At 40.7% G+C, this 144,179-nt stretch overlaps 2 protein-coding genes, 2 long non-coding RNA genes and 1 pseudogene across 4 annotated transcripts; 4 read left to right on the top strand and 1 right to left on the bottom strand.

Annotated features, from left to right (window-relative positions):
- Window positions 1-13,124: 13,124 nt before the first annotated feature.
- LOC146389480 (uncharacterized) lies at window positions 13,125-15,417 on the top strand. The gene is made up of 3 exons (XR_014797604.1): window positions 13,125-13,181; window positions 14,089-14,209; window positions 14,960-15,417. It is a non-coding gene; the product is annotated as an uncharacterized LOC146389480 (long non-coding RNA).
- On the top strand, window positions 15,418-19,187 carry LOC146389479 (uncharacterized). Its single transcript, XR_014797601.1, has 5 exons — window positions 15,418-15,735; window positions 15,833-15,980; window positions 16,097-16,591; window positions 16,689-16,799; window positions 18,291-19,187. It is a non-coding gene; the product is annotated as an uncharacterized LOC146389479 (long non-coding RNA).
- A 26,127-nt stretch (window positions 19,188-45,314) lies between these two features.
- Window positions 45,315-101,756, top strand: LOC146389478 (protein NLRC3-like). The gene is made up of 10 exons (XM_084910243.1): window positions 45,315-45,413; window positions 53,042-53,161; window positions 53,246-53,347; window positions 56,407-56,473; window positions 74,114-74,342; window positions 74,467-76,273; window positions 78,370-78,543; window positions 85,649-85,822; window positions 98,395-98,441; window positions 98,617-101,756. The coding sequence occupies exons 2-10, from the start codon at window positions 53,085-53,087 to the stop codon at window positions 99,141-99,143; spliced, it is 3,204 nt and encodes a 1,067-aa protein (XP_084766369.1). The 5' UTR covers window positions 45,315-45,413; window positions 53,042-53,084; the 3' UTR covers window positions 99,144-101,756.
- An 8,088-nt stretch (window positions 101,757-109,844) lies between these two features.
- On the bottom strand, window positions 109,845-112,342 carry LOC146389477 (uncharacterized; annotated as a pseudogene).
- Window positions 112,343-118,673: 6,331 nt separating this feature from the next.
- Window positions 118,674-143,976, top strand: LOC146389476 (uncharacterized). The gene is made up of 12 exons (XM_084911007.1): window positions 118,674-118,772; window positions 122,924-123,055; window positions 125,913-126,053; window positions 128,996-129,038; window positions 129,223-129,399; window positions 129,497-129,716; window positions 130,066-130,206; window positions 130,299-130,408; window positions 130,758-130,851; window positions 139,964-140,021; window positions 142,106-142,152; window positions 142,313-143,976. The coding sequence occupies exons 2-12, from the start codon at window positions 122,967-122,969 to the stop codon at window positions 142,843-142,845; spliced, it is 1,653 nt and encodes a 550-aa protein (XP_084767133.1). The 5' UTR covers window positions 118,674-118,772; window positions 122,924-122,966; the 3' UTR covers window positions 142,846-143,976.
- Window positions 143,977-144,179: the final 203 nt, after the last annotated feature.

Below are 144,179 nucleotides of genomic sequence, written 5' to 3'. Positions count from 1 at the left end.
AGTCAACATTGCAATTATATGTATTTTCACATGACTCTAAAAACATGATTGTTGGGCTTCATTTATGTACTGAACAGTCATTTTCAGAGTAGTTAGTAAATAACAATTAGCTTATGTTGTTCATGAGACCAAAATCATCTCACTTTGGTAATGTAAATATAATATGGCCAATATTAAAGTTATTATTACATTAATCGTTATTAGTTATTACAGCAGTGAACTTGAACTCTGTCGAATACTGAGCTTCAGTAAAGATTCAAGTTTTAGTTATTTATATTTCCTATCACCTTAAATCTTCACAGTCTCTGTTACGCCTTTTCCATTAGTACTTACTCGGCTCGGCTCATCACAGCTCCACTTGGTTCTTATGGTTTTCCATTAGGTGCTAGTTCCTGGTACCAGCTACTGTTTTGGTACCTACTCCACCTGGCTGCAGATGCAGGAGTGGAGGACAGGAAGACAAGAGCGAGTGAGGGAACATGAGGTAGAGCACAGACATGACAGGCTGGGGAAACATGATGGAATAAAACACAAGGAGAGGAAACAAGGCACAAGGACTCACACAACTAAATAAATACAGAGGGCAAAGACACAAGGGAAAATATAATAAACCATACTGGACAGAATAACCTAGGAACCATAGAATACAAGTGAACTCAAAAATAATAGAGAATTATTAAAATTGCATGAAAGTTCAAAACACTGCGTCAAAATGGGGGACCATGATAGATATAGTATGATGGGATTCATATTAGATTCTTTATTCTTTATGAGTGTGGGTTGATGTTATTCAGCCTGGTTCTATGCGCCTGTTTTTAACTTTAACATGTCTGCACAGCACTGTGTAGGAGTGTTTATTACAATCACATGAACAAGCTCTTGTTTCACTGTTTACAGAGAGGAAATCTGTTTCCATGAATCAGCCTGCAGTACAGAAAGGAGTTCCAGCAGAACAGCTCATTCCTGTGGTCACAGTCAAAGGAATGTGTTGCCAAGCAGCAGTTATTATTCCATGTATGGAGTTGTTGACTTTTCTTTCTGTGACTCCGCCCAGATTAAAGAGTGGACTTTGGATTTTCCTCTTTTTCTGTGACTGTTACACAAATGTGATCCTTCACCATCACTGACTGTTTTCAGATGTTCAGGAGTTTGTCTCATAGCAAAAAATATTACCTTTATCAGGTTCTGGGAAGATATTTTAAATATTCACTAAACTAACTTTTTTATTTTTGTCACAGTTTGAAGTTTAGGATTTATTCTGTTTATAGTAATATTGACTCCTAATATTCACAGCTCTGCTCCACAAACACAGCATATCATTCTTTGATTTCTGTGGTCAAATATTTTCTTCCAGGAGTGTCACTGCATGGAATTAAACCTGGTCCTGCAGTTTGTTCCTCCTGACATGTATCTGAGTATAAATGCAGTCTGTGCTCATTAACTGAGGCTGTCCTGCTTCTAAATTCACCTGCTTTAATTTAAAGGTGACATGAATCCATGTGAAGCTTTCAGTGAGAGTAAACACAGAGAATCAAAGCATCAACATGAAGAGTCTGAGAAACTGAATCAAGCACATGAATAAAGACTTCCTGACTCTGACTGAACACCTGAAGTCCAGTCTATGAGATGAGCTGTGAAGGTGACTGTGAGCCAGTAAAGATCCACTAAGGCAGCACTGATCACTCTGCTGTGTTTGAAACAGCTGCAGTATTTTCAGCCTGAGCTGAATCGAATGAATGAAGCTGTGTGTGAGCTTTAAAAGAAGAAGCCCTGTTAGAGATGCTGCTCACTGACAGGAGAATTCATGTCAAATCAAAGGTTACTGAAGACACAACTCATTATAATGAAGCTTTCATCAAGCTGGGTATTATAGTATCTGGGGTCTTGCCAGTTTGATACAAAGATCCATTAATTCTTAAATCAACAGATTTAATGCAGACTAAATGTATTCTCTGTGTTTTTCTACTTTTAATAGAAAATCTTATGTGCTGCGTTCAATTAGTCCCTCCTCTCTGACTGTTACTGACACCATAGCTGGACTGGCCATCGGGCATACCGGGCATTTGCCCGGTGGGCCGATGGCAATTTTTTGTTGTTATGGGCCGATGTTTTTTTGTAGTTGTCTGTTTTTCCCGTAACGGTGTAAACAGTGAAAGGTGGCGGATTGGACAGATGCTGGCAGATGTGTAAAAATAACTCAATTGATTGGTGGTGGCTATGGCGTAGCTTTCACAGACTTAGTACAATTAGCAAGTGGTGGAGGCCAGCAGGTGGACGAGGGAAAGGGGAGGAGGAGGAGGAGAAACCTGAGGCGGCCGCCGGTGTTCTGGGAATCTATCCTACCTGACAAACCATCCTACCCATTGTTTCTACGCATGCACACAACACGAAAGTCTGTGGCGAACCGTCCTACCTTTGTGAATATAAGCTAGAAACATACTCTGACGGGTAAAATTACGTGCCAAACCATGCTACCTTTCTGAATGTTACCTACAAGCATACTTTAACGGGTAAAATGAAGTGGCAAACCGTCCTGGCTTCATGAATGTGAGCTACAAGCATACTCTACTCTACATACTCAAACCGTCATACCTACTTACATTTGTGCTGGAATTACTCTGTAACAGCAGAAATGTGCATAAACTACTTACGGTAGGACGTTTTGTCAGAACACTGGTCCGAGTTTGAGGTGAACTGAACTTCAGGTAAGAAGTTATGACCTGCAGTCTATCTGGGTCCGATATAAACCAAGTTTAGGTGGAGTTTATTTTCGTTGTGCTGACTTTTTACAGTTAGTTACAATAACTCGTACTACGTACTAGCTAGCATGACGGAGTTTCTATACAGCTGGGTGGGTGCTATGATGTGACTGATGGTGAACTTTATTTTATTAATTATTAGAGTTGCCAACTGACAAAAAGTCAATTAAGTTTTATTCTTTCTCACCTGTCTTTGTGTCTCCTTTCACAGGTTGCCATGTTAGAAAAAATATTTTGCCCTGCCATGCTGTTTATTGATGTGGTAAATGAATAGTTTATGAAAATATCACTAAATCTGTCATTTATTATTTTTAATATCCATTAATGATCATGTCTCACCTCTAGTCTTCTCTGTCTTAATTTCAGGTTTCCATCATGTGTTGTAGATAGCTCAGGAGGTTAACTCAACCAAGTCTTTGGGTTTCAGCTAATTACTGTTTAGAATACCAGAATAGGGAGGATGGTGTAGGTTTAATTTTATTAGATTTAAACATCTATCCCGATAACAATATAAATCACAAAAATTTAACATTTTCTGTAAATTCTGTGAATCTCGGGCAGCTCGACTTGCGGGAAGTGTTTCCTGCTGCGCGTCATGTAGCTGGAGTTGAGTGTTTTAACAGATGCATGAAACTATACATTTTTAGACATAAGTTGTAACGGCCGCCGTTTTCTTTGTGAGTATTTATTACACGGCGTGCTGCGGGGAAAAGCCTGTTCTAACGTTTGAGTCTAAGGTTTATTTTTTAGCACCGGGCGTCTCTTTTTTACTTCTCATCCGTAAATAATCTGCTCTTTCACGTGATTCAGTTTATTTTGAAAAGTCTCAACAGGATCTTGAGCTTTATTGTGAAAGGTTTATGTGGAACATAAACAAGCGGACACGCGAAAGTGGTACCGTCATTGTTGCTAACCACAACGCATAAAAACAGGTGCTTGTCCGTCCGCAGTGTGGTCATATTAAATATAAGAGAAAGAGAGAACTTTAAGAAATTAATATAACCACTGCAGTGACCATCAAAACGATGAAAAAAAATATTGCCGTAAACAGTTTATTTTGCGACACCACGAAACAAACGATAGCGTAAAATGAAACGATAGACGTTTTTATATCGTCATCCGATATATATCGTTATATCGAACAGCCCTATTTTCCAATATGTCATCATCCTATGACAGTGGAAGGACATAAGGTCATTGACCTCAGCAGAATGCTACTATACTTCAGGCTCATAATGACACAAGGTAAGTTGAACTTCTTCTCCCTTTTGTCCATACTTTTGCCACAGTTGTGTTATATTAAGTTGTGGTTAGGTTGTGAAAGTTACATAATGCATATCAGAAAAGCAAAAAATCAGTAAATCACTAAATCAGCATATTTTTTGTCTGGCTAATTTGTTCTAGCTAGCGACAGTGGTAGTGATATGTGATTTTAATTTAAACTGGTTAGTAATTGGTTTGTATATATTTCAGCAAATGGACAAGCTGAAAGCTTACAAGGAGCCTTCATCCTTTCTGTCGCTCTTTTTCCATATTTTTCTTTTTCCTGTTGTTACTGTCGAGATATTTTGTGATCCCGATATGTTGTTGTTTTCAGTGTTGGGCAAGTTACTTTGACAAAGTAATTAATTATAGTTACTAGTTACTTAAATTAAAGTTACTAACTCAGTTAATTAAAGTAACTGAGGTAGTAACTTAGTTACAATATTCTAAAAGTAATTAATTACTTGAAAAGTAACTATTGCATTACTTTTAATACGTTTACGTTTAACCCTCTGGGGTTCAAGGTATAATTGGCCATTTTTAACTACTTTCGATTTTCCCTCGACATTTTACCTTTAAAAACGATTTGGCCTTGTTTGGTATCATTCTTTTCAGCACAACCTCACGTGTCTGAATTTATAGTTATGTTTTCATTTTGACATACTGCATTAACACAATTGATCTAAAATCAGACAAAAAACATAAAATCAGAGTAGAAAAAGTTATATATTTTTTACTGTAACAACCACAAACATGTTTAATGAATCATATTTCATAACTTTAAATGTAAATATGAATGGTCAATTTTAAAATCCCATGCACTAGTTTTGCAAACAACAAAGTTATTTGCATCCATTTACCTTTTACCTTGATTTTTTAAATAACCATTTCAAACTATTTACAGAACAATCAGCTGCACGCAGCTGCTTAAAGCTGTAGCGTCCAGATTACTTATGTAGTCAGCTACTTCCGTGCAACTAATATAAGATGCACTAAGTTGAACACAGCTTCAACTTACTGTTTGTTGAAAAATAGTAACGGACCGCATTTTCTTGTTAGTAACTGTAACGGCGTTGTAACGATAGAAATAGTAGTTAGTCAGATTACTCATTACTGAAAAAAGTAACGCCATTACTTGTAACGCTGTTATTCCCATCACTGGTTGTTTTTAGACTTTGGTGCAATATGTCATCTGACGATGATGAAAGGAGTATCCAATTTTGGCTGGTTTCTATGGCTCTTCCAAAAATACCTATATTTAAAGGAGCATTAAAAATAAATGAAAAAGGTGCAACTTATTTAGTAACTACTATTCGCCTCTTCCATATCAATTAAGTGTATTTTTTTACTACTACTTCCTGCTAGTCTTAAAGTTCAGGTTCAGACTAGCAGTTAACTTCAGGGAGAGCATCTACCAATTCAGAACCATAATAACAGAGTTCTGGCTGATTGGAGCTGGCTCGGACCTGGCTTATCGAAGTACAAGGAGCGGCTACAGCTGTTCAAAATCCCATCAGGGTTGCCGACATGATAGACGATTGGCAGGGCTGTGAGTACTCAGACTGTGTTTTGAATGCAATATGGATAAGATCTTGGAGAAGCTCATGGCTCTGCAATATGGATAACATCTTGGAGAAGAACAATGGGAATTGAGAGAATTGGTGACCAGTGATGGACATTAGACCAACTGTAAAATTAGATGTAGTTGTTCGCACTAAACCCAAACATTCACCATCTTCACTCATGCGGCTATCCCACTAGCACCAGCTGAAGGCCTGCCAAGGTCGAAGCTGACTTGAACAACAAAATTCTCAATAATAACAGGATTGTTGTCAGAACTCTTTGTCCCTCCTTCAAGGCCATCTGCGTTGATTGAAGATTGTTGACTTTTGCTTAACCGGTTGAACATGGAACACGCACACATACACATGTACCCTGACACAGACCTGCACTCACACACCCCCCTCCAAACGCATTCGAAGCTTACATCTTCTATGTTGTGAGATGTGATGATTCATGTGCTATGTGCTGAGGTATTTTTTTCTGTTCTCAAACTGATCTCCCTGTTGAAACTCAGTCTGGGGGAAGGTCTTTCTTTTCCTCATCTTTCCTCATGTTGTGCATTTTCCATTGTATACCTCTCTGACCTGTCTTCACCATGTGATGTTTGTCTAATATATGCATGGTTGGAAGGGTAAGATGGCGCTGGCAAAGGTCGGCAGCCTTAACCCAATTTCCTCCGGGGTCAACCTTCAGGATCAATAAAGTTTTATTGAATTGAATTGAAAACATGATTCAATCATATGTGTGAGCGGCCACTTTTCTGTTTCTGTCTTTTCAGATTTTCCAGGAAGGTTCTTTGGCTAAAGGTGGGCACTTCTAAATGCAAGAAAAGCTTTGTGGCAAGATACATCTATGAGGCTGTTCAAGAACAGGGTGATATGTGCTAGGACTGTGCGATATATCGAGTTTTTAAATATATGGATATATTTTATATGAGATATGAGATGTGACAATATTGTTTATATCGATATAGTCTATGTTACGTTATAACTATACTTGTGGAGCCGCAAGTTTGCCTCTCTTTCGTCCACTCTGCCTCGCCTCTCTCCTTCACTGAACACAACTCCGCCTCCGCCATCGCTTCACCTGCAGGCAACGACAAGATGGACACGGCAGCTATCAAAGAGGAGCTGGTCGGTAAAAAGAAAACATTTGGAGATTACTATTTTAGTGCTGTCAGCGTGGCATTAATGCCATAACTGCCTTAACGGGGCAAATCTCTGTTAATGAGTTACCACGGATCACCCCGTGTGTGGGGCTGGATGGCGTCAACACGTTAACGAGCTAACCGGGCTAATGTGTTGATGCCTAAAATCCTTTCATTTTCTCAAAAATCGACAGTGTGCCTTATGAATTCTGGTTGTGCTTACTGACCGCAAACCAATTTTATGTGGCACACAGCACTCAGAAACCTTTCAAAAAATGTTTTGGTACGACTTTGGTAAGCTATGAAGCTGCACGGCTTGATGGATTGTTGGAGCATTATGGCTACCGAGGAGCCTCGCGGAGTGATACGTACTCTGCTTCAACATAATATTACCGTACTGTGTGTGTATAAGGACTACAAATGGCAACTGTTAAGAGACATGGTTACAAAGAGGATTTCAAACTCCAGGCTGTCAGTCACGCAGTAGAACTTGGGAACAGAGCAGCTGCGAAATCTGTCTTTGTTATTATGCTCAGCGTTTTTTTTAGTTTACATTTTGACTGCACAATTGTGAGCTTTTTGTTTTGCACAAAAACAACATTGTTTTATTTTATTTTTGGAGCATTATTTATATTGTATATTTAATAAATGCTGATAATTTATTTCTGAGTAATTTTTTCTTGTACATCTACGCTGTATGTTAATAAAAGTGCCTATGTGAGATTTGGGACACAGCTTGGACTAAGAACTCTCTTTTTGTTCTTACTTTATGGCTTTAAAAAATTTCAAGATATATATCGTATATCACCATCCAGCTAAAGAACATCGAGATATGAATTTTGTGTCATATTGCCCAGTCCTAATATGCGCTGTACTGAAAAAAGAGAGGTTAAAACAAGATTACATTTTTGTAATAAAATTATTTTGTCATCATTCACTAATTATCATCAGTTTGTGTCTTTAGGCTGTCCTTAGATGATTCGGGGGGACAGAGGAAAGGAGAACCTTGTTGTGGTTCAAATGCAGATGCCATTTCACATGCGAGATCTTGGGAATCAGGCATGGAGGTACTTCAGAACGGGGACATCAGTGCACAACCAGGTATGTCTTTAAGCTGATAAATGACTTATTTCTAAACTAACACTTCATCTCACTTCATCTATAAAACATATTAACAAAGACTAGCAATCATAATGTAGAACTGAATTTCTCAGCTGCGGGATCAATAGTCTAATCTATTATCTTAAATTGATTACATACCTCGATGTATATAAAAAAAGGGTCAGTTTTGCTTAACACATAGGAAATAGTTTGTTTTATTAACATATCTTGCAACACTTGCACTTGCCAAGTATGTGACCAAGTGGTCGGCGGGGTTCTAAAAGAAATAATAAAATGACAACGCCACCTAGGGGAATTCCACCCCCAGGAAATATATGTTTAAGAAAAATAGATAAAAAGAGGCCGCACAGATTCAAGGATGCACACTGAGGCAGATTGGCTCCAATATTAAAACAATTTTATGTATAGTAAAAGAAATAAAGAATAAAATATTAGGAGAACAAAATGTAGCGTCTTTGGTGACAGTGTCCTAAAAGTACAATAAAACAATGATGGAACTTGGACTTACCAGCAGCCGTGGACCCAAAAGAAAATCACACAAAAAGAAAATCACTGCAGCCCACCTGGTGCTGTACAAAAGAAAGTGTGAAAACGACCCACCACCTGAGGTCCCAGGGCCACTGGCACGTCCTCCGTTCACTGAAATAAAACACAGAAAAATACGTTAAAGGAATAAAAGGACACTGAGCGTCTGGCTCGCTACAGATCATAAAAAAACTAAAACACACTTTAATAAAAGAAATCGCACATGCACACACACACACACACACCACACTGGAAGGCTTATGCCCCACGGGTCAAACTACCACTCGTGCTGGTAGTAGTTGTCCAAGCCTCAATCGCAAGCTGGTCTGGCTCCCCACAGGCTGAGACCAGCAACAGAGGCGATTTAAAATTCCCGGCACGACACTCGGGCAGAGGATCGCTTTAGCCCGATCACAGAAGCGTGGGTACAAGCAACAGTCCAGAATAAAATAGAATAAAACCAGGCGAACCAGGAAAAGGTAGGCCTACTTAATAAAAACAGTCTCACGACAAGAAAAAACAGGATAAGTCAAGATAGACAAGACAGCAGGCTCCACCGAGGAGGAGCCCTCACAACAGCGGCTAGGCAGGGGTCTTGATTCTCCAATTAAGGCTGGGCGAGTTGCCACGGAGAGGTGAGGGCAGCGATCAAACCCTAAAACAACAGATAAATGTAACCTTAGCCTCTTGTAGCTGTGAATGCTAATAAAAATAGTTTTCACGGCTTACCCCAGGACCGGAGGCGCTATACTCTCACTGGTGGGGATAACACGAGCACCTCTCTCCGCAACGCCGAAATAAAACAGAAACTGCCGCGCTACAACAGGCCGCAAAAACTATATTAATACAAATTCCGGTACTTGGAGGGAATCAGAGGTTAAGCGAGAGCATACCTGTAGCACAACACCTGCAACACAATAAATGTACTACTACAAAAGCAAGAGTACTGAGTGAATCATAAATTCTAAGGAAATATATTTTTCCAAAGCCAAACAATCAATCTGTCATGATCCTGGGTCATGTTGACCCAGCATTCTTAGTTTTCATCTGTTTTTGTATCTTTTTTCTGTGTGCATGCCATGGTTCCTAAGTTGTTATGTTAAGATGTTGCTTATAGACCCTGTGCACGAGAAAATGCTAACTTCCTGGTTTGAGACCGGATGTGGGGTTGTACATTTCCGGTAGCTTTACTTTGCGGTCAATCGCTACTGCGAAGATATACTCCAAAATCATGTCCACAACTCGAAAACGGAAAGATCGCGTTAAGTTACAAAGAGCAGAAAGTGGGAACACTCACCACTGTTGTGTCACAAAAAATCTAATGATCAATTTTGATGTTAAAAAAGATTTTAGATCGATCAGTTGTTTACATCACTCAACACAAGCAGAACTGCATCACTGCAGCAGAAGACACATCGTCCATATTCAGAAGCACATCTCTGTATAGTGACAGTTATTATGATTTAAACAGGCAGATGTTCAGCATTCAAACTACAGGTGAAGAATAGTCAAACCAGATGTTTCCCTGTTATGTCGAGATCAGCTAGTCAAGTACACACCTACACAGCATGTTAACAAATCGTGAAAAAAAGGCACACAAAAAATGAATGATTGCTGGTAAGGGTTTCTATACATTAGTATGTACGAAGGGTATGTTGTGACTTACCTTCAAAATTACAGTGGTCCCTCGCTATAACGTGGTTCACCTTTCACCTCGCTGTTTCACAGATTTTTTTAGTGCAAGTTTGCATGCTTATTTTTACGTCACATTGTGTCCTGCGTCCTGATCGCTGCAGACGATCTCCTCCGTGACGTCTCTCCTGTACAGTACAGAATCACTGTATCGATCGCTGGCAGTGTGACTCTGAAGTGCAGTACTGTATGTCCACGAAACGTTTTGCACCGTCAAAAAATAAAATTGGCTACTTGATTTCACCTATCGCTGGTTATTTTTAGAACATAACACCCGCGATAAACGAGGGACCGCTGCTTACAGATACTGAGAAATATAACATTTGAATCCCTTTTCCCTTTTCTCAAGAGTACTGAGTGAATCATAAATTCTAAGGAAATATATTTTTCCAAAGCCAAACAATCAATCTGTCATGATCCTGGGTCATGTTGACCCAGCATTCTTAGTTTTCGTCTGTTTTTGTATCTTTTTTCTGTGTGTATGCCATGGTTCCTAAGTTGTTATGTTAAGATGTTGCTTATAGATTATGTGCACGCTAGCATATGCTACTTCCGGTGCGGAAACTCCTGTGGGGAGCTTTGTTTCCGGTGTCCTATTCGCGCCTTGTTTACGGTCCAAAACAAGTTAAGCAAATGAATTAATCAAGCGCCAATTTACATTTCTCTAGATGTCTTAGGCATTTGACCAGAGAGTGCAAAAATGTATATTTTCACTCAAACTTCATTTGTTTCTCTTTTCATGTAAATCCTACTGCTAAGATGAATGGTTGTAAAAGAAAACAACTATTTTATAGAGCAAAAAAAGAGCAAAAATTCTAAAGGGAACATTTAGTTATTTTTATTTTATTTTATTAGTATTTTCCTTAAATGTGTCATGCGCCTTAACATTGGTTGCCAACCAAGAAGAAGAAGAAGCTGTGAGCCAGGAGGGAGGGGGTGAGTGAGTGAGTGATTCGTACATGCTATGATTCAGCACAGCAAGGGAGGGGGTGAGTAACTCAAATGTGCTGTTAGCATGTTAGCTGAGCGATGCTACTGTGAACGGAGGAGCTATTGTCTTGATGTGAACTTCTACTCAGGGTTTTTTCTTCCAGTTCAGAGCAGAAATGTTTTTGTTAGGAAACTGGCTGTTGTTTTTTCCCCCACAATTTTGCGTTTGTGAATCATGATTCACGAGTCAGTAAAGTGAGTCTCGAGTATTGAACGATTCGTTCATGAATCGAACATCGCTACCCTCAATTCAATGTCGCTTTTTCAATGTCGCGTTGTCAATGTTTCTTCCCTGAACCTGTGTGCCTTTTTCTGTGTTCCCTCAGTCCTCAGTTTAGTTCTGTTTCTTTGTCAAGCCTGCAATAAAGCCTACAACCCAACCTCAAAGAAGCAGAGGAAAATATTAAGGTTTTTAATTTTCCTTTTTCATAGCAACTGCTTGCAGTACTCACACTTGCTACTGCTTCAAATAGATTTAGAAACAGAACAAACAGTTTGGAACACGCATGACATCCGCAAACAACGCAATGCACCAGGTCCATTTGGGAATCCTGACCTCTCTTTACCTCACCACATCCGGGTATGTCATTTGTTTGTTTGTTTTTACTTTCCTTAGTTTACTTTTACTTTATTTATATAGCACTCTTCACTGGGCAAAAACCACAAAGTGCTTCACAATAATATGAAACAGATATACATAAAAAAAAAGTACAATCGAACATGGAGCACAAATCAAGTTAAAAGCCAATCTAAATAAATGAGTCTTAAGCTGCTGTTTAAAAGAATAAATACAAACAAGGCAACGTAATGATAGAGGGCAGAACATTCCATTACCTGGGGGCCACCGTTTTAAAAGATCTATCACCTCTGGTCTTAAAACGTGTTCGTGGGACTACCAACAGGCTTTGATTACATGATCTCGGGCTGCAAGAGGGAGTGTGGGGTTCTAAAAGATCAGAAATTTAGGCAGGAGCGCCATGATTCAGATTTTTAAAAGCCAGTACTAAGATTTTAAAATTAATTTACACATTAGGGCTGCCACAAACGATTATTTTGATAGTCAACTAGTCACCGATTATTTTTGCGATTAGTCGACTAATCAAATCATGCATCCGTACAGCTTATTGCACCAGCAGCATCTGCTCTTATATAACTATCATTAGCTTACAGCTTTAAGTGTTTAAGGTATGTGCTAACTAAAAATAAAGACAAGATGATAGTTTATTAAATCTTAATGAAATCTGCAGATTGTTTCGGTGAAGTTTAATAAATCCATCTGCTCCTTGCTATCTAAAATATAACAGGACACCGGAGTAAATTCTCGAGCATCTCACACCTCTGATAATCAGTTGTCTGCTTGACATTTATTCAGCTATGTAAAAACTATAACTTTAATCTCAGCCAAACCGATTTACTCAGGAACAAATAAAATACTAAAAAAGGCCAAACACTAACATTTTTAAGTTATCTAAGCGACTTATATATCATGTTTAACCTGAGTAGTGAAAGACGGCGGTGGGTTTGAAAACGATTTGCCGGGAGTCCGGTGTTCTCATGGGCTCTAGTGAGCCTTGAACCCCCAGTTAGCTATCGAACTGGTGGGTAACAGACGCCTCCGAAAATGTTGGAGTGCTTTTGAAAATATGTGGTGTCTTGATAAACTGAGCAGATATTTGAGGTTTACACAGCTACATTATCGCCTGAAAACATGTTAAACATTTATTTTGTGACCCAGAAAGAATAATACGAGTAATATTAAAACTAACTAGCTGCCGCCATTGTTGGAAACTGAGCTGGGCTGCGCTATGAATTCTGGGACACAGTTTCTTCTTCTTCGGGGTTTAACGGCAGCTGGCATCCTTGTACATGCAGTGCTGCCATCTTCTGTTTCAGTCCATTATTACACTCTTAAAGCTTCAAACGACGCGTCGACTATTAAAGTAGTCGTCGACGATTTTGATAATCGACGTAATCGTGACTAGTGGACTAATCATGGCAGCCCTACTGCACATAGACCTTTTGGACTACACCAAGCAATTCATCTGTGAGAAGAAGGCTCTTCAAGCAGAGTGAAGCTGACCCCCCACCCACTTGAAACGTAAAGGCAAATAGGCGGAGCGGTTAGTGCTACGTTTGTGCAGATTTGTGCAGGTGAAATTAGCGTTTGTGCTGCTACGGTTTTTGAGATATTAAACATTATTTTATAGGTCATTCAAAGGTCACCATCCCCCCAGACTGCTCCAAAACGGGCCAAAATGGTCTACTTTTTTAGTGCTACGTTTGTGCAGATTTGTGCAGGTAAAATTAGCGTTTGTGCTGCTACGGTTTTTGAGATATTAAACTTTATTTTATTGGTCATTCAAAGGTCACCCTCCCCCCAGACTGCTCCAAAACGGGCCAAAATGGTCTACTTTTTTAGTGCTACGTTTGTGCTGATTTGTGCAGGTAAAATTAGCGTTTGTGCTGCTACGGTTTTTGAGATATTAAACTTTATTTTATAGGTCATTCAAAGGTCACCCTCCCCCCAGACTGCTCCAAAACGGGCCAAAATGGTCTACTTTTTTAGTGCTACGTTTGTGCAGATTTGTGCAGGTAAAATTAGCGTTTGTGCTGCTACAGTATCTGAGATATAATGATTTTAATTATTACGGCCTACGCTGTATAACACCAGTGTCTGTGGCAGTGAGTTTCAGCAGCTGTGGAGTTTTGCACTTTTATAGAAGACTGTCCACTTTTTCTAGGCTTGCTGCATATTAACTTTTATTAGTTTACACTTTAGTAACACAATTTATTCAGCGGAAAGGTCGATATTTCTTTTGTTACCAGTGCAGAAACGTACACAAGGTAGGCTGAAGTTTTTATTTTTTCTGTGGCAAAACTGAGTTTCATGTGAAGTGATTCACATATACCTAAATTATTATTATTTTTCACATACCCAGTTGGCCTCTATGATTTTGTTTTGAATTATATATGTTCATTATTATTAATGTAGCTGTCTCAGAAAAAATGAAGTGTTTGCTTTGATAGGTTGTTACCTACGTGTAGAAAACTGAATATTCCACAGCACCTAGGCGAGGGATCTTCAACCTGCGGCTCTAAAGCAACATGTGGCTCTCCGGCCCCTCCACTGTGGCTCTTATAAGACCAAGTAAGTCATTTTTTTATTATAAAGACAACAAGAAAGGGTTCTGTTAACAGTTTGGTTTTTTTTATGAAATATCTGCATTGACTATTCACTGAATGTACAAGGCTTTTAAAAGTGATTTAATGTTTCTTAGCTTCAAATCTGTTTACTGTAATTTTCAAATTGGTTGCCCATGTTTCCTAATTTTCAATTATTATGGAAAGGACTCACGTAGCTGGCTTCATTTTAACAAATACTTTTTTCCGTTATAAAGCTTTGATGATTCATTTTCTTATCAAATCTAAAAATAAACATTTTTATTTACATTTCCATAGTTTACACGATACAACAACTCATTTTCTAGATATTTATAGGCTCTTTCTTTTTTTAGGCTCTAGACAGGTTTTGTAGCAGCAGGGGAAAAGGGGCCCTTTGAACTGAAAAGGATGCTGACCCCTGACTTAAGCCACCAGGTCAACACAAAACAAATACAGAAAAATTATTGACAGAAAAATGGAACGGTTACTTTCAAGGCTACGGGTAAAGGTGACTGGGTGTATAAAAGCAAATATGCATCAGACTGACAAAGAAAAGAGTGTTAAAAGATTTTTAATTTAGAACTTTAACTTTATGTGCAAAACTGAACTTACTGATAACACACACTAGCCATTTGAACACATGTAACTGTAAAGAACCAAATAAAACAGAAAAATGCAAGCAGCACTCATTATACTGTGTATAACACAGCATGGGGTTGTATTTTTTTCTTTTCAGATGCTCCTGTCACTCCATTTCCCAGGTCATCATAGCACTCCCACACACATGGAGCTCTCCTGCAGTATGCAGTGTAATGCCCCAAACCATCAGTGGTCATCTTTCCATGGAAAGCAATTAATGCCCTCAAAGTGAACGACTTTCCTTGGAGAACCAGGTTGGAGGGAAATTCAATCAGTGGAAATTCTGTTTGGTTTGCAAGGTCAGTATCAATCCACACGATATCTCCAACGTTGTAGCTGTGAGTAACTGTCCCTGCACAGAGCTCATTTCCCGTGGTGCTGTCTTCTGTTTTGAATTCTGATGGACACAGAGATGGATTGGAGAGTGGCCTGAGGCAGGTAGACTCAGGCAGGCCAAGTCCTGCTTCCACAGCCGTGCCAAGATGAGCCATACCAGACTCTTTGAGGACGGAGATGGCAGGAGAAACAAATGGCACTTCCCTTGTCATCCCTTTGCTGAGGTAGCAGTGCTGTGAAGAGCAGTGTTTGGTAAAATAAACACTTGAGATGTTCCTCGTTGTCTTAGCAATTACAGCGGAGATATTGCACTGAGCATCGATTTGGATCGCACCAGACCTCAAGGAGACAGCTTCAAACATTACACTAAGCAGCTCTGCTCTCCTTCTGTAGGTTTGTTGGGTCACGCCATCTGTGGCAATGGCTTTCACTAGCTGCAGGACTGGGTTTTCACTGTCTTTCAGAACAGCATTTTGAAATGTGGAACTGTCACAGAAGGCACAACATAAGCACTGAAAAAATGCATCAAATGCACAGGTATTGAGCACAGAGATTGTTGATTCCCCTAATCTAATAGGCTGATGGAGGTTTCCATTTTTTAATAATCCCACTTTCACTCTTTTGGCCCCAAAAGTTTCATCTGCATGGAGCCATTCGGTACATGAAGAGAGGTAGGAAGTCCTCTTCCTTTTTTTGGGTGGAACAGCCAGGCCCCTCCAGTTCTCAACTGCATCCCCATCAGCCGGAAGAATGTTTGTGGCAGCATCAGATCCCACAAACGGGTGAGCATCCATTTTTATTTTGTCTTCTGCACTGTGAGTCGTCATGGATCCAGAATTGGCATCTGTGACTTTCAGTGATCCCACTGTTGCCTCATCTTTGACCTTTTCTTTTGCAGAACAAATCCGCATATTTCCCTCGATGAAGGAAAGATGACGAGCAATGAAGCGATCGACTCGAACAGGGAAGTTTTCATGTTTGAAAAGGCCATGTTTTATGTTTTTGAACTCAGCTTCAACAGTGGCTGAACTTGCTGTGATGCTGGTGCTTTGGAAGAGAGGGACCATTATTCCTGTCCAGAGTGGCAAGTAACTTGCCAGTCTTATTATATGAGGAATAATCTCAGGGAGAAAGTGAATATTATCTCTATCCCCGTTTGCTGCAGCAAGTGACCTGCTCTCCTCACATATTTCTGTTACCCACTGTCGTAGGTCAGTCTGGATCTCATCCACTGAATCCACTCTCTCACTTTCCTCCGTCTGTTCATCTGGAATGATGATGGGGTCTTGAGCAATTTGGGCTTTCAAGTATTTCTTGCACCTTTCTGAAGGAAGAGGGGCTCCAGAACTGTCATCACCTTCTGCCTCACTGAGGGCCACAACAGTGATAGCACGTAGGAGCTGTTTTGCATGGTCCAAACATTGAGACTGAAGAAGTTTTGCTAATGACCTGACAAAGAAATCTTTAACACGATGTGTTTTCTTCTTCAGGCAGTCCCACTGGCATATCATCTTGATGCAGTGCGCAACATCAACCCTGATAAAACAAGGGGGGAGTTTGGCAGACTGGGTTCCAAGAAGGACATGAAAGCATTCATTAAGGTAGGACTTCAGATCAGGATGAGGAGTGAAAGCCTTGACCAGAGCTCCCAGAATTGCCAGGGAAAAGTCACTCACAGCTTCCTTTGGCACAGGTGCACCTGCACGAATCCATTCTGTCAACCAGTTTGCGATGGCATTAACATCATGTTTCTCTGACAGCATTTGCACCACTGGGACACTGGGGCAATTGTTTTCTTTCAGAATTTATTTATTTAGTTATTTATTTATTTAAGTATTTATTGTCATTGTCAGAGAACAATGAAATTGCGTTTGGGGCTTCCGTACAACCCGTAAATACAATAATGAAGAAAATAATAAATACCCCTTAAAACCCAAGTGTAAATATTTAACCCAGTGTGACTCCAGTGCAATAAGACAATCCTTAGCAACAACATGAGAACATGACAAGTAATGTTCATAAGAAATTCAGACAAAGACCTGAGAAACATGACAAAGTACAACAATGCAACCCATACAATATTATTGTACTGTGAGATATGATGTCAGATATGATAGTTATCTATTTAAGAAAGAGGGGGGGGGGACAGGAGGGGGAAAGAGAATAAAGATATGATGCACCAATGCAGACCAGTTCAGTGCTATTAAAGAGTTGGATATGGTTATTGTCCGTGAGAGGGGGGCAGAGAGTTCAGAAGCCTCACAGCCTGTGGATACAGGCTGTTGGCCAATCTGGATGTTCTGGCCTGTATAGACCTGTACCTTCTCCCTGAGGGCAGCAGGTGGAAAAGGTGGCGCGCAGGGTGATGTTGGTCCCGCAGGATACTATGCACCCTCCTCAGACAGCGAGTGGGGAAGATATTACTAATCTCTGGCAGACTTGTTCCAATAATTCTGCCAGCTTCTTTCACCACCCGCTGGAGTTCTTGCTGATCGGCCTTGGTGCAGCTGGGGAACCACACTAGAAATCCATACGTCAGAACACCGCTGATGGCACAGTTGTAGAAGTTCAACATCAGAGATCTGGGAATGTGTGCGCTCCGCAGTCTCCTCAGGTAGTAGAGGCGCTGTTGGGCCTTCCGTGCAACTGAGGTGATATGGTTGCCCCAGGACAGGTCCTCGGTCACAGTTACCCCCAAGAATTTAAAACTACTCACCCTCTCCACCGCCTCACTGCCATTGAAGAGAGGCAGATGGTTGTTATGACCCTTCCTCCGGAAATCTACAATGATCTCCTTGGTCTTTTTGAATACCTTGATAAAGGAAGATATGGCCAGATTTGCCATTTGGTCTCAGCAGTTTTTTCACAACTGAACCGGTTGCATCAAAACACACAGTTGGGGGAGATTTTTTTGACAATGTCTTATAAACATGCATCTGTGTTTGACTCCAGTAGTGACAGAAAAACCTGTCCAGTCCAATATCTCGGATGCTACCACTGTGAGGAATACTATATTTTAACAATTGCAGAGATGCAATGGGGTCCTTATCTCCTAATTCCAAGTCTTTTCTCTCTTGTTTGGCTTTTCGCAGAGTGGCCAAATTTGGAAGGTGGCTTGGCTCAGGATCTCCAACATCCATCAGATCTGCTGCCCTCGCTGACCTCCATACAGCTGGTTCCATTCTGCCCTCACACAGCTCTTTAGCGATCTGTTCACGCAGGTTTCCAGACATGAACCGCTTGGAGTGGCCAGTGTGCAGGGAGACATCTGTATTTCTCATGAAACACTGGAGCACCATTGGACTATTAATTGCTGGCTGTCTGTCACATGACATTTCTAACTGGCCATGACACTCCTTACAGTCGCCTCTGATGTCCAGATAATTATTGTTGACAGTTGGATGAACCTTTGCTCTACGGAACACAAGTGTACATGTATTTTTGATCTTCTTCCATATAAGATCGTTGATGATATGAGTCCAAGTGCCAGGTTTCAAAATTGTGTATTCCCTTTTTTGGGTAGGAGAAAACTTGTCATTGTATTCAACCTTTTCAGGAATAAATTTAACCCAGTCCTCAAAAGGGACTTCTAGTTCAAAAGCTTGACAGTTTTCTTGTCCAGGAAAAATGCAACGTGAATCTAACTCTCCTTCACTATTACTTTCCTGATCACTGATTTCCAAAGCTGACCAGATGTTGTGTCTATTTAGCTTCACAAAAGTGTACAGGGCCTTTGCTGACATCTTGTCTTCTAGCTGCTGACTCAGCTCATTCCAGACTGGTGCAGCTGGAGTGGCTATTTTGCCATCGTGGACTATGGCCTCTTTTGAATTGCAAAGAACTGCAAAAATGGAAACCTTGTCTACAGATGGCTTTCGAGGCATCTAAATAAAAAAAATAAAAACACACTATGATTATGATGGAGCAAAACGTGATTTCTGACCTATATATACAGCCAGGAGCAACCCCTCCCCCAAGTTCTCCACCAATCTACACTTTCATATTTTGTGGAATTATTGTTTTTAAGATGGAGCTATTGAATTTGTGAGTTTATTAAATTGAGTCTGAGTATTTAACCCATGTACTGTACAGCACTTTAGTCCAGTGTGCTACATGTTTTAAAGTGCTTTAGAAACTTTTTTCTTGGACATTTTTGAAAATGTTTAACATTGAAAAAAAAATCCTTTTGATCCAAGCAGTTAGCTATATCATGTATTAACTCAGTAACTAAAACCTCAGTATTTTAAATGTAAGCTTACCTTGCTCATTACAAATTTAGCTGATTAAATACAACAAGAGGGTTTTTTTTAACAGAACTTTATTGAACAAGTGAACACACATGGTGAAAGGTCATTTGAAAAAGACATTTTTCAGCAGTAACACCATAACAGAATATCTCAAATCATAGCAGCACAAACGCTAATTTTACCTGCACAAATCTGCACAAACGTAGCACTAAAAAAGTAGACCATTTTGGCCCGTTTTGGAGCAGTCTGGGGGGATGGTGACCTTTGAATGACCTATAAAATAATGTTTAATATCTCAAAAACCGTAGCAGCACAAACGCTAATTTCACCTGCACAAACGTAGCACTAACCGCTCCGCCTATTTGCCTTTACGTTTCAAGTGGGTGGGGGGTCAGCTTCACTCTGCTGAGTCAGCATTCACTGGTACCAAACCAGGAATTCAGAGACATGTGCCAGAACATTTTAGAAAACTGTCAGTTTCCCTGCACACCTGATGGTTGTCTTGCTGCATACCTCATGTTAGTCCGAAAATTCATAACTGCAAATGCAGTTCCTACACCTTCTACATTTGCAGAGGCAAATGACATATACATATTTCTAAAGCGAGAGACAATAGAAGGTGCATCATTAAACATTTCCAATGACCAATAAAATCATACAACATTGTTAACATTTATTTGTCCTTGTTTACAATCAACAGATAATTTGACAATTGTGTGACCAACAAAATACAATAAAAATGTTGTGGTGTGTGGAAGGAGCGGACTCGAATGCAGATCTCCTTTTGCAATGAGACAGTGAATTTATTTACAGTGTGAAATAATAACAGTCCAGTGGGAAATCCTTCGGCCGTGGCTCCCCGTGGTCAATTCACCCAGCTCCCGAAAGTGCAGTACGGCGATGGCAAAACAGGCGATACTCGTGCATTTAATTCCCCACTCATGATTTAGCTCCCGTGTTCTCCTCTCCACCTCCTGGTGCAAAAGACAAAAAAGAGTGAGAAGCAATCCGAAAGGAACTATGAAAAAGTACACGATCTAAACACTACAAACGAGCTCAGTCTAATGAACCAGCGCTGACTGAAGCCTGGTCACAGCGTTAAATACATCGGGGTCTGACGGCGGATAATTCACAGCAGCTGGTGAGTGCTGATTAATCGGCGGTGTGCAGAAACTCCGAACGGAGCTACTTCTGGGTTGGTGGACCCGCCTCCGAGGAAGCATCAAAGTAAGCACAAACATAAACGATCAGGTCGCCTAGCAGGGCTTGGTCAGACCATGACAAAAAACATGGAAATACAATTGACAAGGTGCCATTTTTCACAATGATTAATGTAGAACATAATTAACACTGAGAGACTCTTGAACTGCAGACTGTAGCAACATTACCACTTGTAGCCATATCTGTTTGCAAGATCAAGGGAACTTGAGGAACTTAACAACATCAGATGTGGAAGGGTCATAGCTCACCAAACCACCAAGAAAACTGTGTGTCACTGAGATGTGATAGGGCATGTGGTGGGGTTTTGGTGGCCATTAATGCAGCCAGTTCTCTTTGTGTTTTGACAATCCATGGAGCAGACCCCGTTAGGATCTCCAGATATGTGGCTCCAAGGGACCGCATGTCTGTGTGGAACGAGGCCTCTCCAAACATCACTATGCATTCAGGAACCATGTAAAGATATATGCCACCAGTTGAACCAACAGCCTAGGCAGTGAACTTACTCCCTTGACGAAGCATCACAGTGTCTCTTATGTTTGCCATGCCCCAGTCTGTCAGGACTGCCTTCTTAGATGGGTGGCAAACCTTTAAGGTATACATATGAGAACTTTCCAGGTTGTCTAAACCCATATGGAAAAGATATATATAAATCTTATAAAGTTTGTATCTGTCTTGTGTGAAACTTGTATGAAAAGCATACAAGAGTGAAAACAGATATAAGATCCCTTGAAAATTTATATAATGAAACTAGTATGTTTTGGATACTTACTAAAACAATATATGAAAGTAATGAGAAAGTGGCCACTTTCATGCGTAAATCATATAAGTTTTTACTATTTCTTTTCCATATGGGAAATCTCACAAATGTTATCAAAAACTGTCATTCCCCATTATATCCCCATTCCACTGAAGAAAGTGGTACATACTAATAAAAGTAGGTAGGGCAGGGCAATATGGCCAAAATATTTATCACGATATGTATTTGAAAATTTGCGATAACAACATAACTGACGATATAATTGATGGGAGACAAAATACTTTACAACTTCACAACTTAATTAGTGGAAAAAAAAACCCCATCAATTTATTTTCACTTAAACAAGCAGCTGTTTTTTTATGTGCATTAAAGCTATATAAAAATTTAACAGTGCAACGCAAATTCTTTGCTGACAGTTTAACCAAAAGGCATTTCCAGAGGAAATGGGCTGACATATCCTGAGCATAACCATGTATAATATCCACAAAAGTTAAAATGAGGTGCTTTGAAACATCAAACTGCATTGTGCCAAATAAATAGGTCAAGGAACATAAAGTGCACGGGGGTTATAAGAAAACAAATTAGTCAGATAAGTCTAACTTTACTCAACTCATTCTTCTTGTTTCCCCACTTCTGCACCATTGATTCATTAATGCCAAATTCTCTCGCAGCTGCTCTACTAGTATGGTCTACTGCGCGACTGATTGACTTGAGTTTAAAATCCGCTTCATACGCATGTCTCCTAACAAGTGCCATTTTGGGGTCCTTATACACACACACAGTACGGTAATATTATGTTGAAGCACAGTACGTATTACTCCGCGAGGCCCCTGTCTACCGTAGCCATAATGCTCTAACTATCCATCAAGTGGTGCAGCTTCCTAGCTTACCAAAGTTGTAATAAAAGATTTTTTTTGACAGATTTGAGTGCCATGTACCACATTAAATTGGTTTAAGGTCAGTAAGCACAACCAGAATACATAAGGCGCACCAGATTATAAAGTGCACTGTCGATTTTTGAGAAAATTTGAGAATTTTAAGAGCGCCTTAAAGTCAGAAAAATATGCTAATAACGACAGCCCACTTGCATGTTCTACAAAACAAATGTGCTTTGGTGGGTATCTGAAGGGCAAAAAACAAACCAGTACCACATCACTGAAGTTGCACCATTTTTTACAAACTAATTGTGGTTCATCGGTTTCATTCAACGATCTGCTTTTGCCCTGAACGGTATAATATAGCACAGCCTTAAAGAAAAATATAGAAAACAAGCAGTTTGTATAGTCTAAACTTACTACAACATGTTTAGGAATTTTGTAGATGTGCAACAACTAACATGTCAATACATACAGTGCATTTACATGTGCAGTCCCTTTGTGCAGATTATAGAGCAAATTTACAAGCATCGTGTCTCAAGGACCACACAAGCACCCCAAAGCACCAAACAAATTTTCCAGAACAACCATACATAAAAACCCAAATTCCATGCATGCCCCTGTAATGTGTCGTGTGTCGTAGAAAGAGATTAAAGTCCCGTCATCCTGCCGCCTCAACATCAAAAGTAAGGTCAAAGGTCTTAAAATATAAAACATATGTAATAAAAAAATTCTAATAACTGAGTTCTGTGTGTGTGTCCACGCGATCCAGCTTCATGATCCATGATCAAGCTTCAAGCTAGGCAGTTTTGTGTGTGTCTGAAGGAAAGCAGGAAAGTAAGAACTGTGTCACCAACTCATCATACACATAATCTTGAATCAATAATAACATTAAATGTTGTAATTGTTAAACACAGAAACATGATCTCAATGTGGTTTTACTAATGGTTAACAACGTTGTACAAATATCTAAAACTGATCAAAATATTAAATGTAAATATGTTCCAGGTAACATAACTTGTATGTGGTTTTACTGAGGATTAGTTATGCTCAATTTCTTAATACTGTGGCAAGTTAACTTTACCAGTGTAATGAATCAGAGAACAGAATAACAGTGATTCTAATAACTGGCTTCATCAAGTGTCTCATCTTGGTGGATGTGTGTGTTTCTGTGTGTGGTGCATAATGGGGGTGAATGTGTCACATGGGAGCTCCTAATCTCAAAGAATATCTAACAAACAAAATGTATGTTTTCATAAAAGGTGTTGTATAAATTAACTAAAGAAATAAATGGCAATTTACTGAGTTTTAAAAACCATTTGAATTGAAAATCGGATTATGAATGAATGTTCATGTTAAAATGTCCTAAACACAAATCTAACTCAAGTAGAATCACATAAACTGAATTACAGCCACATGTGATTGAATATGAATTTTCTATGTTAATATTACTCTCCTCGGTCTCTGACCCACCGTTTTCCGTTAACGTTTTGAGTTCCTAAGTTATCCCTTTAAATTTTGAGTAATAGGATTATCATTTGGTTGCCTTAAATTTAGTTTGCTTATGTTTCACTTAGGTCTTCTACGTTAGTCGTGTTTCTTGTTGAGGGAAAGACTAAACAGGGTTTTGTGCCCTCACAATTTAGAGACAAAATACTGATGTTAATCTGACTATCTGCAGTTTTTACACACATGCAGTTACTGTCCCTCCATTTAGAAAGAAGCGTCAGAGTGAACTTTGGATGTGGCTTCTACATTCAAAACAGACGCTGTCACAGCCTAAATCCCGATGTCGGTTTTGAATAAATTTACTTAAAAAAAAAAATTACATTTATGTATGCTGTATGCATTTTGTTTATTCCTAAGCTGTGAGTCTACCCCAGCCAAAATACTGTCTTTAGTTATTAACATTTGAAATGATGAAGGCACTTAAGTAACACAATTATCTGCCTTTCAGAAAAACAAAAACTTATCAAAAGACACAAGTGCACAGCGTCATGTCAAAAAAGGCGCACACGGTGCATACGCATAGAAAAATCTGCGTTTTTAAAAATACCCGTGTACATGTGAACGTACCTTTTTTATCCACATTAGGTTTCATGTTTTGTTTTTTTATGTTTATCTTTAGGTTTCCCAGTTTCGGTTATGGTTTAGCTTGACCTCTGCATTTTTTTCCCGTAATGTTTAATCAGCCTTATTAAAAGGCTCTCTTTGTTCACATTAAAGTTTTGCTCCACGTTCCTTGGTGTCTGCATTTTGGGTCCGCTCCTCAAATTCTTACAGTCAGCTTCACAGCCTGACTGTGACAATTTAGAATAACAATTAAAATGTATAATGAAGCGTTTTTCAAGTTTAAGAGGGAACCAAACAAGCTAGGACCACCCCGACTCTAACCATAATAATGAAAATAATGTTTCCAATGATCTCAGTTTCAATGTGTGGGTCACTCTGATGTAAAGATCTGTAGAGGCTTTGTCTTAACCCAATCCTGGATTCTGCATAATCCATCTCAAAATAAAAATAAACATTCTGTTTACAGATTTAATTATTGCAGTGATCCATACAGCAGCAATCTTCTGGGGACCCTCTTCAGTGACCAAAGCAAATTTTTCTGCTTTGAAGTCTGTTCGAAAACAAAGTTAAGCACAATCCCTGAGACACTTTACCTACTTTAATGACATGATGTCAATAATAGAGGTAGAGTAGGTAGGTAGAGATGTGTATTATATATGTAGATCTAGACTTAGATCGACGCACATTAAGCCGGTGCCTGACTACTTCACGGCCAGTATCTCTGTTACGTGGCCTTAGTTCAACCAAAATGGTGTTGATTCTTTTAATTCCAAGTCTGACTTGTGGTGGTGACATGTTTAAGATGTATTTCATGAAAGCACAGCATCCATCAGATAACAGAAACAGGAGGTCAATGTTTGGAATTGCTGAGTCTGCCATGAATTTAAGAAACTGGATGACATGAGTGGCTCACTGCCTTGCATTTTCATGTAGTTTTCTGCTAGGGTTCACACCTTCTGCATGGGCCTTAAATTCTTTCACCATTCTTACTCATGAGGCAACAACAGACATCGTGTCAAAGTACATTTGTATAGCCCTCATATTTAAGCCTTGGGTCTTTTACCTCAGATGGATTTCACTGATAACACACACATTTTTCTTCAAGCTAAAATATAAGATAATATTTAGCATAGTGATGGGGTTTACTGGGTGAAAAAAGTTTACATCTGCTATAGATTTGTTTGTCAAAAGTAACTTAAAGATTTTTTCACAATGAGGTGTACAATCACAGAAGGTAAATAATACTTACAATTTCACACTCTAGCAGCTGCTTCATGTCACTGGGTGGAAAGGGACAAATTACCTAGGGTTTTTATTGCGCATGTTTTGCTGTGTTTTATTTCTTTAATATTTTAATATTGTACAGTGTTTTATTTTTCTGGGTTTTATTGCATGGTATTCATTGGTGACTTGTTCTGGAAAGACTCCGCCCCTACCTGATTATGAACCTGATCCCACCTGGGAGGTCCCAGAGGCCAATAAGAGGGCCTGGCAGACCACAGAGCAGGAGGCTTGAGGGGAGGCTTGAGAGACAGGCAACAGTGGCGGAGTGAATGGTGTCAGGCGGCGGCGCCTGCAAGCCCGGAGGGCTGGTGAAGGTTGGCGTGGGCGGTAGGGTTGCCAACCGTCCCTTAAAAAATGGAATCGTCCCGTATTTAGAAACAAAAGTACACGTCCCGTATTGAGCTAATAAGGGACGCACTTTGTCCCGTAATACAGTGAGAATCAAAAGTAGTCTATAAATGTTTATGGAATTAACGCTTTGTTTGAAAACATAATTCCCAGCCCCTCTCCTGCTTTGTGACCAATGAGCTGACAGCACACTTATGACAATTCGAGTATGACAATTCAGATTACCGCTCATCTCATTGGTCGAGGAAAGGTCGCTTACGGAGAAAATACCGGAAGACAACAGATGACCACAACAACAAGCATGGCCAACAGGGAAACAAATGCCGACACTGCGGTGCAAGTCTCGGACGACAGCACACCTAAAGCTGGGAAAACACTGTGCGATTTTTTTCAGTCACGTTATTCAGCTCCTGCTCAAACTGCACGATTGACTCGCAGGGGTTAGAAGTTGGTAGGTCACGATGCAGAGTCTCACACTATACCGCCCGATGCTCTGATGCGACCTGAGTGCTCACACTGTGCCTCCATAAAATGAAGGTTATAACAGAAAATCTGTCGCTCTCTCTCTCTGTCTTTCACTCACACAGACACCATCAACTTGCTAAATTGCTAATGAAAAACATTGATCAGGCAGCTGTGATTGAGCAGCAATGTAAATCCAACTATTTTCACGGTTGTTGTGGTCGTGATAATTTTGTGATGCCACATCGAAAAGGCTCGGATGAGCTTTCCAAAGTTCTACAAGTTGTGCCTCCATCGCTTGTGTCCAGATCACACGCTGCACAGCCGTGCTGCGCCGTCTTTTTCACCGACGTTTACGTGTTTGCGCGTGAGCAGTGTGAGCGGCTCACGAGCGATTGATGATCGCGAGCTGGTCATGAGGTGTTAATCGCTTCTCGTTACCCCACGTATACTACACGATGCACGATGAAGGCCAAAATCGGGCCGATCACCAAATCGGTCGCGCGACTCAAAAATCGGCTCAAAATGGGCCAAAAATCGCACAGTGTAAGCCCAGCATTAGACCAGCAATGTTTGTTCCCCTCAGAGAAAGAAGAAAAAGGCTGCAAAAGTACAGGGAGGAATGGGAAAAGGAAAACACCTGGCTGGGAAAATGCACGATAACACCTTTAAAGCGCACTGCGCTGTGTGCCGGCGCACTTTTTCCATAGGCATGCTTCTAGTGGTGGGCACATGAAGAACATGAGGGGCGTGAAAGCTCGGGGAACCCTTAACCAATTTTTTGTCCACCAGGCCACGGCAGAAGCAGATATGGTATGTAAACACTGGTTTGTTTTGTTTAAACACTCTGGTTAAGGTTAATATGGGCATGTGCAGTGAATATCAGCGCTATGTGGCCAGAAGTGTGATAATATAATTTATTTTGTGTAATAAACAACTGCAAGGATAGATGATTACAACAAATAGATGACTAATACATAAAAGTAATACATAGATTAATAATGATGATGAGTTATGATGCGTAATCATGGGAACAAGTGGGTTTACAAACAGGAGCAGCTGATTAGCATTAGAAAAGCTGAAATAATACCTCAACTGAAGCCAATTGTACTAAAAGCACTATATGTGCACTGTTACAAGAATGTTTTTCGTTCTATTGTTTTCTATTAATTTATATAATTTTAAGTTAAGCAGGACAGAGTTCTTTTAAAGAAAGATTTACTTATATTCTCAAAAGTTAAGCATGACAGGCTTCTGTTTAAGAAAGAGACCTGTTTTACTGTGTTAATGTTGTCATTTTGAGCTAAAAATAAATGGCTAAATGATCATTTGTTTCCCATGTGTTCATATCACAAAGAATATGCATCTGCTTAAATCAAATTCAAGTCAAATGGTTAAAAAATAATTTCACACACAAAAAAAAGAGCTACAAAATTCACCACACTGGGAAGGGTGAACTGGGTTGCCCGGCCCTGGCCACGAGGTGTCCCTTATTTATTTTTCAGGGAGTTGGCAACCCTAGTGGGCGGTGAACGAGGAGACGACGCCAGCGAGCAGGGATCGGAGAGAGCGGTCCGGCTGCTGGAGTAACTGGAGGCCAGATCACTCTTCTGCGGGGAACTAGAGGCAGCGAGACAGTGCTCCACCTCCCACGGCGAGACGGGCCGGTGCCGATTGGCGTGTTACAAGGAAGCAGCGGGCAGAGTTAAGAGCTTAAGTCTCCTGACTTATCCCACTCTAATGAACGGTAGCCGCTAAAAGAGCAGTGACTGTCGCTGCCCCTTTTTTTCCAGCGCGCCGGAGCGGAGAACACGGACAGGAAGGCGAGGACGCCGCCGGGATTCCCCCTTCTACACCGCTTGCCTGGATTTCTAATTTTTTAGTGACTTTTATTGCGTGGCGGACGCCACTGGATGTTTAATGTTGTGTTTTATTAATGTTTTTTGTGTTGTTCCCTGGCCAGGGTTGTTTTAATTCATTTTATATTTTTAACTGTTTAAGTATAATAAATTATATTTTAGTCATACAGTTTTTTAAGTCGGTGCATTCCCTTGGCTGCTCCACTGCTCCGTCCGTTTTTTGAGGAGGGTTTCCCTCCTGTAGTACACCTGTGTTAATTCACAATCTCCTTCACCTCGGTTACATTCACGACCTGTAGCTCAGTGAATAGCATCTGACTCTTTTAGCAATCAGGAGCAGGTGTCCTTGGGAGAGGAGGTCCCTTTTTTTTGCTTTGCTGCATTGTAAGGTGTACTGCTTGGGATTAACACATTAGGGGATATCACTGTTGAATCACAAGCAACCTTGCTGGAAGAGATAGAAAAAAGCTGCATAATTTGGATTGTGTGGTCACGGGGAGTGTCATTGGTAGAGAGAGAAGGCTGTAGGTTTGGTTTTTTTACAGAGTCACCGGGAGCCTCACTATCAGAGGGAGGAGCAGGCTGGTGTTTCAGTGTGGCATGGTCACTGGGAGCCTTGCTGTACGAGGCTATAGGAGAAGTAACCTTTGACCTTGCCTCCAGTGCCCTAAAGATGCCCTCTTCAATTACTGCATCATCCACTTCATCCTCATGTGAGACCATTCGTGGTGTGGGATTTGAAGCCCTCAGAAGTGCCAGTTCCTTAACAATGCGTCTGTCCCATTACTATAGACATCTGCTGGGCCCAGTATCACTCCAGAGCTGTATATATGGTTGTGTGCTTTAGATCTAGGGCTGGCTCACCCCCACACAAAAACCACACAGAGACAGCAACTCAAAAAGATACCTGTAATTCATGGACCTTTTCCAGACATTTTGACTGACATAAGCAGACTGGAAAATCCAGATTTGCAGAAAAGCCGTAAAAATAGTTAAAAATGCTGTGATAGAAATTGGGTGTATAAAAAAGGTAGTAATTAAATGAATGCAGTGATTAGAAAAAAAGGTGTAGGAACAGTAAAGATGAATTTAGTCTCCTTTAGAATTTATTACGACTTACAGCTTTCTCAAAAGAGTCAGCTCAATCTCATTTACCACCTGCTCTGTTGTTCTTAGGTGTTTGCCAATATCAAATGGGACGCTTATGTCCATTTCTGACATTGTGATGCCTTGGATTCTTGAAGACGACAGCAACCTGTTGCTGTTCGTCTGTACTCTGTGGCTCTCCGATGTTCACAAACACCAACTGTACACAAAAACAGGACTCATACAAGTACTGAAGGAGAAACATTATTGAATTATTAAATCAAAATTAGGTAAGTTTTGTTTTGTCTTACTGTGCCTTTTAACATTTACAAATGTCCTTAAAAACAAATTATCTGCACTACTGTTAGTAATTATGCAAAATTAATTGTATTACCTTTGATATTAACTGCAAATGCAAGGTGACTAAGGGGATAGTAAATGCATTAACGGATAAGAGGTGTTATTGTGTTAATTATAATTAATTAACAACACAATGACATTCAGATCACAATTCTGATTGCAACAGCTGCCAGACAGGACAGGTCAACAAAACATAAAACAATGACAATATATGCGCACGCATTATAACAGCAGTGTGGCGAGGAAGGACCAGCTAGTAGGTCCAGCGGGCATGTGGTGTGGAGGTTAGCTTGACAATTCAGAGGCCTGTCAGTTAAATAGAACAACAGATCTTTATTTGCCATTAACCGAACAAAACCATACAAGCCACAGCTCTAACCTATTTGTACATACATGTGCGGGGGTTGGGTACATAGCTGGACTGGCCATCGGGCATACCGGGCATTTGCCCGGTGGGCCGCTGGCGATTTTTTGTTTTTATGGGCCGATGGATTTTTTTTTTTTTTTTTAGGAAGGGTATATATAATGAAAGGTGTTGGATTGGCCAATTGGTCATGATCGACTCTGGGCTGGACCAATTACAGCCGAGGAGGCCGGATGCACCCTCCCCCTTGTTTAGCAATCACGTGATTTTCGCGCATTGCATGCCGGGAACTAGTGGCAAAACAATCCAAGTACCGCATCAAATGCAAGCATTTGCAGCACCGCAAAACGTTCATTCTCCAGTTCCAATACCTTCTTGTTTTTTCTTTGCCGCACAAAAAAGGAATGTACAAAACAAAAGGAGAACAATGCCGGTCCGTACAAAGTCAGACTCGACGAAAAGACAAAGAAAAGATACGAGGAAAAATCAAAGGAGTGAAAGGGTCAGACCCGTACGAGCACACAGTGGACAAAAGACGTTAGCGTGCTGCCCAACTTTCACCACGCTCAGATTTATAATTATACGGTTCTTGGAGTGAGTGCATACACTCATGAAGTTTAGTAACTTCAGGTCACTGCAACAAGCCCAGGTACAGTTTACCGACGGATGGGTGCAGGACCTTGAAATGCACCGTGTAGAACGAAAGACCATCGTAGGACCAAAGGTAAGTTTACCAGTCTCACAAATCGTCGTCATAAATACACATTCGTTAACCGTTTATTAACATAACCTTTGAGCTCAACGGTAATTAATTAGTATTGGAAATAATTTCTGGTAGCATTACAGAAATGTAGCAGTGACAATAATACTGTATGTTGTAATCGCACTGGACAATTAGTGATACAAAACAACTGTTTTATCCTGTGAATAAAAGTATATGTTTTTGTCAATGCCCCATGGTAATAACAGAAGCGAAACACAATATTGTGTCAGGACAATTTACTATTTATGCACAATAAACAAAGGAGCATAGGGCGACAATTTCTGTTCAGCGCCAGACTTGCTTGTAACCTATATCACCAATTATGTTAAGAAAAATGACGTATTAACTACTACAAAACACTGACCTTTGTGGGACTGCTTGGAGCAGACTAACATGTGAGCTGGAGTGTTCTGGGACGTTATATTTGGTATATCCAGACCATCCGTCGGCTCTTACTTCGGAAACATGGCTTAAAAAATTTCTCTTCAACGACGTAATCCGATAAAAAAAAGGATCTCTTTACCCGTCGGCTTCCCGTGGCTGTCATGCGACCGGCTGTTGCAGTTAATAATACAACAGCTTCTTGCCATTTTTTGGGTTTCTTTTTATCGCTGTGTAACTGAGTTCAATTGAAAGCCTGCGTGCGCTAGTACCTCTTGCCACAAGTTCCCAGAATCCTTTGCGGTTTTACCCCTGAATGACGTCACATTTTCAATCTTTATCCTGGTGGGCCGGTCTCTAGTCAAAATGCCCGGGCCGATTTTTTGTCCCAGTCCAGCCTTGGTTGGGTAGTCCACGACGCCAGCCCGCAAATGCAATGAGAGCAGCATGCGCGACTGTAATGACTGCTGCTGCACTCACACTAGGGGACTCTTGGATTCTGGGATATTGCATTTAGTCATTTCGAGCTGATTGGAGACCAAAACAGCCAATCACATTTTTTTGCATCCGAGTCTGTGATTGGCTGGTTTTGTGGCACAAATATAACAGTGTAGAAAAAGAGTTGAGCGCGCATGGGCAGAAATGTTGAGAGCACAAGCAACACATTGCGAGCAAGCGCAAGTGCAAAAACTGTGCGAGAGGGGCTGCTGGTGTGTGTGTGTGTGTGATAGCAAACACTTAAATACATTTTTTGCATGCAGCTATGAATTTTGTTCACTCAAATTTAGTTTTTCTTCGCTCAAAATAAATTTCTCCTCAAAATGCAACACTTGCTCCTGCAAATTTTTTTTATGTGCGCTCAAAATAGTGGCATAAAAATAAGGCCATATATCTTCTCCTAAAGTCCCTGTTTTGTGCTCTCATCTTCCGTGTCTCCACACTCCACATGCTCTCTGCTGTTCCACACTTCTCCCAGGGGAAAATAGCAGATAGCTGTAAGGAGACACACTCTCTAGCAGGCATACACTCAATGACTTTAAACTAGCCCAGACACTGACGCGGAGCCTCACACAACAATCCCTCATCGAGGAGTGCTCAGCCACACTGTTAAGTACCGTAATTGTCGGGCTATAAGCCGCTACTTTTTGCACAAGCTTTGAACCCTGCGGCTTTTAGTCAGGTGCGGCTTTTCTATGGATTGTCCATGATTTTTGTCATATCGTAAGACGATTTGTTTTGTTTGTTCCGCTGTTGTACGGCACTACGTTGCCTGGCGGAAAGGGCATGTGATCAGACACACAGTATCCGGGTTCAAGAGTGGTATGTTGGTCACATGTCCCTCCGCCAGGCAACGTAGTGCCGTACGAAGTAGCGCGAAAAACAAACTTCAAAGTAGCGCTACGCGTTCAGCGGGAGGCGTGGATGACGTGCAGCGATAAACTTGTGAAAAGGAAGTTATGCCCAACTCCACCAGTGGATTCTGACAGCGTGGAAAAGTGTGAAAACATCCACGATCACCAGCGGATTTCAAAGGGCTGGACTGCTGCATGATGGAGAGGAGGACACCGCCACGGCCCTTCTGAGGGTGTTTGACTCTGACACTGACAACGAGGATTTCTTTGGTTTTGAAAGTGACAATGAAAGAGAGAAGCTGAGAGTGGATGACGAAGCCATCCTGAGCCTGTTCGTTTCCGACACTGGAGAAGAGGACTTTGGTGGTTTTAGTGTGCAGGAAGAAGAGAAAGATGGTGGTGAATGATGGTGGTGTCACTGCACCTGAGCCTAAAAGGTAGGCGGAATCTATTTTTCTGGTGTGCTGTAGGTTATTGTTATGTACTACATTTGTTACTCATTTATGAAGCACAGTACATGTTTCATACTTGTAATTACCGATACTTGTACATATACCTAAAAAGTTATGCAAATATGTACCCGTAACTTGTTTTTCAAAATATTAATAAAGGGGTGTGTCTCCAAACAGCCATCTCCTTCCTGACAATTCCCTTTGTGCATATTCTCTTACATATGATAAGTCAACATTGAAACACCTGCGGCTTTTAGTCAGGTGCGGCTAATGTATGTACAAAACAGGATTTTCCCCTGATTTTAGCTTGTGCGGCTAATATTCAGGTGCGCTTTGTAGTCCGGAAAATACGGTAGTTCCTTGACGAAGCTTGATTAGCTCCAGGTGTGTGATGATCTTCAGGTGTGGCCAAAAACCTGGCAGGACCACACCCACCAGGCCCAGCCACACACACACACACACACCAATAAACACAAACATAGACACAGGAACAGCAGCACAGTGCAGAAACAAACACATATCATATAAAAAGAGTCACAACTTCTTACTAACCAGGTACCTGACAATGTATGTCTTACCTTCCCTTCAAATTTACAGATTTTGTTTTTCATATCAGCCAATATTAATATTATCACATTTTTCTCAATAATTACATGTCAGAGTATTTTAGTTTTAAGTGGATTCTTTTAATCTTCATGTAGAAAACAGATTTGATTTCATATTTATGGACAGAAATTTGTCTCCAAAGTGTTGCAAATGCGTTCGATATAAAGGGTAAACTAAGCTTAACAAATGTGTGCAGTGATTTGTGTGTAACTTTTGAGGACTCACACAAGCGTTCTTCAATCCACAAAAAGGATGTAATCTGAACGCACATAACACTATTTTACAAACGTGTACATCCAAACCGAAATAAATACTGATCATTTGCACACCATTTCTTATGTTCAGCTTTATGAATCTGATCATTCTGACTTAAATAGGAAAGGTTGTTTTTTTTGTGCAAATGTCAAAAAATACACGTAACATCTCTGTCTCCATAAAAAACCTTAAATGGGCGTGCACCAATCGCCTGATATGCACAGACCAAATCACATGCCCACATGGAGGTTTTAAGGTAAATTTAAAGCTGCCAGCTTCTCACATATCCACAAACTTAAGCTTACACTGGGACATCTGGGCTTCCGTTCTTTGGTTTTTTTATAACATAACGTGGACGTTACCTTTTGGAAATAAACAGAAAATCTCTAATACCTTAACTAGAAACTTATCAATTACAGACTCCACACAGTAGCCCGCCACATCCTGAAGTAGTGGTGGGCGGATCGATCCAAATATCGATAGTATCGATACCAAGTCAGCATCGGTATTGGATCGATGCTAGCCCGGTGAGATCTATTCTTTACTTTGAGTTCTGCTCGTTCACAACGCAGACCACGACCCGCCACAATAATAAAGCATTTTTTTATTTAATTATAAATAAATTATTTCTCCTAATTATGTCCTGGGTTTTAATAATAAAAATGGAAACATCACAAAAAACCACTTAAGGTCATGAAAATTAATTGCGATTTAGCAATTCAATGATGCATCCACCTTATTTATTGAAAAGTATCGGTGTTTATCAATTTGGCATCATTTCTTCAGTATTATACAGTAGAAATTCTTGTCGCAGGTAATTATTTTCTTTTTTTTAATATCTTTTAAAAACAGCGTCCGACAGTGCCGTACACAAGGGTAGATGGTGCGCAATGAGCGAGCAATTAAGACAGAATACAGAAGTTTGAGATGAGAAGTACACTGAGAGAGAGAAAGAGCTGTGCAGAAAGTGTGATTTCATAATTGTGGAAGCAAAACAACAGAAGTAAGAGGGAAATAATGACGATATTTATCAAATCTGAAGTGTAGTTTTGATCTTCTTTTGCTGCTGGTTCATTTTTGGTGATTTTTGGTTAGAGTGATGAAACCTGCAGCATCAGAACCTGTGAGATGTCGGGTTTCAGCACGGCGTGTCCATGTATATGCTGTTGGGTGAACAATCCAAGCTTTGTGTGGAATCCATTTATCTGCTGTCATTTACTGTTTTTGCTGTTTGGTGGTTGTTGAAATAGTTTTGTGATTTTTAACCTGCAATTCTAGTGTTTTTGGTGCAAAATACATCTATATTTAAAACTCGATCTAGGATTTAATGAATCAATATCACATTATTCAAACTGGAATCGATCTGAATTGGGAAAATCGACTTTAAAGAGCCACCCTAATCCACAGTGACATACAGCTAAGTTGTTCCCTCTATCTGCAGCTGAGCTCTGTCTGACTTTCCCCAGCAGACGAATGTCCAGCACGTACCAGCAGATTAAGGCTATGTCCACACGTACACGGGTATTTTTGAAAATGGAGATTTTCCGTTTTCGTTTTAAAAAATAATCCCGTCCACACGTAAACGCAGAAATGAAGGAAAACGCTGCTAGGAACATGCCAAAGCAGCAGGTGGCGCTATATTCCTAACCGTGTAGAAATGTTGGCCAATCAGAAGTCTAGAAGCCTCGGTGGGAAATAGTAAACAAAGCTGGGGCATAGAAGCAGAACCAGTCGTATGTGTGGAGGGACAGTAACGGTGTGTTATGTAAGCATTTAAACACTGCAGAGAGTACAATTAACAGTAACAGTATTGTAGAAATTCATTTCACCGAAACAATAACGTGGCGCACAGTGTGACGTCTAAAAAGGCGCACACCTTTGACGCTGCGTTTTCTCCGTTTTTTTCGTCCACACGTAAATGCAAAAACTGAGTTTTAGAAAATATCCACCCTGGCCGGAGTTTTTAGAAATCTCCGTTTTCAGTGACCGAAAACGCCGTTTACGTGTGGACGAAAGGTGCAAACGCATAGAAAAATCTGCGTTTTCAAAAATACCCGGGTACGTGTGGACATAGCCTAAAACTTACATATTAACCTTTAAATGCTACTGCATACTGTCTGTAACTGGTAAATCAGGGGTGTCCAACTCCAGCCCTCGAGAGCTAACTTCCTGCAGCTTTTTCCTTTTTCCAACACACCTGAATCAAAGGAATGGCTTGTTACCAGGCCTTTGCCAAACTTGATGGTATGCTGAAGAGCTAATCAAACCATTTGATTCAGCTGTGTTGGAGTAGGGACACATCTAAAAGCTGTAGGAAGGTAGTTCTCAAGGACTTGGAGTTGGACACCCCTGTGGTAAATCATCTTTTCTCATTTATTTTACAAGAAGAAACGTCCACGTTATTTGGAGAAAAAAAAATCTCAGGTATACAGCAGAAGCCTGGATTTCACAATTTTGCATTCACTGTAAAACGGGAATACATTAAAAAAAGAAAATTTTGTGGTAATTGTTAAAGTGAATTGTTAAATGTTGTCATTTTTATGCTTACCATCTCTACATTGTTTCAGCACTATGATGAAAGGAATTCCTTTGTCCTCCTCCCCAGCCTCTCGAGGTTCTGGGGGGGCTGTAGTGTTTTATCACAAGCACATTCTTGTGAAGGTCTGATGTTTGGTAAGCTTCCTGCCCTTTGTATGGCTTCACTGTGTTATCCATGGTAAACCATACATTGGGTGTGGGGGAGACTACCCTCTTTATGACCAGGATGTTGTAGAAACAGTTGTGATCAGGAACACACATTCTCACATAACACACACACACACATACATTCTCACATAACACACACACACGCACACATAGTGCCTTGTCTTAGAACCATGTGGGCATTGCTTTGCTGTGATGTGTATTGTGTGAACGGTTTTCCCAATAAAAGGCACCAAGCGGAGGCTGTCGTTGGGGACATTTTGTGGTAGACACCGACAAGGCCTCCCTTGCAAGTAAATCGATTGATCACTGACTGTCTAGTTTTCTTCATGATGAATAAGTCTCTAAACTAGCGGGGCTTGTGGAAACACAGACCCAACAGTAATTTGCTGCTAGAATATATATATATTTTTTTGTTTATTACAGAAGTTGACTTTCCCTTAAATGGTAAAACGGAAAATTCTGTAATTCTACAGTGTACTTTATATACTATTTATAGGCATTTCGTTCATGTATAAAATGGAAAATTCTGTTTATTTTCACACAGTATATTTTCTTGTCATTAACAGATTTTCGATTAATAGATAAACTGAAAGTTCTGTTTATTTTACCATTTACAGGCACTTCCTTTCACTGCAACTCATAAATGTTCTTGACACATTTAAACATACATTTCAATACATTACAACCTAATATGCCATTTGCTCAAAAATATGTGTGTGTGTGTGTGGGGGGGGGGGGGGGGGGGGGGGCTTTTTCAGCTTTATTTGATAGGGACGTTGGATTCTAACCCGGGCCGGGCCATGTGGCACCCTCAAATATTTGAAATAAATCTGTGCCTAAAACACAACATCATTGGTACAATTAATGTTAAATATCCTTTTCACATATCATTTCATACTTGTTGGCTTCACAGAGGAACTTCAGCGGTCGCAGTTAACGTGTGGCTGTTTTGCTCCTCCGTCACAGCCAATGAGCTGCTGACAATTTATTCTGAGGAACAAAAGTGATCACAGCTGAAACAAGTGATATTTTTCCAGTGCAGGTTTAAAGTGCTTCAATTAGTGATAGCTGTTGATCCACACATCAAATCATCTCTAAGGATCGGAATGTTGAAGACAAACACAGAAATATCTCTGCTTATTATGAGGTTAAAAGCTTGATATAGACATAACACTTTATAATATGCCATCAGCATATAACAGCCCTGCACACCAGCACTGTGCTTATATTAGACTTTAATCAACATATAGTTATGATTTCATCACATTAGCTCAACGGGCTCACAAAAATATTCCACTAATGTAACCTTATGGCTTTATTGAAATATTGGATTTATATATGGTGTGTTTGGATAAATGATGTATCATACTGTCAGATGTCCTGCAAAACAAACTAACACACTAAGTTTGTGTTCTTCAAATACTGAGGAATTTTTGTTGGGTTACCAGGTTAGCTTGGGTTACCCCGTGCTAGCAGTGTCCAAGTGTTTTGTCCCCCCCCCTTTCATATCGCGCCCCCCCTGCAATGGCTCTGCGCCCCCCGCTAGGGGGCGGGCCCCACACTTTGGGAAGGTCTGTCCTAACAGCAGCATTTATAGGCCTGTTTTTCTCTTGGAGAGTCAGTCTCAAAGGTTTGGACCTTCTGGTGTCATCACGAATCCAGGCAGACCATCTTCAGAGAAGACAGCTTCTCTTTGTTTCTGTCTGTTAGTATCTGAGTGTAGCAGTCCAAATCCAAAACTATACTACGATGCACATCTCTGGGCAAAAAACACAAATATGTGACACAAACCACAAGGCAGCTGTGCAATATAAAATAATGGGGCTACATGAGCCTTAAAGTGTTTAGTAAAGCGCTGTGTTGGACTGGTGCTCATGGCCAGAGTTCAGTTACATCAAGTGTGGCAGAGATTTGTTGCATTTCAGCTGATAATGCTTAGATTGATTCAAAAAGTTCAATCTATATACCAACGTTCTCCTGTCTAGTATAAAGATTTGATAGTGTGCTGTCAGCATAGGGGATGGAAATCAGCTAAGGTAGCTGTGAAACATCTGTTTCCATCTTGTTGAGTTCAGCTGTTTAAATGAACAAAGAGCAGCAGGTCAGCTGATCACAGACTGTACTGAACCTCACATTAGAAATCCTTGTGAGCTGTGATTCTGTTCTCCAGAATCTGCTGAGCCACTACAAAAGCTCTGAGGGTTTCCCCAAACCCTTTACCATGTAAACAACAGGAAAGAGTTATTTTTAAGATTCTCTTTCACTGCTTGTGTCATATAGAACGGATTCAAGGGAACAAGTAGGATTTACATTAGAACAACATTTGGATTCTCATCTAATTATATTATATTATATTATTAATTACAATAGGTTACAATTGTCCTGCAATGAGTTGTTTTTTACTTTTTTAATTTCAAGACATTTAGGAGCCTTTACTTTTTATTAGAGTGTTCTTCAACACTAGTATCTGTACTTCTACTTAAATAAATATTGTGTGTACTTTTACACCTGTGCTGATAGCTTTGCATTGTTAAGAGGGCTAAGGAGCTTGGAAAGAAAAGTGTCTGGATTTCTTTGAGTTGCTTGAAGACGTTCCACCTCTCATCCGAGAAGCTTCTTCAGTTCTAAGGTCAAAATGTGGAGAGTCCCAAAAGTGGGAGTATCCCCCCAAAGAGGGACAAAGGACCCCCTGATGATCCTCTAATCACATGAGCCAAGGTGTGAAAACGGGTGTGGGTCACAATCAGCCAGGGTTTTGGGTGAGCTCATTGTGAAACCTGGCCCCACCCTATCATGTGATTTCCTGAGGTCAGATGGCCCAGGATGTGAGTGGGCGTTAAGGCGTCTGGGGAGGGAACTCAAAACTGGATTATAGATGGCAGACAGTTGGTGTCGTAAACCACCGCCTCTGTTCAAAGATGGTCACTCACACCGGACAAAGATGGCTTCTTTCACTCCTCTTTCAAACCATCTGTCCTCTCTGTCCAAAATGTGAACATTGGCATCCTTGAAAGAGTGTCCTTTAGAGTCCTTAAGATGCAGATGGACTGCTGAGTCTTGTCCTGTGGAGGTGGCTCTTCTATGTTGTGCCATGCGCTTGTGAAGTGGCTGTTTGGTCACTCCAATGTAGAGGTCTGGGCATTCCTCGCTGCACTGTACAGCATACACGACGTTGTTAAGTCTGTGTTTTGAAGTTTTGTCTTTCGGGTGAACCAGTTTTTGTCTGAGCGTGTTGCTGGGTCTGAAATGCACCGGGATGTCATGCTTGGAGAAACACGACATCCCAGTGCATTGCTAAGAGGTATATTTTTTGGTACAACAACAAACAACAAACTTTATTTATATAGCACATTTAAAAACCAGTGGTGTACCAAAGTGCTTAACATGCAAGAGGGTAAGATGAAGTAACAGGGAAGGATGAGGGTTATGGCAAGGTACCAAAACGTGCTAGCAGGTTGAATGGCATTAAAACACACGAAGGCAAAAGAATTGCATATAAAAGCATAAAAGAAGGCTAAGTGTAGAGGATAAAACAGTCAAAAAAAAAAAATTTGGTGGTCACCTCTAGTCTTCAGCCGGGATCTCGGCAGTACCAAGAGTGACTGGGAAGATGATCTTAATGCTCTATTAGGGGTGTATGATCTAAGTAGCTCAATGAGGTAGCTTGGCGCTATATTGTTAATAATTCGGAAGGTAAGCAGCAGGATTTTGAATTGAATGTGGTACTTAACGGGAAGCCAATGCAGATCAGCAAGGACAGGGGTGATAGAGACACGCCGCCCACTACCAGTAAGGAGACAAGCAGCTGCGTTCTGAACAATTTGGAGTCTATGGAGGAGAGTAGAGTTAAGACCGAAGTAAAGCGAGTTGCAATAATCCAACCTAGATGTCACAAAAGCGTGGATAAGCTTTCCAAGGTCCCTATGTGGAACATAATGTCTGGCTAATAAGACGCAATTGAAGTAAACAAGATTTAACAACAGAGGACACTTGTTTATCGAACTTAAAAGAGCTATCCAAAAATACACCCAGGTCACTAACAGTGTCAGTGAGGAAACTGTTAAAGGAACCGAGGGCGTCACGGAGTTGGCTACGGGGGACTCTACTGTCAAACACGATAATTTCCGTTTTCCTGTCGTTTAGAATAAGAGAGTTACCTGCGAGCCAACTTTTGACCTCACGCATGCACTCGCGAAAACCGTACAAAGACATAGAGGGATCATCAGTTAGCTTGAAATACATCTGTATGTCAGCATAACAATGATGTGCGATGTCATACTTCTCAAAGATTGCGCCTAAGGGGAGCATATACAGTGAGAAGAGCAGGGGGCCAAGGACAGATCCTTGAGGCACGCTGCAGGAGACAGGTGCAGCAGAGGAGAAATAAGGGCCAAAATTGATCGAGAAGGACCTATTAGAGAGGTATGACTTAAACCAATCTAGGGCGGCACCTCCAATGCCAACTGTGTGTTCAAGCCTCGCTAATAGGATGTTATGATCTACCATATCAAAGGCCGAGGATAGATCTAGTAGGACCAAGACTGAAGAGCGTCCGGAGTCAGCAATCAGAAGGAGATCATTGAGGACTCTGAGCAAGGCCGTTTCAGTACTATAACAGGGTTTGTAAGCAGACTGAAATTTATCATAAATGGCATTCGCATCCAAATATGGCTGGAGTTGTGAAAGAATGATCCTCTCCAGTATTCTGGACAGGAATGGAAACTTAGACATCGGCCTATAGTTCCCAAGATCGTTATGATCAAGGTTCCTTTTTTTAAGAACGGGCTGGACAACAGCGCGTTTGAAGGGTAAAGGACAGAGCCTGCAAGTAGAGATATATTCATTTGAGATAGGATGCTGGGTCCAATTACGCTGAAGCAATCCTTAATTAAACGAGATGGAAGGATATCATAAGCAGGAGAGGTGTTCTTTGATTGGTCAATAAGTTGCTTGAGAGTATGGAGTGACACCGGCTCAAACTGTTGAAATGATGATGAACAACCAGGGGTGGGAATAAAACTTGACACTGAGGGGAGCGAGGACTTAAGATGTAAAACTTTACGAATAAAATGAGTTAAAAATTTTTCACAGAGAGCAGGAGAGCACACCAGTGGCATTTCAGGACAGAGGTTAACCAATGAATACAAAGGGCATTCAGCCCCGGTATTTACTTATTTATATACTTACGTATTTACTTATTTACTTTATTTCTCCAACATGGATATATGAAGAACGTGGAGGAGGAACGGAGAGCTAAACGTCCGAGTGTCTCTGTGGACAGCCCGACCACCCGACTGCAAATGATTGCTGTAATAGGTGTAGGCTGTTTGGCATTCCCATGATGCACTATGTATTTCTTCTTCACTCACTATGTGTTAACAGTCCTCTCTGCACTGAATCATATTTGTTATTAATCTCTCTCTCTTCCACAGCATGTCTTTATCCTGTTTTCCTTCTCTCACCCCAACTGGTCCAGCAGATGGCCCCACCCAGCAGCCATTAGCATTCAGTTTCATTTAACTGACATTTTACAGAACAATACGCAAACAAACAAACACAGGAATTGTATGTGAATGAAAACATGAAGTGGAGGACACAACACAGTGAAACAAATGTATTAAGGTGAATCCAGTTCTTGTTTTTGCTGCCATACACACACTGGTAAAAACAAGAGCTGTCTCACAAATACTGCATTTAACATGACCTGTAATAGCTTTAAATGGCAGCCATTAAAAGGAGCTTCTTTGATCAGTGTCACATTCCTGTTGATTTACAGAATAAAATGAGGACTCCTTTAATATGATGGTTGATATTTACTAGTTTGATTATATGAGTCAAAGCGGAATCTGCTCAGGGAAACAGGAAAGAAGTGACACCAAGTTACTTAAATTCTGTCACCACAAAGACAAGCAGTCACAAACCGTCAGTGTGAAGTTACATTAGTTACAGAGTAGTCTTATTGTGAAAATCTGTCTCCACTCAGGTGAATTCCTGCTCTTTGCAGGAAGCAGCTAAACTATAAGGAAGTAAATGGAGCTTGTTATTGGTGTGTTGGAAGAAACTGTAAGTTTTCTTTGTTTCCTCCTTTAACGGTTTGTCCTTAGGAACTTTACTGTTTCTTCAGCTCATGTTTGATTTCTTCACACAAAAAACAGTGCGTGTTTTTATTTGCGCTTGTATAAATAAAACTGAATAGAGGAATTAGAATATTTTTATAAATGAGAATATTTTTTTAAAATGAGAAAAGGGTGCTTTTATAGAAATACAGATAATGAACTTTACTAAACAAATAACAAAGCAAGTATTTAACATTCATTTAATAACATTACATCACTGGCTGTGATTTTCAAAATAAAACATTTAAAAATAAAACAGGAAATTAAAAGCTGTTTTAAAACTTTATTTAAATTGTACTAAAAATGTGAGATGAAAAAGTGTCGGTCAAATAAAATAATTTACTAAAAACATGTAAATCTTATATTTTATGTTCACAGTAAACATGAAAAATTGTCTCATCTCATCGAGGAAGACTCTAAGGAAGGAGAGAAGGACAAGGGAGGAGGAGACATGGGACTGATCAAAGGAAGCCAGATTGAAGGATGAGGTGAGATAGAGGGAGAGAGGAAAGGAGAGAATAGGAAGTTTAAAAAAAAATTAATGAGCACAGAGGAGACAAAGAAGGAGTAAAGGAAAGAGGAGAAAGTAAAGGTGGAAAGAGGTGGCTTTGTTTCTGTTTCTGTCACAGAGACACTTTGATGCATGGCAGCTTTTATCTTTGGCATTTCTTGTGGATCCAACCAGAGAAATGGGAGCAAATGGTGTGTTTCCATGACAGGCTGGTAGTATTAATGTAGCTCCAGATGCAGTTTAAACATCTGTCTGTAACGTGTGGACATGAAGTCAAAGTAAAGTCACATTTTATTTATAGAGCACCTTTCAAGACGACCATGACAAAAAGCTTGAACACAAAAAAGCAGAGCATAAAAATGAGTGAAGTCAGTGCAAGTATAAAAAGATGAGCATCACACTGGTTCATCCTCAAGTTAAGAGCCCTTTCATGCTTAAATGCTTCAGTGGTCTTCACAAAGAAACTGGAGCTTCTCAGTCATCCAGGTCATGCTAGTCATGGATGAATAGAAGCATGTAGTCATCCAGGAAAAAACATGAATCAGGTTGTTAATAAGATTATTTCCCACAATCAGGATACCCCAGTGGGGATGGCGGCGAGGTCACCCAGGCCTGCAGCAGTGCCGGCAGCTCCGCCATCCTTCCCAGGTGGCATTCGCTCTCCGTCCACAGCTCTTCCTGTTGGCGGCGCACCTCCGCCACCTGCTCCCGCTGGGTAGCCGCCATTTCGGGAACCCTCTGGGCCAGTTCCTTCCTCAGGATCGGTTGTAGGCCCGCCGTGCGACTTCCTGGGTTTCGGCACCACTGTGGTGTGAATGAGACACGGCGGGTCAAGAGAGTGTTGTTTTGAGCCATTTTATCTACCGCGCATGCAGCTCACAAGCTGCCAGCCGCACATGCAACACACCACAATCCTTACCAACCCCTGAGTCCCCGTTTCACTTTAAGGTCACTTTTGACACGGTTTTGTAAACAGACTCTGCTCTTTCAGCCAACAATCCCACTCTTTTCCCACTCCAGTCGCTCCTCTCGCTCACTCGGGGGTACAGGGACGGGTCCGGGGGGAATCTACGCACACACACAGAAAATCCAATTAGCACTAGATCACAAGGAAACTCACAGACTTAGGCAGATTGCTGAAGCACTAACGCGGGTGACTCAACGTTCCAGCGACGAGTAGTGTAGGTCTGCCATCTTAAAAAGCCCTTCTGATTGTGGTAACCAGCGCCAGGTGTGATGATGAGCACAGGTGTGTGGGCCAGGGGCCGAGCCCACAGTGAGCACCGCTGTGACCGGAGAAAGAGGGAGAGAGAGAGCACAAGAACACATGTTGCCCAACACGGAATCAGCCGGTGAGGCACGGGACCGTGACAACTTTAGTTTGTTTATGTTTACACAGCTGAAGGACATCAGGGTGAGGAGGGCAGTCTTATGCTCTGACTCCGGATTATTCACAGTGTGCAAGATAGGTTGTCATTATGATGTACCCCAATGAAAGTGATCCTTCTTCATAGACCTGAAGTCGGTCTTAACCACAAATACTTCTACTTAGTTCTCACATATCATGATGATATTTAAATATGTCCACCTCCACTGAAATCAAAGCTCAGTGTGAACACACCGTCCTTTGATTGCTGACACTCACACTGATACCAACAGTGATATGTTTACTCCAAATAAGTGTTTTCTATTTATGTAGAGACACAGAATGACAGTAAATTTGATTTGATTTCTTTCTGGGATCATGTCTGCACAAGACGTCAGAGAAGGCTTTGTGAAGTGAAGCAGTGTCTCCTGAACCTTTTGGTTAGTGAGAAATTTCATGGCAGTTCAAAGGAGTTGAATGAAGCAAGAAAGTAAAAACAAAAATGACTGTTCCCATTTCCTCTGAGTGGACTTCAGAGGAAATCGGAAGAGGAAAGAAAAAGGGAAAAGACACACGAAAGAAGCTTCACTTTTCACATCAGTCTCTTTGTCAAGAACTCGTAGGATGTTGTTAAATCAACTCGGCTGCTGCTTCTGTTCAGCTCCTCCCACCTGTGCTGCTTCAGGTGGAGTCCCGCTTCACTCACTTGTCCGTGTTTAGTCTCCAGGTGTGGAGTGGAGCTTGTTGTTGGTGTGTGTGTTTGAAGACACTGTAAGTTTGTTTGTTTCCTCCTTTAAAAATTTGACTGTTTGTTTCTGCTGTGTGATGTTTGGACCCGATGTTCAGCTCTTATTTCAGGACAAACTTTGATCACTCTTGTGTTTGAAGACAAGTCCACATGATTATAGATTATTGATGAACTGAATCCACTCAGGTTATCAGTTAGTATCTCTGCACTGAAACATTTGTTACTGTGATAAATGGTTTAAATGAATATGTGTGAAATTTTAGACACTGCTCATTAACCTGATGGAACAATGATCGTTACTTTAACTGGAAACAATCAGATAAAATCAGTCTCTTGTTAAGAAGTCGATATTCGGGTTTTACTGGAGTGACGGTAAAATAAAAAGAAGCAGAGAAGCTCCAGCTCAGTTCAGGGTCAGTGTATGCAAAGAAAATAGAGAAGAATAGATGAAAATATCTTTCACAAACACATGAACATTTTCAGCATGTTTAAAATCCTGTACCTGATAATAATATCTGCATAAGGAAAGTTATTGTACATTAAGCACATTAAGCTTATTGTATAAGCTTAATGTGCAGAAAAGTATTTGAACTTGGCAGCTTTTTCATGTCTTTGTGTCACTGTCATGTCCACATCAGTTTGCTTGGATTATTCTCTTTTTAGCGTTTGAAGCTTTTAATCATTAATGGTTGGTCTCTTGTGTTTCTCTCTATTTTGAGGTCCCAAGTCTTTAGATGTTTTTTGATAAACACTTTGAATTTTGTCCTTTTGAACTGTTTTCAGTCTCCATACGAACTCACTTCATCTTCTTTCAGTCAGTTCTCCTGGATTTGGTTACAAACATCTGCCAGCTAATGCCAACAATCTTATAGTTCCTTAGTGGCACAGTTAGATGAACTGATACATATTTAACTTCTGTTTGTTGTAATGAAGTATTCTTAGTGAATCATGAAGTTAAAGTCAGATTAGTCTCACAGCCTCAAACATTCATACCTTTTCCTCCATAATTAAAGAATATGTAAGTTGCAAAACCTAAACCTTTTAGATTTGCTTAAAATAAAAGACATTAACTATTCAGAAATGTTGTCCACCGTTTTGTCCCTTTGAGACATTTTATTCCATGGATAAGATCAGAGACTCTTTAAACCCTCAGTCTGTGCTCAGTCGTCAGTTCATTATTCTGTAAAAAACATTGTCCTTTTAGAGCAGGTATGCTCATGTAAAGGTTAACATCGCCACACAAGACACAATGAGAAGCAAAAATAATCACAAATGAACATAAATAAGTTCTCATAATCTGATATCAGAGTCCTTATATATCAAACATGCAGGGAACTCAGCCTCTTGTAAGTTAGTTGGAAATTCTCAGGTGTAAAGATCTGAACCACTTTAACAGGATCAGATTATTGTGTCCAGGAGATCAGGTCTAAGTCAGTCTGGTCATGGTCAGCAGAGGTGAAGACCTACAGAGCAGGAAGCAGACTGATCCTGGCTTTTCATGTTTTCATTTAAGAAGGAATCAGATTTATTCAGCAAAACAGACAAATGCGTTTAAAAAAGGATGAACAGAGTAAAACATTAATAACCTGGTAAGTAATCAGTCACACACATACTATTACACACTCAGACATGAGGAAGTGTTCAGTAAACATTCCTCTGCTGACAGTTGATGATGGAGGAGGCACAGAAACTGATGGAGCTGATAGATCAGAACAGGAAGTGAGAATTTTTCATTTACTTGACATAAAGTAAATCTGATGCATAATCTGAATTAACATATAAATCAAATAAATGGATGTGTGTTACTCTTTATGCAGCTCTGTTAAATAACACGTTTTGCTGTTGATACTTGAGAGAGATCAGCTATGCTGCAAACTGAAACTATGCTGCATGCAGTTTCTAGTTTTTCTAGTTTAAACTTCCATGAAGAACGTTTCCTTGGCTGTAAACACCAAACTTAAAAAACATTTTTGTTTCTCACGAACATGATGGAAAACAGAGGAGAACTAATGCTAATTTTAAGGACCAGCTCAGGATCACTACTTCTCACCTGTGTTCATGGCATAAACATTATAGGGATATTACAGAAACTGCTGCAGTTTACAATATAGTTTTGGTAACATTTAGTTATGTCTGTGTCCCTGAATTAATTTAATTCTAATGTGAAGAACTTTGTCATGTCTGCAGATGAATGATGGTCTAGTAATAAAGTCTATTACTTCTGATGGTATTATAGGTACTCTTGGTGTGCCTGACAGTTTTACCTTGGGCTTCCTTCTCTCACCCCAGCTGGTCTCAGCAGATGGCCATGGCTCCCTGAGCCTGGTTCTGCTGGAGGTTTCTTCCTGTTAAGGGAAGTTGTTAGTACCTCCAGCACTAAATCAGTTCACTATGAGAAGTAGTTTTCTAAGATATTGTCAGATTAGGGAACTCTTATGTGAAAGGGCACACCAAATATTAGTAACCACCACTGAAAAGACTCACCTCTGCTTTTGAGCCCAGATCTAAAAATGTCTAAAATCAGCTGGTTCATAGACCTCAGATTCATATTGAAACTGACAGGCTGTAAAAGTTTCATGTCATTTTATGGAAATACTGAAATACTGAAATAATTTCCCCCAGGGATTAATAAAGTATTCTGATTCTGATTCTGATTACTTTTAAGAAAAAACATCCAGTAATGTGTAATACATTACTTTGTTTTTGAGTAACCACCCTAACACATCATGTGAACTTTACTCTGACTCAGTCTGAGCAGTCAGACGGCATATTTTTGGAGTGAACACATGAAGGTGTGGCCCACACACACACACACACGTACACACTGTCTGTTACACGCTTTGACATAATATCTGGTTGGAAATGGATCCTTCTCTAAAGCTCGATGCTCATGTGAACACTGTGCTAAAAAAGTTGACATGACTCTCAAAGTTCAAGCCTCTTCTGTCCAAATGCAACCTCGAAATATTAACAGTCTTTTGTTACGTTTCGTCTTGATTAGTGAATTTTTAAGTAGAATAAGCTAGGAGTCTGTTGCTCATCCACAGTTGGTACAAAACACTGCTGCTTAATTTTTATCTGGTGCAAGCAAAGAACGCCTTACTTCAGTGTCAGCTTACCTTCAAAAATTTTGTTTGTTTCTGAATCCATGTTAAGATCCTTTCATTTGTCTCTAAGTCTGTTCATGGTTGTGCCCTATTTTATCTGTGGGAGCTCATGTACCTTTGTATCTCTCAGGTCAGCAGTCCAGATGTTTTTGCTTGTTCCAAAGACTCAATGTAAGGTCAGAGCCTTCAGAGCTGCAGCTCCAAAATTGTGGAATGATTTGCCGTTGATGTCTGGCTACTTCACTTACTGTTATTAAATCTAATTTAAAAACACATTTACTCCTCACCTTTAACCCAGTGTTTCACTATAATATAGTCAAATAAACCATGTCTGCCTGATCTGGACTACTAATACTGTAAAAAAACAAAACCAAACAAAACTTTTTTATGATCTTTTTTAATGGCACCATGGAAACAAGTTTATATCTCTCTATGTTCATTTTGGGGGGTTCACAGTATATAACAGTAATGTAACAGTTTAATGTTATTTCTGCACAACTGCTTGAACACAAAAGCTGAGAATCTGCTCTTTCAAAACTGCATTACTGTGTAAAATTATACATTAACTGAACTGAATTAAATAAAGTAAAAAATTTTAAAAGTTGTTTATGGCAGTAAAAACTTCACAGTTATGCACTTGAGAAAAGTCATGTGAAACTTAGACTGGAAAGTTTGCTGTGTGCTGCATTCAGGAGCAGCATGGAAACGTCCACGTATACAGCTGTTCTTCAGACCTTAGAAACTGTTTAGATCACTTTGAATGTCGCCCATTAAAAGTATGTTCTTTTACCAAGTTATGCTGAGATAATAAATCAGAGTCATTTTCAGGAGACTTTATTGATAATTATGAATTTGTAGAAAGACACAAAGTCATGCCATTTTGTGATGTCAGATTAAACTTGTCTAATTTCACTTTCTTCATTTTAGTGGGTTCATTTTATTAACAAAGTAAAACAGAAACTCATCTAAAAATCTACCTCCTCCCACTTGTCCACCTTCAGGTGGAGTCCCGCATCCTTCCAGGTAGAAGCAACACCCAATAATACACTTACTCTGACTCAGTCTGAGCAGTCAGACGGCATATTTTTGGAGTGAACAAATGAAAGTTTTAGTGCGGAAACACACAGAGATCAGTCTGATCTGATTGATTTCAATCCAGAGTCATTTTCCTGCCTCCATCAGTGTATGGAGGAGGTGGAGAGGAAATGCTGGTCCACAGTAATGCTGTCAAACTGTCTGGTGATATGCATCAACAGCTGTTCGGTATCCGGGTTGAGGGAGGCCAGGGAGCTGAACTATTTATTATAGATATATAATAAAGACAAGTTGTGTGAAGTGCTTTGAGAGGTCAGGTAGAGTAACAAAGCTCTGTATAAGAAACAGTCCATTTATAATGTTGCGAAGAAGGAAGTACTATAAATTAAAAAAAATCTTAATGAGCATATTTTCAAAATGTTTTAAAGAAGCTGTTATATAAAATCCTGATCATTTGTACTACAATAATTTATATTTCTGGATAATAATGCTTAATAACAGTTATCAATATCTTAATTTGAGCTAAAGTGCAGATGTCGGTGTCTGTATCTCAGTGTGAAACAGGAAAGCAAACAGTTTAGAACAAAGAGATATTTGTTGAAATGTATGTGTTTTACCATATTATAAACTAAAATATTTTCATCACACTGCAGGAATTGTGAACTGCAACAAATAAAGTTTGCAGTTCACAATAAAAATACACAGCAGTGGAGAGTAGACTTTATCACAGTAGATGTCTTTCTGAAAGCGCTGTAACTAAGTTTAAGAATATAATCCACCCACTGTTATCATCTTCAATGCCCTGTACCAACTTAGAACAGAGCAGGTATCTGAACGCTGCTCCAACAGAGGTCGATTATCTTGTTAATAATTTGACCTCCTCACTACGTACGACTCTGGATACTGTAGCTCCTGTGAAAACTAAGACCTCTAATCAGAAGTACCTGACTCCGTGGTATAATTCTCAAACGTGTAGCCTAAAGCGGATAAATCGTAAGCTTAAGAGCAAATGGCGTGTCACAAATTTAGAGGATCATCATTTAGCCTGGAGAAATAGTTTGTTGCTTTATAAGAAAGCCCTCTGCAAAGCCAGAACATCTTACTATTCATCACTGATTGAAGAAAATAAGAACAACCCCAGGTTTCTCTTCAGCACTGTAGCCAGGCTGACAAGCAGTCAGAGCTCTATTGAGCCAACCATCCCTTTAACATTAACTAGTAATGACTTCATGAACTTCTTCACAAATAAAATTTTTATCATTAGAGAAAAAATTACCAATAATCATCCCACAGATGTAATATTATCTACAGCTACTCTTAGTACCATTGATGTTAAGTTAGACTCTTTTTCTCCAATTGATCTTTTGAGTTAACTTCAATAATTATTTCCTCCAAACCATCAACGTGTCTTTTAGACCCCATTCCTACAAAACTGCTCAAAGAAGTCCTGAAATTAATTAATTCTTCGATCTTAAATATGATCAACCTATCTCTAATAATCGGCTATGTACCACAGGCCTTCAAGGTGGCTTTAGTTAAACCTTTACTCAAAAAGCCATCTCTAGACCCAGCAGTCTTAGCTAATTATAGGCCAATCTCCAACCTTCCTTTCATATCAAACATCCTTGAAAGAGTAGTTGTCAAACAGCTAACAGATCATCTGCAGAGGAATGGCTTATTTGAAGAGTTTCAGTCAGGTTTCAGAGTTCATCACAGCACAGAAACAGCTTCAGTGAAGGTTAAAAATAATCTTCTTATGGCCTCTGACAGTGGACTCATCTCTGTGCTTGTCCTGCTAGACCTCAGTGCAGCGTTCGATACTGTTGACCATAATATCCTATTAGAGCGATTAGAACATGCTGTAGGTATTACAGGTACTGTGCTGCAGTGATTTGTATCATATCTATCTAATAGACTCCAATTTGTACATGTAAATGGAGAGTCCTCTTCACACACTGAGGTTAATTATGGAGTTCCACAGGGTTCAGTGCTAGAACCAATTCTGTTTACATTATACATGCTTCCCCTAGGCAGCATCATTAAAAGACATTGCATTCATTTTCACTGCTATGCAGATGACACCCAGCTCTATCTATCCATGAAGCCAGATAACACACACCAATTAGTTAAACTGCAGGAATGTCTTAAAGACATAAAGACCTGGATGGCTGCTAACTTTCTGCTTCTTAATTCAGATAAAACTGAGGTTATTTTACTCGGCCCTGAAAATCTTAGAAATATGGTATCTAACCAGACTCTTACTCTGGATGGCATTACCTTGGCCTCCAGTAACGCTGTGAGGAACCTTGGAGTCATTTTTGACCAGGACATGTCCTTCAACGCACATATTAAACAAATATGTAAGACTGCTTTCTTCCATTTGCGCAACATCTCTAAAGTTAGAAATATCCTGTCTCAGAGTGACACTGAAAAACTAGTTCATGCATTTATTACCTCCCAGCTGGACTACTGCAATTCATTATTATCAGGATGTCCAAAAAACTCACTGAAAAGCCTTCAGTTAATCCAAAATGCTGCAGCAAGAGTCCTGACAGGGACTAGAAAGAGAGAGCATATTTCTCCTGTTTTGGCTTCCCTTCATTGGCTTCCTGTTAAATCCAGAATTGAATTCAAAATCCTGCTCCTCACATACAAGGTCTTAAATAATCAGGCCCCATCTTATTTTAATGACCTTGTAGTGCCATATCACCCTATTAGAGCACTTCGCTCTCGCACTGCAGGCCTACTTGTTGTTCCTAGAGTATTTAAAAGTAGAATGGGAGGGAGAGCCTTCAGTTTTCAGGCCCCTCTTCTGTGGAACCAGCTTCCAGTTTGGATTCGGGAGACAGAAACTATCTCTAGGGAGTTTTTCCTTCCCACTGTCGCCAAAGTGCTTGCTCATAGGGGGTCATATGATTGTTGGGTTTTTCTCTCTATCTTTTATTATAGGATATACTTTACAAATAAAGCGCCTGGAGGCAACTTTTGTTGTGAATTGGCACTATATAAATAAAATTGAATTGAATTAAATTGAACTTTACTGTGAAAATCTGCCTCCACTGCCATCCTCTGGTTGGCTACCCACATTAATCCTGAATTGACTGACACAGAGCATTACTGGATGGAAGAAGCTTCTTATTAACAGTAAATCGGTGTGTGTACAGTTCACTCAGCAGGAATAATTATTGTGACACTTTTAACTCTGCTGATCCTCTTTGAATCATGGGTCAGCTGAAATTTTTCAAATGTTGTTCACATGTGTTGGACTGAGTGAAACTTCCAGTCACAGTGAATCTGTGTCACAACAAATGCATCGTGTGTGCTTCATGGCTCCATCTAGTGGACTGATATTAGAAGTAGCGCAGCTGATGGCAGCTTACTCTGCCTCACACTGCTTTCTGACTGCATTCAGCTGACACTGAGATGAAGCAGCTGATACTTGGACAGCACACGATGGAAAGGAGGATTTTAGTTGATGTGCACATGAATGATTTTTGTTTCTTCTGCAGGTGAAGGTAGAAAGTGTGTGTGAGCTGATGTTAATTCAGTAGCATGGATCAGTGTGAGGACAGAGAGGAGGGAGTCCCTCCCTTAAAAAGAGCCATGGAGAGCCAGACCAAAGCTCAGAGGTGAGATGACCATCTCTAACTGTCCATGACTCTTCTCCATGTCACAGCTCAGCACTCACATCACTGCTCCATCATTATTCACAGGAACCAACCTGGACCTCCACCCAGCCCTGTGTCCTTACAGAGTGACGCATCTAAACATGGAGACATTACTTTTAATGACGAGCCTCTGTTTGCTGCAGAGAGGTGAGCTGTTAGTAACATGAATTCTTTGATTTAACTTATTGATGTTGTTGGATATAAATTGCAAACATGTCATTCCGTCAATCCCATTCAAACTGTCTCTTTAAAACAAGCGTTTGGTTTCTAAACAACCGAAAAGCCACTCCAGCAAACAGGAAGTGAAACACGTAAAAACATTTTACTCTGACATGATATATAGCAGAAAGTAACACACTCAAAAATGTGTGATTGCCTCTATCTACCTAAAGAGAGGGAGAGGATATATATAATAGCTATAGATATAAATAAATAAATAAATAAAATGAGCAAGCTGCAGAGACTTGTTAATATTGGAAATATCTTCATCAGATCCAGAACTGACCCAAAGAGAGGGAGAAAAAAAATTAAAGCCCATCTGAAACAAAATGATCACCATTTAATGCTGAAAGAGAAATAACAGAAAGGAGCAAACACCCTGCTTTTCTTTCTGTGAAAAGCATATGTGTGTGTGTGTGTGTGTGTGTGTGTTTGTAGAAATGCACAAAAATAGTGAAAAAAGCAGCCAGCTCGGTTTAGGAAGCTCTGCTGTGACATTCCTGAAATACAGCAAACACTAAATTCAGTGGTACTCTTCTTGCTGTCTTTGACTTCTGAGGTTTTCTATAGTATCTGCAAAATTTTTTATTAAAATTCATGGAGGACACTGAATCTTTACTTCAGCCATTTTTTTCAGCCACAGTATTTTTACAAAACCAAATATCACAAAGTACCTGCAGAGGGTCAGGCAAGTCCTAGGGAGTCAGCTGAATGGTAACAACATAGAGGAGTTGGCTGATATCCAGAAATCCTACCATTGGCTGGACAAAGCTGGACTGAAAGACATCACACCAGGCAAGACCCCAGGTGCCGGCTGTGTAAAGGTGCCCCTGAGACAATCCAGCACATAACAGCAGGGTGCAAGATGCATCAAGTGGCCGGCATAGTATACAGAATATATGTATATATATATATATATATATATATATATATATATATATATATATATATATAAATTCCCCACTCGCACCTGTGGGCGGTCAATCCTTCAAGAGAGGCCTGGGAGCTTGAGGGTCCTGCGCAGTATCTTAGCTGTTCCTAGGACTGCGCTCTTCTGGACAGAGATCTCCGATGTTGTTCCTGGGATCTGCTGGAGCCACTCGCCTAGCTTGGGAGTCACTGCACCTAGTGCTCCGATTACCACCGTTACCGTCACCCTCCACATCTTCTCGAGCTCTTCTCTGAGCCCTTGGTATTTCTCAAGCTTCTCGTGTTCCTTCTTTCTGATGTTGCTGTCATTCGGGACCGCTACATCGATCACTACGGCCGTCTTCTCATGTTTGTCTACCACCATTATGTCCGGTTGGTTAGCCACCACCATTTTGTCCGTCTGTATCTGGAAGTCCCACAGGATCTTAGCTCGGTCATTCTCCACCACCCTTGGGGGCGTCTCCCATTTTGACCTCGGCACTTCCAGGCCATATTCGGCACAGATGTTTCTGTATACTATGCCGGCCACTTGGTTATGGCGTTCCATGTATGCCCTGCCTGCTAGCATCTTGCACCCTGCTGTTATGTGCTGGATTGTCTCAGGGGCATCTTTACACAGCCTGCACCTGGGGTCTTGCCTGATGTGATAGACCCCAGCCTCAATGGATCTTGTACTCAGAGCTTGTTCTTGTGCTGCCATGATTAGTGCCTCTGTGCTGTCTTTCAGTCCAGCTTTGTCCAGCCACTGGTGAGATTTCTGGATATCAGCCACCTCCTCTATCTGCTGGTGGTACATACCGTGCAGGGGCCTGTCCTTCCATGATGGTTCCTCCACTTTCTTGGGTTTCTGCTGCCTGAGGTATTCACTGAGCACGCTGTCAGTTGGGGCCATCTTCGTGATGTATTCATGGATGTTCGTTGTCTCATCCTGGACTGTGGTGCTGACACTCACCAGTCCCCGGCCTCCTTCCTTCTGCTTAGCGTACAGCCTCAGGGTGCTGGACTTGGCGTGAAACCCTCCATGCATGGTAAGGAGCTTTCTTGTCTTGATGTCAGTGGCTTCTATCTCCTCCTTTGGCCAGGCTATTACCCCAGCAGGATACCTGATCACGGGCAGGGCGTAGGTGTTGATAGCCCGGATCTTGTTCTTACCGTTCAGCTGACTCCTCAGGACTTGCCTGACCCTCTGCAGGTACTTGGTGGTTGCAGCTTTTCTAGCGGCCTCTTCATGGTTCCCATTCGCCTGCATGATCCCCAGGTACTTGTAACTGTCCTCTATGTCTGCAATGTTGCCCCTCCGTTCTGACTACCTTCCCTCTCTTTGTTACCATCCAACTACACTTCTCCAGCCCGAACGACATTCCGATGTCATTGCTGTATATCCTGGTGGTGTGGATCAGTGAATCAATGTCTCGTTCACTCTTGGCATACAGCTTGATGTCATCCATGTACAGGAGGTGGCTGACAACTGCTCCATTCCGTAGTCGGTATCCATAGCCAGTCTTGTCAATGATCTCACTGAGGGGGTTCAGGCCTATGCAGAACAGCAGTGGGGACAGAGCATCTCCTTGGTAGATCCCGCACTTGATGGTGACTTGTGCTATGGGCTTGAGGTTGGCCTCCAGTGTTGTCCTCCACATCCCCATTGAGTTCCTGATGAAGGCTCTCAGCGTCCTGTTGATCTTATATAGTTCTAGGCATTCCAGGATCCAGGTGTGGGGCATTGAGTCAAAGGCCTTCTTGTAATCAATCCAGGCAGTGCACAGGTTGGTCAGTCTGGTCCTGCAGTCTTGGCTGACTGCTTGGTCTGCCAGTAGCTGGTGTTTTGCGCCTCTGGTATTCTTGCCCATCCCTTTCTGTGCCCTGCTCATGTATTGATCCATGTGCCTGTTCATCTTAATATATATATATGTATGTATGTATGTATGTATGTATGTGTGTGTGTGTGTGTGTGTGTGTGTGTGTGTGTGTGTGTGTGTATGTCTTCAGGAGACCAGCAGGCTGCATTTCACGCTGTAAGGTTTTGCTGTATTTAATTCTTCATGACTCCTCCACAGAGAGGGCCAACAGAGATCATCAGAGATTCCCAGTATTCAGCATCAAACACAACTGGACATATTTCAGGTATGTACATGTACAACATCTACTTTTACATAAATTTTGCTCACAGCTATCTCCATGCTGGGTTCTGGCTCAGAAGGTAGAGCTTTCTGTTGAACAGAATTTTGTGGTCAGATTTGTGTCTCCACTAAACTGCAAATATATCGGCAAATCTCAAGCATGTCTCAGTATTTCAGAAAGAAAAGCAAACCATACGCTTTGGCAGCTGGGCAGGCCCAAAAAAAAAATAAATGGAATAAAATTCCATTTTATTTAGAAGCGCCTTTCAAGATCGAGTACACATTACAAGCAATTAGGTAACAAAATTACAGTATGGCCAATAACACTTGAAATGTCACAGTCCTGGGTCTGTGTCCCAGCGTTTTCTATTTTTTATTGTTAATCTTTGATTTCTTGATGTCTTTGTTTGTTCCTAGGTTTTGGTTCTGTGGTTATATAAAGTCCCTTGAGGCGACTTTTGGTTTAATTTCGCACTATATAAATAAAATTGAATTGAATTGTCAGTATCGGGCCTGTGTTTTCCATGTGTCCCTTTTAGTTCTGTGTCTAATCTGTGTCTTGTGAATTGTTTCTTGTTTCCTGTTTTACTTTGACAGTTCATGTCTGATGTCAGTGTAATCAGTTTTGCTTCCCCTGTCTCATCTTGTCAATTACTCCCAGCTGTGTTCCCCACCTGTTTGTAATCTCCCTGTGTTCTTCTGTTTGTATTTAAGTCATGTCTACTCGTGTATTAGTTGCTACTCATTTTTCTGAGGATCATGAGTATGGGAAGTGTGGTGTGGGAGTAAAACCTACATGCCGTAATTGTGGAGGGGAACACAGTGTTGCTTTCTGGGGATGTGAAGTATTGAGGCAGCAGACAGTTATTCTTTTTTTTTTTTTTTTTTTTTTTTTTTGCGCCTGTCATGTTTGGTTCTTTTGCCATCAGAATTATTGTCTAAAGGCGAGAAAAGATGCCCAATGGATTTACTTGACCAAATTGACCATCCCAGTCTTGCCGTAATGGTCTATTTGATTCACCTTTTATTGTTTATTTTATTTATTTTTTTATTTTCACTTGCTAGGTATGGGACAGAGTTGAATGAGGAAAAGAAAAGGGAGAAAGGAAGAGGGGGAACAAACAGCGGAGAAGAGGGACGGGGATAAAGGGCAAAAAAACAAAAACCAACTAAATAAGCAGACAAAAAAATACAAATATCAATCACCTGGATCACCTGTTGAGAAAGAAAAAGAAAACAAGCAGAAGAAAACGAGAGCAATACAATAAACAACATCACAATGCTATATGGGAATATAACAGTAAATACTAAATATTAAATATTATTGTGCAGCACGTAAAATTGACAGCGCACAGTGTGCTTTGAGGTAGGAGCCAAAAAGGGTGTAGTTTGTGTGTGTGAGCACCCGTGTGTACACCTGTGAGCATGGACGCGCTTGTTTTTAAAAGGTTCCTTCATGTAATGATCTGCTAGAGGGTGTGGGGGAGCCACAGCCCCATCCTCCAGGGCATGAAGCAGGTATGGAGGAGATCAAGACTCCAGACATCCAGAGGCCCCCAGAACACAAGAGACCAAGGAAGACCAACAGAGGGGCAGCTGCGCCACTATCCCAGAAAGAGCTAAGGAGAGTCCCAGATGAGGGGTCACTCAGCAGCCGCGGCGCAGAAGCCAGGGGGGGTTGCAGTGACGTGCCCGTGAGCTCCGCCGTCAGCCAGCTGCGCCAGAGTGACCGAGCCCCAGGCCGAGAGGCCGAGGGCACCCCACCCCCGAAGTGGCCCAAGCGAGCCCCAGGCTCCAGGCCCCGATAAGCAGCCACCAAGGAGTGAGCCGGTGTGTACCTGGGCGCCCATCCCCGGACACAACGAACCACCAACGCACCGATGTCTGAGGGAGTCCGCCACTGGCAGGGGAAGTGGTGGGGGGAGATAGGCCTCCATACCTTAGAGGGCCTGAGATGTCCCCAGAGAGGTGGCGTCTGATACCCAACCTGAAATATAGACACAGACATACAGGCACACACAGATACAAACATCCATTCCCACCCTCATGCTTTCATATGCAATTACTCAACACTCAACCAACGTGGAGACAGATATAGAGAGAGACACTGTACACACAGTCACACTCCCCAAGCGTACTCTAAGAACTGGGTCTAGGTACCCTTGCCCCTGGAGGGGGAAACTGCACCCAGACCCAGGTGGTGTTACCCTTTTCCCTGTGGTGGGGAGAAGCAGACCACCCCGACTCCGCAGCAGCAGGGAGGCCCCACATTGAAGACCCCAGTCGGACGGCCAACTCCTCCTCCTAGCCCCCCCGCTCCAGCAGGTCGCAGAGAACGGGGGTGTGAGAAGACTCCAAACCTCCCTCCGCCCGCGCATATGTAGTGTTGATGCATGTGTGTTCTAAGGTGCATTTAAAACCCAGGAGGACATGGAGCTACCTGCCAGAGAGCAGCAGGTAAGCGCATAGCCCCTCCTGATAGCCCTCAGTGTCTACGTGTATTTAAAATTGAGAGGTGGGCAACGACGCCAGGGGTGAGGTGTACACCTTGATGGTCTTTTGGAGTCCGTGTAGCGTGCCCACCCTCAAGATCCTATATGTATGTGTTATGAGAGTGTGAGTAATGTGAATGTCTAAGTTGTGAGATAAAATTGAGGCACAGGAAGCCAGAAGGGGACAGAGGGGGGATGCCGCCCCTGCACCCTGGTGACACACCTTTACCCCAAGGCCCTGCATGTGTGGGTGATTGTGGTGGAGCGGGAAGAGGGAGGCAGGCACCCCCATACTCTGCAACCCGCCAGGGAAAGGGGGCCCAGGCCCATCCAGACCGGGGCCCAGAACAGCAGCGCCGCCCGGCCCCACAGAGCCCGGGACAGCCCACCTGACCCCACCACAGAGAAAACTGCTCCCACCCCGTCATCCACTCATCTTCCAGACTACACAAGACAATAGACACCCAGGTTGAGATCTTCCTCCACCTCTCCTGTATCTCCCCCTCCTGCAGAGAGAGTTCCTGAAGAGAGGAGAGCTCCTGCAAGGTGTAACAACCTCCCCCACCAGTTGAAGAGCCCCCCAGGTGGCTTGATGCACTGGCGGCACCCTGCGCCAGGGTCAGGCCCCCATACACCCACCCGCCCACAACCCCAGCAACATACCAACCAGGACCCAAGCCCCCGAGGCCTGGCCAGGGCCCCAGCCCAGAGACGGAGTGCCCCCAGAACCTCACGCCCGTCCCGGACCCACCCAGGGGCAGCCAGGCTACCAGGTCAGTAACCCATATCCATCAGTACAGACCCTCCCCTAGCCCCGCTGCACGCAGCCACGAGGAAACCGTCACCTAAGAGCCAACAGAGCCCCTAATAGGCCATGACCGCTACCCCGGGTTGAGCCCACCAAGGAAGATGCTCCCGGGGAACCCCCCGACGCCCTAAGCCTGTCCCTACCCCCACACCAATCACAACAGCGAAGGTGGGACCAAACTATGACCCCCCACCCCCACTAGGTGATGGAGCTATTCAAAGGAGCCCAGAGCAATTGATCTGATGTGGTGGCAGAGGCTGTATCGAGACTAATGTAATCTAATAGATAATTTCTATATTGGTTAGAATTAAGATTATTTTTATTTTTCCAGTTCATGAGGACTGTGTTCTTGGCTATGCATAGGGCAGTGAAAACCATATGGGCTATATTCTTTTCTGAAGTGACATTAACTAAGCTGCCCAACAAACACACTAAAGGGGAAGCTGGAATGTTACATTTCAGACACTTTGATAAGTCTTCACATATCTCGCGCCAAAACTTCTGAACTGGTGGACAGAACTAAAGAGCATGGATATAATTGTCCGGTGTTTTGGTTTGACAGTGTGAGCAGTTGTTGGTAGACGTAAAGCCCATCTTGAACATCCGATGACCTGTATAGTGCACTCTATGTAGTATTTTGTATTGAATTAATTGAAGACTGGGATTTCTAATTAGATGAAAGGTTTTTAAGCAAATCTGAGACCAGAAGTTTTGGTCTAAGTTAACTGATAAATCCGCTTCCCATTTTGCAATAGGAAGTGATATTGATTCATCTGTTTTAGAAAGCATTCTGTATATTTTGGATAGTAATTTGGGGGTTTTAAGAGTAAGAAATTGAACCTGTCACAGGTAACAGGAAAATACGGACTCAGTCACGGAGCTCTGGATGCGAAGCACACAGTGCGTTTATTTACAGTGCCCAAAAACAGTCTCAAAACACAAAGTGAAGTGCAAAGTCCAACAGTGATCTTCTCCAAACTCCCAGTGGTGCGCAGGTGAGTTTCCAAAGTGATAATCCAAGTGTGTGTTCTCCTCCGATAGCTTAATCCCGCGGGCTCCTTCTCTCCAACCTCCTGCTCCGTATCTCTTCCTCCTACAAATAAGCGAAAACAACAGGTGAGAAGGCTAGCCGGCTAAAGCTAAGTTGCAAGTCAAAACACTCTTTACTACCGAGCTTCAAGTACAATCCAGCGTCGACTGCCATCTGGACACACAGTTAAATACCTCAGCCCACGACGAAGGATGATTAGTGACAGCTGGGTGGCAAATTAGGTGCAGGTGTGTCAGCCGCTGGGTGGAGGAGGAGGAGAGAGAGAGAGAAGCACACACACACACACACACACAGGCAGGTTGCCCCGGGAAGGACCGTCCGACCATGACAGAACCACACTTGGTGGTGTTTGTAGTTCAACTTGACCTGGTTTAAATTTCTTTTTTACTATGGATTTAATTTGTTGATATTCTAAAAATCTTTTCTTGTTGATCCCATATTGTGTAACTAGTCTGTCAAATGAAATAAATTCTGTTCCTTCTAGTATATGTTCTAAATATTTGATTCCTTTACCACTCCAATCTGAAAAGTTTATCATATTATTGTTTTGTAATATGTCAGGGTTGTTCCAGATAGGTGTACGTTTGCATGGGATTAATGAAGACTCCGTCAATTTTAGAAACTCCCACCATGCTGTCAGAGAAGAGCTGATGTTGACATTTTTGAAGCATTCATGTCGTTGGATGTTTGAGCTGATAAATGGTAGATCTGAAATCTCTAGATTATTGCAAAGTGCTTGTTCTACATCTAGCCAAGGTTCATCTAAGAGGGTATGTTTTAGCCATCCTGAGATAAACTGAAGCCTGTTGGCTAAGAAGTAGTGCTGAAAGTTAGGTAGTTCTAATCCTCCATTATCCTTGGTCTTTTGTAGTGTTTTTAAGCTTATACGTGGGGGTTTATTTTTCCAAAGGAATTTGGACACACATGAATCTAGAGATCTGAACCAATCTTGTGGCAGTTTAGTTGGGATCATTGAGAATAAATAATTTATTTTTGGTAAGACCATCATTTTTATAGCGGCAACCCTTCCCATAAGTGATATGGGTAGACATTTCCACCTAGCCAGATCACCTTCTACTTTCTTTAAAAGTGGGATATGGTTTAATTTAGTTAGATCTGCAAGCTTGGGAGAAACATTAATACCTAAATATTTTATATTTCCCGATTGCAGTGGTGTAGAAGAGGAATTATGGAAGGAGCAATTAATAGGAAGCACTGTAGATTTTGACCAGTTAATTGAGTAATCTGATATTCTTGCAAAATAGTTTATCAATTCAATCACCCCAGAGATATTGGTTTATGAATTTTGGAGAAAGAGTAACACATCATCCGCATAAAGGTTGATTTTATGTTCCACGTTCTTGCATTTTATGCCTTTAATTACTGAATTCTGTCTAATTGCTGCTGCTAGTGGTTCAATAAAAATTCCATGTAACGAACCTTAGTGCACCCATAATGTCTGTGTATAACTAGGGGTGTATGCTGTATGCGTCGCTTAGACAGGTGGAGAGAATAGATCACTTGTTTGTAAATAAAGAGAAGGAGAGAGAGAAAAACTGTGTGGCGAGATGCTCCCTGAGTCTGACTATGTGTGTGCATATTTACTGATATGAGTAGGCTTGGCTTAAGTGTGTGTATCCTATACGACTGTGTGCGCTATCTGACTGATGTAAATGTGCTGCCGTTGAGCGCATGACTGTGCGTGATTGTGCGGTGCGTATGTGTCGAAATAAAGGATGTTGTTTGTGGATGAGTGTGGAAGCAGGTGATCGAAGCAGTGAAAGAAATAAAGAAAGAAACCAAGGACAAGGGTGAGCAGCATAAAAACAAGAGGGGGAAAAAGAGAGAAAAAAAACGAGAAGGAAAAAAACAAAAACGGAAACATTCCAATCAAACCATTGACGGAGAGTGACGGTGTTAATTCTGCTATGAAATCACACTTAAGATGCGATTTGATACCGGTAAGTTAAACAGATGTTAATGCAAGTTAGTGGGAGTGGATAGGGAAAGGGTGTAGCGGATTCTTATCTGGTGTGAAGTTAATACAGCCACGGAGTGATGTAGGGGTCGCGGTGGAGCTGTCCCTCCACGTACAGCCGGTCCACAGCGATGACAGCGCGGGAGCCCTTCTGGATGAAGCCGCGTCGGATTGGGAAGAGGACCCTGCGTCGTTCCAGAATCTCTTTGGGGAACTGGTCGTTCACGCTGAAGTCCGTTCCTTTTAATTCCCTGCCGCGGCTTTTCACATGTTCCTTTTGTTTGAAGTGGCCGAATTTGGCCACAATAGGACGTGGTCTCCCAGTCGCAGCCCGCATGGGGCCGAGGCGATGTACCCTATCGAAGATGATGTTCTTCACCGTGTCCTCCGGCAGCTTCAGGTGGGTTTTGATGAAGCTTTTTACTGTATTCTCCGCGTCCTCTCCAGCGGCTTCTGGAATACCAGAAAATACCAGATTATCATGCATGCTACGAGCTTGTAGATCAATAACTGTTTCTTTTATTTTTTTATTTTCTCTATTTAGCTGGGTAACATTGACTGTGAGACATTTCACCGACTCCCTTAGCGTGGCATTTTCAGCAGTGAGCGTTTCCACCTGCTGCTGGCTGAACTCCAGGGATTCTCGCAAGGATTTAAATTCCCGGTGAAGAATCTTCGCCAAGGACAGCCTTGCATCGAAACTGGACAATCGTTGGTCGATTGACTCCAGTATGTCGACAATATCTTTGCCGGCTGGCGATGTTGTGCCGGGGGAATCTGCCGGGTGAAGTCTTTTCGACGACGGCGTCTCAGATTTGGCCTGGGGAAGCTGCACTCTGGGCCTTCTTCATCACGAGATCCTCGAAGCACTGATCAATGTAATTTTGGAGAGCCTCTAAACTCTCCTCGTTGTTCTCCAGGGTGTTGGAGATGATTTAGACAAATGTTGTTAGTTATAAGTAGTGATGGCCCGCTTGAAGCTGAAGCTCCGGTGCGTGTGTCAAAAAAATCAACACACTGCTTCAGAAGCACTGTGTCAAAGCTTGATTTGTTTGGCCAGAGTCACGTGATCAGTGACGTCCGAAGCTTCATTTAGAACCTAACTGCTTCGGTGTCTGAGTAAATGGTTTATAAGAAAATGAATCATTCGCGGGATTTGTGGAGCGTTTTGATGGTGACAGATAGCGAACCACTGATCATTCCACTGAGAGATTTGGAGCCAGTGAGGAATAGAGGAGGTTCTGTTGTGTGGGAGAATTTTGAGTTGATTTTTGTCAATCGGGTGGGTTTTCCAGCTTTGTGTTCTGGCTGTTTGCTTTTGTTTTGTGCGTGTTTATTTTATCTGAAAACGGGAAAAAGGTAAAATGTCAAATGTCAAAAATCTGCTTCCATAATATAAATATCATTAAATAACTTTAGAAAAACTTCCACTTGACTCTTTACATGTAATGTTGTAAAAATATATATTTTATTGTTTAATTAATCTGAAAATGTTAGTCTGCCAAATGTGCAGCAATTGAATGTATTTATTCTCTTTATCTGATAGTGTGTGGGGCCCAGGTAGACTGTATAACTGCATCTCTACCAGTTTCTCTGCACTCCAGCCTCCTCTGTGCCATGTGAGGGATTTTCCTTAAGGCAGGAGAAATTATCTCCACGAAAAGGAACAGGTTCGGCCATCGCACACTAGAACAAATTCTCTTCTTAAATAAAAATGAAAAATTGCTACTTTAAATGCATCATGTTTTTAATTTGCAAGTTCATAAGCATTTTCCCTTTCCAGTTCACAATCAATTCTACCCCCAGGTCAAAAATATGTCTTGGAAAATTTCCCTAATATAATATTATTTATAAATATACCCGTCTAGCGGTTAATTGCATAAGTGCATGGAGGCAGGATCTCACAGCAGAAGCCTACTCCATAATGTGTTGTACAATATTATATGTATGTTATATGTAATGTGGTATTTTTCAATTATTGTATTTACCAACATCAAGAAGTCACAAGCAAAGAAAGACCAAACCATGGTGCATGTTTAAACAAGGAGAGTTTACTGGTCAAAATTATTTATTAAACAAATAAACCACATTTTTTTAACCACCAAAGAATACACGTTCAAAGCAACACAACGGCGGCCCAATATCAGACAGAATTCCACTCTGTAGAGTGAGCAATCATAATGAAGCAGTTGGTTTTATTTTGTGGATTCAAGCTGCTCTTCATATTTTTGGCCACCAAATGTCACCAGAGAGGACTGTTAAAAGGCTTCGAGTAATGAACCGTTTTTCAATACAAGCTTCAATGCTTCAGAAAGCTTCATTTGGCCATCACTAATTATAAGACAACTGATAAGTGTATTTGGTAATACTGAAGCTTAAAGGAATTTGTTCAAATCCCAAACTACCATTCGCTTTAATTTTCCGCCAAAATCTCCGGCGTATGACGTCAGTTACAACATGAGTCGCTTACCTTGTCCGTCACTTCCGTCACTTACCTCCTCCGCCAAGCCAGTCAGCTAGCAGACAGTTATTCAAAAAACAAGGGTACTGCAGAGAGTGACATATGCAGAGGCATGTAAAATGGTGGAGGAAGAGAGACATATTGGGAAACACAGGGTAGAGGAGAAACAACTAAGGGAGAAGGTTATGGAAATGATTGAAAGGAAAATAGAAGAAGAGAAGAAGAAGATGGTGACATTAATTGTGGGAGTAATTAATGCAACCTCAGATGTGAAGTCCAAGACGGAGAGGATCCAGATTATTGTGAAGGCAGCATGTCATACTTTGGACATGAAGAATATCAGGTGGGAGGATATAAGAGGTGAACTAAGTAGTCAGGCGAGTCAGGAGGGATAATGTGGTAGTTAGTTCTTATAACCATATTACTCTTACAGTGGAATGCCAGGAGTCTCTTGTTAAATGGTCAAGATTTTAAATAGTTTATATACGATCAGACAGGAAAACCTGACATAATTTGTATCCAGGAAACATGGTTGAAGCCTTTTTTTGGATTTTAGAGTGTATGAGTATATTGCTGTTAGATATGGTAGGGAAGAAGGAAATGGTGGTGGGTTTCTTACGTCAGTTAAGGAAGGTATTCCTTACAAGATGGGTCACAGGGAAGGAGATTTGGAGTATGTAGTAATTAATGTTTGGATAGGAGGGAAAGTGATTATGGCTTTTAATTTTTATAATCCTTGTAAAAAGTTAGTTAAATAAGCTAGAGGAAATGGACATGACAGGAAATATTATATGGTGTGGGGATTTTAATGCACACCATTTGTTATGGGAGAGTGAGAAAACAGATTACAATGGGGAAGTGTTAGAGGAATTTTTGGGCAATAAAAATCTTGTATGTTTAAATGATGGGAAGAAGACACAAATTGATATTAGCTCTGGTAGGGAATCCATATTAGACTTAACTTTTGTTTCTAGTTCTTTGGCCCCATTATGTGAATGGCAAGTAAACAATAAGTCATTTGGTAGTGGTCATTATCTGGTAGTGAGTAAAATAGGGATTGGTCAAATACAGGTACCTGAAACATTGGGAGGGAAGTGGATGTTTGGGATGGCGAATTGGGGGAAGTTTAGTAGGTTGTGTGAGAGGAAGCTTTTTACAAGTTCAAAATCATTTGTGTCTTGAAAGTGTGAATCAAGAAATCAGTCAAAGTATTCTAAGCGCTGCTGAGGAGGCTATTCCAAAGACATCAGGGAAAGTTAGGAGGAGAGCAGTTCCATGGTGGAATGATGAATGTAAGCTAGTGGTTAGAGAAAGAAAGCATTTAAGTGGGTCAAATTGTCTCATAATTTTCAACACTTAATTGTCTACAAAAACTGTATTACTACTGTAATACAATTGGTAGTAATACTCAAATAGGGGAAGTGTGGGGGATGATCAGGAAAATGGGGGGAGACAGAAGAGACTGGAGTTATCCAATTCTTGATGAGAATAATCAAGTGGCTGCAACTGATGGGGAAAAAGCTGAATTGTTGGCAGGCATTTTTGTTGATATACATAGTGGGAGAAATTTGTCAGATGAAAGTAAATGAGGAAGAGAGAGGACTAAAGAAAGAAATCTTGAAGCTTTAGGGAGGAAGGAAAGTACTGCAGATGTAATGGGTTGTCCCTTTTCTAGTGGAGAACTGAAAAGAGCTCTGGGTAGAACCAGGAAAAGTGCTCCAGGGAAGGATGAGTTATGTTATGTTGAAACATCTAAGTGATGAAGCGTTAAATAAATTGTTATTGTTGTTTAATAAGGTCTGGAAAGTAGGGTGTCTCCCACGTCGATGGAGAGAAGCACTAATTGTACCAATAAAGAAACCAGGGAAACACCATAGTGATCCTGGAAATTATAGGCCCATTGCTCTGACTTCCAATATGTGTAAATGGAAAGGATGGTGAATGAGAGATTGGTACAATTTTTAGAGTCAAGAATCGTGGGGCGATCGTGGCTCAAGATGGGAGTTCGCCTTGTAATCGGAAGGTTTCCGGTTCGAGCCCCGGCTTGGACAGTCTTGGTTGCTGTGTCCTTGGGCAAGACACTTCACCCGTTGCCTACTGGTGGTGGTCAGAGGGCCCGGCAGCCTCGCCTCTGTCAGTGCGCCCCAGGGTGGCTGTGGCTACAATGTAGCTTGCCATCACCAGTGTGTGAATGTGTGTGTGAATGGGTGGATGACAGGTTGTGTAAAGCGCTTTGGGGTCCTTAGGGACTAGAAAAGCGCTATACAAATACAGGCCATTTACCATTTACCATTTAAGAAATATATTAGCACCCTATCAGAGTGGTTTTCATAGAGGAAGAGGGTCGATGGATCCTGATATCAGGAAAGCGCAAGTTAATAAAGAGGTGGTATGTCTGTGAAGGTTCTCAGTCATCCAGGTCATTGTAGTCAGAGGAGTGAAAGAAGCCATTTACGTCCACTGTGAGCGACCATCTTTGAACAGAGGCGGTGGTTTACGACACCAACTGTCTGCCATCTATAATCCAGTTTTGAGTTCCCTCCCCAGACGCCTTAACGCCCAGTCACATCCTGGGCCATCTGATCTCAGGAAATCACATGATAGGGTGGGGCCAAGTTTCACAATGAGCTCACTCAAAACCCTGGCTGATTGGGACCCACACCCACTTTCACACCTTGGCTCATGTGATTAGGTAGAGGATCATCAGGGGGTCCTTTGTCCCTCTTTGGGGGGAAACTCCCACTGGGTTTAAATCTGGGACTCTCCACCATTGACCCTTAGAACTGAAGAATCTTCTCAGAGGTGAAACATCTTCAAGCAACTCAAAGAAGTCCAGACGCTTTTTTCCCCAAGCTCCTTAGACTAAAGAGGTGGTATTTGCTGTCTTCTTTGATGTAGAAAAGGCATATGATATGCTTTGGGGAGAGGGTCTACTGATAAAGTTACATGAAGCAGGGATAGGAGGAAGTATGTTTAATTGGGTATTAGAATTTTTTATGTGACAGAACAATTTAAGTTAAAATAGGGTCACATGTTTTTCACAAATAAGAAAATTGGGGGAAACAACCTGTTATACTTGTATGGGAAAGAATTAGAAAGGGTGGCTTGTTTTCGTTTCTTGGGTGTGGTTTTTGACAAGAGATTAACTTGGGAAAAATCACAGAGCACATTGTAGGGAAAAGTAAAAAGGTTCTTAATATTTTGAGTTGTTTAGCAGGACTGATATGGGGTGCTAATTTTGATGCACTTAATAAGTATTTATATCATGTTAATTCAATCAACATTAGATTATGGGTGAGTGGTATATGGGTCAGTGGCTAAAACTTCCTTAAAGAAGATGGATGTAATCCAAGCTCGGGCACTGAGACTTTTCTTAGGGGCTGTTAAAACAACACCAATATGTGCTCTACAAGTGGAATCAGGAGAAATGCCACTGTATATTAGAAGGCAACAGCTGATGGTTAGTTATTGGATAAATTTGAAAGGTCATGATGGCTGTAGTTAAACCTTTACTCAGAAAGCATCTCTAGACCCAGCTGTCTTAGCTAATTATAGGCCAATCTCCAACCTTCCTTTCATATCAAAAATCCTTGAAAGAGTAGTTGTCAAACAGCTAACTGATCATCTGCAGAGGAACGACTTATTTAAAGAGTTTCAGTCAGGTTTCAGAGCTCATCACAGCACAGAAACAGCTTTAGTGAAGGTTACAAATGATCTTCTTATGGCCTCTGACAGTGGACTCATCTCTGTGCTTGTCCTGCTAGACCTCAGTGCAGCGTTCGATACTGTCGACCATAATATCCTATTAGAGCGATTAGAACATGCTGTAGGTATTACAGGTACTGTGCTGCAGTGGTTTGTATCATATGTATCTAATAGACTCCAATTTGTACATGTAAATGGAGAGTCCTCTTCACACACTGAGGTTAATTATGGAGTTCCACAGGGTTCAGTGCTAGAACCAATTCTGTTTACATTATACATGCTTCCCTTAGGCAGTATCATTAGAAGACATAGCATACATTTTCACTGCTATGCAGATGACACCCAGCTCTATCTATCTATGAAGCCAGATAACACACACCAATTAGTTAAACTGCAGGAATGTCTTAAAGACATAAACACCTGCATGGCCGCTAACTTTCTGTTTCTTAATTCAGATAAAACTGAGGTTATTGTATTCGGCCCTGAAAAGCTTAGAAATATGGTATCTAACCAGATTCTTACTCTGGATGGCATTACCTTGGCCTCCAGTAACGCTGTGAGGAACCTTGGAGTCATTTTTGACCAGGACATGTCCTTCAAAGTACATATTAAACAAATATGTAAGACTGCTTTCTTCCATTTGTGCAACATCTCTAAAGTTAAAAATATCCTGTCTCAGACTGACGCTGAAAAACTAGTCCATGCATTTATTACCTCCCAGCTGGACTACTGCAATTCATTATTATCAGGATGTCCAAAAAACTCGCTGAAAAGCCTTCAGCTAATCCAAAATGCTGCAGCAAGAATACTGACAGGGAGTAGAAAGAGAGAGCATATTTCTCCTGTTTTGGCTTCCCTTCATTAGCTTCCTGTTAAATCCAGAATTGAATTCAAAATCCTGCTCCTCACATCGAAGATCTTAAATAATCAGGCCCCATCTTATCTTAATGACCTTGTAGTATCATATCACCCTATTAGGGCACTTCGCTCTCACACTGCAGGCCTACTTGTTGTTCCTAGAGCAGCGGTCTCCAACCTTTTTTGCGCCACGGACCGGTTTATGCCCGACAATATTTTCACGGACCGGCCTTTAATGTGTCGCGGATAAATACAACAAAATAAAACTAGTACCGGTACCGAAAAAAAGAAGATTTATTCATAACACACGTGAAAAGACCCAGGAAAACCGAGTTAACGATAAAAACAATAACAAAATAACGCTGAAAACCGATAAAAACCCTGAAAACCATACATTTCACACCTGAGCCTCAACTCTCGCGGCCCGGTACCAAACGACTCACGGACCGGTACCGGTCCGAGGCCGGGGGGTTGGGGACCGCTGTCCTAGAGTATTTAAAAGTAAAATGGGAGGCAGAGCCTTCAGTTTTCAGGCCCCTCTTCTGTGGAACCAGCTTCCAGTTTGGATTCAGGAGACAGACACTATCTCTGCTTTCAAGATTAGGCTTCAAACTTTCCTTTGTGCTAAAGCATATAGTTAGGGCTGGACCAGGTGACCCTGAATCCTCCCTTAGTTATGCTGCAATAGACATAGGCTGCTGGGGATTCCCATGATGCATTGAGTTTTTCCTTTCCAGTCACCTTTCTCACTCACTATGTGTTAATAGACCTCTCTGCATTGAATCATATCTGTTATTAACCTCTGTCTCTCTTCCACAGCATGTCTTTTATCCTATCTTCCTTCTCTCACCCCAACCGGTCGCAGCAGATGGCCGCCCCTCCCTGAGCCTCGTTCTGCCGGAGGTTTCTTCCTGTTAAAAGGGAGTTTTTCCTTCCCACTGTCGCCAAAGTGCTTGCTCATAGGGGGTCATATGGTTGTTGGGTTTTTCTCTGTATCTATGAAGCGCATTGAGGCGACTTTTGTTGTGATTTGGCGCTATATAAATAAAATTGAACTGAATTGAATTGAAAACCATCCTGTTAAGAAAGTGTTAGAGAATTGGTGGGAAAGAGCAAATGTTTTTACAAATAGTTTTGGGCAGATTGGGGATGACAGACCGAGAAATTTTAAAGTGTATGACAAAGAGTTCAGTCGGTGTTGTGGCCTTTATGACCTATATGGACATTGAAATACATTAAAGTGGACAGGTCATTAACAGATACTAAGAAGAGGAAAGTGACCACAGATATTTGTCAAAAAGTTTATAACAGATTTGGAGAGCAAATACAGTGATTTTTCTTTTTTTACAGGTGTATACAGATGGGCCAAAAGATCCCAAGACTGAAGCAATTAGTGTAGCAGTGGTAATTCCGGAGTTAAATATCAAGATTGCAAAAAGAACATCAAATCTTCTGGGTATATATGCAGTTGAGTTATATCCCATACTGCTGGCTCTAGAATTGGTGGAAGAAAGCAGCATCTCAAAAGTACTGATATGTAGTGATTCATTGTCAGCATTATTAAGTATTGAACAAGGAAACACAAATACCCATCAACAGATTTTGTATGATGTTCTTTTTGCTCATGATAGATTGTCTGACCAAAATAAACATGTAGTAATAATCAGTGTTGGGGAGTAACGGAATACATGTACCGCCGTTACGTATTTAAAATACAAAATATGAGTAACTGTATTCCGTTACAGTTACCATTTAAAAAGGTGGTATTCAGAATACAGCTACTTTGTTGAAATAAATGGATTACACTGCGGTACTTTCCTGTTTCATTTTGTCGCGGGTCAGGACTGTTTGGGTTTTGTTTGACAGCTACGTTCTGTTGTTCCAGGCGGCAGCGTTACGGTTGCCATGGTTACAGGGCGACGCTCTCTCTCTCTCTGCGACTGTGTGTTTCCTGGGTGAGAGAGCGCCTTTTCGTTGTTGTTGTTGTTGTGCTAAGCTAACAGGCAGAATGCTACAAGCATAGCTCTAAAGAATGTAGCATCATGGGCAGTGTAGTCCGTGTTGCAGGGAGAATGGACTGCCATACACGTTATGGGTCTGTGAGCGCGAGGAGGGAGAAAAAGGGGAGTGGAAAGGTACGAGTTGTCATCGAGCAAAAACGGGAGCTGGAAGCATGTAAATATAATAATAACCACTGTAGCCAAGAAGAGAGCCTGACGAGCCCAGCTGTAAGTAAGCTATTAAGACTCGACTGTACACTGTGTTCGTGTTTTCCTCCGAAAACAATAAGTTCCGTTGCAGCAGTCTTTCAACGCCTCTCTCTGTCTCTCGCAAGAAAAGTTGACCCACACAACAAAGTAAAGCTATTTTTCGGCTACGAGCCGACAGGGACCCCGCCGTATTAGTCAGAGGTCCCTTTACTACAGTTCGGAGTCGCGGACCTTCAGTAATAGTAATAAATCACACAGCAATAGTACATTCACGTTGTTGTAAAAAGCATGATAATATATTAAGTATTCCAAAGTATTCAGAATACGTTACTGTCATTGAGTAACGTAACGGAATACGTTACAGAATACATTTTGGGGCATGTATTCTGTATTCTGTAATGGAATACATTTTAAAAGTAACCTTCCCAACACTGGTAATAATGTGGACTCCTGCTCATGTGGGTATTTTGAGTAATGAAAGTGCAGATAGGTTGGCCAAAGCAGCTGTTAAACGAGTCGATATAGATGTATAGGTACCCTTGTCTAAATCTGAAGGGAAAAGTAATTAGAATGGAAAGTAAGAACTTCAGGTAAATGGCATGGGATAATGAAACAAAAGGGAGACATTTATATAGGGTGCAAAACACAATAGAAGCTAAGAGGAGTAGTGGGTTAAAGAGACCGGAGGAGGTTATTATAAGTAGAATACGATCAGGCCACTGCTTTTTAAAAGGTACTCTTTTTTTTAGGATAGGGAAACATCCGACTGGGTTGTGTGATGGGTGCAATGTTATGGAGACGGTTGAGCATGTGCTTCTTAATTGTAGGAAGTATACAAGTCACAGGAGGGTGATGAGGGGTGAAATGAGTGATGGAAGGGAAATTACGTTTGAACAAGTGGTTAATAAGTTAAGTCATGGTAAAAAAGGCAAAAAAAAAAAAAAAAAAAGTCATGGTGATGGGAAAGTGGTGGTTTTTCGTTTTTTGAGGAATACTGGTCTCAGCAAGAGGATCTGAGGATTCAGGAGTGACGGAAGATTAAAAGCCAGGATATGGCAGTAATGCAACATTTTTGGATGCAAGCTGCCATTAAACCTGAAAGAAGAAGTACTAGTTGCTGGTCTGTCTGCGTATCTACTGTGTGTTTTCCCTGCTGCCAACCATCATGTACCTTCGTCTACCTTCCTTCATGTTCTGTTTTGCTGTTTTGTAGTTTGGTTTTGTCCCAGTATAGTTTAGTTTTAGCTCTGTTTTGCCATTTTCCCCCTTGTGCTTTATGTTACAATAAACCACAATCACATCTCAGCGAGTGCCTGCACGTGGATCCTCATTTATTTCCTCCACATGGCTCACTCCATTCCCCATGACATGAAAGATAACATCCTACATTATACTACATAGTATTAGGTAGTATTGTAGTGAATACTGCATAAAATGAACCATAAAACTTAAAAAAATTTGTTTTTAGGGCTACTTAATTTTAATATAGGGAGAGAACTAATCTTGTGAATGTGGTGCGTGATAAAGTTCCAGTGGACACTTGGCTGAAAGCACTGGAGGGTAATGTGAGCAGATGGGAAAATAATAGAAGCAGATAAGGAGGAGTACAGGAAGGAGTGGTGATGTGCAGAAGATCAGATATAGAGATTTTACTTTATGGGGAGACTTTGAAGAAAGAAGCAGAATCTAAAATCAGTGGGATATTTCACAGGAAGCCAGTGAATTGGTTGAAGGGCTGTAATAATGAGTTCTATTAATGACACAAGAAGCTGAATTTTCCACCAACTGAAGTCTAAGGAGACATTTGTGTGGTAATCTAGAAAGGATAAATTATAATAATCCATATGTAATATAACCAGAGCTTGTACAAGAATAGCAATAGCGTTAGCTATGGGGAATGAAAACTAATATTATGTAAGGGTAAATATGATTTTAGAGAGCCAGTGCTGGAATTTAATTGAGGAATCATGTATATTTTACATAATTAAAGTTATTCCTAGAAACATACCTCCTCCTATGTTCTTCTTTTCTCTCCTGTGTGAGAAAAGCTTTTGGGTCATTCATAAAATATTCTGCTCCAGATACTGGAGGACAAAATCATCACTTTTGTGAAGAACGAGCTGAAGGAGATCCAGACAAACCTGAGTCCAGATGACCTACAGTCTTTTCAGGATCAATGTGAGGATGAAGATGTATTAAAAGGTGTGGATGAAGAGAAGAGTAAGAGAAGCAGAGAAGCATTTTTGACGATTACAGTGGACCTCCTGAAGAGAATGAAGAAAAATAAGTTCGCTGAGCATTTGCTGAGAAGTGAGAATTATTCTCTAAATATAAAACATTCAACAATGTCTCAAGAAATAGACATAAATACATTCAAAATATGTGCGTGTGATGAATCTTGGACTGTTTGTGTGTTTGTGTGTGTGTCACTCAGGAACCTGCACTGGGAACTTGAAGTGGTGTCAGCATGAATTTAAATCTGCTCTGAAGAGGAAGTTCCAGTGTGTGTTTGAGGGGATCGCTGAAGCAGGAAATCCGACCCTTCTGAATCAGATCTACACAGAGCTCTACATCACAGAGGGAGGGACTGCAGAGGTCAGTGATGAACATGAGGTCAGACAGATTGAAACAGCAATCAGGAAACCTGACAGACCAGAAACAACAATCAGACAAGAAGACATCTTTAAAGCCTCATCTGGAAGAGATGAACCAATCAGAACAGTGCTAACAAAGGGAGTGGCTGGCATTGGGAAAACAGTCATAACACAGAAATACACTCTTGACTGGGCTGAAGACAAAGCCAACCAGGACATCCAGTTCATATTTCCATTCACTTTCAGAGAGCTGAATGTGCTGAAAGAGGAAAAGTTCAGCTTGGTGGAACTTGTTCATCACTTCTTTACTGAAACCAAAGAAGCAGGAATCTGCAGCTTTGAAGACTTCCAGGTTGTGTTCATCTTTGATGGTCTGGATGAGTGTCGACTTCCTCTGGACTTCCACAAAACTACAATCATAAATGACCCAAGAATGTCCACCTCAGTGGATGTGCTGCTGATAAACCTCATCAGGGGGAAACTGCTTCCCTATGCTCATATCTGGATAACCACACGACCTGCAGCAGCTGATCAGATCCCCCCTGAGTATGTTCACAGAGTGACAAAGGTCAGAGGGTTTACTGACCCACAAAAGGAGGAGTACTTCAGCAAGAGATTCAGAGATGAGGAGCAGGCCAGCAGGATCATCTCCCACATCAAGACATCACGAAGTCTCCACATCATGTGCCACATCCCAGTCTTCTGCTGGATCACTGCTACAGTTCTGGAGGATGTGCTGAAAACCAGAGAGAGAGGACAGCTGCCCAAGACTCTGACTGAGATGTACATCCACTTCCTGGTGGTTCAGGACAAAGTGAAGAAGGTCAAGTATGATGGAGGAGCTGAGACAGACCCACACTGGAGTCCAGAGAGTAGGAAGATGATTGAGTCTCTGGGAAAACTGGCTTTTGATCAGCTGCAGAAAGGAAACCTGATCTTCTATGAATCAGACCTGACAGAGTGTGGCATCGATATCAGAGCAGCCTCAGTGTACTCAGGAGTGTTTACGCAGGTCTTTAAAGAGGAGAGAGGACTGTTCCAGGACAAGGTGTTCTGCTTCATCCATCTGAGTGTTCAGGAGTTTCTGGCTGCTCTTCATGTCCACCTGACCTTCATCAACTCTGGACTCAATCTGCTGGAAGAACAACAAACAACCTCCCAGAAGTCTGAAACAAGAGCATCTGCAGAGAAACACTTCTACCAGAGTGCTGTGGACAAGGCCTTACAGAGTCCAAATGGACACCTGGACTTGTTCCTCCGCTTCCTCTTGGGTCTTTCACTCCAGACCAATCAGACTCTCCTACAAAGTCTTCTGACACAGACAGGAAGTAGCTGGCAGACCAATCAGGAAACAGTCCAGTACATCAAGGAGAAGCTCAGTGAGAATCTGTCTGCAGAGAAAATCATCAGTATGTTCCAATGTCTGAATGAACTGAATGATCGTTCTCTTGTGGAGGAGATCCAACAGTCCCTGAGTTCAGGAAGTCTTTCCACAGATAAACTGTCTCCTGCTCAGTGGTCAGCTCTAGTCTTCATCTTACTGTCATCAGAAAAAGATCTGGATGTGTTTGACCTGAAGAAATACTCTGCTTCAGAGGAGGCTCTTCTGAGGCTGCTGCCAGTGGTCAAAGCCTCCAACAAAGCTCTGTATGTAAACATGTACACAAAAATGTATATTTATATTAAATTTACAGTATATCTTGTTGATCCAAACCTGCATTACCTTTTCAGACAATCGTTTAATATTTCAGGAGTGCAATATTTTTGCAAGAAAAAAATCACATCCTATGCACTAAAACAGCACAAGAGAATTAGTTGCTGACATGGTATCTCTCCCTCAGTGTCAGATGCAATGACTGATTGAACCTCGTGTGTGGAACAGTTTTTTTATGCTTCACTCTACTATAGTGTTGTCTTTTTACTGCTACTTCAATTTTCACTAACTTATCAAAGAGACTATTCCATGCTATCCTTTTTTTGTTCATTAGAAAATGAAACAAGATATTTTTGTGAGAGTATCCTTGGCACAGCAGGTAGCATTTAACATTTTTAAGTTTGGAGAACCGAGAGCTCCTATAGAAAGTCTGTGCAAGGATAAGGCATCCATCTTCAGGCAGAAGAGCTCCAAGTTTTAACCTTTGAGCCAAGGCTATCAACAGTGCTACTCATCTCCCTCTGAACTCAACAAAATTTCAGCTGAAGATGTATTTCGATTATGGCTACAACATGTATACAGTCACTGTATAGCCTCCTGAGATCCAGCCTACTCATTTATGTCCACTTTAATCGACATTTGATTTTAGTCTGTAACTTTTTTCTTATTTCAGCTATCACATCGAGTCCTGTTTTGCTGAATAGAGGACATCCTGGCCTTTCCAGTAATATTGCATGTGTTTTAGTGGCCTCTTTTAGTTCCTAAGAAGCAGGACATTAAAAAATGGACTGAAAGATACTTGTTTCCTTGGTTCTCAGATCTATGAATCTAATCTATGAATTTAATCATAGCAACTTTATTTTCCTCATCCAAAGCAAATATATACTGAAACATGTAAAATCTATTTCATAAACATATAGACGTCTCCATAATAGCTCAGAAATGTCTTCTATTTTTCACTGGAGGTGATTGGATGATTGCTTTGAAGCTGTCAGCTGGGTGCATGCAGATATTCTAGGTTCCTGTTGCCTAGGTGACCAGCTGCTGTATTTCCTAGCAGGTTATATGTCAACTGATGATATTCTTTGATTTCGCTGGTTGTCTCTTCAGTAGCTTACTGTCATGATTCGGCTGTGTGGCAGGCAGGAATGGACCCAAACACAAACTCACGGGGACAGAACTTAAACTCAAAAGCACAGCTTTATTCATACAACAATACAAAACTAAACTGGGAAAAACTAATTATAATGCGCACCAGGAGACACGGATAATCACACACAGCTATGAGGGAGAAGGTGACACAGAACTGAGGGAGACGTGGACATAAATACACAGAGGGATAACGAGGGAACACAGGGAGAGCACAGACATAACGGGCTGGGGAAAACATGGAATACAACACGAGGAGGAGGAACGAGGCATGGTGACTCACAGATACGTGGAGGGGGGACACAGGGGGTGCTGACATGAGGGAAAATCTATTAAACCAAGGTGAACAACATAGGAAGCATGGAATGAATAAACAACAAAATAGAAAAACATGAGAAAAATAAGAATACTGGGTCAAAATGACCCAGGACTATGACACTTACCTGAAGATTTATCACTTGCTGAACATCACCAGAAGTTATTTTGAATGTATTTAATTGAAGTCATCACATATCATACAGTTTCTTTGGCATGTGAATCACTTTCAGCCTGTACGCAGCTTTAGGGAGAGGGGGAGGAGATGTTTTCTTCACTGTCAGAGGGAGTAAACTGTTTTTAACCTGCTGGTTTTGAAATTGATTGATCTGAATTTGTTGCTGGAATCTCGGGTGCTGTGAAGGTTTCTGCTGTCCACTGTCATATCCCAGATTGGAATAGGTTTCCAAAATAGATGGATGAATATGATATGTTTCCATTTCTAATCAGGAGCCAGAAATCATGTTATTCAGTGCTGTGCATTCTTAAAGTGACCCATCAGGAAAAAAATAGTGTTTTATGTAGGATGACCTTAAAGGAGTTCAAACAGATTTCAGAAGGATAATAAACTGAGAAGCTGCTCGAAGGTTTTCACTATTTTTCACTATTGTTTTGTTTCTCTTAGACTGGCCTACTGTAACCTCTCAAAGAGAAGCTGTGAAGCTCTGTCCGCAGTTCTCACCTCACCGTCCTGTAATCTGAGAGAGCTGGACCTGAGTAACAATGACCTGCAGGATTCAGGAGTCAAGATTCTTTCTGCTTTAGTCAAGAGCCCACACTGTAAACTCGAAACTCTCAGGTCAGGATTTTAAATGATGATTTAAATTGTGATTTATAATATTGCACAAATATCTAACCTTAACAAAGTTGTTAAGTGACCTCTTTTATACTTTTTGTTTCTTTTTTAAAATGAAAGTAACTGCATGCATAATATTTAGAACCATTTTGAATTTCTAACACTAATTTGTTTTATACTCGTAAGATGAAAATATAAAAAAAACAGTACATTTTTAGGCAATATTGAAATGTACAGCTTATTTGGTTCATCTATATATTTAGACCTAAAATCTGAGGAAACGTTGAAGAAACAGCCTAATCCAAGTAATCAATTAAGAAGCTTATTGGTAATTAGTGACTGGTTTAGTATTTGTTCTAATTTGCATTACTTACTTTTAAAGGTAAATTCCACAAAATGAGATTTTTATCTTTTCTTCAACAACATTCACATCCACCAGATCTTCTTACTTGGTTTCTATTTCTTTTCTGAAGGTGTTTACTTAGCTGTTAGTTCATATATTAGTTTGCTTAATAGAATATTCTACTACAAAAATAAAAAGATGCACTTCTTCTTGAGAGAATGAAATGGATGGCTGGGTAAGCTCCACTGGCACTGAGCTGGAAATTCATTAAATTATCACAGTAGTAACTGCCATGGTTTCAAAAAGCAAGCCATCTTACCCTGTAGATAATATAGGGTTCTGGAGCCACATATAGGTTAGGAGACTCACCACTGGTGATCACCAGTGCTAACTACCTCAAAATCATCCAAGCGTCTTCCTTGCTAACCCTGATAAAAAGTAACCTTAGTAGCCTTACAGGTGAAATTCTATCAGTTCCACCTGTTAATGGTAGGTTTTCTATTGACCTTGTTATTTCTGAGATGAGTTTATTAGCCTGGACAGCAGTTTCAAAGGAAAGGTTATTTTTATTATTGGGCTCTGTGATCCATATACTTTTATATGCCATATGCTGCCTTTCTAATATTGTATGTTGTTACCTTACACCAGTGGTTCTCAAACTTTTTACATCATTCTCACATAGCAGGAAATACTTTCACACACCATCTAAAGTAAAACATGACAGAAAAGCCTAGCTGGAATTTTGTTTGGGCGGCAAAATCATTTACAATGAATTCTTCAGTAAGTTTTTTAGACGAACAACTTTCATTTCAAGCAACTATTTGTGACTTCTTGTCACTAGACTGCTTCATTAGTCTGCAGCATCTTCAAAAAAGCATCAAGTTAAACATAATTTGAACTTCGCCAGAAATTCAAAAATACATTTTAGTCTTAGTCTTATAAAATCAGAAATCCAGAAACCTGTGAACAGAGCTTTATACTTTTCACTCTTAGAGGCTGCAGTAAGCCTGTTTTTGACTGCAGAGCGTGTCTTCTTCAGCATAAGTAAAATCAGCAGGTACACATGCATTAAATGGATCTCTCCCCAAGGCAATCTGAGCACTGTTATCTCGAAAGAATTTCTGAAAAAAATGCTCTCAGACAAGAGATGTGCTCTTTAAAGCATGAAATCTCTGTGATAGCTCCCAACTGACTGGGTTTGGCAAAGTTGATCAGATTCTCAAAGCATTCTCAAAGGAATCAACATTTTCTTCATAAAGTCGCCAGCCGTGCCTCTCAAGTTTTCGAGTGAATGTACTGATTTTGTCTGCCTGGTGTTTGCCACTGCCTTGAAGCTGAAGATTTAAGACATTAAGCTTTTCAAATACACAGTGGCTTGCAAAAGTATTCGGCCCCCTTGAACTTTTCCATATTTTGTCACATTACAGCCAGAAACATGAATCTATTTTATTGGAATTCCATGTGAAAGACCAATACAAAGTGGTGTACATGTGAGAAGTGGAATGGAAATCATACATGATTCCAAACATTTTTTACAAATAAATAACTGAAAAGTGGGGTGTGCGTAATTATTCAGCCCCCTTTTGAGTGCAGTCAGTTGCCCATATACATTGCCTGATGAGTGCTAGTGTCACGTATAAATAAAGTTAAATTAAATTGAATTGATGGAAATTACAGTCTTGGTAGTAGGAGATTGGTCCACCAGCAGTGGTAATGAGAATCAGCACAACCCAAATCTGATGCCATGGTCCTTGGCCAAAAAAGGGTGGAGTGCCCACTCCGGATTCAGGGACGAGTTCCTGCCCCAAGGGGAGGAGTTTAAGTATTTTGATGTCTTGTTCACAAGTGACGGGAGAAGGGAGCGGGAGATTGACAGACAAATTGGTGCTGTGGCTGCATTGTTGCGGTTGCTGCACAAGCTGTGCCTAGTGAACAGATGAACGAGATTGCGGATACAAGCAGCAGAAATGGACTTCCTCCGAAGGGTGGCTGGCCCTGGCCCTGGCCCTGGCCCTTAGAGATAGGGTGAGATGTTCAGCAATCTGGGAGGGGCTCAGAGTAGAGCCAAGGCTCCTCCACATTGAAAGGAGCCAGTTGAGGTGGATCGAGCATCTGACAAGGATGCCTCTTGGGCCACTCCTGGGTGAGGCATGATTATATGACCCGGGGCAGGCAGGCATGACCCAGGACACATGGGGAGATCATAACTCTTGGCTTTAGTGGGAACGCCTTGGTTTTCCCCAGATAAGATGAAGGAGGTGGCTGGGGAGAGGGAGGTCTGGGCTTCTCTGCTTAGGCTGCTGCCCCCGCAATATACAGAGAGCTGGAACCAAGATGGCTGCTGATTGGGAAAACTGTGTTTGTTACTCTTAGCAATCCAACAAACATCACAAAAAGAACTTAACATCCAAAAGATTGGTTAAGACTTGTATCTTCACAAAGAAGTTCTGCTTCATTTTGTGTGAGTATTTCCACAAACTTTGAAGTTTAGGGTCCCTTTTTTTTTTTCATCACATGTGCTCTACAAGTAACACCTGGCTTATTGGATTACCTGGAGCCTGGAATTCATTTTGTCTTCTAAGAATTTAAATTGGTGATCAAAAAACATGACAACTAAGAGGCTAACAGAAGATATTGAAGAAGTTAAGAAGTCTCTTAACTTCATGTCAGAGGAATTGAGTAAGGTGGTGAAACAGCAAGCAGCACTACTGGACTTAATTGAAGAAGTAAGACAATTGAAGATTGTGATTAAGGAAAAAGACAAGAAGATTGAAGAGCTGGAAAAAAGAGTTGAAGATTTGGAGCAGTATACAAGAATGGAAGATGTGATTATTTCTGGACTGAAGACAAATCACTACACCTATGCCCGGAGTACAGCAGGTGACAAGGAGGGGGAAGATGCACCAAGAGCTGAAAAGGATTTGCTTGAGCAGCAAGTTATTCAGTTTTTCAAAGACAAAGACATTCTTTTGGATAGCAAAAACATAGCTGCATGCCATACTATTCCACAAAAACATACCAAGATGCCAACTATCATACTACGATTTGTGAACAGGAAATATAAAGTTGAACTGTTAAAGATGGGAAAGAAGTTAAAGGGAACCGGCGTATATGTGAATGAGCATCTCACCAAGAGAAATGCTGAAATTGCACGACAGGCAAGACTATTGAAGAAGGAAAGGCACATCCAAGATACCTGGACTAGGAACTGTAAGGTATTCATAAGACTTAATGGGACACCAGAACAAGCTAAAGTAATTGTTGTCAGAGACATTGCAGATCTTGAGAGATTTAAACAAAAGAAATAGAGTTCAGTGTAGAAAAGAATTGTGTTGCTGACTGTGATATGAACAATATCTGATAAGTGTGAGAAAAATAACTATGCATGTGAATGTGTGAACAAAAAAAGGCAAAAAAATTGAATATTTTGGATCTCATGATTATAAATTTTATGAGTTGGACAATAGTATTAATCCAGATATCCACCTCTATCAGAATGTTGATATGTCATGTGAATATTATAATGGGGAAGAGTTGGATCCCAAGATAAAAGGTTTTTCATTAATCCACTTCAACAGTCGGAGTCTTTACAGTAATTTTTCTAAAATCAAAGCGTATCTTGATCAATTCCAAAATAAGTTTGCAGTGGTAGCAATTTCAGAAACATGGTTGAATGACGACAAAGAATTGCAAGATGGACTAGAGGGCTATGAAATGTTTTGGCAAAATAGGAAAAATAGAAGAGGAGGAGGTGTTGCTATGTTTGTTTTTTCACATCTTAAATGTAAAGTTGTTAACAATATGACTGCTGTGATTGATAACTTGATGGAATGTTTAACCATTGAAATTCAGGTTGAAAGATCGAAAAACATATTAGTTAGCTGCATTTATCGTACACCTGCATCCTGTATAGATCAGTTTACTAAAGAAATTTCTGTAATATTGGAAAAACACAAGGAGAAGGTGACTTTTTTTTGTGGTGATTTTAACATTGATCTATTGAAGGCAAACGACCATAATAAGACTTCAGAATTTATTGATACAATGTTTAGTTTTGGATTCCATCCGTTGATTCTAAAGCCGAGCAGAATAATGATGGATAGTGCCACTTTGATCGACAATATTTTTGTCAGTAAGATAAAAGGCAAGATACATAGTGGACTGTTAGTCACAGATGTAAGTGATCACTTGCCTGTCTTTTCAGTGTTTGAAATGAACAATCAACTTCATTTTCAAGAGGAAAAGCAAATGGATTACAGTGGTAGAATAAAAACACCAGAACAAATTGCGGCTTTTAAAACAGACTTAGAAAATTATGACTGGCAAAAAGTTTATGTGGAAGACACTAATGATGCATACAATGCGTTTTTGGATATATTTTTGTCAATCTATGACAGTCATTGTCCAATTAAAAAGTTTTCTGAAAATTATAAAAAGAAAAAACCATGGTTTACACAAGGCCTGGAAAGAGCCTGTAAAAGGAAAAATAGGTTATACAGGATTTTTTTGACACATGGAACAAAGGAAAATGAAGACAAATATAAGAAATATCGAAATAAATTAACATCTATTATGCGATATGAAAAGAAAAGATATTATGAACAGCTGCTTCAAAAACATAAAAGTAATATTAAGGCTACCTGGAGTGTATTAAATAGGATAATAAAAAATCAATATAATATATGTTCTCCAACACGTATTGTAACAAGAGGTAATGTAGTGATTGAGAATACTGAGAGCATAGTTAATGAATTTAATGATTACTTTGTTAATGTAGGTCCCAACTTGGCAAAAGAGATTTCTGTACCAGGAGGAAATGATGAAGTAGATTCTACTTCTTGTAAATGTAGTTCAATGTTTCTTGGTGGAGTCTGTGAGAGTGACATTGTAGAAGTGGTGAGTAAATTCAAGAGTAAAAAATCCATGGATTGTGACGACCTTGACATGTCGCTAATTAAAGAAGTTCTTCATAGTATCCTTCAACCGTTAACATATATTTGTAACAAATCATTTCAAACTGGAATTTTTCCAGATAAAATCAAAATTGCCAAAGTGATCCCACTATATAAAACTGGTGATAAACAGATTGTGTCAAACTATAGACCGGTATCTTTACTGCCTCAGTTTTCAAAAATTCTTGAAAAACTATTTGCAAACAAACTAGATTCTTTTATTGATAAATATGATTTATTGAATGATGATCAGCATGGGTTCAGAAGAAATCGCTCAACATCTCTAGCTGTGATGGAATTTATTGAAAATATTGCAACGGCTGTGGATGAAAAACAGTTTGGAATAGGTGTGTTTATTGATTTACGTAAAGCCTTTGATACGATAGATCATTCTTTACTTTTACAGAAGTGTGAAAGGTATGGTTTAAGAGGTGTTGTACAATTTTGGTTAAATAGTTACTTGAATAATAGGTTCCAATATGTTAGTATTAATAACATAAAATCTAAACTTAGAAAAGTAACTTGTGGAGTTCCGCAAGGATCTGTTTTGGGCCCTAAGTTATTTTTACTTTATATAAATGATATTTGTACAGCCAGTGATACTTTAAAATATGTGATGTTTGCTGATGATACAAACTTATTTTGCTCTGGAAAAGACATAAAGAAATTACTGAAAACAGTGGAAACAGAACTCATGAAGTTAAATAGATGGTTTGTATTTAATAAACTATCATTGAATGAAAGTAAAACAAAATTTATGTTATTTGGAGGTAGTAAAAGTAATATTAAAGTAAAATTGAATTTAAATAATGTTGAAATTGAAAGAGTATATGAGACAAAATTTTTAGGAGTAATTATTGATGATAAACTTTGTTGGAAGCCCCACATAGAACATGTGAAACGAAAATTATCCAAGTCTATTTCTATTCTTTATAAAACAAGAGATTTTTTGAATAAGAACTGCCTTTATTTATTGTATACTTCCCTTTGTTTGCCTTATATGACCTACTGTGCAGAAATTTTGGGGAACACATACAAAACATATTTAGATTCAATATTTAAATTGCAAAAAAGAGCTATTAGAATAATAAATAAAGTTGGATATAGGGAGTCCACCAACCAGTTTTTTGTAGGATCATCTATGTTAAAATTCATGGACATTATATATTCTAAAACTTTAGAAATTATATATCGTGTGATGAAAAAGAATGTTCCAATTTGTATTTTAAGTATGTTTCAACTAAGAGATGGAAAATATGATTTGAGGGGGTCTTATAAGTTTGAAATGCCTAAAGTGAGAACCAATGTTCAGTATAGATGTGTGTCAGTTTTGGGAGTGAAATTATGGAATGGACTTAATGATGAACTGAAGATGTGTTTTTCTCTGTCATTCTTCAGGAAGATTTTAAAAATTAGTATTATACAAGGTTATAGAAATTTGGTTTGTTAAATTTTTTTGTGTTGATTTAATTTCTTGATTTATCATTGATTTCTTTTCAAACTGTTATACAACTTATTTATCAATGCTATTTATTTTCTTGGTTAAGGATTTGATTATTTTTATGGGGGTAAGGGATAGGATAAGTATAAGCCATAAGGCTTCAGCCTATTCCTTTTTCGGTTACTGTTTGAGTACTTTTATGTAAAATTATAATCTGTTGTTGTTGTTGACTGAAATAAAAAATTTCAATTCAAAAATTCAATTCAAACCCAGCCCTGGATTGAAGAAGATGCATGGATGGATAGATGTTATTGTGTGTGACAAACAGATAATCATTGTTCATAGATGGGTTGTTGTTTTGTGTGCCTGCAGTCTGTCAGGCTGTCTGATCACAGAGGAAGGCAGTACTTATCTGGCATCAGCTCTGACCTCAAACCCTTCTCATCTGAGAGAGCTGGACCTGAGCTACAATCATCCAGGAGACTCAGTAACGAAGCTGCTGTTGGCTGGACTGAAGGATCCACGCTGGAGACTGGACACTCTCAGGTATGGAGAGATTGTGTGATAGAGGAGGAAGAGCTAAAAACATATCCTTTGTCGTTCACTCACTTCCTGTTTGTTACATGCAGATGTGACATGACTTGATCAACAAGGCATACAATATAGCTTTCCATCACCAGTGTATGAAGGTGTGTGTGAATGGGTGGATGACTAAATGTGTAAAGCGCTTTGGGTTCCTTTGGGACAAAGTAAAGCACTATACAAATACAGGCCATTTACTATTTACCATGCTAATGCCGCAGGGAGAACTTCTCCAGGAAAAATTGTAGATATTTCAGTATAGTTAACAGTTCAAATTAGATCAATCTCTGTATACAGAGGCTGAGGACATATTTATCCTAGATTAAAACAAACACTGGAACCGGGGGAAACTGTAAGCCTAGCTTTATAAAAAGAAAACAAAATCTTTATTTTATAATCAGAGCTGTGGTAGAAGTTGACACTTATAGGGAGATGTTTTCTGTACAATTTAAAGGCAAGCAGCCCTGCAGAAATGTATTTACTGTATGTATTTAATTAATTAATTAAACTTCAGACTTGTGTAGGAACAGTGGTAGGGATTCTGACCGACAGCTTGCATATGTCTGGGCCAGTTCCCTTGCCTGTTTCTGGAAGGTCCTGACAAAGAAAGCAGCTAGGGCTTGCGACCTGCTGGTACAAGGTGTGAGAAATAGCGAGGTGCAGAAAGTGTTTGTTTCTTCTGGAAAGTGTGTCAAAAAACCTGATGAAGAAAGTGTAGAAAACATCATAGATTCAGCAGAAGAAACTGGCAGAGGCAGTTTTCACAGGAAATCTGTGTACAGGAAACATGGCTTAAGCTGAGGTTAGATTTAGTTTTCCACAGATACACTGCAGTTATGATATAATAAATGATAGGCTTGATGCTGCTGGTGGAGGGTGTGCACCATTCATTAAACCAAACATCAAATACAGGGAACTGGCTAAAGGAGATAATCTCTAGCACTGTAGAAATGCACTGGTCCCTTAATAGTTTCAACATGAAATTTTATGGTATATTGTTCACTATTTTTGTGACAGAGGCATAGATTTCTCTGTGTGTATGTGGAGAAATACGCTGCTAAATCAGAACAGGTTTCAGGTAAATGGTGGCTTTAAAACACATGAAAACAACGCTGCACGCACTCAGAGGTCAGAGGTCATGTACAGTAAGCACACTGACACTAAGGGGAGAAAAAAAGGCAGGTCCTTTCCAGCTAGGAATATAAAGAAGAAGAGGAATATAAAGATAATGAAAAATACGGTTTGAATCAGTCATATTTTATTCAATACAGTGGTGTAGTGACAGATCCAGGATCAGTCCAAATCATTAGCAGTTTGATCCACGTATGGACTGAAGTGTATTTGTGAAAATGTTGGGCTGCAGGTTGGGTTGGGTATCAGATGCCACCTCTCTGGGGACATCTCAGGCCCTCTAAGGTTTGGAGGCCTATCTCCCCCCACCACTTCCCCTGCCAGTGGCGGACTCCCTCAGACATCGGTGCGCTGGTGGTTCGTTGTGTCCGGGGATGGGCGCCCAGGTACACACCGGCTCACTCCTTGGTGGCTGCTTGTCGGGGCCTGGAGCCTGGGGCCCGCTCGGGCCACTTTGGGGGTGGGGTGCCCTCGGCCTCTCAGCCTGGGGCTCGGTCACTCAGGCACAGCTGGCTGCCGGCGGAGCTCACGGGCGCGTCACTGCAACCCCCCCTGGCTTCTGCTCCGCGGCTGCTGAGTGAGCCCTCATCTGGGACTCTCCTCAGCTCTTTCTGGGATAGTGGCGCGGCTGCCCCTCTGTTGGTCTTCCTTGGTCTCTTGTGTTCTGGGGGCCTCTGGATGTCTGGAGTTTTGATCTCCTCCATACCTGCTTCATGCCCTGGAGGACGGGGCTGTGGCTCCCCACACCCTCTAGCAGATCATTACATGAAGGAACCTTTTAAAAAAACAAGCGCGTTCATGCTCACAGGTGTACACACGGGTGCTCACACACACAAACTACACCCTTTTTGGCTCCTACCTCAAAGCACACTGTGCGCTGTTGATCTTATGTGCTGCACAATAATGTTTAATATTTAGTATTTACTGTCATATTCCCATATATCATTGTGATGTTGTTTATTCTATTACTCTTGTTCTCTTCTGCTTGTTTTCTTTTTTCTTTCTCAACAGGTGATCCAGGTGATCGATAGATGCATTTTTTTTTCTCTGCTTATTCTGTTGGTCTTTGTTTTTTGCCCTTCTCCCCCGTCCCTCTTCTCAGCTGTTTCTCTTTCCCTCTTTCTTTCTCCCCTTCTTTCCCCCAGTCAAGTCTGTCCCGTATTCAGCAAGTGAAAATAAAATAAACAATAAAAGGTGAATCAAATGGACCATTACGGCAAGGCTGGGATGGTCAATTTGGTAAAGTAAATCCGTTGGGCATCTTTCTTTGCCTTTAGACAATAATTCTGATGGCAAAAGAGCCAAACGGGACAGGCGCAAAAAAAAAAAAAAAAGAAAATGTTGGGCTGCTCCTTTATCAGTGTCTAAAAGTATCTGTATGAGAGCCATGTAATGTCCATGTGGGCAAGCTGAAAGAGACTGTACTAGTCATGTTTGCAAGATGGCGCCTATGTGTTCGGCACACTGTCTATCACTCTCCTTTATTTGTTTTGTTTTATATTATTTTTAGCTAACTTTGCGCTACATGTCTGTCCTACTTTGTATTATCATCACCAAACATTATTGGAAATAGGTTTATCCATCCAGATCTCTGACCGGCCTGGATATGAAAACCAAGGCTTTTTGCCTTCCTTTCTGGAAGCAATACCACTGTACTAGCGTTCCCTACCACTGTCACCAGATTTGCGGAAGCGATGCAGGAGACGGGGTAACCGTTGAGGTCGTCTTGTCAAGCTGAAATCCTGGATTTCTCATTTTCCCTATGAGTTCCGCTCCATCCGCTGTTTTTGTCTGCAACTTTTGGTGCCATTGCATGCCTTGGACTCAGTGGACTTTCCTGGTTGGTTCCTGTTGTTGGGTCTCTTGAAAAGAGTCCTGCAAAACTCTCTCCTCTACGACATTTGCGCTGGCGTGGATTTGACAAAAAAAAAACTTTGACTGGTGGATCTGGTTGCTAATGCCTCGCAAATTTTGGACCCAGTTCCTCTCAGGCTTGGTCTAATAAATACCAGGTTGGTGGAAAACAAGACCTTCAGGTTGAAAGAATTTTTTCTTTCTCATGTTCTGGATTTGCTCTTCCTGACTGAAACCTGGATTTCTCCCGGTGAGTTAAGCGCCTTCCTTGAACTAGTACCGGCTGGCTGTACATTTTATTTATGTTCCGAGAGCTTCCGAGAGAAACAGCAGCAAATGAGGAGGGCTTGCTGCTGTTTTCAAGGCTCATTTGGACTTGAAGCAGCTATTCCCTTCGTCTTGCTACACCAGTTTTGAAGTCTGTTAATGTGAACTGGGCCATTCGCCTTCATTGCTATGTGCGATTGTTTATCGGCCCCCGAAATATAACAATTACAAACTTATCCGAGTTTGTAGTTCCTTGTTGATCCTTGTTGAACCCACCTCCTTAATACTAGATGAATACACTTATTTTTGGTGAAGATTTGCTTAAAACAAGTGAAGTTACCTGCCAGTGGAGTAAGTGTTTTCTTACTAAGATTTCTTGAAATAAGAACAATATCTAGATTTAAATAAAGCTTAAAATAAGTCTTTTACACTTATTCCAGGCAACAAATCAGAACAATTGAAACTTAAAATAAGCTTTAACCACTTATTCTTGGCAAAAAATAAAGATGTTAAATCTTAAAATAAGCCCTACACACTTATTTCAGGCAACCATTCACGGCAATTGAAACCTAAAATAAGCTTTAACCACTTGTTCTAAGCAAAATGTTGAAGAAATTAAATCTGAAAATAGGCATAAAACAGTTATTATAAGGAACAAATCAAGGCAAATAATCTAAAAACTAGTACATTTGATCATTTTAAAGACACACTGCAAAAAATCTTAAAATATGTTAAAAAAAATTGATTTTAGTCTAAATCTTCTTATATTTAATGAAATAATCTGCCAGTGAGCCAGTAAGAGAATTACAATTAGGGATGGGTATCGAAAACCGGTTCTTGTTGAGAACCAGTTCCCACTGTTTCAATTCCTTGGAATTGTTTGCCATTTTTGCAAACGATTCCCTTATCGATTCCAGTTGCCCCGAATGACGTCACCAAGTTGCGGAGCGTCATTTACCTGGCAGGAAACATGGCGGCTCAAACGCTCAAAAGTTTGATTATACTTTACGAGAACAGATGACAACAGGGCAACTTGCAATACTTGCAAAGTAGATATTGCATTTAAGGGAGGAAACACTACCAATATGCAAAAGCATTTGCTCACAAAACACGCGATGACCTTAAATGAATGTCATGTTTTTAATTCCGCTCTGGACTTGTGAATCTCAACCCAGCAGCAGCGGTAACGTTTGCACGTCCTCTCCCGTTAATGCGGCAGGTAAATAATCAACTAACAGTGCATATTATGTTAGCGCGATCTGCCTTATTACAAAACCTGCCATTACTGTGCATTTAGGTGACCATGATGAGACAGACAGAGTCTGGCTGTCTCAGATGCTGGCAGTTCTCGCTGCAGTCTGCCGGTAGCGTCTCCTTTCAGGCCAGGATAGACGAATGTCACCAAGCAGTGACTAAGTTTGTGGTAAAAGGCTTGCACCCATTTGCCACAGCAGATGATTTTCAGTAAGTGAATGTGTTTAATTGTAGGCAGGGACATTACTGGATATTCTTGTGTAATTGCTACAGAATAATTTATGTTATACGTTGTTATTGCTACAGAAGAATATTTATTTTATTATTTTACATTTACAATTGTAAGTGTAACATTGTTATTTTGTGTTCCTTTTAGAACTGCTAAACCAGTTAGCTCAACATATAAAACGTATTAAGAAGAGCATTTACAATTTTAAACAGAATTTACAGAACAGATGTGTTTAAAGAAAAAAGTACTTTGTATTACATTAATAAGAATTAAAAAAGAAAAGAATTCAAGTGTAAATTGCAACTTCAAAGCTATCAGGTCCAAACCTTACAACAAAGACCTAAGTTATATCTTGCTCAAACAGCTCTACGTTTCAATAAAAATTTCTACAGCCTGCCATGACCTTTTTGTATGAGCCTGTGGTGTTTTGCTCATGGATTTTGTCCTTTAACACTTCGGTCTGAATGACAGACAGAAGCGTTCCCACACATTTAGGATAGGTAAGATGCAGGGTGTAGTAGTATACCATAAGATACAGCAAACCTTCTCCAAGGTCATCTGTGGCAAATGTGGTGATGGGAGTGGTTCCAACTGCAATAAGACGGCGGGACCCTTCAAAGAGCACAACAGGGCTGACGCTGGATCTTCTGTTGGCAAAAAGAAAAATAAAGACAAAATTGTACAATGTACGGAGAAACTCCAAAGCTATCACAGGGTAGTTCAAATACGTAACGACAAATATGTATTAGACTTAGACTTCCCTTTATTGATCCCTTTGGGGTGCACCCTTGGGTGATACATGAATGACGACAACCATAGATCAGATGCGCTACAGACTATATTAATGTTATTTTTCTTTAGATTGAAAAATAATGTATAGAAAATCCCAAATATTCATGCCATTGAAAAATGTAATAAATTCTGCCTCATCACCATTAGGATTGTCTTTACACACTTTAGGAAATGACAAAGATAACTGCACCTGTGATAGTTAAATATGAAATTATTTCCAATTTCTGTTTTTAATTTCTTTATGATTTTCTTTATTATTTTTATTGAAATTTTAGATCTATCAGTGTTTGTGCCATTTCAGATTTCTGCATACTTTTTTAAATATAAACTACATTGCTCGAGGACTTGGCATGGATAAAAAGGCCACATGCCAAATAAACTGTTAAAGTGAAGGCTTTCGGGGCATTATTTGATAACAAATATGAAGAAACCCAGACCTGAAGTACATGAACAATTCCAAATTGTCATTTTGTCACATACATTTAAATGTAATTTAAATATTTTATTGATTTGACAACATAAAACTGATTCTATGTAAGATCACTGTCAGTGTGTGCAACACAAAAGTCATTTAGACATTAATTTGCATAAATATGCATATCCTTGGCAACCATTTAGAACCGAAAGGTTGCAATCATCCAAACCCTCCATGATGAGAACTTTTCCCTGAGGACAGAAAACATATATGTTCACACCATACAGGGAGTGCAGAATTATTAGGCAAATGAGTATTTTGTCCACATCATCCTCTTCATGCATGTTGTCTTACTCCAAGCTGTATAGGCTCAAAAGCCTACTGCCAATTAAGCATATTAGGTGATGTGCATCTCTGTAATGAGAAGGGGTGTGGTCTAATGACATCAACACCGTATATCAGGTGTGCATAATTATTAGGCAACGTCCTTTCCTTTGGCAAAATGGGTCAAAAGAAGGACTTGACAGGCTCAGAAAAGTCAAAAATAGTGAGATATCTTGCAGAGGGATGCAGCAGTCTCAAAATTGCAAAGCTTCTGAAGCGCGATCATCGAACAATCAAGCGTTTCATTCAAAATAGTCAACAGGGTCGCAAGAAGCGTATGGAAAAACCAAGGCGCAAAATAACTGCCCATGAACTGACAAAAGTCAAGCGTGCAGCTGCCAACATGCCACTTGCCACCAATTTGGCCATATTTCAGAGCTGCAACATCACTGGAGTGCCCAAAAGCACAAGGTGTGCAATACTCAGAGACATGGCCAAGGTAAGAAAGGCTGAAAGACGACCACCACTGAACAAGACACACAAGCTGAAACGTCAAGACTGGGCCAAGAAATATCTCAAGACTGATTTTTCTAAGGTTTTATGGACTGATGAAATGAGAGTGAGTCTTGATGGGCCAGATGGATGGGCCCGTGGCTGGATTGGTAAAGGGCAGAGAGCTCCAGTCCGACTCAGACGCCAGCAAGGTGGAGGTGGAGTACTGGTTTGGGCTGGTATCATCAAAGATGAGCTTGTGGGGCCTTTTCGGGTTGAGGATGGAGTCAAGCTCAACTCCCAGTCCTACTGCCAGTTTCTGGAAGACACCTTCTTCAAGCAGTGGTACAGGAAGAAGTCTGCATCCTTCAAGAAAAACATGATTTTCATGCAGGACAATGCTCCATCACACGCGTCCAAGTACTCCACAGCGTGGCTGGCAAGAAAGGGTATAAAAGAAGAAAAACTAATGACATGGCCACCTTGTTCACCTGATCTGAACCCCATTGAGAACCTGTGGTCCATCATCAAATGTGAGATTTACAAGGAGGGAAAACAGTACACCTCTCTGAACAGTGTCTGGGAGGCTGTGGTTGCTGCTGCACGCAATGTTGATGGTGAACAGATCAAAACACTGACAGAATCCATGGATGGCAGGCTTTTGAGTGTCCTTGCAAAGAAAGGTGGCTATATTGGTCGCTGATTTGTTTTTGTTTTGTTTTTGAATGTCAGAAATGTATATTTGTGAATGTGGAGATGTTATATTGGTTTCACTGGTAAAAATAAATCATTGAAATGGGTATATATTTGTTTTTTGTTAAGTTGCCTAATAATTATGCACAGTAATAGTCACCTGCACACACAGATATCCCCCTAAAATAGCTAAAACTAAAAACAAACTAAAAACTACTTCCAAAAACATTCAGCTTTGATATTAATGAGTTTTTTGGGTTCATTGAGAACATGGTTGTTGTTCAATAATAAAATTATTCCTCAAAAATACAACTTGCCTAATAATTCTGCACTCCCTGTATAACATATGTTTGGGTCAAAAAGAAAAACTGAGTCATGACACTACCTGCCATGGATCCAAAGTCTATACAATCAGACACCTGGATAAGGTGCAAAAGACAGACTAAGTAGAGCCTGTGTTAATTCCATGGTTAAATCGTATAAAATTGCTCACTTAAAAATTTATGACAAGGCCATTCCAAACTAGTTTTCAAACTAAAACTAATAGTGCCCAACTGCTTGTCAAATCATTCAACAAATGATCAAAGCTCAGATTAGGCCACTTCATCCATAAGAAAAAATGTTACGTCAGTTCAGCAAGGTTAAAGTACCTGATTTATATTAATAGTTTACAAAATAAATAACTGGAAGTAAGTTCACATCTCCAACTTAAAATAGTTTATATGATTAATCATAATCTGTCAGAAATGAAGCTTAAAGTAAATCTATAGGTAAAGATGTCTTTCATGAATGTGCATTAATTTATTCCCTTGTGTTATCTTTAATTTCATTACCCAAACTGGACTTGCAAATAAAATTTGAATAAACTCATGTTGGTTAAATGTAATTTTGGTCATCAGACAGTTAACTCTTGATGACTTAAGTAAATCTTCATTTAAATTAAATATAGATCTGTCCTGCACCCCTGTCTTTTTCCATAACAAAAAAAAATTAAGCAGCAGAGAACACTGGATGTAAGCCACTGGTGCTGGAGCTGCAGGCTTAAGTTATCCATAAGTAAATTCGTAAACACCGTTGTAAAGTTACGAGCCCGATTGTGAGATTTGTCTCAAACCAGTATCGGTCCTCCCAAGTTGCACACACAAACACACCAAGCACAGTGCAGACAGAGAGCGCGCGGCTTAAGAAGAAAAAAAAAAACACTGCAGCTTTATATTCTCCAACTGTAGTTCTTTTGTCGTATAGCTATGTTAAGTATATTGAACACGAAACTAAATTTACCCAACTAGCACCATTAATAATTTTAAACTCTCACTCTATGCTAACAATTCAGCAAACTGTATGAACTAAGCTAGCTAGCTGGCTGGCAGTTTTGGCTAACTACCCATTGGTAGTGAACTGATAATTCTGCCTTGGTAAAACTTAATATTTGACCACAACTGATGTTACTACAGTAAAACAAAGCTAAAAGAACCCAAAATCTTTGTAAGCAAAAGTTAATTACCTTAACAGAATCCAGTCCGAACCTGCTCCCTCGTGTCCTTCTCTCCGATTCGAACAGTGAGATAATGGACAGAGCCACTTGAGGGCAGCCAGGGGGGAGGTAGTGTTACACATTTTCGTCTGTGTAAAGCTTGTAAAACGTGAACATAACATGCATAATGAACTGCCATTAGAATTTTTTTTTAAACAAATAACACATAAATTACTATGACTGTTGTAGTGGTCTTTAGAATCAAATTACTACACAAGTTAATACGTTATTTAACTTTTTAATATGAACTAGACTATGGAACACCAAAGTCTTAAAAATGTGTCATTTAATTTTTATTTTACATTATGTATTTTTATAATATTTTATTAAATATTTATTTCACTACGATTTTTTTTGTTGTTGTTGTACTAATAGAAACATTTTGAGACGCTTTAATTTTAAGCAGCTGTTTAAGCAGCAGCCAATGAGCGTTCAGGTCCCGCCCACTGAGCCTGATTGCCTGACTAAGAAATTCAGTTGTTAAATGACCTTCTACAATAAATATACCATTATGAAAAACCCCATTATGAAACAAAAACAGATTTTGGGAAAAATACATTTTGGAATATAATCTGATTTAATTTAATAAAATGTCTCAAAAAATGTTCTATAATTCATTAAAAAAAAATTACTGCTACTTTAGCTTCAAGTGACAACAGACTCAAACAATCCTCTGGACAAATGCTTATATTGATCAAGATTTTGCCATTCTTATTGGACAGTGTTGTAGAGAAAAATCCCTTTATCTAGTTTGTTTTGGATTGAATTGAAATTGTTAAAATACTTTTTGCCCCAGTTGTGTCTTTACAAACTGTGTTCAAACTAAAAAAAAATGATAGAAGATCATCTTAAACAATTCAGGCAACTGTTCCCAGAAAACAATGTAATCCCAAAGCAACATTACATGCTGCATCTTCCCTCTTAGATTAGCCCTGGGACCTGTAATACGTCATATGTGCATGAGATTCAAGTCTAAACACAGTTTTTTTTAAACAATGGTGGCCAAATTAAACTTTAAGAATGTGTGCAAGTCTCTTGTAAACCACAATCAGCTGCTGGAGTGTTGTCAAAGTGAAGCAGGAACTGAGCATCCAATATTTGTAAATGAGAAAGAACTAGGTCCTGTATCAGAGGTTGCTAATATGGAGCATCTTTGGACTTAAAAATCTGAAATAAATATACTTTCCAATGATTGACTTTCTTATTTCAAGGAAAAAGTTGAATGTTTCTCATTTTGAGATATTTTTTTTTTGTTTTACACTCTATCTAAAAGCTATCTTTTCTTGAAATAAATGTAAAATGGTTCATTTTTAAATGTACAGACTAAATAAGAAAAAAATATAAAAATATAAAGAAAGTAATATAAACTTGAAACAAGTCTAATCATCTGACACATGAGACTGGTAACTAGCTTGTAATGTTTAAAACAAGATGGACAAGATAATCTGGCTAAATTTAAGACAATTAATCTTGTTAAGCTACAAGGAATTTGCAGTGTAGATCCTCCTGCTTGGTGACATTAACATACACGTTTTCTGGCTGGGGAAGCCCCTGGCCAAGGACTTTCTGGACTTGAATTCTTTTTTGTCCAATGTGTTAGGGGTGCCACTCAAGAACATGGCCACACACTGGACTTAGTTTTATCTTATGGTTTATCTGTTTGAAATGTATGTGTTGAAGATCCAGTATTTTCTGATCATATGCCTATCTTATTTGATATTGCTCCTTCTAAAGCTTTTGCAAATCAGGCTGTACCTGTTCGATATTATCCTGCCCTTGGCTCTGATACTGCAGAACGGTTTTCTATATTGTTTGACAAATTCATGTCCCCCTGAGTTGCCCACTGCAGATGACTTACTTTTGTATTTTGACTTTGTTGTAAATCTGTGCTTGATGTTGTTGCCCCTTTGACACTAAGAAAATGTAAATCTAACAGGAGGACACTCTGTAAACCTAGTGGGTTTAAACATGCAGTCATACATCCCTTACTTAAGAAACCAGGCATTGATAGTTCTGTTATGTCAAATTTTAGACCTACCTCCAGTCTTCCCTTTTTAAGCAAGATCTTGGAGAGGATTATACATAACCAGCTGCTACTTGAATGATTCGCAACTGTCTGAAATCTTCCAATCCGGTTTTAAGCCCTTTCACAGTACGGAGACAGCTCTTGTTGAAGTTAGGAATATTCTTGTTGCTACTGAAGGAGGGATATTATACCGCTTATGTCAAACAGAGTGATTTGTGGCCCCAATAAAAATTTAGGGCCCTAGGAAGTAATAAAGTAATAAAGGACGTTATTGCGTTTTTTGGAGAAAACGCGGAGGATTTTTTTAAGGAGTTTTCCCATGCCCTGACCCACCACCAGATGGCGTTTTTTAAGCATAAAAAGTAAAAACTTTTTATTGGCTTAAAAAATAAAAGAATGCTATTTGATATATAAGAAACTTTCTAAATAATCAATTAGTTCTTTTAGGGGAAAAAGCAATGAGCCATGAACTAGCATATTTTGGATGAATATCATATTTTTTGATGAATATCATACTTTTTATGAATATCATATTTTTATGAATATCATATTTTTGTTACTTCCTGTATTACTTCCTTTATTACTTCCTAGGGCCCTAAATTTTTATTGGGGCCACAAATCACTCTGTTTGACATAAGGGGTATAATATCCCTCCTTACTGATCGTGGTAAATATGTTGTGCTTGTGTTATTGGACATAACAGCCGCATTTTACACAGTAGTTGTGGGAGAAGTCTGCAGTGTAGATGGTGAAGAGTAACAGAGACAGAACCGTTCCCTGTGGAGTCCCCATACTGCAGATGACCCTGTCCAACACACAGCCCTGAGTTCTCACATACTGTGGTCAGTGGGTGAGGTAGTCAAAAAGGGCAGCATCATCGGCTCCAATGCCAGGCTGGTAGGGAAACTGAAGTGGGTCCAATGATGAGCTCACCAGGCGCCGAAGCTGAGCCAGGACCAGCCGCTCCAGGGTCTTCATCAGGCAGGATGTCAAAGCCACCAGCCTATAGCTGTTGAGGTCCTTGGAGCGTGAAGTCTTTGGCACTGGGACCACACAGGAGGCTTTCCAGACTCTACCCAGTTTTTCTTTTACTGTTTTTTTTTAATCTTTAAATGGTCTGGCTCCTGTCTACTTATCTGATTTGCTGAAGCCACATGTTCTTCCTTGCTCTCTCTGTTCAGCTGTTGCTGTCGTTTCCTAAGGCACGGCTGAAATGCAGAAGAGACTGAGTGTTCTCTGCTCCGATGCTTTGGAATAACCTACTCCTCCATATTAGACAGGCGTCATCAGTGCAGGTCTTTAAGTCCAGATTGAAAACCTGTTTTTAGTCCCTGGTTTTTCACTCTGTAGGAAACTGACACCTAATTAAGTTTATTGTATTATTAATAATTTTATTGTATATTTCATTTTGCTAGTTTTTTTTATCTGTGTTGTTCAGCATTTTGTCCTGCCTGGTGTTTTCTTAAAGTGCTATACAAATAAATGATAAATATGATCATGGTCTGACCCTCCCTCCTCTTTTCAGGGTGGAGCCTGCTGGAGTCCAATGGCTGACACCAGGTCTGAGGAAGTGTAAGTGTGTTTTTAATGTGATTCATGAAAACAAAGCAGCACACATTCAACCATCTTCAAACTGTCACATCACTCATTCACATCTCTGATGTCAGGAGTCATCATCAAAGTGTCAATCAATGAACAGATCATGGATCAATAACTGCAGCTGGATTGTGTTTGTTCTCTCTATCAGATTCCTGTCAACTCACAATCGACACAAACACAGTTCACACAAACCTCAAACTCTCTGACAACAACAGGAACGTGGCACATGTGGAGGAGGTTCAGTCATATCCCGATCATCCAGACAGATTTGATGTTCATCAGCTGCTGTGTGCAAATGGTCTGACTGGTCGCTGTTACTGGGAGGTCGAGTGGAGAGGAAGGGTTTATATATCAGTGACTTACAGAAGCATCAAAAGGAAAGGAGAGAGTAATAACTGTGAATTTGGACTCGATCATCAGTCCTGGAGGTTGCACTGTGCTAATGATGGTCCTGTTTATGTCTGTCACAATAAGAAATTTGCATCCCCCTCCTCCTCCTCTTCCTCTGTCTCTAACAGAGTAGCAGTGTATGTGGACTGTCAAGCTGGCACTCTGTCCTTCTACAGAGTGTCCTCTGACACTCTGATCCACCTCCACACCTTCAACACCACATTCACTGAAACTCTTTATGCTGGGTTTTGGTTAAATTATAATTCCTCAGTGCGTCTGTGCTGAGTTGAGTGTAAAGAGTGTCCTCCTGTTAGAGAAACACTCTGACTGTTGAACAGATAGTTCAGTCTTTACATGTCTGTCTCTTTCACTCAGAAACACGTTTTCAGATTCATGGATTCAATCAATTGATGTTTGAAGCTGTTCTAAATGATTCCTTGTAAACTTCTTCCTATTCAGTCCTTAAAGATGGAAGTTACCATTATTCCAGGATCCACGTGTTGCTTTTCTTTTTCCACTCAAAGCTTCACAGTGAATATCAGTATGTTGTGTTTCTCTGAAGCTCAGTTCACAACCAGCTCCTCTGCATTTTCAACAAGTCTGAGCTCATTGAAATAAATCCAAATGTTTGATTTCTCTTTCTTAATGGGATTTTTCCAAACTCTCCACAGGCTCTCACTGTTTCACTCATTGTTGGAAGCTCATCATTTGAAAATGTTTTAGCCATATAAGCTGAAAATACTGGCTCAATAGTTTTTAATGTAGTTCAAACTTATCATGATTGTATTGAGGAATCATAATGGATATGGCTTATTTAATAAACAGCAAACCCTGCATTAAAACACTGTAACATTGACATCTTTTCCACAGAGATAATTTTAACCAGAATATTTTGTAGTATGTCGGTAAGAGCTTGGATATGAGATTTTTAAAAATGTGTAAATCTGCCCATATACCATTGTATATGTTGTGTATGACTGTAGTTTGTATACAACATTAAAACTATCACAAAGGGTCCTGGTGAAGAGTCTGCTGGAATTGATGGCTATTTGATTTGTTGTTCTTTCCTGAATATGTTTTACATTCTAATGAGAGAAATAAGTAGCTACGGAAATTGTATTTCTATTGTTATACAGGGAGTGCAGAATTATTAGGCAAATGAGTATTTTGTCCACATCATCCTCTTCATGCATGTTGTCTTACTCCAAGCTGTATAAGCTCGAAAGCCTACTGCCAATTAAGCATATTAGGTGATGTGCATCTCTGTAATGAGAAGGGGTGTGGTCTAATGACATCAACACCGTATATCAGGTGTGCATAATTATTAGGCAACGTCCTTTCCTTTGGCAAAATGGGTCAAAAGAAGGACTTGACAGGCTCAGAAAAGTCAAAAATAGTGAGATATCTTGCAGAGGGATGCAGCAGTCTCAAAATTGCAAAGCTTCTGAAGCGTGATCATCGAACAATCAAGCGTTTCATTCAAAATAGTCAACAGGGTCGCAAGAAGCGTGTGGAAAAACCAAGGCGCAAAATAACTGCCCATGAACTGACAAAAGTCAAGCGTGCAGCTGCCAACATGCCACTTGAGTCTTGATGGGCCAGATGGATGGGCCCGTGGCTGGATTGGTAAAGGGCAGAGAGCTCCAGTCCGACTCAGACGCCAGCAAGGTGGAGGTGGAGTACTGGTTTGGGCTGGTATCATCAAAGATGAGCTTGTGGGGCCTTTTCGGGTTGAGGATGGAGTCAAGCTCAACTCCCAGTCCTACTGCCAGTTTCTGGAAGACACCTTCTTCAAGCAGTGGTACAGGAAGAAGTCTGCATCCTTCAAGAAAAACATGATTTTCATGCAGGACAATGCTCCATCACACGTGTCCAAGTACTCCACAGCGTGGCTGGCAAGAAAGGGTATAAAAGAAGAAAAACTAATGACATGGCCACCTTGTTCACCTGATCTGAACCCCATTGAGAACCTGTGGTCCATCATCAAATGTGAGATTTACAAGGAGGGAAAACAGTACACCTCTCTGAACAGTGTCTGGGAGGCTGTGGTTGCTGCTGCACGCAATGTTGATGGTGAACAGATCAAAACACTGACAGAATCCATGGATGGCAGGCTTTTGAGTGTCCTTGCAAAGAAAGGTGGCTATATTGGTCGCTGATTTGTTTTTGTTTTGTTTTTGAATGTCAGAAATGTATATTTGTGAATGTGGAGATGTTATATTGGTTTCACTGGTAAAAATAAATCATTGAAATGGGTATATATTTGTTTTTTGTTAAGTTGCCTAATAATTATGCACAGTAATAGTCACCTGCACACACAGATATCCCCCTAAAATAGCTAAAACTAAAAACAAACTAAAAACTACTTCCAAAAACATTCAGCTTTGATATTAATGAGTTTTTTGGGTTCATTGAGAACATGGTTGTTGTTCAATAATAAAATTATTCCTCAAAAATACAACTTGCCTAATAATTCTGCACTCCCTGTATGTCAGAAATTTGTGGAGCTTTTATTTTGATGTTTGGATTGACTGTAAGTAGGAAGTGCAGAGAATAGTGGGAAAGCATAGCTACACCTTTGAGATAATGGAATTCGTCGAAAAGCAATGGCTGTAATTTCTGACAGTTTCTTGTATATTCGGCAATGAATAATAGTGTGTTCTGTGACATTGTTTTCTCTACTACTACACCTTCAATGAAGTGCAGTAGTAGTAGGTTGTAGCCTCTGCGCTAATGATACAAGTGTATTCTCACTCACTACCTTGTCCAAAATAGCTTATGCCACATAAACTTTCCACTCTGCTATTTTAAATTTGTTTTATGTCTTATGTTTTTCTGATTGTGTAAACTGCTTGCTTTTATGTTGCTTTTACATGAAATTTCCCATTCGTGGGACTAATAAAGGTATCTTATCTATTATAATTCTGCTGTGTACAGTGTCCTTGAGTGTTCTGAAAGGTGCTTTCAAATACAATTTATTATTATTATTATTATTATTACCTTCTTATTTTTCGTTGTATTAATATCGGATTGTATATCTATTAGATACTTATTTTGTAATGTCCTATGTTAGTATTGTTACGATATAAATATATATTCTTAATGCTTATTTTCTGTTTATATTGTTTTATAGAGCCCAGTGTAGGAAAACGCCCTTGTGAGTTAGAATGTTTGCCAAAAGTCACAGAGTAGACTGCACGTCTTGTGCAGAAAACAGGAAGTATGGAGAAAGCGGAACTAAGTAAACTGTGTGTGTGTATGTGAGACCATGCTGGCTTCTAATTAGGGGTGGGTTTTTATAATCGATTTATCAATTAAAATCGATTCTGGCTTGGATAACGTGAAATCGATTCATTAAAATCCTGAATCGATTTTTTAATATAAATTTATTTTGCCTGAAATGCCAGAATCTCAGGTGAAACCTCACAAAATTTCAACAACCACCAAACAGCTAAGACAGTAAATGACAGCAGGTACACAGCTTCTGCACAAAGACGTAAACACACAGCGCGGACCCGCGGATCAGAATCAGTGAGATGTTGCCTTTCTCACCCAACGGCACGGACACGGTCGGGGCTGAAAGCCGACAGCTCGCTGATTCCGATGTTTCGGCGGGTCCGCGCTTTGTGTTCACGCCGTTTTTGCGCTGATTCTAAAGCTGTTAGTTTTATCTCTCTCCAAACAATATTGACTGAACCAGCAGCAAAAGAAGATCCAAACTAAGCTTCACATAAACATCGTCATGAGTTCCCTCTGACTTTCACTGTTTTGCTTCCACCACGATAAAATCACACTTCATGCACAGCTCTCTCTCTCTCTTCAAGAACAGTTTCCCTTCTAAAAATCTGTTTTCTGCATTATTCGCTTGCTTGTTAGGCACAAGTCTACCATTGTTTACAGCGCTGTCGGACGCTGTTTTGTTTTTTTCGTTTTACATACTTCCGAAAAGAAAACCTAATTTTTGCCGTTCAATACTGAACACACTTAAACTTAAAATTATGCAAAATGCAAAACGCTTAGCCATGTCTCTAATAAAACCACTGTAACTTCAGAGGTAATTTTCATATGTTGATTAATGGTTTTCTTTCGTTTTTGATCTACTGCAGAATATTTTTATAAAATCCCAGGCCAGGAAAACCACTTTCATGTTTTTCTGTGTTTTATCTTCAGCTACTTTGACACAAAGGCATCTGCTGTGATGCTCACACCTTTGATAAAGTCTTGCGTGTGTCAGCTTCCTTTTTATTGATACAAAAATATGTAAATGTACTGATCTGAATTATAATACTTCTGACTGTCAAAATTTCCCAGATTAAAATCGAATTGAATCAAATCGTATCAAATCGGGGATCGAATCGATTCGGGACCTTGTGAATCAGAATTTAATCGATTCTAGAAATCAGTGACGATACCCAGCCCTACTTCTAATGCTTTCAGACCTGAGCTTGTTTGTTCGTGTGGCGGGTCTCCATTTCCAGAAATGTAAAAATAAAGATCATTTTTTGAGCTTGACCACTCTGAGTCCAGTCTTTCTCTGTCGCCAAAAGAATCCAAAAGAACGGAATTTAATAGTGCCTAACCCTATACTTACCGGCTGATGCTCAGGCTGTACTTGGTACATTGGTAGTTTTTTGAAAACACAGCTTTTTCTATGTGTTTGGGCCTTTCGTCCACACGTAAACGACGTTTTAGATCACTGAAAACTGAAATTTAAAAAAAAATTCCTGCCAGGGTGGAGATTTTCAATAACTTTTTTTGCATGTACGTGTTGACAACATACATGCCAACCCTCCCAATTTTTCCAAGAGAGTTCCGAATTTCTGAGCCCCCCGAAATTCTCCCAGAGCCACCATTCTCCTGAATTTCTCCTGAATTTCCACCTGGACAACAAAAATGAAAAACCGTATCCCAGAATTCATAGCGCGACCCAGCCAATTCCAGTTTCCAACATTGGCGGCAGGCACTTAGTTTTAATATTACTCTTATTACTCTTTCTGGGTCGGAAATTAAACTTTTAGCATATTTTCAGGTGAGAATGTAGCTGTGTAAACTTATAAAATCTGAGCTGGCGAGAACAGCAAACTCCCAGCACATTGTTTTCAAACCCCCGTGGTCTTTCGCTACTCAGGTTAAACATGGAAGATATGTGTCTTTGATAACCTAAAAATGTTAATGACTTTTGTCAGTGTTTTATTTGTTCCTGAGTAAATCGGTTTGGGTGAGATTAAAGTGATTAGATTAGATTAGATTAAACAAAACTTTATTAATCCCTCGGGAAGGTTCCTCCAGGGGTTTTCACACAGCTGAATAAACGTCAAACAAAAAACTGATTAAACCGAAGTATGAGAAGAGAGTTTTGGTGTATGGCTTGTGTCAAAATTTGTTTGATGACACTACCCTTGACTTTTTGACCTTACCGGAAGTACTCTGGAAGTGACTAATTGATTCCAGATGTGTGTAATATGATCCATATGTGCAAAGAATTGCATCCGGTAGGGGAGGGGGGTACTCCGGAACCAGAATACAAGAAGAATAGCCTGCGGAGCATCAGCATGGAGGATCTCGGGTAGAGAACGATGCGGTGACACGTCATGAACAATTTAATAATTTTGAAATAAGGCGAGTCTTTAACATTCCTTCTCCAGGTGAAGCGGCCGACCTCGCTCAATTTTACCTCGACGTCTGGGATATCAATCTAGCGGATAGGATCAGACCCAAAGTTAACCGTATCAATCTCGTTCAACTGGAGATCATCAGCAAACACGTGTGAAATCACCTCGTTTTTAACATCGACGAAGGCGTTGAAAAAATTGTACCGGCTTTTGAGGTTCTGTTGGCCAGGGTGATACAATCAAACGGCACAATTGTGACCGGCTCTCCCCTAGAAATTGTAGTGCAAGCGATCAGAAACCCTAGAGGAGGCGGAGGCCTGCTTAAAAGATTCACAAAACGTTAGATAATGAAGTTATAGTCAAAAAGTAGCGTTGTCTGTACGTAGCAAAAAACAAAAACGATAATCTGTGCTTCGCCATTAACCTGGCTCACCGATCCTCATTTCACAGATAAACAGGCCATAGAACGTGGCAGAGAGTTGCAGCGTTTAGCAGGGCAGAGTGATCGGACTGAGGTAACCCTCGCCAATATAGATAAATTTGAGCAAATACTAAATCGTAAAATCGTTGTGTTTTACCGCCCGCCCGAGGACAGGACTCTTTCGCTAATCGAGACAGAGTCCCCCAACACGCCTCACCCGCTGTACCTACTCTTATTCCAGCAACACTACTATGGGATAAAAAGTCTAAAAACATTTTAGGAGTCCCGTACATTTGCGAGGATTGTCAATGTCAATGTCTGGATTGTAATAGGTATTGTCGCATGTGCGAGTGTTACTTGAAGCACAAACAGCCCAGACTTCACTCTAGTTCTGATCTCAGCATTTGTCAATGACTGTATAAATGCCCGGACTGCAAACTCCTCTTTCCTCGCGAGAAACACAGGTGTGGGGCCATCAGATGTAAAATCTGCGGCACCAAGCTTCCTCAAGACAAAAATCAGCACCTGTGTTACATTCAGCTTGTTAAACCCAAAAGCCTTCATACCGCCTCTATAATCTTTTATGACTTTGAAACCTTCGCTGACAGGGAGGTGGCACATGTCCCTTACCTGGTGGGCACTAAATCCCTAGAAGGAGAAGAATGGTGCGCTTACGGTCTAGACTGCATTGAAAAGTTTGTTCAGAGATAAAGAAGGAAAAGATACAGGGAGGCCACGCTCATAGTGCACAACACTAGAGGTTTTGACAGCTACATAGTTCTCAGCTACTTGGTGGGAGACGGCATGACGCCCTCGATCATGCCAGGCAGTAAAATGATGTTTCACAGAATCAAATTTCCTTCTCAAATTCATAGATTCGCTAGCTAACCATGCGTCTCAGCGCCGTGCCCAGAGCTTTAGGCTTCAAGGACAAAGCCAAGGGATATTTTCCCCACAAATTCAGCTCATGGGGTTGTTTAAAATACGTCAGCCCTTACCCCCCTCCTTCAGATTAAGGCGTAGAGTGAATGTCCCTCGCCGAACGGGAAGAGTTTCTGCATTGGCATAGCAAGGCCTGGCGAGGCATCTTTAACCTTGAAAAAGAGTCTGTGTATTACTGTCAAAATGACGTTAATATTCTGAGGGAGGCATGCATGAAGTTCAGAGACGGGTTTATAGGCAAAACTAACGTGGACCCTTTCAGCTGCGTTGCTATAGCTTCCGTGTGCATGAAAGTGTTTCTCATTAATTTCCTTCCCAAACACACTCTGGCCATCACCTCGCCCGACAACTACGGACGCACATCCAACGCCTACTCGCACGCGTCCATTCAGTGGCTGGAGTGGGTAGCTCGCTCTCAGAAAATCCCCATTCAACTTGCTCTCAAAACAGGAGGGGAGAAAAAAATAGGCCCGTATTTTGTAGACGGATATGCGGAGATAGAGGGAGCGAAGTGGGTGTGGGAGTTTCTGGGGTGCTTTTATCACGCCTGTCCAAAGTGCTACAGGCCCGAGGAGATTTGCCCTTTGACCCACGCTCCTTATGGGGACCTGCACGCCTCTACCGAGGCGAGACTCCGTGAGCTGAGAAACGTTTACCGCGTCCGCACGGTCACGCTGTGGAAGCACGAGTGGAGCAAGATGAAAAAATCGGACTAGGAGGTCAAAAAGTTCCTGTGGAGCTACGAAGCTCCGGAATCTCTGTCTTCTCGCTCGGGTCTTTACGGGGGGCATACTTCGACCTTGAGGTTGCGTTACAGCGCCTCGTCCGGAGAAAATGTGTATTATGTAGATGTTACATCCCTGTACCCTTACGTCAACGCTAAGTGCGCTTACCCTCTGCATCACCCCAAAATCATACGAGAGATTATTTATTTTCGATTTTCGAAGGTCGAGGGTCGAAAAAATTCTCTCGTATGATTTTGTATCTGCGTTCTACCATAGGCAAATTAATCTTTACCCTCTGCCGCACTTGCGCCGAGACTAATCACTAAAGTGTCCCGGGCCCACACGATGACGAGGCCAGAGCTCTCACCGGGGTTTGGGTCAACATCGAGTTCAACAAAGCCTTAGAATTGGGTTACAGGGTGGGTAAACTCACAGAGGTCTGGCACTTTGATCATCGCAGCAGCAGCATCTTTGTGGGCTATATTAACACCTTTCAAAGGCAAACAGGAAGCCTCCAGCTATCCTCCGGAAGCTGCTCGTGACGAGGAGGAGAGATGCAAATATGTGGAAGAGTACCACAGGCATCAGGGCATACGGTTAGACCTGTCTAAAATCGAGAGGAATCCGGCCAAGAGACAGGTGTCTAAACTGTGTCTCAGCAGCTTCTGGGGAAAGTTTGCTCAGAGAACCAATCTAACGCAGACCACTCTGGTCAGAAGGCCCAGTCAGTTTTTTAACTTTGTCTTTTCAGGCCAGTATGACCTCAAACACATCTCTTTTTTAAAGAGCAAAAAAAGGACGTGGCGTTGATTCAGTGGAGTTATAATGAGTGCTGTGTGATACCGCCCGGCGCTTTGAATAATGTTTTCATCGCTGCTTTCACCACCGCATACGCCCGCCTAAAACTCTACGAATATTTAGAAAAATTGCAGCGCAACGTTCTGTACACCGACACTGACTCTGATCTATGTAGTGAAAGAGGGGGAGGAACCTCTAGAGCTGGGCAACTATCTCACGGATTGGACAGACGAATTAGACGGGGACACCATCCAGGAATTTGTCTCCGCAGGTCCCAAGAGTTACGCCTACTGGACCACAACCAAGAAGAAGCTGGTGGTAAAAATTAAAGGTATAACGCAGACTAGAGAATTTTGACAGTATGACCAAGCTGGTGGAAAGTTATCTCTCGGGTATGAAGGAGGCGGAGCTCAAGACCCCTCAGCACGGCATTCAGAGGGATAAGAGAGGGTTTGTGCTCAAAAACAAGACATTTCAGAAAAAGTTTTGCGTGGTCTACGACAAGAGACGCCTCTTCCCAGATGGCACAACTCTGCCTTTCGGATATTAGTTTGTTTTTGTTTGTTATTATTATTGTTCTTTTCTTCAAAATGGAGGAAATTGCATTTGATCACAGGCTGAAAGTGCTTTTTTCCTGTCTCGTTGTGGGGCTGAGCGGGTGTGGGAAAACTCATTTTGTAAAGTGTGTTTTGGAAAACAGCGAACGCGCCATGAATACTGTGCTCGTGACGAGGAGGAGAGATGGTGAATATTGCGTGGATTTATACTTCTTTTCAACCCATGTACGAGGACCTGTCCAAGATGAATAAAAACATTAAATTTGTCGAGGGACTGCCTGATTCTTTTGAAGATTTCGAAGACACTCTGGTGGTGCTGGACGAAGTCATCTTTCAGGCCTCCGATCACCCGGAAGTGGTTAAAAGTTTCACTCAATACCATCATCATAAAAACATGTTGGTCATGATGCTGACCCAGAACGTTTTCCATCAGGGTAAATACAGTCGCACCATCAGCTTAAACTCCAATTATTTGGTGCTGTTTAAAAACCCCAGAGACAAGCTGCAGATTGAGATTTTGGCTCATCAAAAACATTTTTCTCAGACAGTTTCAAAGACGCCACCGAGGAAACCCACGGGTATTTAATCCTCGAGCTCACACCCTCCTGCCCAGAATGCTACGGAGTGTGCAGCGGTCTGCTTCCGGGACAGTACCCTGTCATCTACCTGCCCAAATCCAAGTAGCTCGCCATGTCCTAGCATATAAAAAGGAACGCCGTCTTACAGGCTCTGTACCACGCGTTGCCGCAAAAACGCAAAGACATTCTCGCTCACAGCTCCCCGGATTTCCTCCAGGCACTGTGTGAAATAGCTTTAAATCTTTTAAAGGGGAACATACCTTTTTCCGCTTCTCAATACCAAAAACGTCAGAAAAAGATCATCAGGCTGCTGGCTGACAAGAAAACAACCTTAAACCATTTAACGTCAAGTTTTAAAGAAACAGACGGGAGGATTTCTTTATCCTCTGCTGTCTGCGGCCATGCCCATTCTAGGAAACCTGCTGGGAGGAATATTTCAGAAATGCTGAGATGTTTAAAAAAATGTTTCTTGTTCCCTCTCGCAAGTTGAAGAAACTGACCCAACCCGCCGAGCCCACGGTCAGGGAAACGGCTAAAGATAATTTGGATGAAAAGATGAAAGCTATACTGGAGGATCCGTGGCTAAATTCGTATGAAAAAGTTAAAAGATACAAGTCTTTGCTGCGGAGATATCTCACCCTCTCTAAACAGGGTCGGGATGAGGACCGTCAAGTGACTTTCTACCTGCCGCCCGAGGAGCCGCAGCAAACCGGCTTAAAAAGATGCTTTCCCCGACCTAGACCGCTATATAAACATGACTTGATACACACATCTTTACACTTTTGTAACAAGCATGCCCCGTGATGTCCTCTTCGAGATCGAGCGGGGTAGCGCCGTTTCAAAAAGTCAGATACCTTGCGATCATTTTTAAACACATTGTTATAGTACAGAGAAACTATTTTGTTAACGGATAATCCTTGAGCCCTGTGAATTAGATAAAAAATGCAATGTTGCCTGCAACATTGCCTGCCGAGGCCCAAACCCCGCAGAAAACGCCCCCCAAAGCACGATGCAAAATGTGCTGCAGCTGAAGATTATTCATGTATTTAATAATAATCCACCAGCACCTGTCTTTTAGAGTCAATTTCCAAAATGGAGTCACAGCAGGCGTAGACGATGAGAGTGGTGGTCTGAGGCAGAGGAACTCTGTATCTCATGTCCAGCCTCAAATTCCCGTTTGAGACGGGAGACAGGGCATCCGCATCCTTGCTGGGCTCCAGATTAAAGGCAAACAGGGCGTACCCCTCGGACGGTCAATGCTCATAGGCAAATCTTTGAGGTGTAGAGAAACAGGTTATATATGCCCGCGCTTATATCGCAGGGGTAGCGGGTAGAGCGCTTTGACAGAGTCCACTACTCGTTCGCTTTCAATCCCAACATGTAAGTCAGAGGAGGGAAGGCCCTGATTTTATACCTGCCGTCGCCTTTCACATCCAGATGCTTGGTGATGTTGTTGAAAGAGACCTCGAAGAAGGGGTCGTACTTTTGGATTGCAGGCACCAGGTGTTCCAATAGATCGTAATGACCTCGCCTGCCGAATTTTAAAATCACCAGGGGCTGAGCTTCCTCCATTGTTTGGTTCAGCTCCAAGTAGGAGGCGTCTAGGGATAGATTGTACCAGGTGCGGGGGGTAAATAAATCCGCAGAGACCGACATTCCATTCTCCAGTCAGCTCGATGGGATTGGCCAGATCCACGGTGTAGCAGCTGCTGGTATTATCTTTAAATAATTCCTTTCTGGCGTTGGAAGGCAGGGTCACATAAAACTCTTCGGACTCCATGAGGTGCGTGAAAAATAAAAATGAGCTAAAAGATCATTTCGCGAGGGGTCTTTTTATACGCCGACTACTTCTGAGGCTTTCACCCAGCTTTTGAATTTCTCAGGCCAGTTTTTCCACTTGACAAAAACTTGCTTTTCCGCCTCTGACTAGGCGGCGTTTTAAAATTTTCTCCACATGAAACATTTTGTCCTCCGTCATTTTCACTTTCTGCAGCTCGGCCTCATAAAACAACCCTTCAATGGGCTCCCCGTCATAATCTTCCAGTTTGTACACGCGGGGTGAGCGCTGAAGGGCTCGGGCCACAGTAAAGGTTTCGTCCATGAAACTCTGCTCGTATTTTTTTATCAAACACTCCTCTCAATTTGGATATTCTCACCAGATCCCCCTTCTTAAATTTCATCTTTATTTTGTCATTTTAATACTAGTGTGATAACTGCGGTTATACCCTTCTAACAGATCGGGTAACACCTCCAGATAGCGCCTGGTGTTGTGCGCTGTGAAATACCTCCACATTCGCATTTTTAGCGTGCGGTTAAACCTCTCCACCAAAGAGGCCTTTAAGTCGCTGGTGGTGGCGAAATGAGTGATACTGTGATTTTTCATCAGAGCTTGAAAACTATTAAAACTCCTTTCCCGCATCAGTTTGTAAATTTTCAGGTATTTGACTCTCTCTCAACACAGACTCGAAAGCTTCTGTCATCAGGCGTGGGCTGAAGCCTTTTTTGAAAATACGTCTATAACGGTCAATAAATAATTAAAGCCGTCGTTGTATTTAGACAAGTGTCACATGTCGCACAGATCGGCTTGAAATTGTTTCAGCGGTTTGGTCACAAACAGTGTTTCTCTTAAATCTTACTTACGTACTCGGGCCGGTTTGTGCAGCATATAAGCGCCCTGCTCAGATAAAAAATCCTGAACCTTGCGAACATCCACCTTTTTACCTGTCTCCTCCTCTACACCCCGTCGGAGTCGATCTACTCCTCCGAAACTACCGTGGTGAAGGGGGTCGTAATAAACTTTTTTCATTGCTCTTTTCTCAGCCATCCCGTCTTCTGATAACCTAAAGCCGTCTGCATTATCGCCTCACAGGAGTAGGCTTTTATTTTAAAAATGAGAAAATCAGTGTTTTAAAATATATATTTTATTCAAAACCAGAGCTAAATGCTAAATACATGTTTGAAAAGTGCACCAAATGCAGGAAGGATCTGTGCTTCTTTTTTTATACATTTAATTCAAAACCTGAGATATACATAATTTAAGAAACAAACAGGATACATGATTTAAAAGTGTGCTTTTTTTTTTTTAAATTCAAAAACCCGAGATAAACATGCTTTATTTTAAAAAGTGCACTAAATGCAGGAAGACCAGCGTTTTTTTATTCAAAACCCTGATATATGTTGAATACACGCTTTAAGAAACAGGATACATGTTTTTAAAAAATGCAGTAAATGTAGGATGCTAAGTGCTAAATGTAGGATACATGCTTTTAAAAAATGAGGTAGGTTTTAAGAAAGAAAAAACAGGATACGTTTATCCTCGCAGAGTGCTCCTTTGTAGCACTCTGTGACCACCGCAGCTGTCCGATTTTGACCACGTCTTGTCCCACCAGATTATCGTAGGCCTCTGTGATGGCATCAAAAACCTTCCTCACCGACTTCAGCTCGTGCAACAGAGTCTCCGCCACTGTGTCGACTTTGACGTCATCCATGTTCATGTTCCGAGCAATCAGCAGACGTTGAATGGAAGGAATGAAACGAGGGGTGGGGAGTTTTTTCCTGATGCTGTAATCATTTTCAGAGTAACAGTCATCCTCCAAGATTTGCAGACACTCTTGTTGTCTCTGGCTGGGATAATTGATCTTACAGCCGTTGCATTCTTCGGTGCGGTTCTTGTTGACCACTAGGTTGACTAGATGATACACCGCATTTTTTACAGCATCGACGAATAAAGAAGATGACCAGCCGTCGGCATGCTGCTCTGGGGGGTGACAGTAACCGGGAGTGTCGGGTACCAGGGAGCCCTCGTCCAAGGAACTGTCCTCTTCAGTGTGATACAGGGGTGCAGAGTCCATCTTTCCCTTTTGAGCTAAAAAAGCGTTGGGGTTGAATTTCTCCATGACAAAAATGTCGGGTGCATCAGACTCATCAGTTGAGCGCAGACTGGCCCGCAGTCTCCATCTCCGCCGGATGCGTGGGAGGAGGTACTCTGGAAGTGCCGAATTAGCCACTTCCAGAGTACCTCCTCCCACCGGATGCAATTCGTCATGCATATGGATCATATTACACACATCTGGATTCGATTAGACACTTCCGGAGTACTTACGGTAAGGTCAAAAGGTCAAGGCTAGGGTCATCAATCAAATTTTGACACAAGCCATGGTCGAGAATTTACGCCAGCGTCCGGTTATATTTAGATAGCAAGGAGCAGACGGCAGAGTTTCACTCCACCGAAAGAGCTTGTGACGTAATTCTGAAGGCTAGACCGTCACAGTCACTTACTTCCAGCCTACCCGGCTGTCAGAGGTAAACATCAGGTGGATGCAGCCTCTGAATTTGGACCGTCCCGGTTAGGGGACAGTAATTGAATGTCTCCCTAATTCTGAGATCTCAAGGTTGGCAAGTATGGTTGACAAGGAACAAAAACAGGGCACAAAACCCTGTTTACTCTTTCTTCCGAGGCTTCTAAACCTCTGATTAGCCAACACTTATACACGGTTAGGATTTGGCACGTGTTTGACAGCGTTGACTTAATTTTTGGCATTTCCCTTTGTGAAGACTGTTACGAAATTAATATATATTCTTAGTGATTATTTTCTGTTTATATTGTTTTATAGAGGCCAGTGTAGTAAAACGCCACTTTGAGTTATAATGTGTGCTAAAGGTCACAGAGCACTCTGTAAGGCAGGAAACTCTAGAGAAGGAGACTCTTTGTGCACCGCTGCAAGAGTACAGGATGTAGACAGGAAGCGAAACTAGGCAGAGTGCAGCGCAGAAGTTGTTTTGATCAAAACTATGTGTGACTATGTGTGACGTATAACAGAACTATATTATACGCATTTGGCTTGTAATGCTTCAGATCTGCTCAGGATTTACCCTGTGCACATCCCTTTCCGGAAAGTAAAGCTTGAATAAAATAATAATTATTTTTGACCACACTGAGTCAGGGTTTTTCTCTGTCAGTAAAAGAATATCAAAGAACCGGATTTGATAAGACTTTAATACTCGCAGCACCATCTGGGAAGGAGAACATTTTTTTCAGCAAATACAGTTTCCGCCCTGTGATTATGTGAGGCTGTTTCGGCTGCTGAATAATTCAATGTGTGAACAAGACCCCCAAAACACTCACACACTGGTGTCAGGTTGAGAAACAGCCCTTTTATTTATTTCAACATGCATTGCGGTTTTCAGCCTTGTACAGCTCAGGACGCAGACACTCCTGGATAGTTGCCACTGACTTCCCTCCTGATCAAATATTCCTGCAATAAACCTTTTCTTCCCACCTCTCTGCCACCCTGCAAGCCCCCCTCTGCAGCAGGCCAGAGACCACACCTTCCCCACACATCCCCACCATGCAACTGAAGTGTAGTGATGGGAGTCGACTGCCCACCAGATTGCCAGACACTCCTTCTCTAATGTGCTATACCAGGCCTCCTGGTCTGTCAGTTTCTGGATGATGTAGGGCAGTGGTTCCCAAACTTTTTTCGCTGGGACCCCCTTTGTTTTACAGAAAAATGTTCGCGCCCCCCATCGCACGCGCGCACACACACGCACGCACTAACACATCCTCCAACCAGACACACCCATATTTTGCTCAATTGCGGTTTATTTCACACCTCAAACATTTAGTAAACAATTAAGCAAATACAAGTAATCTGCAGGTAGTAATAAAATAAACTACTAACTCTTTTACGCTACGTCCGCACCTACACGGGTATTTTTGAAAACGCAGCTGTTTCGTCCACACGTAAACGGCGTTTGGAATCACCGAAAACTGAGATTTTTTAAAACTCATTTTTTGCGTTTACGTGTGGACGAGGAATACAGAGTTCGTCACGCAACGTCAAAGGTATGTGCCTTTTTTCATGTCAGCTGTGCGCCACGTTATTGCTTACATGAGAGGAATTGCAGAATGGCAGATAAACAGTATTTTGTCTATATCTTCAGGTTTTACACTCTTACATATAAACACGCAGTTACTGTCCCTCTATTTAGAAAGGCAGAGGCGTCATGGTTTAATTCTTTTACATGTAGTTGTTTTTTTCCTGTGTAATAATATTCAACATTGCTATCAATAAATTTTTCAAAAAAAATGCCTCTCTGTGCAAAATGGGTTTAAAAACATAAACAGCTGTGGGATCCTGTTTGTCCGTGATTTAGACAGGGGGAACAAATCGTGGCAGGATCAGCCTGATGTTATTTGTATCCCGCTGTAACTTTACTGTATAAAGAGCTAACATCTCCAAAATGTCAGAAGTAGTTAGTCATTACAACAAGTGTTTATGAACTAAAAATCAAGAATATGGGATACTGTTTGTCTGTGATTTGAAGAGCCCAGCGCTGCTCCCGACAAAGGGAAAACCAATTCTGCAGGGAGACCTACTCGGTACTTGTGCAGGTGAAACCAAAGGGAAGATATGCTTCACCATATTTTCTAGTCTTTGGCTTAGAATGAAGTTGGTTTGGAAACATATTCAGCGATGCTTCATCTTCTGCTTTGCGTTTGTGTGGGCGCCCCGTGCTAGCAGTGTCCAAGCGTTGTTTTTTTTTTTTCCCTTTTCATACCGCGCCCCCCTGCAATGGCTCTGCGCACCCCCTAGGGGGCGGGCCCAACACTTTGGGAAGGTCGGATGTAGGGGAACTGTGTGGTTGGCTCCCTCTACCTGCTGGTACTTAACAGCCCCCAGCCCTCTGTTTGAGGCATCTGTCTGCAGGAGAAAAAGGAGGAAAAAGTTAGGTGTGAACAGCAGCGACTCTCCACAGAGAGCCTTTTTTACCGGCACAAATGCCACCTGGCACTGCCCCGAACACTGGGCCAGATCTGCGGCAACTTTCTGGGTGTGATCAGTTAAGGGGCTGTTCAGGTCCAAAAAACTGTGCACCAATCGGCGGTAGAAGCCAGCCAGCCCCACCACCTTTTTGTACTTGGGGCGTTGGCAGGATGCAATCGCAGCCGTTTTTTCCACCTGACGGCACACCTGTTCACCCCCCAAGTGGTACACCAGATATTCTACCTCCCTCCGTCCAACCGCACCCTTCTTCGGTTGGCTGTGAGCCTCGTCTGCCTCGGGGACTCCAGGACCGCAGCCATCCACTGCACATGCTCAGCCCAGGTGTGACTATAGATGAGGGATGCCCAATAAGTCGATCGCAAAGGTAGCATGAGTAGATCGCATGGCATTAGTGTAAAAAAGATTTGTATGTTTAAAAATAATTTGTGTGAGTGTAAAAAAGATTTGTGTGCGTGAAAAGAATTTGTGTGTGCGTAAAAAAGATTTGTGTGTGGCCAAAAAATACACGTGAAACTCTGCACTCAAGTTTCAAGTTACAAGTATAAATTTTGACCCTATTTTTCTTCCTTTCATTTGATTGACCAATGTCATGTCAATCACAAATTTTACAATCCAATCAGAGAACAGATGGGTTTGGCTGTCGGAGGTGCGCTTTTATGAACTGCAGGTCCTTGAATGGTAATACAGTTTGAAGCTGGAGGATCTCTATATATATCCAATAGCAGCTAGGTCCCCTAACTTTCAGTAGCTGTTGAAAGAATAAAGTTGTGGTATATCAGTGGTTAGAAAAAACATTATTACTTTAGGATTTGTTTAACACAAAATCAGGGCTGACCCGGGACCACTGCTTTGAGTCACAGTGCGCAGCATAAAGGTCCTGTTACATCAGATGCAGCATGTGCTGCTAATACTAACTAAAAGCCAAGCATCCAGAATCTGTTGCGCTTCGCTGCTGAGCTCTGTGGGTTTTTGTGGCAGCTCTACCTGTACTAGATGCACCTGCTCCTTGTCGTTTCAATCTCTGACTCTATGTTCTCTACAAGAGTTTCTGTTTTTTTATCTTCAAATGTTATTCATATGGAAGAAAGCTATCCCCACTAGTGAAGACTAGGTCTCTCTCCTCCAAGTCTCTGTTAGTACATTACTTAATAATTGATCAACAAATCGATTTACTTTGCCTTACAGAAACCTGGTTGCAACAGGATGATTATGTTGGTTTAAATGAATCAACACCCCCGAGTCATTCTAACTACCAGAAATCTTGAAGCACAGGCCGAGGGGGCGGTGTGGCAGCAATTTTTCACACCAGCCTATTAATTAACGAAAGACCAAGACAGACTTTTAATTCATTTGAAAGCCTGATGCTTAACATTGTCCACCCCAGCTGTGAAACTCAGAAACCAGTCTTACTTGTTATCATCTATCGTCCACCTGGGCCTTACACAGAGTTTCTGTCTGATTTCTCAGACTTTTTATCTGATTTAGTTCTCAGCTCAGATAAAATAATTATTGTGGGTGATTTTAACATCCATGTAGATGCTAAAAATGACAGCCTCAACATGGCATTTAATCTCTTATTAGACTCAATTGGCTTCTCTCAAAATGTAAAAGAACCCACCCACCACTTTATTCACACTTTAAATCTTGTTTTAACATATGGAATAGAAACTGAACATTTAACAGTGTTTCCTGAAAACCCTGTCTGATCATTTCCTGATAACATTTACATTTACAATAATTGATTACACAGCGGTGGAGAGTAGACTTTATCACAGTAGATGTCTTTCTGAAAGCACTGTAACTAAGTTTAAGAATATAATCCACCCACTGTTATCATCTTCAATGCCCTGTACCAACACAGAGCAGAGCAGCTATCTGAACGCTGCTCCAACAGAGGTCGATTATCTTGTTAATAATTTTACCTCCTCACTACATCCTCAGAAGAAACACAAAAAATAGCACCCCCCAAAAGTCCTTGTGTCAGACATAGAAGAAACAGTGTCCCCTCACTCACCACTGCCGGTTGTTTGCATGTCCCAACATCCGGCTGTGGGGTGACGCGCCGGTGGTGCGAACATGGCTTCCTTCTCGGAGACGGCTCCAAAGGGCTCGGTAATTCCACATCCGGCTGTCCGAACAGCACGTCCTCCATTGAAGTGAACAAGTGAGCTTTATCAGTGGGGGGGTGAAGTTTGTGGAAAATGAAATCCTGTACATGCAGGTGCAGTGAGTCCAATAGCCAGGGCTGACCGGGAACAAGCTGTTGTAGCCTGGCTTCTACAGTGTAGAGAAACGCTTCTTCTTCATACTCAAGCCACAGGTTAATTAATCTTGAATGCCACTGGATCCATAATCTTGCTGGTCCGTACTGTCAGGGCGAGTGTAATGAGCCATGTGGAGAAAAATAAAGGAGGATCCAATTGCAGGCACTCGTGGAGGTGTGAAGGAGGTTTATTGGGAAAATAAAACACAAGTTGAAAATGGCAAACGGAACTGAAGATAATCTAAACTGGGAACAACTAAACTACTAAACATGAACAAGAACAACACAGAATAGCCACCACCACAGTACAAGAATTAGCAGGACAAGAATCTGTTTCTAAAGGACAAAGGACACTCTTTCGAGGATGCCAAAGTTCACATTTTGGACAGAGAGGACAGATGGTTTGAAAGAGGAGTGAAAGAAGCATTTGCGTCCACTGTGAGCGACCACCTTTGAACAGAGGCGGTGGTTTATGACACCAACTGTCTGCCATCTATAATCCAGTTTTGAGATCCCTTCCCGTACGCCTTAATGCCCACTCACATCCTGGGCCATCTGACCTCAGGAAATCACATTTGCTGCGTGGGGCCAGGTTTCACAATGAGCTCACCTGAAACCCTGGCTGATTGTGACCAGCCTGGCAGCTGGCCTCTCTGGCTGGTGGTGGAGCTTGGCCTGGCCTGGCAGCTAGCCTCTCTGGAGCCCAGCCAGAGAAGTCCTACCAGTACCAGTTAGCTCTGGAGGTTTTCTTCTAGTGCTTCTTTACATGTGAGCTTCATTCTGTTACTTTGGGCTGATTTCACTCACACTAATTTTTTACTTTGTACTCATTTTCACTGTGTGCACACTGCTGAGAAAAAGAAGCTCAGCTAATTTCTGCTCTGTTTCATGCGTCTGATTATGCACTCATTCTGAGAACATCTCCACCTCCTAAAAAACAAACTCTCCTAAATAGCACCTGTCACAACCACAACAAGCAGAATCATCTGTGGGACAATAACCTTTTGACCTGTATGCTAAAACTCTTTTATGGTTTGACGAGACACACTGTGATCAGTTTGTTCACTCTGAGCCAGTCTGAGCAGTTAGACGACATTTTTGTAAACCAGCACATGAAGGTGTGGCCCTCTCACCGTCTTCACATGGAGTTCTTTCTTCTCTCAGGAAGCAGCTCACCTGTGTGTCCATGTGGAGTGGAGCTTGTTGTTCATGTGTGTGTTTGAAGAAACCGTAAGTTTGCTTTGTTTCTTCCTTTAACAGTGTGTCTTTAGGAACTTTACTGTTCTGAAGGCAAAAGTATAGTTTGGATAGAAAGTAAGAAGTTACGGAAAATGGCATGGGATAATGAAGTAAAAGGGAGATATTTTTATAGAATGCAAAAAACTAAAACAAGTCACTGTTTTGTGAATGGCCTGTTTTTTTTAGGATGGGGAAACATCTGACTGGTTTATGTAGGTGCAATGCTATGGAAACGACTAAACATGTGCTTATTAGCTGCAGGAAGTATGTTGATCAAACGAGAATGATGAGGGTAGAAATGGGTAGTACTAGTCAATTCCAGTATGAAAAGGTGATTAATCAGTAAAGTCATGATAAAGGGAAAGGAAAGATTTTTCATTTTTTGAAGAATACCAAACTTATCAAGATGATCTGAGGAAATGGAAGTGATGTAGCAGTAAAACCCAGGAGATGGCAGTAGTGCAACATTGTTGGCTGCAATGTGCCTTTAAAAATAAAAAGAATAAAAAGAGGAAAAACAACTGTACTGTTTGTTTCTGCTCTATGATGTTTGGACCAAATGTTCAGCTCATATTTCGAGACAAACATTGGATCACTGTTGTGTTTGAAGACAAATCGCATGATTACAGAATTCAGCTGCTTGCTGCATACAATGGTACTACTGCACATTCATCTAATGTATAATGCCCCCCTGCCTTTTTTTTGCACAAGTCGAGGAGCGTGTCAGGTTACATTTCACTGTGTTTTTTACTTGTATAACTATATATCTTGAACCTATTGATGGACTGATTCCACACTGGTTAACAGTTAGTAACTCTGCACTGAAACATGTGTTCCCCGAGATAAACGGTTTAAATCAATCTGTATAAAACTTTAGAGCCATCAGATACTGATCATCACTGATGGAACATTGCTCTTCCCTTTAAACTGTAAAAAAGAAAATAAAACCTGTTTTGAGGAAGTCGACATTCAGGTTTTACTAAAGTGATGTGAAAAACAGCAAGAGGTAAGGCAGCACCAGCTCAGTTCAGAGTTACTGCAAAAAAAGCTCTTTAGAAAAAAATAAAGGTTTTCACAGACCTTATTTTCAGCCTGTTTTAAATCCTGTGCTTGTTAAGTATATCTGCATATGGAGGCATGACATTATTTGGACTCTTCAGCATTCCCATGTGTTTGTGTTGATGTCATTTGCCTATTGTGCTTTTTGTTTCTTAATTACTGGATTCGAGTCTGAGTTTTCATCTAGTGTTAGAAGCTTTTGATCATTATTAGTGGTCTCTTGTGTTTCCTTGTGTGTTTCCCTCCATTGAGGTCCCAGAGTATTAAACACTTTGAATTTTCTCATTTTTGAACTGTTTTCAGTCTGAATGAATTTCCACTTGATGCTTTTTTTTTAAGTTTGTGGTTCTAATCTTGTGTCAAATACATTTATATAGTCTCTCAGTTACACATCTAGATGTGTTAAGTGGCTGAACTGATAAATGGTAAAATTCTGTTTGTTGTAATGTATAAATGTATAAAGTATACTTATTGATTCATGAAGTTAAGGTCAGAGTAACGTGTCGCAGCCTCAAACACATTTATAGCTCTGCCTCCATAATGAATGTGTGAGGTGTAAAGTGCTGAACATAGCCCCGATACTTGCGTTTAATCAGTTTCAAATTAAACACAAATTAACTGTTCAAAAGAAAAATAAGTCTGACAAAAAGTTCAGTCTGTTGGAAATGTTCAGCTGTGAAGATCAGAACGGCTGTTGAACCGATCAGGTGGTCGTGTCCAGAATATCAGGTCTGAGTCTGTCATGGTCAGCAGACATGAGGACCTACGGAGCAGGAAGCAGCCTGATCCTGACTGTCCATGCACTCTTTTAACAAGAACTCAGATTTATTCATGAAAAAGAGAAGAATGGAAATGGGAGGAACTGAGTGGAATATAATTTTAATAACTTGGTTAATATGCAAGAAACACATAGTGTGACACTGAAACATGAGGAAGTGTTAAACATTGCTCTGCTGACAGCTGATGGTTGATTTTTTTGCCCCAGTTCCTCATCTCGTCGTCAACACCTTCTGTGTGCTTCCTGTTTATTCACTTTAGCTTCCATAATAAATCCCTGTACACTTTAAACCAGTCTGCAAGTCCTGCATTTGGATCCTCTCTCCATTTTTCACAAACCTGAATGTGACAAAAACCAATGCTGACTTTAATGAACAGCTCAGGATCCACCTCTTTTCTTCTCTGATTGTGTTCATATAATAAATATAGGGATCATTATTTCACTACCTTAAAGATTTTTGAAACATTTCTATATATCTGTGTTCCTGAATTATTTTTTAATTCTGTTTTGGGAAGAACTTACTCATTTCTGCACATGAATCATATATATTATAATGATGTACTTTTGATCTGCCTATTAACTTCATGTTCAGCTTCCTCCTAGTTTTTCTAGTTTAAACTTCCATGGAAGAGTGTTTCCTTGACTGAAAACATCCATCATTCAAGGCAGCTTTGTTTTTTATGACTATGATGTCAGACAGATGATGGAGTTTTCTTGGGTTTCCTTCAATAAGCAGCTCCCTTTATGTGCTCAGTCCTTCTGTATCTAATCTATGCATTTAGCTCCTAATATTCTAAGATGAGTCTCAAACTCTGCAGCTGGTTTTTCTTTGCTGTGTTAAAATCTCATTTTGTTCACACAGTCATCAAAACAAACACACAAAAATCTCTGCTGTAGATGCTGAAGTGTGTCCTCCATATTAGAGGACAGTGAGCTGCTGAACATGTCTTCAAGTTAGTATCTGTAGGATCCATTGAAAACACACCAATTCCATTCACCAGGTTCAGCGGAATGACTTGAATTTTCCCAGACAGAGAAATCCATCTGGGGTCTTTGTTCCTGCTGTACTTTCTTATGTTTCTGCTCTAAAATGTACTGATGTAACGGGAGAGGGGGGGATTTCCAAAAGAAAATCAGTCTGTTTGCTCTTTTTTGTTTCTTTTGTTCATGGTAGATTTATTTCTCTAAATCTCCACAGCACCACATTCTGTTTGTAGAATGAAAGTCAGCAGAGAGGCTGGTCTTAGACAAGAATTCAAAAGACTTTCAAACAGAGGATGAACAGGGTTAAATGAGAGAAGAGAAAGGAATATTTAGAACTTTCAATCATATAAAGTTAGTCCTGTAGTCCAAGAATAAAACTCAGCATAACAGATTATTTTTAACATTTTAACGTCACAGCATATCTGAATGAATAAAAGTTGTAGTATAGAATTAAATTAAACATGTTGGCTTCTCTTTAAAAATAAGAGACAAACTGTTGGATCTGCTCAAACAGAAAGTAATTATGATTCTTTGTATGATAACAAGACAGCGGTTGTTGCATTTGTTAATCACAGTCAATCAATCAAACCAAAATTATTATATTAAATTTGCACCCTTCTGTTAATAACTGAGAACATGTAAAGATAATTAGATATCAGTTTCAGGTATGTCAACAGATGAAGTCAGATGTTGAGACAGAAGTAATGTGTTACAAATGAATAAAATTATTGATGAACTTAATGTTTTTAAAATCTTTTTTTAATATTACCGTTGATATAAAAAACTACTAGTGTATTTCTATAAAATAATACAATTATATGGAAAATCATGTCTGTGTACAAATTGTACACAGACATGATTTTCATCAAGTGTAGATGTCAGTCTCTCTTTTTCACCGTGTCCTAAGTATTTGAACTTAGCTGTCCCTCTGATACACATTTCTAACTGAGTCCCTCTTGTTCACTCCCAATAAAAATCTTAGCATGTTTAACTCTGTAACCTCCAGTTTTTGGGGGAGGGGAGGCAGTTAAGGGAGCTGTAATTGCTAAACTTCTCCTGCAGTTTAAATTAAAGCTGCACAGTCAGAAAGCACCAGTGTGGCATCAACTGAAAATATAAATAGAAATAATCAGCGTGTGTCAGTGAATGCATCATGTGTGCTTCACGGCTCCATCTAGTGGACTGATAGTAGAAGCAGAGCAGCTGATGGCAGCTTTCTCTGCCTCACACTGCTGTCTGACTGCATTCAGCTGACACTGATGATGATGGAAAGGAGGATTTCAGTTGATGTGCACATGAATGATTTGTGTTTCCTCTGCAGGTGAAGGTAGAAAGTGTGTGTGAGCTGATGTGAATGGAGCAGCATGGATCAGTGTGAGGACAGAGAGGAGGGAGTCCCTCCCTCTAAAACCACTCTGTGTGGGGAACATGAGAGCCAGACCAAAGCTCAGAGGTGAGATGACCATCTCTAACTGTCCTTGACTCTTCTCCATGTCACAGCTCAGCACTCACATCACTGCTCCATCATTATTCACAGGAACCAGCCTGGACTATGTCATGGAATTTTCTATTGGTATTTGTTACTGCATGCAGGAGAACGGACACACACATCAAAAAAATCACAGGCTCATAGTAATGAGCTTTCTAACACTTGGGCATCACAGCGCCCCTTTTATAACCACACACACACACACAGCTCTCTGTATCTTTTAGTTACAACAGGTTTCTGTCCCACAGGCTGTTGCTGGGCAGAGACTCCCACTATCTTTACTCAGGAAGCTTCAGGCACTGGTCAACATTTAGCACATGCCATAGTGAAACATTGTTAAGCAAAACTAAGCAGTTTTTTTCCACCAGATTATCCTGACATATACACATACTTCATCTAAGCATACAAAGGTTATACAAAAATCATACAGTGAAGTTTTATCCATCTAAATCTAAATTTGAGGGTTAACTAGAATTTCCCCATGCGATGAATGCAGTCTTTTTTGCAAGATCTCGCAAAAGTTCAACTTAATTTTTTTTCTCCCATGTCCCTTGCGGGGCGCCGCAAACTGGAAGCAAGTAAGCTAGAGCTAGAGCAACGGGGGTTTTTTGCATACATTTTATGCCATCAGCCTGTCCTAGGTTTATTTTTGTTTTGTTTTTGTTTGTTTTTTTTTACCTTCAGGGCCTTATAAGCCTATACTAGTGTTTTTAAAAATCATGTCTGACTTTATGCTTTTCTGTATCATTTGTGGGATGCTTAGAACTCAAATTGCACTGCTGGAAATAGTTTATTTTGACACACATGCTGGTTTTTTTTGGCAAATTAGCACTATAATATTTATTTTCATTTTTCCTGGAGTATATAAAAATTGTATCTTAAAAACAAAACTATGAAGACACTCAAAATAAATTTCCTGTTGTTGGAAACTATTTTGTCCATGTTTTTTGTATTTACAGTTTTGAGGGATAAACCTCAAACTAACTAGAAACCTCTCTTACTTACTTAATGCATACATAACATTAAAATTTGGGCTATAACGGTTGTATTAATTTATAGCAACTTGAAATGCTCCCAAAAATGGCACTACAGCATGTAAAATTATAAAGATAAGCTTGGCAGACTTTGTTCTGTGGTAGGTCTTAAAGGGTTAAAAAACAAAGAAAGTGCTGTTATCAGTCCAAGCCAACCGACGAGCTAGTAGAGATGCTTATTATTGATGTTCATCAGCTAACAAAGAGACTTTAGACACACTTTCTCTCCCCACAGAGGTCCCACATCTTACCAGGATGAATAAGTGACAAACCTTCATAGCACAGAAAACCCAGATTAATCTGAAGTTAGCTGGATAAGAACAAATCTAGACCTCAGGTTTCAGGCCTTGAGATAAGTGTTAACTCAAGAGATAAGTGATGTTTTAACTCAGGAGATAAGTGATAACTCTTACAATCTTTGTTACAAGAAACCAGATGTGATGATGTGTGACTGCGAAACCTTTTGCTCATTGGCTAATGATTTATTGACCAATCATTAGCCAATGAGGACACAAAAAATACCCCAGCTAATCATCTTTTTACATAACTCGTAATTTTCCAAAGAGAGTTTTTATTCACTTTGACAAAAATGAGTTACTCAGACCATCAGCTCAGCAACAAAGTGTTTCCTGTAAACTTGTAAAGGACCAGAAGTCTTTGTACAACCACAGCTGTCACCACCTGATGGATAAAATGACAGTTTTAGACAGGTGCTTCCATGTGTGTAAAATGAAAGCTAAAACTGCTCAGACCTTGCTGTCAAATTTCCCAAAGTAGTAAAATTAGCAATTTGTGTTCCACTTTATATGCAGTATATTTCTCCCTGTAAAAGTGGACACACCTGAACAATTTAATGCTTCAAATATGTCCTGCCGTGAACTGCGTCCACACTCACAGCTAAAGCACAAACTGCTGCACACTGGAGCGTTTCTAAGATAAAGGACAGCATGGAAACAATGATCAGGTCTGAGTGTTTCTACGCTGAGACGTTTGACTGTGGATCCACTTCATGTGAACATCAGTGCAGGTGAACTTTTCTGTAAACTTACAGAAACAATGTTCTCCAATTCAGCAAAGAAGAGTTTGAGCTGCAGACTGTGAATGACTTTCAGAGTCAAATACTGTGAGCTCTGACAGGTGATTTGTGCTGATTACAGCTGTCAGCTGATGCTTTAGTTTCACTCATATTTAAATGACTTCAGTTCAAACTGAGGGGACAAAACAGTTCAAATGTGGATTAAACATGTGATTCATGCATCTCCAGGAATAAAGCCACAGCCTGCAGGAGCTCATCATCATTATTAAGACTTGGTTCAGTGTATCAGAAAAAACTGAAACATGGAGGTGTGTTCATGACAGCGTCTAATTCGTGATGTCAAAGAAACTTTAGATTATTCAGCAAATAATCTGAGCTGAGATCTGATTCAACATGAATGTTACATGCACGAAGTTCACATGTTAAACTATGACAGCCACATATATAATGTGTGAACATCATGTTATCCTAAAGTGTCTGAGTGGCCATAAAAGAGCTTTAATATGGTTTTATACGGAGGTCGGAGATGGCAGTGAACTGAGTGCATAACACTCAGAGCTGTGCCTAATATTCTGTCCATTTCTTGTTTTTGTGTTTTGTTGTTGGAAAGTCTTACATTTCAGCAGGTTAGCTCAGGTATCTCTGGTATGAATCATGTGACCTGGTTTCTAGGTTACATGACAGGTCAGAGGTCAGCGACTGTAACTCAGTTACTTCTGTTAATGTGAACTGTTTGTGGTTTACCTCTCAGCCTGACTGAAGTCCTCAAGCAGATGATGATGGAGGAAGAGGAGGACAGAGTAGAGTCTGCAAGATCCAGCTGTCCGTCTGTGACCAGTGACCAGTCCAAAGGTCAACCTCCAGACTTCAGTGATGAGCCTGGACCAACAAGGTCAGAGAATTGTAATGAGCTCCCTTAGATGTTTATGATTTCTTGGATAAAAATGGCCTGAATTTTTTTTCCAAAGAAAACAATGAAAAAACAACGATAAAATATTAGACTTGGTCATTTTCCTTTTCAGGACAGTGATGCTGTCCTGAAAAAGAAATTTGTCTTTATCCTGTCTTCCTTCGCTACTTTTTCTCCGCTACTTTGAAACGCTTGGACCGCTCTGCCCGCCACGGTTTCAAACTGGTCATGTGACTGTATGGCCACGTCTCATTGGTAAAAAAGTTACCGGAAACTCCACTGACGGCATGTTATCTAATGTGTTAAACTAATTATTTTTTAAAAAAAGTAACGAGTCAAATTTTGCAAATGTAGCGGAGTAAAAGTACTGTTTCTTCTTCATAAATGTACTCAAGTGAAAGTAAAAAGTATCGTGCAAAAAAGGTACTTTAAAAGTACATTTTTTTTCAAAAATGTACTCAAGTAAATGTAACGGAGTAAATATAACTCGTTACTACCCACCTCTGTGCGCCAGTGTGTCCTTTGGCCTGGGAGTAGTGATGTTTGATTCATGAACGAATCGTTCAATACTCGAGAATCACTTTACTGACTCGTGAATCATGATTCACAAGCACAACTGACTCACTGACTCATCCCTGTTGCTGTTAGCAAACTAATTCCATTAGTGGAAATATGTCTAGTTTATAATTAAAATTGTGGGGGGGAAAACAACAGCCAGTTTCTTAACAAAAACATTTCTGCTCTGAACTGGAAGAAAAAACCCTGAGTAGAAGCTCACATCAAGACAATAGCTCCTCCGTTCACAGTAGCATCGCCCAGTTAACATGCTAACAGCACATTTGAGCTACTCACCCCCTCCCTTCCTGTGCTGAATCGTAGCGTAAGCGAATCACTCAGGACTCACTCACCCCCTCCCTCCTGGCTCACAGCTCAAACGAGTTGAACGAATCACTCACTCACCCCTCCCTCCTGTCTCACAGCTTCTTCTTCTTCTTGGTTGGCAACCAACTTTAAGGCGCATTACCACCCCCTGGCTCACAGCTCAGTGGACATTTAGATGAGAAAATATATATTTGACACATTTAAGTAAAATACTAATAAAATAAAATAAAAATAAATAAATGTTCTCTTTAGAATTTTTTTTGCTCTTTTTTGCTATACAAAATAGTTGTTTTCTTTTACAATCATTCATCTTAGCAGTAGGATTTACATGAAAAGAGAAACAAATTAAGTTTGAGTGAAAATATACATTTTTGCACTCTCTGGTCAACTGAGTCAGTGACTCAAATGACTCAACAAACCCGATTCACTTTGGTGAGTGACTCATTAAAACTCTTTCAGATTCAGTAAAAAGAATCAAATTTACCATCACTACCTGGGAGGGTTAAGAATTAAAAAGTTCTATTAAATTAATTAATTATTACTATTACTATTAATTAATTAATTAATTAAAAACTTCTCTTGCAGTGCTACTGCAGTAGCTGGAATGTTGGTTTGATTCTAAATGTATTGTTATAATACATTGGTTTTTAGTCATGGATCTATGAGGTAAGCAAAAGAGGAAGCAAATAGTTCTTTGTCCTTGATATGTTGTTAAATAGAAACAGTCAGTTGCATTTGCATTTTTCAGCTCTGTTTCCTTCTTATTACACAAAAAACTACTACAGGTAATTGAGTGGTAATTGCTTAGAAATTACCACATAATTATGTTCTTGTTTCTCATTGGAACCCTACTATTACCACTCTATTACCAAGCTGTAGAAAAAAACAAAACAAAACAAAACAAAACAAACAAAGGCTCTGGTGGACTCACTATCATGTTTCATCTCTCAGACTCCTTAGCGCAGAGCTGATTTAACAAGTTACCCCCGAACTTTACATTTAATATCATTGTTTTCTTGCTAACATGTGAATACTGAAGTTTGGAGGGTGTTTTCAGAAGTCCCCCCACCGAAAAAAAAACCCTGATGGATGGCAGACATTACCATGAACTGGCTGTGAATCAGGCAGGATAGGACCCAGATGCAGACTTGCAGACAGGGCTTAAACTCAAAACACAGCTTTATTACTGAGATGGCAGAAATACAAAACTAACCTAAACTAAACACAGCCATGAGGGAGATCAGGGTGCTGGACACAGGAAACAGAGTGCTTAAATACACAAGGAATAACAAGGAACAGAAAACACATGGGGAAACAAAGCTAAGGGAAATTAGACATAGCGAGACAGAAGAAGCAAAACTAAACACACTGAACATGTGACACAAGACTCACAATAAAACAGGAAAAGATGTAATGCAAGACTGGCACATTTTGAAACCGAAGAGGGAAACAAGACACAAGGATGCACACAAATACACAGAGAGGGACACAGAGGACAGAGACACAAAGGGAACCCAAAGGTCAAGAAATTAAACTGATTACAAGTTAACTCAGAGACATAATAAAAATGAACTTACAACTAACCAGTTAAACTTAATATATAACAGACGACAAAACACAGAATGTCAAAATGCTGGGTCAACTGACCCAGAACCAAGGCTTTCATGTCCAGCCTCCCGGGAAAGCAGGAAAAGTATCTTTCATGATTTCTTTTTTAATTTTATTTTTATAATTTGTCTTCCAGCATGAGGTAGAGAAACCCACACTTCCATGTTCAGTTTGCTTCTTATCTCTAGTCTTTGGCTTATTTTCTCTTTTAAGTTAATTTTTTTTCTTCCATGTCTTGTATTAGTTTAACTTTATTTTTTGTGATTAGGTAATCAAAAAACCCTTTTTGTACACCTTCTTGTTGTCTTCCCTGTCTGTTCCCGAAGAAGAGAAATTATGTGATATATAGTGAATAATCTAAAAAATGGATGTCATTTGATAAACTGATGCTGAGTCAGTCCTCCAGCTACAAATATCTTTCAATGTGTTCATAGATTAAACATGGCGATGTGCACAGATGACATAGATTGTAACAAGGTGAGTCACCATATAATTCTCATCTCATATCTGTTAACTGAGCTCTTGTCCTCAGCTTTTTGCAGTTAATATTAAATTAAAGCTAATTACTGTCTATTTGTAACTGACTGCATTACAAAAAAAATTAAAATAAAGTTTGTTACAGTGATCTCAAGACTTTCCTTTAAATTATATATCCTTTCAGATTTACCCTGTGACTGAATATTCCATATCAAATCGCATCGCACTGCTGATCAATATTAGACATTTTTATGATCTGAAATCAAACCGACACGGTGCTGAGTATGACGCACAAGCTGTGCTCAACCTGCTCTATAATCTGGGCTATGCAGTGGTATATTATCAAGACCTGACTGCACAGGTAAATTCTACAGACAGAAAGCATTATTTCACTTCCACTTAGCTGATGTTCAAACTGAGTAAAATATCAAATTCATGTTCAACTTTTCTGTTTACAGGAGATTGATGAGGCTCTAATTCGTTTCTCCAAGCATCGAAAGCTCTTTAACACAGACAGTGTGTTTGTGGTTCTCATGTCTCATGGTGACTTGGGAACTATCCGTGGCTCTGACCTGAAGAACTTTGAAATTGATAAAATTTATGAGCGCTTAAACACAAAGAACTGTCCTGCACTAATGAACAAACCAAAGGTCATAATCATTCAGGCCTGTAGAGGAGGTGATTATCATCTAGCCTGACATGCACCAAAAAGATGCTGACCATTACTGTTACACATGTTTTTATTATTATTATTACCAGTTATAGTTGTAGTAGTGATGTTATGAAATATTTTGTTTAGTTTGTCTCATTTAGGTCAGTGTCTCTTTTTAAAGAAAGAAGAAAACCATGAACAAAATTAAGTACAGGCAAAGAAAATCCAAAACTTTTGAAATCTTTAAAATAATTTGGAGAATGTAATGAAACTAATGGTTTACTAGATGTAATGATGTTAAATACGCATGATGCAGTTTTTCTCGCTTTTAGTATGATCAAGAATAGTTGTTTGCACACATCTTTCTTGTTTCAGAGAATGAAGGAGTAGTTACAGTAGATGCAAGCACACAATCCATGGGGACAGAAAACACTGGCCCTCCATCAAAAAACATTGCCAAAGTTGGAAAAGTACACATAGAAAAGGATTTCATTGGTTTTCATTCGAGCACAGCTCGTAAGTTCTCCTGCTTCTTGTAACTATTATAATATAGTGTATAATAACAAACACAATTAAATGCAGCAAATTATGTTTCTGTTTGTTTGTAGACACCTATTCATATAGAAACCCAGAATATGGTTCTAATTTCTTCCATTACATTTGTGATGTGATCCTCACGGGGTGCTGTCATGATGATATTGAAGAACTATTCAAAAAAGTAAGTTTGCCAGTATTTTATCTGGTCATTAACCTGAATTTATTCCTAATTCTTTCTCTGCATGTTTAAGTTTTTCTAAATATTTTTGCATTTTCTTTCTGGCTACTATTACTAGTCCATTTCATACCACTTTGATCTCCCATGCTCGTAGCTGGCAATGGGGCTAGAATTCTGTAATGCCCTTCATTTGTTGTGACCTGAAACAAGGCAAAACAAGAGATGATCCTCCTGTCTCTAAACATGATGGAAACAATGTCTCCATGTCTCTCTCTCTATGACTGCAATATATATTTTCTGTAATATGAGCTGCTGTGTCAGACATCACTGTAACTTCATTTTAATCTCAAAGGTCATGCAACAATTTGAAGATTTCCCCTCTGAACAGAAGCAGATGCCAACCAAAGAGAGAGACACTCTGACAAAACACTTCTACCTATTTCCAGGTAAGTACCACTGTTGGGTCTGTGCTTCGACAGGCCCGCAAATTCAGACTTATTCCGTGAAGAAAGCAAGTCAAAAACTCAACCGGTTTTTACATGCTAGCAAGGGGAGGATCTCAGAGTAGCATCTCTGCCCTCGGTCTCAGACCACTCCAAAAAACCAGCTTCCCCTGCAACCTTTTAGTCTGTGACACAGTTTACACAAAACACTCACTGCAAACCCCCCCCCCCCACCACCACTCCATGGGGGGGGGGGCACTGAGTGTGTGTGTGTGTGTGTGTGTCTCTGTAAGTGTGTATATATGTGCAGGTGAGTGAGTGTGTGTGGATATGGGTGCATTTGTGTGACTTCCTGCTCACAAAAAGGTCATCTCCCCTAGCTTAACCGCCCAAATGCTCTACCCATACAAAAACATAGTTGAGACCATGAATGGCAAGAAGTAAACATCCTCACTAAATAAGGATGGAGACAGAAGAATGTCTTTGATCATACAGTTTGAACTAAGGCTTACAAATTTAAGTACAATAATGGCAACATTTAACAATTTCAACCGAACAACCCCATACTAAGTGAATGTTAAATTAATGTTGAAGTGATGTGTTTTCATTTATTGAATTCAGGGTTGTTGTTGTTGTTTTTTTTTGTTTTTTTTTTTACATAGCGGCAAATCACAACAACAATTATCTCAAGGTACTTAATACAGAGAAAACCCCAAAAATCAGACAATCTCCTATATATGAGCAACACCTTGGCAAACACTGTTAACAGGAAGAAACTTAAATATTGTGATCAAAATGACTCAAACATTCCCTACAGGGTTACTGGAGGCCAAGTTAATGTCATTTTGACTACGTATATTTAGATAATAATAATAATAATAATACATTTTATTTAAAAATAGCGCCTTTCAAAGCACCCAAGGACACTGTACAACAAATAAAAACACAAAAACTGGAAATATACACAATAATAAGAATAACAGATAAAAGTTAAGAGCATACAGAGGTTTAAACATAAGCAATTTTAAACAGATGAGTTTTGAGGGTGGACTTAAAAAGAGGGAATGAACTAATATTTCTGAGGTCAGGGGGTAAGGAATTCCAAATTTGAGGGGCAGAGCAACTAAAAGCCCTGCCCCCCATGTAATCAGACGAGCAGAAGGAACAGAGAGAGAAAGAGAAGATGAAGATCTGAGGCACCGGGATGGGAAGTTCATCTGTACTAAATCAGAGAGGTATGGTGGAGAGAGAGAATGAATAACCTTAAATGTATAAAGGATTATTTTAAAATGGATGCGAAATTTAACCGGGAGCCAATGTAGCTGCTTCAGGATTGGGGAGATGTGGTGGGTAGAGGAAGTCCTAGTAATAATACGGGCAGCAGAGTTCTGGACACGTTGGAGCTTGTTAATGGATTTTTGTGTAAGGCCAAATAATAGGGAATTACAGTAATCTATTCGAGAGATAACAAGATTATGGATGAGAATGGCCGTGGCATGAGGACTGAGGAAAGGGCGGAGGCGATTGATGTTATGAAGTTGAAAATATGCTGCACGTGTGACATTATTGATATGTGAATTAAAGGATAATGTGCTATCGAGAATGACACCCAAGCTTTTCACAGAGGGAGAGATAGGGACCAACGAATTATTGATAGTGAGAAAGAAATCGTTAATTCTGGATAGCAATCGTTTAGTGCCGACCAGGAGAAGTTCTGATTTATTGCTGTTGAGTTTAAGGAAGTTGGAGGAGAACCAGGAATTGAGTTCAGCTAAGCAGAGGGTGAGGGAGGGTGGAGGAAGAGTAGATTCGGGTTTGGTAGAGAGGTAAAGCTGGGTGTCAGCGGCATAGCAGTGGAACTGAATGTTATATTTACGAAAAATGTGTCCGAGTGGAAGAAGGTAAATGATGAAAAGGAGGGGCCCGAGGACAGATCCCTGGGGCACCCCAGTAGATAGAGGAGAAGGCTGAGAAGTGAAGGATTTTAATTGAATGAACTGAGTGCGGTCAGACAGGTATGAGGCTGACTCAGATCAAGGAGAATAAGGATGGAGAGGAGACCAGAATCAGCTGTCATAAGAAGATTGTTTGTTATTTTTATAAGAGCAGTTTCGGTGCTATGCAGAGGACGGAAACCAGACTGGAACTGTTCGTAAAGGTTATTATCAGTTAGGTGTAGATGGACTTGTGAAGCAACAATTTTTTCAAGAATTTTGAGAGGAATGGTAGATTGGAGAAAGGACGAAAATTGTTAAAGTTGTTGGGATCTAGACCTGTTTTTTTCGGGATTGGGGTAATGGCGGCAACTTTGAAAGAAGCAGGAACAGTTCCAGTGGTGAGTGAAGAGTGAATAATAGCAGATATGAGGGGAAGGAGAGGAGGTAAACAGGCTTTGACAAGAACAGTGGGGATAGGATCAAGCTGGCAGGTAGAAGGCTTTGATTTGTGGATGAGATCAGCAATATCAGTTAAAGACGGAAGTTGAAAATCAGAGTGGAGGGGGTGGAATTAAGACAGAGGAGCTACATTGAGCATTAGGAACCAAGTCAAGGTGTATTTTATGAATTTTTTCAGTGAAGAATAGCATTAGAGAGTCGCAGAAGTTAGATGAATAGAGATGAGCGGGCGGAGAATCAGGTGGCCTGTTAAAGGAGTTGAATAATGAGAATAGGGTCTTGGTGGAGTTCTCACTTGAACAGACAATGGTAGAATAATAGGCAGATTTGGTTTGACTGATACATTCCTGATAAAACAGAACATGGTTATTAAACATATCCTTATGAATAGTAAGGCCAGTTTTCTTATAAAGACGTTCAAGCCGTCGGCCTTTAGCTTTCAATAATCGGAGTTCAGGTGTGTACCAGGGTGCAGAGCGAGAAAAAAGTACAGTTCTGTTTTTTTGTGGAGCAAGAGAATTCAAAATACTACTGAGGCTATGATTATAATAAAATACTAGATTGTCTTGAATAGCCAAATTGTTAAGAGACAAGCAGCTAGAGAGAGCAGAAGAAAGGATATCAAGATTTATTTTCTTGATATTCCGGAAAGAAATAATACGAGGATTGTTAATTATAGAGAAAGTCATGTGAACATTAAAGGAGAGAAGTAGTTGATCCGAAACTAGCAGCTCGTCAGCTGTGCAGTTGGAGGGGGTAAGTCCAGAACAACAGACTATGTCCAAAGTATGGCCCTTAGTGTGGGTAGGGAAGTTTATGTATTGTTTAAGGCTGAAGCTATCAAAGCAGGATGAAAGGTCCTTGGTAAGAGGATGATCGGAGTTATCCACATGGACGTTGAAGTCACCCAGCAATATTATATTAGGGGAAACAGTAGCTAGGTTGGTCAGCAGATCAGCAAAGTCACTTATAAAAACAGAATTACATTTTTAGGGGGCGGTAAATGACAGCTATAACAGTTGGAGCAGGTCCTGAAAGTTGACAAACAACAGATTCAAAGGAGCTGTAGGTAGGGACAGACAGCGGCGAGACTTTCCAGTTCTCACGATAACCGCGAGGCCACCACCACGGCCGGACTCACGAGGTTGGCAGGTGTAAACCAACCCCGGGGAGGTGGAGTCGTTGAGTTGTGAAAAGTCATTGGGCTGTTGCCATGTCTCAGTCAAGCAAAAAAAAAAAGTCAAACTTACGGTCTGTTAGGAGATCCTGGATGAGATGTCCTTTGTTCGTAAGCGAACGGATATTAAGCAGGCCGAAGTTGACGGAAGTACTGTCGGACTGGATGAGAGTGTTGGCCGAACCTAGGCAGGTTAGCCAAAACATTGTGGTCAACAGACCTGCCGGGGTTCCGTTGAGAGCGACCAGAGGTGGACCAGTTCAGTCTACTTTCAGAGCTCAACAGTGGACTGTGCTTGTCCTGTTAGACCTCAGCGACAACAGCATGCTGTAGGTACTACAGGTACTACACTTCAGTGATATGAATTTGATCTATCCAGGAGATTCCAATTTGGTCATCTACATGGGAAGCTGTCTTTACACACTACAAAAACTCTTTTGTCATGTCTCCCTCCCCTCACACCGGCAAGCAAATGGCTACAAACCTTTTTTAAGGTTTCTTCCTTATGAAAGGGAGTTTTTCCCTTCCACTGTCGACAGGTTTTCTCATATGGGGTCGTCTCCGTTTCTCCTATTCACATCGCTTCGATCGACACTGGACTTTGGGACTTGCCGCCCCACTACGACCAGACCCCCCCACTAGCTTTCCCTGCCTACCTCCTTTTAATCTGTATAAGAAACGATACAGGAGATACAGGAGACGCGGTAAAAGGAGTGGCTTCCGTGTGCGTATGAAAGCTTACCTTGAAGCACGGGCTACGGTTTACCCATATGCCTCTGGGGAATCGCTACGCTCTCTCCGTGCAGTCTCCAGTGATCGCCCCGTCGCTAAACTGCTTGGCCACCGGTAGATTTGCTCCGTCTCACAGCAAGGTTACCCAGCCCTTCCAGCAGCATGCCTCCCTGCTCGGACCTGGATCGCCTCGTACAGACGTGGTGTCAACCACCTCAGAGCCCTGCGACGTGCTACTCGTGTGGATGCTGCGCCCTGAACATGGGTGGCTCTTTTCAACGTCAGGTCGCTGGTAAATAAGACCTTTGTGTTAAATGACTTTTTCTCCACCATGAGCCTCGATGCTCTCTTTCTGACGGAGACCTGGATTCGCCCTGGTGAGTCGCTTCCTTTTTCTGAGCTTCTCCCCCCGGACTGTGTCTTTTTTAGCTCTCCGAGGCTTACCAGTAGAGGTGGTGACTTAGCCTCGGTCTCTAAATGTAAATACAAAGTCCGACAACTACCCTGTTCTTCCTACATCAGTTACGAGGCTCAACTTCTGGAGATGACCGCCTTGCGAACTTCTCTGATTGTTTTGGTTTACCGGCCACCTAAATATAATAAGACTTTTATTCACGAATTAGCTGACCTTCTTGGTTCAGTTATTTTTAAATATGACTGTGTGCTTATTATGGGTGATTTTAACATTCATATCTGCTGTAACGACGATCCGTTAGCCAAAGACATCCTTGCATTATCGGACTCTTTTAATCTTGCCCAGTGGGTTAACCAACCAACCCACGCTAGGGGCCACACCCTCGATCTGGTTTTTTCATATGGCTTGGACATTAGCATTAAGGATATAAGCAATGTTGGGATTAGGGGTGGGTTTTAATAATCGATTCATCGATTAAAATCGATTCTGGCTTGGATAACGTGATATCGATTCATTAAAATCCTGAATCGATTTTTTTATATAAATGTATTTTGCCCGAAATTCCAGAATCTCAGGTGAAACGTCACAAAATTTTGACAACCACCAAACAGCTAAAAAAGTAAATGAGAGCAGGAACACGGATTCTGCACAAAGACGTAAACACAAAGCGCGGACCTGCGGATCAGAATCAGTGAGATGTCGCCTTTCTCACCCGACGGCACTGTATCCGTGCTGTCGGGTGAGAAACGACGGCACCATCAGCGAGCTGTGATTCCGATGTTTCGGCGGGTCCGCGCTTTGTGTTTATGCCTTTTTTGCACTGATTCTAAAGCTGTTAGTTTTATCTCTCTCCAAACAATACTGACCGAACCAGCAGCAAAAGAAGATCCAAACTAAGCTTCACATAAACATCATCATGGACTCCCTCTGACTTTTGCTGTTTTGCTTCTACCACACTTCATGCACAGCTCTCTCTCACTCTCTCGCTCTCTTTCTCAGTGTACTTCAAGAACAGTTTCCCGTCTATCCCCGAAATCTGTTTTCTGCATTATTCACTTGCTTGTTACGCACAAGTCTACCGTTATTTGCAGCGCTGTCGGCTGATGTTTTTTTTTCCTTTTACTTACTTCCGAAAAGAAAACCTAATTTCTGCCGTTCAATAGGCTTCTGAACAAATTTAAACTTTTTAAAATTATGCAAAATGCAAAACGCTTAGTTGTGTCTCTAATAAAACCGTTGTAACTTCAGAGGTAATGTTCATATGCTTGTTAATGGTTTTCTTTCGTTTTTGATGTACTGTGGAATATTTTTATAAAATCCCAGGCCAGGAAAATCACCTTCATGTTTTTCTGTGTTTTATCTTCAGCTACTTTGACACAAAGGCATCTGCTGTGATGCTCACACCTTTGATAAAGTCTCGAAAGTGTCAGCTTCCTTTTTATAGATACAAAAATATGTAAATGTACTGATTTGAATTATAATATTTCTGACTGAGGCAAAATTTCCCAGATTCAAATCCAATTGAATCGAATCAAATCGAATTGACGAATTGAATCGAATCGTGGATCGAATCGATTCAGGACCTTGTGAATCGGAATCGAATCGATTCTAGAAATCAGTGACGATACCCAGCCCTAGTTGGGATTTCTGATCACTTTCCTGTTATCTTTGATGTTAACTTATGTACTTCTGAACTTCACCCTGATGCTCTCCTACGCCCTACACGTATAATTAATTCTGCAACTGTGGAGAATTTTTCGATGTCTTTTTCGAAACTTGCCTCTTCCATTCCTGACTGTTCCCTGGCTTCCACGATTGATGACTTTGCTAGCACCTTTTTTTCCACATGCTCCTCCATCCTCAATACTGTTGCCCCTGTTAAAATGAAGCACCCTAGATCCTTTTCCCGATGCTGGCTAAACGATTCTACACATGCCTTGCAACGTGTGTGCCGCCGGGATGAGAGAAGATAGAAGAAAGATAGATTCCAGGTTTCTTATGATATCTTGCGTGCCAGCCGGTTGCAATTTCAACTTGCTGCTAAAATGGCCAAAGCTGCCTTCCTATCTAAAATTATTCTTACTCATGGTCACAACCCCCGATCCCTCTTTAATGTTTTCAATTCATTGGTTAACCCCTGTCCTGAAATGCCACTGGCATGCTCTCCTGCTCTCTGTGAAAAATTTTAAACTCATTTTATTCGTAAAGTTTTACATCTTAAGTCCTCGCTCCCCTCAGTGTCAAGTTTTATTCCCACCCCTGGTTGTTCATCATCATTTCAACAGTTTGAGCCGGTGTCACTCCATACTCTCAAGCAACTTATTGACCAATCAAAGAACACCTCTCCTGCTTATGATATCCTTCCATCTCGTTTAGTTAAGGATTGCTTCAGCGTAATTGGACCCAGCATCCTATCGCTAATGAATATATCTCTACTTGCAGGCTCTGTTCCTTTAGCCTTCAAACGCGCTGTTGTCCAGCCCGTTCTTAAAAAAAGGAACCTTGATCATAACGATCTTGGGAACTATAGGCCGATCTCTAAGCTTCCATTCCTGTCCAAAATACTGGAGAGGATCGTTCTTTCACAACTCCAGCCATATTTGGATGCGAATGCCATTTATGATAAATTTCAGTCTGCTTACAAACCCTGTTATAGTACTGAAACGGCCTTGCTCAGAGTCCTCAATGATCTCCTTCTGATTGCTGACTCCGGACGCTCTTCAGTCTTGGTCCTACTAGATCTATCCTCGGCCTTTGATATGGTAGATCATAACATCCTATTAGCGAGGCTTGAACACACAGTTGGCATTGGAGGTGCCGCCCTAGATTGGTTTAAGTCATACCTCTCTAATAGGTCCTTCTCGATCAATTTTGGCCCTTATTTCTCCTCTGCTGCACCTGTCTCCTGCGGCGTGCCTCAAGGATCTGTCCTTGGCCCCCTGCTCTTCTCACTGTATATGCTCCCCTTAGGCGCAATCTTTGAGAAGTATAACATCGCACATCATTGTTATGCCGACGACATACAGATGTATTTCAAGCTAACTGATGATCCCTCTATGTACGGCTTTCGTGAGTGCATGCGTGAGGTCAAAAATTGGCTCGCAGGTAACTCTCTTATTCTAAACGACAGGAAAACGGAAATTATCGTGTTTGACAGTAGAGTCCCCCGTAGCCAACTCCGTGACGCCCTCGGTTAACAGTTTCCTCACTGACACTGTTAGTGACCTGGGTGTATTTTTGGATAGCTCTTTTAAGTTCGATAAACAAGTGTCCTCTGTTGTTAAATCTTGTTTCCATCAATTGCGTCTTATTAGCAAGGCCAGACATTATGTTCCACATAGGGACCTTGGAAAGCTTATCCACGCCTTTGTGACATCTAGGTTGGATTATTGCAACTCACTTTACTTCGGTCTTAACTCTACTCTCCTCCATAGACTCCAAATTGTTCAGAACGCAGCTGCTCGTCTCATTACTGGTAGTGGGCGGCGTGTCTCTATTACCCCTGTCCTTGCTGATCTGCATTGGCTTCCCGTTAAGTACCGCATTCAATTCAAAATCCTGCTGCTTACCTTCCGAATTATTAACAATATAGCGCCAAGCTACCTCATTGAGCTACTTAGATCATACACCCCTACTAGAGCATTAAGATCATCTTCCCAGTCACTCTTGGTACTGCCAAGATCTCCGCTGAAGACTAGAGGTGACCGCGCGTTTGCCTTGGCTGCACCCGATTTATGGAATAACCTCCCCATCGCTATACGCAAGTCTGATTCCATCCATTCCTTCAAATCGCGGTTTAAATCCACTTATTTAGCCTCGCCTTTTCTACCAGTTAACGCTTGCTTGATAGTTAGCTTAACGCTTATTCTTATCTTTGGCTTTTAATTCATTTTAATTTTTTTTGACTGTTTTATCCTCTACACTTAGCCTTCTTTTATGCTTTTATATGCAATTCTTTTGCCTTCGTGTGTTTTAATGCCATTCAACCTGCTAGCACGTTTTGGTACCTTGCCATAGCCCTCATCCTTCCCTGTTACTTCATCTTACCCTCTTGCATGTTAAGCACTTTGGTACACCACTGGTTTTTAAATGTGCTATATAAATAAAGTTTGTTGTTGTTGTTGATTGACTGGGTTAATTTTTTAGAATGAAACAGGATGACTAACTCGTGTTAGTAATATGTAGTCATGATGATGGCCATCACAATGATAGTCATTTGACAAAACAAAAATTACAGATAGAATTAGGTTAAGACTGCAACCGGCTCAAAAAACACAATGCTTGTGGGGGACCAGAGCCCTCATACTTCTAAAGTAACATGAATTGATTTGATTTGCTAGTTAGAACAGTGTCAAATGTTTAATGGACCAATTATGATTTAAGATGCATTTGCAGGAATTAAGCACCGGTTCCCTGAAGAGAAGCAACTACACAAGAGACTGGAAGCTCTCAGGTATGCAAAAACCTCCTGAAAAAGGAGAAATTGTTAAAAACATTTCCTCTCTCCTTAACTTAGCCTTTTTGTTGATTCATGCAGAAAATGAGTTCCATATCAAGAATCAGACATCCTGTGATATCTGGAGAAACACACACACAGTATATGACAAGCAAACAGTTTAAATGTGGCTTAAAGATTTGTGCAACATGTGATGCCAGAAAAAGTTATAACAGGACCAGCAAGTTTATACTGAAAATTGTTCAGATGATGTTCCTGGAAAGAACTGTTGAGGATAATAGATTTCTTACTGCACATTGGAGTACAAAAGACTGGAGTTTGGGATTGCCTGCAACATTATAATATGGCAGTTGCCATATGTGCAGTGTGCTAGTATAGTTTTACACTGGCCCCTATTGTTGCTTATTGGCTTATTGCCAGCTATGCAAACCAAGCTCTGGCAACAGTTGTATAGGGATTGAATGGCCCGTTGCAATGAGCCAGACACCCTAGCTGCACCTCCCACAGAAAACCCCAAGGGACACGGTTGAATGCCTTGTCGAAGTCCACAAAACACAAACAGGCTGGTTGGGCAAACTTCCATGCGCCCTCAAGTACCTGCAGTATCAAGAAAACTGCATTGTTCCTCCTGTGTCTGAGGTTTGACTAACAGACAGACTCTCCTTTCTCGCACATTGGCATAGACTTTCCCAGGGAGGCTGAGGAGTGTGATCACCTGTAGTTGGAACACATCCTCTGGTCTCCCTTCTTAAAAATGGGGACCACCGCCCTGGTCTGCCAGTCAAGGGGTTCTGCCCCTGATCGCCACGCAACATTGCAGAGGCATGTCAGGCAGGACAGCCCTACAACATCCAGAGCCTCACCTCAGCCACATCAGCGGCTCTGCCACCAAGGAGTTGTTTAACTGCCTTCTGTGACCTCACCCCCAGAGGTTGGGGGGTCATCCCAAGACTCTTCTTCCTCCACAGAATACGTGCCAGTGGAATTAAGGACGTCCTCGAAGTATTCCTTCCACGGCCCGACAATTTTCTCAGTTACAGTCAGCAGCGGTCCACCTATACACAGTGCAGGTAGAGCACCGCTTTCCACTCCTGAGTCACTTGATGGGTTGCCAGAATTTTTGTGAGGCAGTCTGAAAGTCTTTTTCCTTGGCCTCTCCGAGCTCCTCCAACATCTGTGTTTTTGCTTGACTGCCGTTACCTTTCAGCTGCCTCCGAAGTCCCACAGGCCAACCAAGCCTGATAGGACTCCTTCTTCGCGTCTGGTGTCCAACATTTGGTTGGGGGGTTACCACCACGACAGAAACCAAACACCTTCCGTCCGCAACACAGTGCAGCAGCTTCGGCAATGGAGATGCTGAACATGGTCCATTCGGAGTATGATAACTTGGGGATATAGTTCTTATCTTCCTACTTTCCTCCACACAAGTGGACAAGCCTGAAGCTGTATCATGTCCGCAAACACAAAATTCAGATATTAGAACAGTCCATTTTACTACTCAAACATTTCTCATGATGATCAAACTTGTCATTTCATTTATATTTCATTAAGAATGAAAATGCTTTTTTATTAGGGTTAGGGAAAACCAATTTTTTGGGACTTTGATCATTTTTAATGTTAAGACATATACTAAGACACTTTACCCCTTCACTTCAATCTCTCTTTATCCCAGTCACACAAATGTAGACAGATAGTTGATAATAGTTTCTAATGTGCTGATTGAAATATCATGAAAGAGGCAGAAATTTCTCTGTGTGCATGTGGACAAATCACAAGATGAACAGGTTTCAGGTAGTATTAATACACATTAAAACGCTGCACTCACTCAAAGGTCAGAGGTCATCTACAGTAACCACACTGACACTAAGAGAAGAAAACAGCTGGCAGCAAAGGCAGGGAGGTGTTCTTTTTAGCTAAACAGAAGAGGAATATAAAGATAATGACGACAATGAAAATGTAGGACTGTTCCTTTATTAGTGTCTAAAAGTATGTGTATGAGAGCGATGCAATGTCCATGTGTGCATGCTGAAAGAGACTGTGCTGGTCTGATCTGGTCTCCTTTCTTTCCTTTCTCCTTTCAGGGTGGAGCCTGCTGGGGGCCAATGGTTGAGACCAGGTCTGAGAAAGTGTAAGTGTGTTTTTAATGTGATTGATGAAAACAAAGCAACACACATTCAACCATCTTCAAACTGTCACATCACTCATCCTGACTGTCATCATCAAAGTGTCAATTAATGAACAGATGATGGATCAATAACTGCAGCTGGATTGTTTGTTCTCTCCATCAGATTCCTGTCAACTCACAATCGACACAAACACAGTTCACACAAACCTCCAACTGTCTAACAACAACAGGAAGGTGACATATGACAAGGAGGTTCAGTCATATCCTGATCATCCAGAGAGATTTGATTTTTATCCTCAGCTGCTTTGTAGAAATGGTCTGACTGGCCTCTGCTACTGGGAGGTCGAGTGGAGAGGACACATTTTTATATCAGTGAGTTACAGAAGAATCAGAAGGAAAGGAAGCAGTAAAGACTGTAGGTTTGGATGTAATGATCAGTCCTGGAGTCTGAGCTGCTCTGATGATGGTCCTCGTTCTGTCTGGTATAATGGAAAAAGAACATCCATTTCCTCCTCCTCTGTCTCTAACAGAGTAGCAGTGTATGTGGACTGTCCTGCTGGCACTCTGTCCTTCTACAGAGTCTCCTCTGACACTCTGATCCACCTCCACACCTTTAACACCACATTCGCTGAAACTCTTTATCCTGGGTTTACACTCTGGCCTGATAGTCCTGGTTCCTCAGTGTCCCTGTGCTGAGTTGAGTGTAAAGAGTGCCCTCCTGTTAGAGAAACACTCTGACTGTCTGTCTCTTTCACCCAGAAACACATTTTCAGATTCATACATTCAGTCAGTTGATGTTTTAAACTGTTCTAAAGGATTCCTTGTAAACTTCTTCCTCTCCAGTAATTTAAAGATGGAAGCTCCCATTATTACAGGATCCACATGTTGTTTTTTCTGTCTTTTTCCACTCAAAGCTTCAAAGTGAATATTAGTATGTTTCTCTGAAACTCAGTTCACAACCAGCTCCTCTGCATTTTCAACAAATCTGAGCTCATTAAAACAAATTTGATTTCTCTTTCTTAATGGGATGTTTCCACACTCTCTACATGCTCTTACTGTTTCACTCATTGTTGGGAGCTCATGATTTGAAAATGTTTCGGCTATATAAGCTGAAATGATTGGCTCAATAGATTTTAAATGCAGTTATAGCCAGAATATGATTGTATTGAGAGATCATAATACATGTGGCTGATCTAATAAACAGCAAAGGCTTCAGTCCTCATTTGAAACTATATAAGGCCCACTTAAAATTCTTTAATTTTCTCAGAAATCCACAGCGCGCCTTATAATCCGGTGTGCCTTGTGCATGAATTCTGGTTGTGCTTACTGACCCCAACCGATTTTATGTGGTACACGGCGCTAAAAAATCTTTCAAAAAAAGTACGACTTTGGTAAGCTACGAAGATGCACACCTTGATGAATCATTATGGCTATCGTAGTGAGGAGCCTCGAGGATCCATCCGGGTCCAAACTCTGCTTCCGGTTCTATAGTTGAAAAAACACTGTAGCATCACTAAGAGTTCAAAACTGTCTAAATTCTTTCATGTTTAATAAAATGATCAGCATCTCTGCTTTACCAAGTGCAAAAACTAAGTTTAACTATCAGGCTGCCCCTGGGCCTGATACTGCTTGAGGTTTTTTTCCTGTTAAAAGAGAGTTTTTCCTTTTCACTGTCACCAAAGTGCTTGCTCATAGGGGGTAAAATGATTGTTGGGTTTTTCTTTACATGTATTATTGTAAGTCCTACTTTACAATTTGAAGTGACTGTTGTTGTGATTTGGCGCTGTATAGATAAAATAAAATGAAATAAAATAAAATTGAATTAAAGATTGTTGTATTTATCATGCTTTTCAGTTTTATGTAATAAACTTGAGACTGTTGTATGTATGTATTTCCAACTCTTTATTACAATTCTTTTCATATAAACACTAGACATTTCAAAAGTCGTTAAACTATAACTGTGAATAACTGTTGTCCATTTTTTTCTAATCTATAATTGCCCGTTTTTCTGAACATTCTCAACAATACAC

This window comes from Perissodus microlepis, chromosome 3, assembly GCF_051167445.1.
Source record: "Perissodus microlepis isolate ML-2025 ecotype Zambia chromosome 3, ASM5116744v1, whole genome shotgun sequence".
NCBI classification, from domain to species: domain Eukaryota; kingdom Metazoa; phylum Chordata; class Actinopteri; order Cichliformes; family Cichlidae; genus Perissodus; species Perissodus microlepis.
This window is presented reverse-complemented; position numbering and strand designations above follow the sequence as displayed.

Coding starts and splice junctions, on each gene's coding strand:
- LOC146389478 (XM_084910243.1), top strand. CDS start 53,085: ATGGATCAGTGTGAGGACAGAGAGGAGGGAGTCCCTCCCTTAAAAAGA. Junction 56,474..74,113: donor CACAACTGGACATATTTCAG/GTATGTACATGT, acceptor ATTCTGCTCCAG/ATACTGGAGGACAAAATCAT. Junction 74,343..74,466: donor CGCTGAGCATTTGCTGAGAA/GTGAGAATTATT, acceptor TGTGTCACTCAG/GAACCTGCACTGGGAACTTG.
- LOC146389476 (XM_084911007.1), top strand. CDS start 122,967: ATGGATCAGTGTGAGGACAGAGAGGAGGGAGTCCCTCCCTCTAAAACC. Junction 129,039..129,222: donor ATGACATAGATTGTAACAAG/GTGAGTCACCAT, acceptor ATATCCTTTCAG/ATTTACCCTGTGACTGAATA. Junction 142,153..142,312: donor GAGACCAGGTCTGAGAAAGT/GTAAGTGTGTTT, acceptor TCTCTCCATCAG/ATTCCTGTCAACTCACAATC.